Here is a 144179-nt window from a genome sequence, read left to right as displayed (position 1 = left end):
AGTTCCTCAATCGATATAATAAGCATTATAAAATATCATGTAATGCTAAGTAAATTAACACATTCATCACCCTAATCATATCACACATTCAGCAACGACAACATCAACTCATAATCATACTCAACACAAACACAAAACACACGTATAATATTGGAATACATCCATTCATATTATACGCCATACATACATTATGAAATGAGACTCCATGCATGCGGTACCGACTATTCGTGAACACATAGTTCAACCTCACCGATCAAACCTAGATACGGTTACCAAGCTCACTAGTCCCACTCATTTGAGACCTAGTGACTCCCTCACTAATTCCTCACCATGGGAATTAGCTACCACCATAAAGGCTATGTTATGCACGCTAAATCACCTAGCATGCAAACATCAACAACAATCCACAATGGACATATGCTCACACTCTAAGCCATAAACAATCCATCCATAATTGCATACATAATAGATATATTCACAGCATTATGCATACCATCATACATCATCAGCATATTTATCACAGAATCATATCATGTCATGCCAAATAATAAATCACAGTATTAGCACACTCTACTAATACCTATACTGCTCAAAACAACGGGAAATGATCCCTACTATATCATACATCAGCTAAATTACATCACTCAGCTGAAACGACCAAAACTGCACAACAACAGCTCAGAAAATCAAACTTCTGCCCATACACGTATGCCTCATGCCCATACGCGTATGGCACATTTCCTAGCCAAGCCCATACAATATGTACACATAATTCCATTCCAAAACGTACACAATATTTAAATATCAATTTTTCACTTTTCAAACAGTGTTAACCTGTTAACGCAATTGGTTAACCTGTTAACGCAAGACAGAATACAAATTTTACAGTATTTCAACAGTGTTAACCGGTTAACGCCCTGGGTTAACCTGTTAACGCAAGACAGAATGCAATTCTAACAGTATTTCAACACTGTTAACCGGTTAACGCTCTGGGTTAACCTGTTAACGCAAGACAGAAATTAATTTTTTTAATTATCATAACAGTGTTAACCGGTTAACGCCCTGGGTTAACCGGTTAACGCAAGACAGAAAGCTGTTCCTGCGCTAACAACGAACAGAATGCAGAATTACCCGCATTTTTCGCCGTTGGAGGACTTCCGGACCTCCGATTTCGATTCCGTAAAAAGCTACACGTCCAGAAAATTACGACTCATCCAAATATAGATTCATTCACTGTTTTAACGTAATTTATTCATCATAATTCAAGGGTATTTATCAAAACCTAATAATTCCAATTCAAGCCAATTAAGGATTTCAACCTAAAACATGTTCCTACCCATTGACCCAATCATACTAACCCATAATAATAAGGATTTCCCCCCTTACCTGAGTTAATCCGGCAAATCCTTTAACTTCAAGCTTTTCCCTTCTTCAACCCTTTTTCTCTTGCTCTTCCTTTTTGCCCTTTTTCCACTTTTTAGTCGCTTCTCTGTTTTCACGTGTACAAACCTTTTTACTAAATGAGACTCTTTACTGATTCCAAAATTCGTTCCAATTCCAACTTTATTATTCCAATAATAATAATCCAATAATATTCCAATTATTTAATTAAATTAATAAATATACTAATAATAATATATATGAATGGTTTATCTTTTATTTTGAAAAATAATACCCTCTCATTCATATTATCATCATAATATACTATTAAACTTAAATTAAATAATTATCATATTTTATCGGGGTGTTACAGATTGCATCATTACTTTTGTTCTAGAATTAAAAACCCTAAATGCTCTGCTGTTTGTTGAGTAACCCAGAAATATTCCTTCATCACTCTTGGGGTCCATTTTTCTTCTTTGTTCACGATCAGCCAGGATATAATATTTACTACCAAACACATGGAAGTATTTGGCAGTAGGTCTTCTTCCTTTCCAGACTTCATATAAAGTGGTTAGGGTCCTTTCTTCAAGGTTACTCTGTTGTGAACATAGCAGGCCGCGTTCATAGCTTCATCCTAGAAGTGGTAAGGCAACTTCTTAGCATGAATCATAGCTCTGGAAGATTCTTGGAGAGTTCTATTTTTCCTTTCTACCACACCATTTTGCTGAGGGGTAATGGGAGATGAGAACTCATGACTAATTCCTTCAGGTGAACAGAATCCAGCAAATTTACTGTTCTCAAATTCTTTCCCATGATCACTTCTGATTCTGATAACCTGACTTTCTTTTTCTCTTTGAAATCTTAGGCAAAGATCTTTGAACACCTCAAATACATCAGATTTTTCCCTTATAAAATTTACCCAAGTATATCTGGAGAAGTCATCCACCACCACATAAGCATACCTTTTCCCACCAAGATTTTCCACTTGCATAGGTCCCATCAAGTCCATGTGGAGAAGTTCCAGCACTCTAGATGTGGTGTCATGTTTGATCTTCTGATGTGACATCTTTGTCTGCTTTCCAATCTGACACTCACCATAAACTCTTCCTTCATCAATCTTTAACTTTGGGATTCCTCTTACAGCTTCAACAGATATAATCCTCTTCATTCCTTTAAGATGCAAATGGCCCAATTTTTGATGCCATAGTTTCACTTATTCTTCTTTGGCTAGAGTACACATTGATGAATAACCAATTTCTTGAGAACTCCACATATAGCAGTTGTCCTTAGACCTGACTCCTTTCATGATCACCTCATTTTTTCATTAGTAATCAAACATTCAACTTTTGTGAAGTTCATATTTAGACCTTGGTCACATAGTTGACTGATGCTGATCAGGTTTGCAGTCAATCCTTTAACAAGTAGCACATTATCAAGGTTAGGGACTCCAGGGCAGTTTAGCTTTCCAATCCCCTTGATTTCACCTTTTGCTCCATCACCAAAAGTCACATAGTTAGTGGCATGAGGTTGAAGATTAATTAGCAGGTTTTTGCTTCCAGTCATGTGTATGGAGCATCCACTGTCAAAATACCAGTCTTCTTTGGCTGAAACTCTAAAGGAAGTGTGAGCTATCAAGTTAGTAGCACCAGCCCTAGGAACCCACTGTTTTCTGTTAACAGGGATGTGGTGTTTGGGTCTAGGTTGATAATGAGTAGGACTAGGATATCCATAAAACTTAAAGCAGAATGGTTTTATGTGGCCAAATTTTCCACATTAATGACATCTCCATCTTTGGTGTTTTCCTTTATGTAGTCTTTCCTTTTGATGTTGAGACACCTGATGTGACATCTTTGGTTTGCTACCAGTGTCACTACACTCAGGAGTGGATTCACTGAACCCAATGCCAGACTTGTCTCCTACCATCTTTCCAGTCTGGAGGATTTTGTCTAAGGTGTCAGATCCACTGTTTAGCATTCTGACATACTTTGTCATCTCATCCAGTTTGGAGTTCAGGAACACAACTTCGATCTTCAACTTAGAAATGGTTTCTAAGAGTTCTGTCTTCTCATCCTTTAGTTGGGTTATCAGTTTCTTCTGATTCTCCACTTGTTGACACACTTCTTCACTTCTGTAACATAAATTTCTGTAGGTAGTAGCTAATTCATCAAAGGTTACTTCATCATCACTTAATTCTTCATCAGAACTCCATCTTCCAGTCAGGGCAGTCACAAGATTGGCAGACTCTCCTTCTGTTTCACTTTCATTAGACCAAGTAGCAACAAGACTCTTCTTCTATTTCTTGAGGTAGGTCCCACATTCAGCTCTAATGTGTCCATACCTTTCACATTCGTGGCACTGAACTCCTTTGCCTTGTTTGGATTTTTCCTCAGATTTTGTTCTTCTTCCAGCATCATTGGACCTACTGATGTCAAATGAGTTGTTCTTGACATTAGACTTTGACCTTACATCCATCCTTTTCAGGAGTTTGTTGAACTGTCTTCCCAATAATGCTACATCATTTTCCAGATCTTCATCAGTATCCTGACCATTGTCTTCCTCTTTCTCTCCAGTGTTTGACATGAAGGTTATGCTTTTGGCTTTCTTTTCAGAACCATCACTCATCCCCAACTCGAATGTTTGGAGGGATCCAATGAGCTCATCCACTCTCATATTGCATATGTCTTGAGATTCTTCTATGGCTGTCACTTTCATGGCAAATCTCTTGGGAAGTGACCTGAGAATTTTCCTCATAAGTTTTTCATCTGACATCTTCTTACCCAGGGCTCCTGAGGCATTAGCAATTTCAAGGATATTCATATGGAAGTCATGAATACTTTCATCCTCAAATTCTTAAACTTGGTACCTTCATGAGTGCTTTTGAGAATATTCCAAGCATCTTTAGCCACCTCACAGTTTTTCACTAGTCTGAAGATGTTCTTATCAACCCCATTGAATATAGCATTCAATGCTTTAGAGTTTCCAAGAGCTAGTTCATCCTCCTCTTTGGTCCATTCTTCCTCAGCCTTCGTATCAGATATAACTTCTCCTTCCTTAGTAATGCAGGGATGTTCCCAGCCTGTTAGAACAGTCTTCCAAGCCTTATTATCCAAAGATTTCAAGAAGGCTACCATTTGAGGTTTCCAGTAGTCATAGTTAGATCCATCCAGAATTGGTGGTCTGTGAATAGATCCTCCATCTCTATCCATAGTACCAGAAATGAACGTCCCAAGATCTCACCCAGAACTAGAGCAGGATGCCTACTCTGATACCAATTGAAATTCTGGTATCAGATATGAGATGTCGAAGGTAATGTCACGACACTAATATCTGAACAACAACTAAAATATGAACAAGATAAAAGACAAGGAAACAATAGAACAAGTGACATAAGCAATTGTTAACCCAGTTCAGTGCAAACTCACCTACGTCTGGGGGCTACCAAGCCAGGAAGGAAATCCACTAAATAGAATTAGTTCAAAGACTCTCAGTAAACAACTTCAAGTTACAGTCTTTTCACCTAATCTCTACCCGTGTGACTTCTATCTAAGAACTCTTAGATATGAGACCCTACTCACTCCCCCTCAATCATAATAGTGATATAAAAACAAATATTATAAAGAAAGAAGACACTCTTCAAGAACACATACTTGATCTTGCTTAAAAGCTTCAACCAAGTAAACACACACTCATGCTTCAAAGCTTAGAGTGGACAAATTACAACACAAAAGTCAGTCCAATTCAATCATCAATAAGATGAATGAATGGCTCACAATACACAAGCTCACACAAGACTAAAACCCTTAAACTCTCTCACTATTTCGTTCGTTTCTTGTGTGTTAAAACCAGGTTTTACATGGCCTTTAAATAGAAGCTTTTGAATGGGCCTGGACATCATAAAACTCTAAATCTATTTTCCTTGTGTATCTTCTTATTCACGACAGTTGATTATCCCTTATTGGAAAATAAATCAATCTGGTTTTAAATCAAATTACTCCTTGAATGACGAATTCAATCTCCACATCAATCACACACAAATTTGCATGAAAAGCGCAGTCTTAAGATACATAACATTCAAACTGAATTTTCTGTATATACATGTCTTAACATCGGGTATGACATCTCAGCTAAATCCTGCACAACCATATTTAAACATCCTGCGGGAAACTGATATCACATGTCAAGATAACACGCGTGACAACTTGTGATAACTCTAGGTTTTACCAAAATTGATACCAACACATAGAACCAACAATCAAGCTTCATTCCCAATATTTGGTATCATATCTCATCCTTTCAATCATATCTCTCTTTTTGTCCATTCAAGACTAAAACCATTTTTTACAAATAAACTTGATCCAACATCAAGTATAAACCAAAATACTTAACAAATACGATGTGAATTATGCGCCATAAGGCTTAACAAATGGATAAGAATAAGAGGGAACATTCCTAGCCTTATTTTGAATATCTTTGGATAAGGGATGTATAACCTAGTTGTTTGAATTATTCACCTTCATTCATAGACTTTAGTGCAATTCAAGTCAAGACAATTTTCAACATTCGTCTTCGGACTAAAACCAATCATAACCAACATCAAATACATTTCATAATCTTTTCTCTCAAACTCTCTTGGTTCAAACACACCTCTTGGGGTTAATCACCATCTCTTGGTTAAAACACCTTCTTTTTTTTGTTAATCACCATATCTTAGTTAAAACACCTCTCTTAGTTAAAATACCTCTTTTTTGGTTAATCACAATCTCTTGGTTAAAACACCTTTTTTTGGGTTAAACACCAACTCTTGGTTAAAACATCTCCCTTTGGGCTAATCACCATCTCTTGGTTAAAACACCTCTTTTTGGGTTAATCACCATCTCTTGGTTAAAACACCCCTCTTCGGGTTAAACACCACCTCTTGGAGAAAACACCTCTTTTGGGGTTAAACACCGTATCTTAGTTAAAACACCTCTATTTGGTTTAAACATCACAGTTTCAATTCAGTCCTTGGTTATGACACCACTTTCAATTTCAGTTCTTGGTTAAGACACCACGCTTTCAATTTCAGTTCTTAGTTATGACACCACACTATCAATTTAGTCCTTGGTTATGACACCACTTTCAATTCAGTCCTTGGTTATGACACCATTTTCACTTCAGTCCTTGGTTATGGCACCATTTTCAATTCAGACCTTGGTTATGACACCACTTTCAATTCAGTTCTTGATTATGACACCACTTTTAATTCATGTCATTGGTTCAGACACCACATTTACAATTCTCTATCCTTGGTTCAGACGCAGCCTTTATAATTCTTTGTCCTTTTTTCATACACCACCTTTACAATTCTTTTTCCTTGATCCATATCAAACGATAATTTATTTTCATAAAAGAACTATTATAATCCATTCCTTAGCAGTCAGACTAACAACTTGGAGCATCTAAATCAGAATCAAATAACTAATGTCAAAACACTTATAGGGTACGATTATAACATTGTTCCCTAAAATCAATCAATAAATACTTATTTTCTACCCAGGAACTACGAAGCTCTGATTTTCTCATTGCACTATGATAATACATAGGCACATGATTTCGAAATCTTGGCAATCACATTAGTTAAAAACTTATTTTTACCTTAAATAAAACTAATCGCAAGTAACCTTTGGATAATAACACTCATCCCTGCAAAGAACAATCAAAACGATTCACATTTAGTAAAACAGATATGAGGGATGCTTATACCTTTCCCATGCATAACCGACTTCCTTACCCTTTTTCTCTCCTCTTTAGGTTTTATTGATATTTCCCTTTTTCTTAGAATAAATAAAAATAAATGGTGACTCGGTTGTATTTCGAGCGTGCGATGTACTCAGGTATTGTTTGCAGTGTGATAGCATGGTAAGAAGATTTCCTTGGTGAAGGTAGTGTGGGGAGGACCCGGAGAGTCATATGCAAGAGTCGTATCTGACTCTGTTTCTTTCAGGTAATTTTCGAGGGTGAAATTATTCAAGTGGGAGAGAGTTGTAACACCCTATTTTTCTAATTTATTCATTTGATTGAACTTGCGTGTATTTAATTGTTTAACATGATTTCTATGTGCATTGGATGGTGTTTGGATGGGTAGTATTCGTTTGTGAGGTTTTGGGTGGTAAACATAATTCTATTTATTTAATTGAAATAATAGAATTAGAATATTATATGAAATAATGAGGAATATATTATTAGTAATATTCAAATAAAATTATAATTAAGAAGGGTGTTATGGTGAATAAAAGAAATAGTGAGGGCATAGTGGGAAGCATAATTTTAAGGAGAATTAGGTTACTGATAAAAAGGTTAGTATAGAGGTTTTGGGATTTTTCTACGTAAAAACAATTTTTTTGTGAAAAGAGGAAAAGGAAAAGGCTAGGGATTAGGGTGAACCTCCATTAATAGAGCTTGAAGGTGTTTTACAGTAAAATCTAAGGTATGAGAATTACTCCTGATATGGTGTAGATTGCATGATTGGATATAGGGAAATCCTTAATCCCACTAGTTTTATTTATAACTTTTTCCTTTTTATTGAATGAATGATAAACATCAGTTGAATTTTGTAATAGTATGATTATGTGTTATTTTATGTGATTTTCGTGCACTATTTTACCATAAGAATTATGTGTTCTTGTTGATGAAATTGGTATGAAAGTGTTTTATTATGCGTGTTGTGATTTTGATGAATAAAGTATGTTAAACTAATGATTAATCTAATAAAATGCATGTTAATTGATGGATAAATGATGTGTTGTTATTAGACACCATTTTCCTAGATGTTGTTGTTCGATTTGAAGTTTGGGAAGTGAAAATTGGAATTATGAATTGAACTCTAATGGAAAAAATGTAGTTTCTTCCTTTTGGTTCATGGGTTACGAGGGTGAGCCTAATGATGCCCTGGTCATCATGTGTTATGAAGCGTTGATGGGCGTCAGCTGCCTGACGGGTAGACCGTCAAGGTCCCCAGGCACAATTGTATGGAATGGTCGTTATAGTTGTAAGAACAAGTTTGGTTCTATATCTACATACCTTTATGTTTTGATAATAACAATGTATAGAGAACAACTTGTACTCTGACTATGCTTGTTTAGTGCACGGATAAAAGAAAACATATTTAGACTCTAAAGAAGTCGAATCTGAATGCAGACGAAGTCTGAAGAAAGATATTAAACATATTATAAACTAAAGACACGCTCTGAGAAAAAAGTAAGTATACAAAGGTGTGTTTAAGGCATGATAAAGCTTAAGGATTATCCAAGTTAACACTCTTGCAAAAGACCATTTAGAACGGTTCAGTCAAATGACTTTGATCTCTACTCATGCTTCAACAAGCTTTCTTTATATGAAGCCTCTATCTAAAATTCAATGAACAAAGAAAATATAGCTTTGAACAATCTGAAATGATGAAGTATGTTGATCCTAAAGAGACTCTGAAGTCTGGACGTCGTCAAAATATGAATCATTGGTACTTTGATAGATGTTTTCATAGACTCTGATATATATATATATATATATATATATATATATATATCAAAGTCTATGAAAACATCTATAAGAGTACCAATGATTCATATTTTGACGACGTCCAGACTTCAGAGTCTATTTTATCAGAGTCTCTTTAGGATCAACATACTTCATCATTTCAGATTGTTCAAAGCTATATTTTCTTTGTTCATTGAATTTTAGTTAGAGGCTTCATATATATATATATATATATATATATATATATATATATATATATATATATATATATATATATATATATATATATATATATATATATATATATATATTATATATATACATATATATATACATATATATATATATATTATATATATATCATTTTGATGCTAATGGTATAAGACTTGAAAGAAGTTAGATGAATGAGCATCAAAGAAAGGATCACAAAAATCTTTATGAATCCAGAAACATTGTGCTTCATGCTATTTCTTGCTCAAAGTATGAGAAGATTTCAAATAAATGCTCATCTAAGTCTATATTTGAATTCTTAATAAGGGACTTATAAAAGTGAATAAGCGAATGGAGAAATTGGATTCAACCCAGAGGATGACGCTCCATAAAAAGACTTGTCTATGTCTTCAATGTTCAAGTTGCAAAGGGAAAGAGACATTGGTTATCATAAACCAAAGATTTTCTTGTCAAAGCCTAAACCCAGAAAGAAAGTGAAAAAGTCAATATCATTGCAATTTCATTCTACCTTTGGTTGCTCTCATTACTCTAGCAAAGATGAGATATCATTCATGGTGTTTGGATACTGAATGCTCGTTACATGTAAAGGGAAGCTAAGTGGGTCTGAAAAATAAGTGAATATAAGGACACAGCCTCTTATGGACTAAACAAAAAAGGCGAGTCATTAGAACCTGTGACGCTCATCAAATTCCATAAGCTTCAACATAAAAGGTGATAAGAGGAAAGTCTATGTGTTTCATTCTGAATCCTCTTATTTTGTAAAATAAACCAAGTGTTGGACGCGTGGCTCTAATGTAAGACAATTGTCATACATTTAGCCAGCTGAGCATTTGAGGTAACCTAATTGGGGATAATGTTTCTTGTATTTAGAGAAAATCATTTATATTTGCCTACCTTGTCAGATTAAGTGTTTTCAAAATTATTTTAATTAAGAAATTATCTATTTAAACCAACGATGCACTCACTTTTCACACACTACTCAACTTCTTTCCACAACCCATACTTTAAACTTTTTCATCCTCCAAACTCTTTCTCTCCTCTTTCAAAACCCAAGCTACGGCTGACCACCAACATCAATAGTAAGAGCGACTACAACAACAACAGCAAAATCAATAATCTTAGTCTTCTCAAAAGGAAATTACTATGATGGAAGGCATTCCTGAAATATCTTAATCTACTCAAGTGGATCAGTTGGAGGTTCTATGTGAAACCATTATAGATTTTGATAATCTTAAGAAAAATGGTTTTATCTCTCTAGTGATGTTGCAATCCAGGGATGGGAAGTCTACTTCAATAGGTTGAAGGGTACAATCTATCCGGATATGGTAAAATATTTTTTGATTCATACAGAAGCAACAGAAGTTCAAATCTTCTCTAGTGATTTGGGTTAGAAGATTCAAAATTTTGATAAATCCATAGCCAAGCTACTGAATCATGATGGGCCTGGCAAAAGATGTTATCAAATATTCAAAAAGTGGGAAAATGAAGGAAGTTGTGGATACCATTTTTCAGAGAGGATTAGATTCGGGTAATAAGAATATTAAATTCCAATCAAGGATTTGGGCCAATATTATCTTGAGATGCATTCATCATCTTCATGGAAAAAACTCTGTGGACTATATTAATAATAACCAGAAATACATGTTGTATCATCTGGCCAAAGGTACCAAGATGAATCTTCCTTCCATCTTGTTTAAATACTTAAGAGATATGGTCAAAGAAACAAGGAATAAAGGTTTTAAATAAATGAAGTGGATTCCTCTAGGCCGTTTGATTTCTGACATCCTAATTGAAAGCAAACAGGTAGCCAGGCTGGAAGAAATTCTATTTCTTAATGACCTTTACACATATGTGGGAAAATCCTTCAATGGGAGAAATCTTAAAACTATGCTAATGATCAAAGTTTTTATTAAACCTGAAGGGATAGACTGGGAATATATCACCTCCAGAAGGGTTGAGATTAATCTATTTCCACTATTTACTAAGCAGGATCCTCCCAAGATTTTATGGGCTTACATGATAAGTTGTTTAGTAGATGGATCTGATCCAGGTGTGGATGTTTATAACTTACCGAACACTCCTCCTGATGCAACTCTCAAGAGGAAAGAAAGTCTAAGAAGGATGGTGAAGGAACTTAAAATCCTCCTCCCTCTCTAGCTAAGAAAATAAAGAAGTTTGGGACCATGAGAAGGGTTTTAAGGTCTGCAGATACTTAAGATTGAAATTCTAGTTAACAGACTTTCGATGTCACACGCGTTGTTATGACATCCAATTCTGCGCAGACAAGGATTATGCAGAAAAATGTAATAGCAGTAAATAACACGAGTAATTGTTTACCCAGTTCGGTCCAACATGACCTACGTCTGGGGGCTACCAAGCCAGGGAGGAAATCTACTATTAGTATTATTAATTCAGACCTTAAACCAACTGTTTAACCCTATCACTTAATACCTACCCAATGCAATTTCAATCTTACACGAAGATCAGAGTTTCTACTCACTCCTCCTCAATCACCTCAGTGATTACTACCTTTAATCAATATTAAAGACAATTTTGAAGTCACACTTCAAACAACTCTTGATTGTGCTTAACAGCTTTAATCAAGATACACAGCACTCACGCTTAAAAGCTTAGAGTGACACAACACTTACAACTCAATGAACACCCTATACCAATGCAATCATCTATGTAATAATAGCTTGGCTTACAAGATATGTCTAATACAAGACTCACAAAAATACAGCAGTGAAGTATGATGGACACACTAAATCTTCACGCCTCACAAATCCCCCGTTCTGAATGAAGGAATGACTTCCTTTTATATTGCAGCACTTGGGCCTTGTACTTGTATTCTCCTGAATTTAAGGTCACGCGAGTTCCCCTAAATTCCACATCTAGGTTACTAACAAATAGGCTATTTGTTAGGTTCATTAAATGTAGCTTGGTTGTTGGTTTCCTGGATTTTCTCTCAGCTGTTGAATCCCTGAAGAATAGCCTGAGAAAAATGCTGAAACAGAAAAACTAAACAACCTACAATTTAGCATATGCTGTCAGGAATGAATGTCACAACATTCAGCTTGACATCAAGGACCATATGCTAAGTCTGTTTTTCCTGAAAACAGACTGTACAAATTGGCTGAACTGTACAGGACCAATCTGTCCATTCTACAGTAACAGCTTACATTAATAAATGTCAAAGTATCCAATTTGACATTTACACATTTAGCCTTAAGTCAGTTCTGTTATCCTCTTGATGAACAGACTGAGAAACATACTGAAGTGTAGCAAAACACCACTCTGTCTATTGTTCAGTATATGCTATCAATGATGAATGTCATAACATCCAGTTTGACATTCAGACAGTAGGCCTTATGCCATGTCTGGTATTTCCTTGATAACCAGACTGAAAATAAATATTGAGTTCTAACAGAACACCAACTGTTCTATTCCTCAGTATCTGCTGACAGGGATGAATGTCATAACATCCAGTTTGACATTCAATACATCCTGTATTAGCTAATCCTGCAGTAAACTACTCAAGTATGTCATGACATCAGTCAAGACATCAGAGTACAGCTAGATATTCTAACCTACAATGAAGTCACACAAACACCTCCACAGCATGTCATGACATCAGTCAAGACATTAGAATCCAGCTAGTGTTTTACCATACAATGCAGCCAATTAAACACCTACAAACTCCCCCTTTGGCAAATTTTTGGCTAAAACACTTTGGTCTCACAACAGAGTCCATAGCAGCGGAAATCTCACATCTAGCAGGAAATTAACCTAGCTAATACACTCAGAGTGGCAGCACACTCACACACATGGAAGTTAAATAAAAACTCCACAAATCAGCACACATACAGAAGTTGAATACAAACTTCTAGTTGCAGCACACATACAGAAGTTAAATAAAAACTTCTAATTGCAGCACACTCATACATACTCACACTCATAGAAGTGGAACATCAGCTGCATAGTAGGGGAGGGAATCTTGAATCTGTCATGAATATCTGTTTTAACAAAACAATCTGTTGTCCTGGGGTATCACCTGTTACTCCCCCTTTTTGTCAAAAATGTTGCCAAAGCAACACTTTAAAGTACAGAGCTACATAAAATAAACAGAATTACACACAAATGACAGAATTACAGTCTTGGTTTTACTTCACAGTTTCAACCAAGTCAACACCCACTTGATCTTGCTTCACAGCTTTGATCAAGTAGTCACACACTTTAGCTTTACAGTAGGTACCACCATATCAGATGCCATGACTTTGTGTCTGACATCCATAACCACTCCTGCATGAGCAGTGTCCTTGAACTCCTGCAGGTGCATAGGCTTCCTCAAGTTAGGATATCTACTTAACCTCTTGATTCCACACTTGTTGCAAGTGGCATAGCTATGATCTGTTGACCAATCGGAGCACACTTCCAATTGTTTAATAGGCAGAGATATTAAACAATACATCCCAAACATCATTGGTTGCTATAAGTTCTCAGAGAGACATATTCCCAGTTTTCCCCTTAAGTTTTCAAACTGAGTAGCATCCAGAGCCTTTGTAAATATGTCAGCCAGTTGGAGTTCAATGGCTACATGTTCCAAGGTAATCACTTTGTCTTCCACCAGATCTCTGATGAAGTGATGTCTAATGTCAATATGTTTGGTCCTGCTGTGTTGGATGGGATTCTTGGAAATATTGATGGCACTGAGATTATCACAGAACAATGTCATGACATTTTGAGAGACATTGTACTCAGTGAGCATCTGTTTCATCCAAACCAGTTGGGAACAACTACTTCCAGCAGCTATGTATTCAGCCTCTGCAGTGGACAGAGATACACAATTCTGCTTCTTGCTGAACCATGATATGAGATTGTCTCCCAAGAAGAAACATCCTCCTGATGTGCTTTTTCTGTCATCAGCACTCCCAGCCCAGTCAGCATCACAGTACCCAGATAGGATAGGCTCAGAGCCATGTGAGTACAGCATCCCATAATCACAAGTCCCATTGATGTACTTGAGAATCCTTTTGACTTGATTCAAGTGGCTCACTTTGGGCTCTGCTTGGTATCTAGCACACACTCCAACTGCATAGGATATGTCAGGTCTACTTGCAGTTAGGTATAGAAGACTGCCTATCATGCTTCTATACAAACATTGATCAACACTGGGCCCTCCATCATCTTTGGTTAACTTTAGATGAGTAGGAGCAGGAGTTCTCTTGTGCCTAGCATTATCCATACCAAACTTCTTAACTATGTTCGTGGCATACTTGCTTTGGGAGAGAAACATAGATTCCTCCATTTGGTTGACTTGCATTCCAAGAAAATAAGTCAGTTCCCCAACCAGACTCATTTCAAACTCAGATTGCATTTGGTGAACAAAATGTTTTACCATTTGCTCTGACATTCCACCAAAAACTATATCATCCACATAGATTTGAGCAATCATGATTTTGCCGTCTTCATCCTTCACAAACAAGGTCTTATCTATCCCACCTTTTCTGTATCCATTTGAGGTCAGAAATTCAGTCAACCTTTCATACCACGCTTTAGGTGCTTGCTTCAACCCATACAAGGCTTTCCTCAACTTGTACACATGCTTAGGTTGGTTAGGATCACAGAACCCTTTAGGTTGTTCCAAATAGACTTCTTCATTTAAGTAGCCGTTCAAGAATGCACTCTTCACATCCATTTGGAACAGTTTAAACTTCAAAATGCATGCTACACCTAACAGCAATCTGATGGACTCAAGCCTAGCAACGGGTGCAAACGTCTCATCAAAATCAACCCCTTCAACTTGAGTATATCCTTGAGCTATTATTCTTGCTTTATTCCTAGTAATTACTCCTTTCTCATCAAACTTGTTTTTGTAGATCCACTTGGTACCAATGACGTTGGTCCCTTCAGGTCGTGGAACTAGCTCCCATACTTCATTCCTTTTAAACTGCTCAAGTTCATCTTGCATGGCATTGATCCAATATTCGTCAGTCAGAGCTTCTTTCACATTCTTTGGTTCAACCTTGGATACAAAACAGGAATTTGAGCTAATTCCCCTTGACCTGGTAGTCACACCACTATTGGGATCCCCTATGATAATATCCTTAGGGTGGTCTTTCTGAATTCTGATAGATGGCATTTTGGTGGGTGCATCTACCTCACATTCAGGAGGAGATTATTGTACTTCTTCAGACTTGACTGGAGTGTCTGTTGAAGTATCAAGGAATGTTCCAACATCCTCTATGACATCGGTTCCTTCCTCTTTATCATCCACAATAACATTTATGGATTCCATCAGGACATTGGTCCTGTGGTTGAACACTCTGTACGCTCTACTGTTAGTTGAGTATCCCAGAAATATACCCTCCTCACTTTTGGGGTCCATTTTCCTTCTCTGTTCACGATCTGTGAGAATGTAGCATTTACTTCCAAAGATATGAAAGTACTTCATAGTGGGTTTTCTACCTTTCCATATTTCATACAGAGCGGAGGCGGTTCCTTTTCTCAAGGTGACTCTATTGTGAACGTAGCAAGAGGTATTCATAGCTTCAGCCCAAAAGTGCATAGGGAGCTTCTTTGCATGGATCATAGCTCTGGCAGATTCTTGAATAGTTCTATTTTTCCGTTCAACTATCCCATTCTGCTGAGGAGTTATAGGAGACGAGAACTCATGACTTATTCCTTCAGACGAGCAGAACTCACCAAACTTGGAATTTTTGAACTCCGTACCATGATCACTCCTAATTCGGACAACACAACTGTCCTTTTCCCGTTGAAGTCTGATGCACAGGTCTTTGAATACATCAAATGTATCTGACTTCTCTCTGATGAAGCTTATCCACGTGTATCTGGAATGGTCATCAACCACCACGTATGCATATCCCTTTCCACCCAGAGTTTCAACCTGCATAGGCCCCATTAAGTCCATGTGCAACAGTTCCAGAACTCTGGAAGTTGTAGGATGTCCCAGCTTCGGATGTGACATCTTGGTTTGCTTGCCCACCTGGCATTCTCCACAGACTCTTCCTTCATCAATAAGCAGCTTTGGAATTCCTCTGACTGCTTCCTTGGATATGATCTTCTTCATTCCCCATAAGTGGAGATGTCCAAGGCGTCTATGCCACAGCTTCACCTCCTGTTCTTCCTTGGATGAGGAGCAGATTATGGAGAAGTTTGAGACTTTAGGTTCCCACAGATAACAGTTATCTTTGGATCTGGATCCTCTCATAACTTCCTGATTGTCTCCATTTGTCACAATACATAGCTCCTTAGTAAACTGAACATAGAACCCTTGATCACACAGCTGGCTTATGCTGATGAGGTTTACAGTTAGTCCTCTTACTAACAGCACATTATTCAGTTCTGGAACTCCAGGGCAGACCAGCTTAACCACACCTTTTATTTTTCCTTTAGCACCATCACCAAAGGTCACATAGCTGGTAGTGTGAGGTTGTATATCCACCAATAGATTCTCCATACCAGTCATATGTCTTGAGCAGCCACTGTCAAAGTACCAGTCTTCTCTGGTAGAAGCCCTTAGAGCTGTGTGAGCTAACCTAGCATACCATTGTCGCTTCTTGATGGGGACATTGTGCCTATAAGTCTTATGCTTAGGTCTGTCATGAGGGGCTTGGTTAGGGTAACCATGAAGCCTGTAGCAGAAGGCTTTTATGTGGCCAAGCCTACCACAGTGGTGACATCTCCATTGCTGGAATTTCCTCTTCTGATGATTACTCATCCTGGTTCCCTGATGTTGAGACATTGGGTGTGACCTTCGCTTGAATTTCTGAACTTTAGCCTTTGAGCGTTTGAGTTCAGCTGAGGATTTTTTCACAAAGCCTAAGCCAGTCATGGTTCCAGACTTATGTCCCACCTTTAGGATCTCTTCCAAGGTGTCAGTTCCTTTATTCAACATTCTGATGGATTTAGTCATCTGCTCTAGCTTAGATGTCAGCACAGATATCTCACCATTCAGACCATCTATGACTTTCAGCTGCTTTTTATTATCAGCTTCCAGCTTCTTGATGCGCTTCTTCTGCTTTTCACCTTGTACACGGACTTCTGCACTGGTGACACATAGCTCCTTATATGATGTAGCAAGTTCATCAAGGGTCAGATTATCTGCACTTGAATCATCATCAGTGACACAAACACTAGTTAGTGTAGTGACATGTTTAGCAGATTCTCCTTCAGATTCACTCTCAGAATCTCCCTCAGACCATGTGACAGCTAGGCCCTTCTTTTGCATCTTGAGGTAGGTAGGGCATTCAGCTCGAATGTGTCCATAACCCTCACATCCATGACACTGGATTCCCTTGCCTTGGTTGAACTTTTCTTCAGAAGTTGATTTTTTCCTTATGTCAGACGGGATGTTCTTGACATTTGGTCTACCTCTTTGATCAATCTTCTTCACGAACTTGTTGAACTGTCTCCCAAGCATGGCTATGGCTTCTGATATGCTTTCATCACCTCCAGTATATCCTGCTTCTGACTCCTCTTTAGAATTTGATACAAAAGCTACGCTTTTGCTCTTCTTTTCAACATTCTCGCACATCCCCATTTCAAAGGTTTGGAGAAAACCAATGAGCTCATCCACCTTCATGTTGCAGATATCTTGAGCCTCTTCTATTGCAGTGACCTTCATGGCAAATCTCTTAGGTAATGACCTGGGAATCTTTCTTACAAGTTTCTCTTCAGCCATTTTCTCCCCTAAGCCACCAGAGGTGTTTGCAATCTCAAGAATATTCATGTGAAAGTCATGAATAGTCTCATCCTCCTTCATCCTCAGATTTTCAAACTTGGTGGTCAACATCTGAAGTTTGGACATCTTCACTTTGGAGGTGCCTTTATGAGTTACCTTGAGAATATCCCACACATCCTTGGCCAGCTCATATTGGTGCACTAGTTTGAAGATGTTCTTACTTATTCCATTGAACAATGCATTCAAGGCCTTAGAATTTCCAAGGGCTAATTCCTCTTGCTCCTTGTCCCATTCTTCTTCAGGGATCTGCACACTGACTCCATCCTCACCTGTCTTCGTTGGATGTTCCCATCCTTTGTTGACAGCTCTCCAGACTTTGCTATCTAGAGACCTTAAGAAGGCTATCATACGAGGCTTCCAGTCATCATAGTTAGAACCATCCAGCATGGGTGGTCTATTTGAGTGTCCTACATCCTTGTCCATGGTACTAGAAAGTAACTTCCCTAGATCTCACCCAGAACTTAACAGGCGGGGTGCCTGCTCTGATGCCAATTGAAATTCTAGTTAACAGACTTTCGATGTCACACGGGTTGTTATGACATCCAATTCTGCGCAGACAAGGATTATGCAGAAAAATGTAAGTGCAGTAAATAACACGAGTAATTGTTTACCCTGTTCAGTCCAACATGACATACGTCTGGGGGCTACCAAGCCAGGGAGGAAATCCACTATTAGTAGTATTAATTCAGACCTTAAACCAACTGTTTAACCCTATCACTTAATACCTACCCAATGCAATTTCAATCTTACACGAAGATCAGAGTTCCTACTCACTCCCCCTCAATCACCTCAGTGATTACTACCTTTAATCAATATTAAAGACAATTTTGAAGTCACACTTCAAACAACTCTTGATTGTGCTTAACAGCTTTAATCAAGATACACAGCACTCACGCTTAAAAGCTTAGAGTGACACAACACTTACAACTCAATGAACACCCTATACCAATGCAATCATCTATGTGATAATAGCTTGGCTTACAAGATATGTCTAATACAAGACTCACAAAAATACAGCAGTGAAGTATGATGGACACACTAAATCTTCACGCCTCACAAACCCCCCGTTCTGAATGAAGGAATGACTTCCTTTTATATTGCAGCACTTGGGCCTTGTACTTGTATTCTCCTGAATTTAAGGTCACGCGAGTTCCCCTAAATTCCACATCTAGGTTACTAACAAATAGGCTATTTGTTAGGTTCATTAAATGTAGCTTGGTTGTTGGTTTCCTGGATTTTCTCTCAGCTGTTGAATCCCTGAAGAATAGCCTGAGAAAAATGCTGAAACAGAAAAACTAAACAACCTATAATTTAGCATATGCTGTCAGGAATGAATGTCACAACATTCAGCTTGACATCAAGGACCATATGCTAAGTCTGTTTTTCCTGAAAACAGACTGTACAAATTGGCTGAACTGTACAGGACCAATCTGTCCATTCTACAGTAACAGCTTACATTAATAAATGTCAAAGTATCCAATTTGACATTTACACATTTAGCCTTAAGTCAGTTCTGTTATCCTCTTGATGAACAGACTGAGAAACATACTGAAGTGTAGCAGAACACCGCTCTGTCTATTGTTCAGTATATGCTATCAATGATGAATGTCATAACATCCAGTTTGACATTCAGACAGTAGGCCTTATGCCATGTCTGGTATTTCCTTGATAACCAGACTGAAAATAAATACTGAGTTCTAACAGAACACCAACTGTTCTATTCCTCAGTATCTGCTGACAGGGATGAATGTCATAACATCCAGTTTGACATTCAATACATCCTGTATTAGCTAATCCTGCAGTAAACTACTCAAGTATGTCATGACATCAGTCAAGACATCAGAGTACAGCTAGATATTCTAACCTACAATGAAGTCACACAAACACCTCCACAGCATGTCATGACATCAGTCAAGACATTAGAATCCAGCTAGTGTTTTACCATACAATGCAGCCAATTAAACACCTACAAAGATGTTGAAGTCCAAAAAAGAATAGCTATTGAAGCTGCTAGATCTACTGAAGTTATCGAAGATTCTAAAGCTGCTAAAGAAGCTAAAGTTGCAGAAACTGATAATTTTGTTGAAGCTTTTAAAGCATCTGAAGCTCCTGTTGTTGTTGAAGTTGCAATGATTGTTGATGAATCAAGTCTTCAGATTGTGGAAGCTGAACAAGAATCTGCTGAAGTCCTTCCTCATTAGAATCATTGTAAGTTCTCTAATGTTAAGATATCAACTATTTATGAATTTTTAGTTGTTTATACTTCATCTGTTCTTGTTCCAATCACAACCACTACCAATCTTCCAAATGAATCCCCAACCATAAATACTCTTGAAACAATCGAGCTAGAAAATACCATCACAACTAAATAAACTCCACAAAACACAATGCAACAATAACTTACATCTCCATCAAAATCCATATCTTCACCTGCACCACACATTCAACAACCAAAAATACCCACCAGCCAGCCTGAAATCACAAAAGTGATTGAATCAATCCAACAACAACCCCAATCACCAACTTCCTATGAACACACCATCTTTGAACATCTAACCATTTTTGAAGTCACAACCATGAATATTTCACCTCCTCTATCAAATCAAATTGACACACCTATTCCTAATCCTATTCTTAAGGGTTTATCCCTATCCGATGATTCCTCTATTAAGATATAATTTTTCTCTAATAAGGATCCATCAGTTGTTGAAATTTCATCCTCCTCCTCTGAAATAGAAATTGTTTTAGAAACAAGAATCTCCACCATCAACCCTGAACATACCTCTATTGAACCCTATTTTGGTAAAATATGGACAAATATAGAATTAAAAATAGTTGACAGTTTGAGCTTTATCATGCAGGTTAACACAGTATGTGTTAACCCCGCTGAAAGAAATGCATTATGGGATTGGTACATGGATTGGTTTATATACTGCTTCACTCTCCTAAAAAATCTTCCTTACGAGGCTATTCTAGAGAAGTTTATTCCCAAATTCAATGAAGTAATGAATCTGATTCTAGAGATAAAGAAGTATGTCGATGAGTCCTTAGCTAGGTCTAAGATTTTGGAACTCGCAACAATTGAACAAGTTCTCCCTCATATTGGAGCTGAAATTCCCTCTACTCAGTTCTTAGCATTTTAGCAAGATGATGAAGCATCTATTGGGATTATTATTCCTGAACAGAACTTGGTTGTTCCTTCTGATGTAATAACATCTTTTGGGATTGTTCAAAACTTTGATTCTTAGCATGAAGTTGGATCAACTTCTAGGATTGAATCTTTTGAGTCATTTGCTTATGAGGCATTTATTCCTGTGATTCTCAAGACTCTGGAAGAGTTGAAGAAAGAGAATGAAGTGGTAAGGACCAGGTTGGATCGCCAAGAAGAGACCAACAATTAGATTCATAACATGTGGTCAACAATCCTTTCTAGACTTCCACCTAAACCATAAAACCTTGTTTTTAGCTTTGAGTTAAAGGTGTTTCACTATGTTGTCAACTCTCAGTTCAGTTTATAAAAAGTTTGGTTCTTCTTTTAATCATGATTCTTTTTTATAACAACAAAGGGGGAGAAGAGTAAATAATTTTTATCATTTTGATCATTTTTTTTTAAATTGATAATATCCCAAACAGTAGCAAGGGGAGAAGAGAAATGATCTAAAGAGTGTGTTAACATTAATATTCTGAAGAGATCAAGGATAATGACTCTGAAGAATTTAATTTAACAACTCTGAAGAAAAAATTCTTTTACGAAGGAGTTTCATGAAATAAAAATTATTCTAAGGTCTTGTAATCAAAGGGAGCTTGCAAACCTCACTCGATACTTAAGTTGAATAATCTTGATAGTCTAAAATACTCATAGGAAGTTTGCAAACCTGACTCTCAATTTTAGCATATTTATCTTATTTGAACCTTCATTGAAACCAAAATTATTTTGAATCTTAAACTCAGGGGGAGCTTGAAAACCTCACTCTGTATATTTGAGTTGAAGAAATAATTTTGAAAGTATAAAACTCAGGGGGAGCTTACAAACCTGTCTCTGAAGTTTTATAAATATGATTATCCAAAATACATGGATATTTATCTGATTTGAGATTTTATTAAACCAAAATTATTTTGAATCTTAAACTCAAGGAGAGCTTACAAACCTCACTTTGTAGGATTAAGTTGATGAAATAATTTTGAAAGTATAAAACTCAAGAGGAGCTTACAAACCTAACTCTAAAATTTTATAAACATAATTATCCAAGTAAAAATTGTTAATCAAAATACAATTGTTTGTCATCATCAAAATGGGGAGATTGTAAGAACAAGTTTAGTTCTACATCTACATACCTTTATGCTTTGATGATAACAAAGTATATAGAACATTTTTGTACTCTGGCTATATTTATTTAGTACGCAGATAAAAGAAAACCGATTCATACTATGAAGAAGTCAAATCTGAATGTAGACGAAATATGAAGAAAGTTATTAAGAAGATTATAAGCTAAGGACACACTATGAGCAAAAAGCAAGTATACAAATGTGTGTTTAAGGAATAGTCAAGCTTAAGTATTATCCAATTTAACACTCCTACAAGAGACCATTCATAACGGTTCAGTCAACAGAGTTTGATCTCTCTTCATGCTTCAACAAGTTTTCTTTATATGAAGCCTCTGACTAAAAACCAGTGAACAAAGAAAATATAGCTATGAAAAATCTAAAATTGTAAATCATTTTGATCCTAAAGAGACTCTAATAAAATAGACTATGAAGTCTGGACGTTGTTAGAATTTTGATTATTGAGACTCCTATAAAAGTTCTGAAGATATTGTCTACTCTGGTTGTCACCAGTAAACACTTCTGAAGAAGGAACATCTAATACATTCTTACGTTTCCTGCACCTTCAATAGTGATGATGTGTAAGGTGAAGTGGACGGTGACGGGCCTCACCTGGGTGACAGGTGACTCCTCAAACTGCCATAATGAGAGTCGTTTGCTCAGTTATATGGAATTGAGTTGTCATTTCCGGTTTTTGATGTTGTGTTATGATTGGGCTACTGTTTGGCCGCTGTTTTGGAGATAATTGGTGTTGTTTATTATTGATTGTCGAATAAATCAATTATTATGATGTTTTGCATAATTGTGGTGATTGTATGGTGATCATTTGGTGATATTTCTTGTTATGGTGAATCATGCATCATGGTGTACGGACTTCGGTCCTGTTTTAATATGCTCTAGTCCGATGGTGTGGATTCAGGAGCGAGTAGTTGATTCCTGATAGAGTTGCTTATGGTGATAGTAGCAACTTTTGTGTGCTCTTATCCTATGGTGGGGATTCAGGAGCGAGATGGACCTATGTTGTCCATAATGGTATCATATGCATTATAGAGTCATGGTGTTGAGTATATTGCATCCATTGTTTGCATATGTATTGAATAATTATGTTGATATTGATGATTGAGAATACTTTGGTGGTGTATGTGAATGAATTATATTTAATGATTGTTGATGTTTGTTTAGGCTACCCTTGCATACTTTTGCACCATTATATATTATGAGTGTATTTTCACTCCTTTGTTATTTGTGTGGTGTTGCGCTCCTTCTTGGGGTACGGGCGACCAGATGAATGAGTAGTTTCTTAGAAGTTGAATGATGGCATTGGGGTTTTTCTTCTTTTTCCTGTTTTATGTGATATTTAGATTTTGTTGCTATGATCTATAACATTAGGCGAGCGAACGTTTTAGTCTAGTTATTTATTAATTGTTTTAAAGCTATTGGTGTTGGATGCATTTTTCCATAACCATGTTTTATTTTATGAGACGTATTTGGTTGTTGAGTTACTTTAATTGATTCATTTTCATTGCGATAAGCCTATGTAAAGGCGGGCATGTGATGTCAGGTTTTTAAAAATTATTGCATGTTTTATATAACCCGTATTACAAAGCAGGTTTATGTTAAGTTTGAGTGACACCATATGTGTATAGCTGTTTTATATTTGCATTATTTTGCATTTCGGGGTTTAGGGAGTTACAAACGCTAGTATGAAGTTGACGGCTCTGCAAAGCTAGACACCTTTTGATGTGCACAAGGACATTAGAGAAAGTATATCGGCATTCCCACATTGTATGAGGTTGATCATGCCTCAATCCCCCTTTGTTTTGGTTTAAACACATTAGTGATAGAACCTTGTAGAATCTCTTATTGTCTTAGATGACCTTGACCGTTGAGAGGACTTATGGTTTTAGTAAAACTCCACTAAGATATTGTTATCTCACCCCATGTTATTGTTTATCTTCTCAAATGAACAAGTTTCTGGAAAGGGGAAAGGCAATGTGGCTTGATTGATGCGAGCCGAATTCCCTTTTTATCCTGATCATTCTATTGCAATTTAGAGTACTATGTATTTCGAGATGTTGTATTTTGTATGCACATTTGAGGTAACTTATGTGACTTCATGTACTTATGTCAGTTTTATGCTACTTTGATGTATTAGTATCACCATTTCAATATCACTATTATGATATTCTAGACTCTATCTGATTGGGGTATTATAGTTGCACCATATACTTTCATCCTATTTTTCAATATATGAAAAGTTGTGAAATGATTTAACTTCAAGTTGAAATATATTCTTTATAGTAGAGTATGATAGTTTTTATAAACTCTGATTATCATGCGAAGACAATGGATTTTTTTTGGAGCAATTTAACTTCAAGTGAATATATTTTTTAAGGTTGAGTATAGTGGTTTTCTTAACTATAATTGTCGATGAAGATCGTGTGGAAACTCTTGAAGTGATTTAACTTCAAGTGATGTATATTCTTTATGATAAATTATGATAGTCCTTTTAAACTTTGATTGTCAATGAAAATGATGTGATTTTTTATGGAGTTATAACTTCAAGTGAGATATATACACTCTTTATAGTGGAGTATCATAGTTCTTTGAACTATGATTGATTGCTTATGTATAATTTTCAATCATAATGAATGTATGCGCGTGCACGTAGATGTTTTAGTTCTTTATTTCAAAATGTACAAGTTGGAAGTATTTTAACCTTATATTTTCCTTTTCTTTTTATACTTTAATTTTATAGTATTGTGAAGTATATAGTTCAATATATACTTTGAAAATATAATTATACCGGAATATTTGAAAGAGTTTATGAATTATAATAATTTTCACATAATTTTTTTTTATTGTCATTCAACAACTATCATAATTTTTACTCTTATTGAAGTTTCTATTTTACAACCTTGTATTTTTTTTTTTTTAAGAGAGATTAGTCTCTCGAAATCAAAAATTATATAAAATGTTTGTCGTGCAACATTGCTCAACTTCAAAATATTGAATTGCCATTATAGCTTTTCTTATTTAGATGTTTATTAGCTTAAAAATTAATGCAACACCGTGTTGTTATTTAGTTCCTTTCAATATATGTGGCATCATTTTCTAGGTGTCCCTTTATCAAATATAGTTAAGAATTTGTTCAGAGGCCATTTTTCAGCAAAAGCACTTAGATATCATTTGTCGGACGCCACCTTTAGTTGACCTATAAAAGGTTACAAACATTACTTAGTATTTCACATCAACCATGTTTTAAAAAAATTCTGCTTTTTTTATCAAGTTGTCTTCCTTAATTACACTTGTGACGAATTCAAATGGTGCTAGATTTCCTCGGCTATTGCTAGAGCCTAGAAAATGTGTCGGCATTTCTTTAAAATAATTCTTTTGTATCTTAAAAAAAATAGCACATAAAAGTGTGAATAAAATAAACAGAGAATTTGGGGAAGGATAGATTTATAACCAATTTATAAACTAATTGAACAAAGAACTAGAGGTATTAGAGAGTTCAAACCTTAATGAAAAGTGAAAAATACTAATTTAATAATTAATAAATAATTTTAATTGTTTCAAAAAATAAATTAACTTTTCCATTCACTTAAAAACATTAAATATTTTATAAAAATTCATTGTAAACAAATAATACATATTTTTCACATTTTAAAAAGATATTTGAAGGTAAATAGTATTCTTAATTGCATGTCGTACAATATTTAAAAAAATAATGGGTTAACTATATTTTTTATCCTCATAAATATTATGATTTTTACTTTTAGTATTTTAAAAAAATTCTTTCAAAGAATGAATCTCCTAATAATTTCATCCACATTTTTTGTCATTCCAGTCAATGTTCGTTATCAGAAGCTAACGTGACACGCTACGTGGAAGTTTTGATGACTTGACGCACACATGGCAGTGGCAACGTGGCAAAGATATTGATGTGGTATGTCACATGACTAAGGTCGGCACCATACTTGAATTCGTAGAAATTTGTAGCTAATTGGTAGCAAAAATCATTGTTAATTGTAGCAAATTCAAAAACCGGAAAATGTATCCAATTTTGCTTGCAATTCGTTGATGATTTTCATTGAACCACCATTTATAATATTTCTCATCATAGTTAGTGTCGATGGGTCATCCTTGTCGGTTGTCGCCATTACCATTGCATTGTTACATTTTATGGAGGAAAGTGGAAATTGTCGCCATTACCTCTATCATAAGGGTCTTTCAAAAGAATGATCATCTTTATAGAAACAAATGATTTTAACATTTTTGCTATTCTTTGTTGTGATTAATTTTAGGGTGGTTACATATCAAAGGGCTCTGAGTTATAAATTGAGATGGCATTTTTTTGGGAGTAAATTTCTAGTTTTACGTATCAAATAGCTTTGGTTTTACTTCTCAAATAGATATTGTTAACTTATGCCATGGTATAAGACCCCAATTTTGACCCTACGACCCCTCATGCAATTTCATCATATGCATTAGCATTGGGATCATACCTTGGCATCCTCCTTACCCCTCTTTCATTGGGTTTGTTTGGGAGAGATCAGCACCATGCGATTGTATCATACTTGTATATTATCATTTTACTAACCAAAATACCAAAAATATGTCTTTACATTTGCCTAATTCTTTTGTAGATAGGGCATGATCACCATTGATCTATCAAGTTCATATCTAGGGTTTGAGACCCTCATGACAAAGAGCACAACCATGAATTGATCCAAGAATGGTTACGAGCATCATATATGAGTTCCATTGATCTCTACATGTCATATTGATCAAGTTTTCTTCAAGAGTTTAAGGGTGATTTGCCTTGGAAACCCTAGTTTGACTGGGTATCTTGAGTAACTTCTCCAACAAGCTATCTCACCAATTGATCAAATTTTTCAAGGTACACTTCAAAATTCATAATCTTATGCATATATGATCTACCATGATCCAAGAAAGTCAAGAGAATTGAAAGTTAGCAAGTTGGTTGATGGTGGTTGGCCAGATGAATTCATCTAATCAAAACTGGGTCTCCCTAGACCCTATCTCCTACACTTTTCACCATATGAAAATGATTCTAATATCAAAGTTACTCTAAATGATATTCCAAACAGCTTTCATGTTGAGACCTAGAGCTATTTTTTCTTGGAAAATCATCTTCTATGTTGAAACATTATAGGTCATTTTGTCTAAACCCTAATTTGAAAGTCAACTTCCCAAGACCATAACTTGCTCAATTTTTATGAGATGAAATATTTCCAAGTTGCACAATCAAATTCAAGGTGTCTACTTTAACTTTTAAGTTTGGAGTGGAAGCAAATTCAACTTTTATGAGCATGTGATATAAGGATACATTATAGGTCATTTTTGACCTATACCATTGAACAAGTGATTTTTCCAAACTTCAAAAATGCATAAATTTATCATTATAAATCCAAATGACATGAAATTGGTGACCATTTTGAAGGTATTTGAAAGATCTATAACTTTGATGAAGAAACTTTTCTCATTTGAAGCCCACATAAAACGTTAAGTAAGGTGGAATATTACGATATATGACTTTACACTTAGAAAAATTTTCAACATTTTGAAATTTCCAAACTTCCACCTCAAAATTCACCATGATTCAAGCTCCAAATGAAAAAGTGTTCAACATCAAACTTGTTCCTCTTGATCCAAGATTTCCAAAGAACCCAAGTTCATGCATTTTGGATGAGGTTTGCTAGGGTTGCACATGGCTTTAATAGAGCTGCATCATTGGAGGAAATCAAATGTACAAACTTCATTTCACCTTGCCTTGCCATTCAAGCTTCATTTAGACTTCAACATGATTGATTTTGGACCTTAATGCATTACCTCATGGGCATGTACATGCCCATGCACTCGTGCCATTCACATTGCTAATTTTGGACAAAATTTCAAGTGTGCAAATATCACTCCCTCATGCTATAAATACATGACCTCTGTGCTCAATTCAAACACCCCTGGCACGCCAGCTTTTCCCTCCAATTTAAACCCTCTCATTCTAAAGGAAAACTTGAGAATTTTCAATTTGAAAATTGAGTTTAAATCTCAACTGTTGGAGATTCAAAAACTCCAGGATCCAAAGCCTTGCACCCTTGCTAATCACTTTCTGCAAGCTTCTCAAGTGTGATTAGATCGTGTTTGAAGCAAACAACATCAAGTTCTGCACAACATTGAAGGTAACTTTCAGAAAACTTCATCTCTTCGATTCTCACTCAATTCTCATAAATTCTCTTGGATCTTTGGTTGTCTGAAGTCTTACCAATGTAGGCAAGAAGATTGAGTTGCTTAGAGGTCAAATCGAAACAACTCATTTGACACACCTCAAAATTCAACTCCTCATATCTTTCTATATATGTGGAGTTAGTTAAAATTGAGGTGATATTCGTGATCTACACCATTTTATCTTTCAGATCATGTCCTCTTTTGTCATTTATGATATGATGATGACTGAACCAGTCCGGCCAGGGTCATCGGAGAAGATGATCGGCCTTTGGCTCCGGCGATGAGCTGGAAGTGTTCAGAGCTATTAGATGAGTTTGAAATGTTTTAATCTCGTGCGTTGCTTTTAAATACCAAGCATATGCCGCGTTGACTGCAGTGCACCATGGAACGCGCACGCTGATCCACTTGATCTGTCACCTCAATTAACGAGGGGGATCAAGTGGTCCACGTTTTTTGCTATTTTCTGATTTTTATTTTAATTAGCTTATTTTCATTCATTCATATTAATTTTAATATTGATCCAAAAAATATGAGAGTTTCACCAAAAAATTTCAAATAATTTCCTCTTTCATATTTTGTATTAAAATTATTTTTTGGATCATTATTAATATTTTTCATGATTTAACTGATTTTGTGATTGTTTTTAATTGTTTAAAAATACTTTTAAGTCTTTAAAAATTCTGAAATTTTTTCTCCAAGGTCCTTTGACCTTGTTTGACCTATGATAAATCTCATGGTCATTTCTTTGGTGTTTTGATGATGTTTTAGGAATTTGACAAACCATATTTAATTTAAATGTACTATTTTAGTATTTTTTTAATTTAAATAAATGCCAATTAATTGTGTTGACCTATTGTGATGACTTGTATGAGTTTGACTCTTGTTGTTGGGCCTTGGTCAAGGTTGATTTGACTTTGTCAAGTAAATATCATTGGATTTAGGGGATTGATGGAATGTACATTCCATCTCCCAAAATGAATGGATGATATTAATTTGGTAAAAGTCCTCTTTTGGCCAATTTGAGTTTTGATCCATTCCCCTCCCCCTTCATCTCATTCCCATTCTTTATGCATTCATTTCATTTGGCCTATGATATCTCTAAGTCCTAAGGCTAGTTGATTGTAAAATCAACATAAGTATGGATGAGATTAAGCCACCTCTTTTGCATATCCTTTTTGTGTGTGGTATGTTTCATGAGCATAGTCCATTATACTATGTCTCTAACATGTATTAACACCAAAATTCTATTGCCCGACCTCAAATAGTTGTGACTTCTACATAAGTCCAATTACGATTGCTTAATATAGCGCTAAATTTGTGATACAAAAAGGCATAACATTCTAGTTAGTGAGATTGTAAGTCTCCCCTCTTTCATGGTATTGTGTGGAAACTTGGCCTTTTTCTTTCCTTTGGAAGATGTCTTGGTTCAAGCATCCATGCTTGTGATAAGTGGGTTGAGTGTTCTCCAAAGAATGACTTAAAATGAAAAGCAAAAGCAAAATAATACTAACTTCTAACTCATTAACAACTAACATTTAATTTCAAGTCCTTTATTTTAATGCACTTTAATTTTTAAGTTCTATTCATTTGCCATTATTCATACCATTCTAATTGTTTATGTTAATGTCATTTTCCCTTTGTCCATTTGGACCATATTGTGTGATATATTCTTGTGTATATTTTGTTTGCTTATGTGGTCTTTGACCATTAATGTACATAATAACAACAAAAACCCTAAAAAAAATTGTGTGGACTGTTGGCTTGATCTTGGACAAATTGGACTTAGAATTTAGGCAACCTCCATATGCTAAAGGACTTGGCCAATGCCAACTTTTGAGAAACCAAGTGCTTGAAATTTAAAACTTCATCTGACACATCATTCAAGATCCCTTTGAGTTCATCTGCAACATGATCATTGTGAAGCTGTTATTTTGAACATGTGACTTGTGGAATTCATCTGTTACATGGGATAATTTGAAGAAGATCATGGAATGGCTAAAACTTGGATGTGGCTATCTTTATTTGATGTCTTGCTCTTCAAGTTAATATTGTATGCATTGTTTGTTGCTTGATTCTAATTATCCAAGGGAATTTGGGTTATATTGACATTCTTGTATATTGGATTGCTACCCAATGGTCAGATCTTTTCAACTCTTAACTTTTAATTTTGTGCATATGATTAGTCTCTTCATCTCCTCTCCATCTCTTTAATTTCAAAATCTCTCCCTCCTTTTGAAACCTTCTTTGTTTGAACTTGTTATTTTTCTAAATTTTGACCACTTTGCAAACTAGAAACTTTGGCCTTATGCCATTGCATTTTCAAACTTCTTTTCTTAATCAAACTTGTAAATAGACTTAACTATACTTGACCTAAATTTTCAAAACCCAAAAAATAACTAACTCATTCAAACCATTTTTAGGCCTTTGTGCCTTTCAAACTTAATTTTGTTAAAAGCAATGCATCCACTTTGAAATTTGTATCATGAACTACGAGGTTTTGATCTCTCATTTTTATGTTGGTATGTAGGCACAAGTCCGAAGGTCTTGTCAAACACAAAAATATAATTAATGAATTATTTTCTCATCTCTCCGTTCTATTTGATTGTAAACATCATTTTGTATAAAATACACATGCAAACAAAAAAGGGCTCCCTAGGAGTACCTAGGACACTTTGGGTGCTAACACCTTCCCTCTGTGTAACCAACCCCCTTACTTGTAATCTTTGACATTTTATTAGTTTTGATTTGAAAACTTCTTACTTTTGGGTTTTGTTCGTACTTTTTTCGCTTTTCCCTTGGAAATGATAAAAGCGCGGTGGCGACTCTGGTTTTATTGATCTCTAGCTTATCCATAGCTTGATGATCATGAATTTACCGCTACAGAAATTAAGTGGCGATTCAGCTGGGGTGTAGTCTCCAGTGGATTTAGCCTACTTTTTTGTGTGTGTATATAATTGTATATATGTGATGTATGTATATTTGTTTGTATGACATAATCTGCTTGTTGTGCTTGGTGATCCCTGAGTGGTGAGATAAGTTCTAACCCGAACTTGAGTGCAATTAAGATAGAAGGATGGTATAGTCATGTTCGACTTGTGTGGAGTAGTCCTTAACAAGTTGGCTTGAGATCCATCTGCTCAGTGAAGACTCTTTTAGATTTGGAAATGTCATACAAGGATTTGAAATGTCATACAAGTATCAGTGGAGACTCAGTATAGACTTGATAACAGTTGTTACGCGATACTACACTCAGACGAGTTTCTCTTGAGAATATTATGGGTCGATGAGTCAGTCATCTTAACTATAATATCCGATAGATGGAATTAAGACTCTGGGAAATTTTTAGAACATGGTATATAGGTTTTTATCCTTATTTCACTCCCAGACCCCATGCTCGTAACTCACAACAAACCCTTGATTCTTAGTTGATCCAATCAAGTCTTGTCAATATCAATGGAACTTGGGTGTCGATAAGGTGTAAACCATAATCCACCAAAATGGATGATTGATCTTGACACTAACTTGATTCATCCCTTGACCTTTTATTGTTTGCCTTATTTATGATTGTTGCGTTCATGCATTCATGCGCATCATAACATTCATCACACGAAAATTTCAAGGAACTGAGGTATTATTTGCAAAAGTTTTCAGACCATGGATTATGGACGAAGGAACACTTAGAAGTACAGTCTCAGATGTCCCGACTTGAAAGAGTTAATGAAGCTAGAATCTTTTGTATTAGATCCCTTGGACTTCAAACAACGTCATGGGAAACTTCTATCTATCTTGTCTGCTGGTGTGGTTGAAGGACTCTTGAGTGTGTTGGTGCAGTTCTATGATCCTCTCTACCGCTGTTTCACTTTTCCTGATTATCAGCTTGTGCCTACGTTGAAGGAGTATGCCCATCTCTTGGGAATACCTATTTCTAGTAGAGTACCTTTTAGTGGATTGGAGGAGATTCCCAGATCTCATCTTATTGCTGAAGCTCTTCACTTTAAGAAGTCTGAGATAGAGGCTCATTGGATGAAGAAAAGAGGATTGTTTGGGTTGCCATCTGATTTCCTCATCAAGGAAACTACTGCTTTTGCTCAAGCCAGTAGTGTGGATGCTTTTGAAGCTATCTTTGTGTTGCTCATTTATGGATTAACTTTGTTCCCTAACATTGACGGTTTTGTTGATGTTAACCCCATTAGAATTTTCTTGATTGGGAATCCTGTGCCTACTTTGTTGGGTGATATGCATCTCTCTTTGCATCTAAGGAATTCTAACGGTGGTGGAACTATTGTCTGTTGCATTCCTCTTCTGCACAAGTGGTTTATTTTGCACTTGCCTCAGACACCTTCTTTTGTGAGGAACAAACAATGTCTACGGTGGTCTCAGAGACTTATGTCTCTCACTAATGATGATATAGTTTGGTATGATCCTTCTTTGAGCAGTTTGGATATTATTGATAGTTGTGGTGAATTCTCTAATGTGCCTCTCATTGGTACACAAGGAGGAATTAACTACAACCCTGCGTTGGCTCGTCATCAACTTGGGTTGCCCTCTTGAGACAAACCTAATAACACTTTGTTAGAAGGTCTTTTCTATCAAGAGGGTAAAGATCCCTAACATTTAAAGCAGAAGATTGTGCATGCTTGGCATAATGTGCATAGGAAAGGAAGATCTGAGCTTGGTCCGTGCAATTGTGTAGCTTTGGAAGCTTACACTCTTTGGGTGAAGAAGAGAGCTTTGGAGTTGAAGATGCCTTATCCTTGTGAAAGACCTATGTCCATGGTTGTGGTTGAGCCATTAACTATCCCTAACCAAGATGTAGAGGAATTGGAAGACGCGCTCGCCAAGATGAAGCAAGAGAAGGATATGTGGAAAGAGCGTTTCCGTGCTTTGAGCAAGAAGCATGAAGAATTGCAGTTGGAGTCTAAGGACAAAGATGCACTTATTGAACTACTTGAAGACCGAGTGACAAAGAGACAGAGAGAGCCAGAGGTTTCATCTTCTAGCATGCCTCAGCCTTCCGTTGCTTGGAAAAAGATTGTTGATCAGCTTGTCCTCGAGAAGACTCATACGAAGGCTTCTTTTGAGGCCGAGATTCGACACATTCGAAGGAAGTACGCGCCTTCAGCTAGGTCTTCTGACATTGTTGTTAGGGATCCTTAGGATGACTAGTCTCCTTTTCTCTTGTATTTTTCATTTGGTTTTTGAAATTGTACTCAGTGTAATCCTTCCATTTATATAAATGAAAATAGATTTTTGGTCATATAAAAATTATTGCAATTGGTGATATATATATATATATATATATATTTGCAAATGATATAGTAAGTTCCTTGAAAATAAAAATAAAAACAAGCATTGCATTGCATGCGTCATTTGCATAAGCAGGTTTCTCTTTCGCCAAATGTCTCATTGGTGTTTCTTCTGTGCTTCAGCCAAGCTGACTCATCGGTACAAAACTCGCGCCAATCATATCAGAATCATGGAACATTTGGAGCAAGAGAACAGAGAACTGAAGGACGAGATCGCCTGACTGACTGCCATGATGGAGTCGGTACTAGCTTCTCATAGCCAAGCTTCTCCAACACCCGCAACTCCTCCTCAGAGGACAGTTATTTCAGAGGAGTCGGCTACCTCTACCATGCCTACTGCTTCTGCTCACTTCGCACCTGCTATGTCTGCCGGATTCCCGTGGGGAATGCCTCCGAACTTTATGCCTGAAGGCTTTGCGCCTACTTTTGCTTCCATGCCGGCATCTAGCGCGGTCATGTCTGTGCCACCTCCCGTTGTGCACACTTTATCTCGTGCAGAGGACACCATTTATCACTCCGAGCCTTCTGAGGGTCCGAATGTCTACGAGAAAATGGATGAAATGAAAGATCAGTTTCTTGAGTTGCACAAGGAATTGAAGACACTAAGGGGTAAGGATTTGTTTGGGAAAAGTGCTTCCGAGTTGTGTTTAGTGTCAACCGTTATAGTTGTTTCTCTATATTAGGAAGAGCAAAGATTGTTTTTACCATATGTTATCATAATTCAATTTTTCCTAAATATTTTTTGCTGACATGTCCTTTCTCACTTTTTGTTGATAACAAAAGGGGAGAAAATTATGAGAATATTTAAGAAGGTTAAAAGTATTTTTTTATGCTTTTAATTAATTCTGAAGTCTAATTACTCAATTATTTTGATATTGCTTTCTTCTAAACATTTATATATCAAAATAAGTTTAAATTAACTTGAATATAATTTAGGTGGAGCTTACAAAACTCAACCAATGGACTATTGGACTCAGGGGGAGCTCACAAACCTCAGACTCTGATGTTGTCAAGTTAGTTAAAACTGACCAACCATAGTTCTGAAATATTTTTTTCTCACCATCAAAAGGGAGAGATTGTTGGAACAAGATTTTTCATATCTCTTATATTTTGATGATAACAAAGTATTTAAAGAACAAATGGATATGCTAACACATGTTCAAGTATGCAGGATCACAATCATAGAATTAATACTGATTGAAACCATATGTGGAGAAGTAATATTAGTCTAATTTTATTGATCAGAATCTGATGACTCTGAAGTGGTTCATCATCCTCTGAAGGCATATGCCTCTAAAGGTTCAAACTCTGGTCTTATGATCCAACTTCTGATGACAACTCAAACTCTAAAAGGTTGAAGAGCATCTGATCTGTATAATGTACCAAAGAAGACCTATCTTATCAAAGTCCCAAATTTCTAGACAAAGTCAACTATGGTTTCGTTTTGCAAGGCTTAAGGAATAGTGATATGACCTCTTTAGTTTGATCTACCTTTTGGTAGATACCTAGTATTTCGAAAGGTGTTGTGAACAATTCCATTATTCAGTGGATAATGCTTCAAACCAGATACATTTCTCCAACATCTCTCTTGGCATGTTTCGTCACTAAGTTTTCTCTTATGTTCAAACTTTCCAACGACTCTTTCTCTACCTTTATAAAAGGAAGCTGAAGATTTAAAGGAAGTGTACAAAGATGCAATACATTATCTTGAGCATAACTATGAGGTTTCATTTATAATTGTTATTTCATAAGATCTTAAGATTTCTTATCTTTGTTTATCTTATAAATCTTAAGAGGTTAAGAACCTTTATGGTTGTTGCACAACTGATATACTTCTAATTGTGTATCTAAGTAGTGGTTACCGTTTCTACTAAAAAAATTGTTTAAAGTAGAAGAAGTCTCTTGCATGCGTGATTGATCAAGGAAGTCTCTTGTCTGTGTACTTGAGCAAGAAGGTCTCTTTCTAGGTTGATTGAGCATAAGTCTCTTGCAAGGTTGCTTGAGAAGAAGTATCTTTCTAGGTTAATTGAGCATTGAAGTCTCTTGCAAGTGTGCTTAAGCAATTTGTAACTTGTTTGGTTATAATGAAAATATCTTGTTAAGGCAAGGGGACTTGACTACTCTAAGTTGAGGAGAGGAACATGTATAATCTTCTTGTGTTGCTAGCATTTACTTTTGAGCACCTTTATTTTCGCTGTTATATTTATTTATTATATCAGACTCTGAACTTGTTCTATCAGAAGAAAATTGAGTTTTTGGCATACACAATTCAACTCCTCATTATTGTGTATTTTTCTTACCATCAAAACAAATAATGGCTTATTAACGTTGACTCTAGAAAGAGGACAAAAATCAGATGTGTTGATGATAAGTATCTGAATTCCAAAGGAATGAGAAATGTCAAGGACAGGGTGAAGAATGGAAAAATTATTCTGATCAAGGATGTTTGGTACATTCCTGACATGAAGAGCAATCTGATGAGTGTAGGTCGGTTAATTGAGAAAGGTTTCTCAATTACTATGAAGGATAATCTCTAGAAGTTGTATGATTATGATAAAAAACTTATTATGCAATCTGAACAGGGAAGCAACAAAATATTCAAGGTGAATATGAAAACAACTGAAACTAAATGCCTTAGTGCAGAAGGTACTGAAGGTGACAGTGAGATGTGGCACAAGAGATTGGGGCATATGAACTTCAGAAGCTTAGGGCATCAGAGTTCTAAGAAGCTGGTACATGATATTTCTAAGATTGTGGAATCTAATAAGTCATGTGAGATATGCATGAAAGGTAAGCAGCCTAGATTGCATTTGCATTAGAAGTAGCTCCAAGAGCAAAAGATGCTTTAGGGATAGTGCATTATGATGTATGTGGACAATTTAAAAGTATCTTCACTTGGAGGAAACAAATATTCTGTGTCATTTGTGGATGTGTTCACAAGAATGATATGGGTAACACTCATCAAGTTTAAGCATGAGGTGTTTGCTGAGTTCAAAAGTTCAAGGTGAAGGCTGAAAAAACATAATGGTCAGAAGCTGAAAATCCTCAGAACTGGTGGTGGAGGTGAGTACAACTCTACAAAATTAAGAAGGTTCTGTGAGAAGAATGAAATTGAGCACGAGTTTACTGCTCCATACACTCCTCAACACAATGGTCTTGTTGAAAGAAGAGACATATCTTTACTTGATATGACAAAGAGCATGCTAAAGGAGAACAAACGCCTCCATACCTTATGGGAAGAAGTTGTTGCCACTGCAACATATGTATTCAACAAGTGTCCAACTAAGAAGCCGAATGAAATTGAGTTCTCCTTACTTATATTTATATATATATAGTTATCTTTTGCATAGTATAAGCTCATTCTTATACACTAACACATTTGAATTTTTTTTAAATTTCAGTATTCGGTTTTTTGACTACTGATCTAACAGGATCAATCCAATTATTTACTTTTAGGATACCGTTTAAATTCAATGTAAAGCTCTCTAAACCCCACCATTAAATCAACTTGTAGGGTTGAGCAAACTTAATTTCTAACACAACAATGAATGTATCTATAAATGTATGATTTTTTTGAGAATTTATTTCTTATTCATACTTTTTTTCAACTATTTTAATTATTTCTTTATCAATATATCTTTATTTATTTCACTTATTTTTTTACAACATGAAATAATAAGTAGCTTATCTCTCTTAAAAAGTAAATTTGTAAAAACAACATTAACTATAAACAAAAATTTAATGCTACTATATTTAAGAAGGAAGATAATATCTCACATCATAATTATAAAGATCACTTCCTTATAATATTGAAGAATTAAATTAAGGAAAATTTTAAATAATAATATTAAATGTAAATATGTTAGCAAGTTAGTAGTATTTGTTTATATTTTAGTTCAACAACAAATATATACTTTTTGTGTGAATATAATTAAATCATAATAATAAAATAAAAAAGGACATGATTTGAAATGATGGGATATTGGCTACTATGTCAAACAAAACTGTACACTTTCTTTAAACTTTTATCATTATTAATATTTACGCTAGATGAATTGGATGAAATCAGCATGACACGAATTATTAGAGGTTTTATAAACTTTCAAACAATTTTAGTAGTAAGATTTTTCTAATTATTTGACATTAGTTGTTATATGTTTTTTTTTCTTTAAAATAATTTAGCGGTGATAATCACACAATTCAAGAATATTATTGAATATCACACAGCCTCCTTTCTTTTTCTTCGTTCATTAATTAAAGAGGATTGATTTTAAGGTTACTTCTTTTTATTCAAAACCATCCCTACAAAATTCTTTTTCCTTTACTTTTTCTTCAAATAAGTGATTTTTTTATATATTTTTAATTTTTTCTTCGTAATTCAATCGTCTTGTGTTGCTCGTCATCTTACTGTGGTGTTATTTTATTTTTTCATCTTAGTACAATGTTTGTTCGGTTTAGATTGATAGGCTAGTTTTGACTTAATGCATATTCAATTAATGATTTTGACGTCTTCAACGCTACTCTTATAAAAGAGAGTATTCCGAACATTTCAATTTTATTATATTTCGACATTTTACAGTTATATGTTATTGATGTGGATATTGTAAATTTATTTGTTGATTCATCATTTCAATCTATAGCAATTTTAAATTTGTATTATTCTATATATTTTATTAATTTGAATGAATGTTTTTTTAATAAAGAAAGAACCAGTATGTAAATTTAATGCGATTAATTAAAGATGTGAAATATCTTACAATATTCACATTGAATAAAAAATATGAATATAACTAATTTGTTCAATTAACACAATATTTAATTAATAAAAATATGTTTAATTAGTTTTGGATTGCTTAATTTAATTTTAAAGATTTACTTTAAATTTTTTTTGTAATTAACGTTATTGTTTAATCACTAAAAAATTATTCCATTAACCAACTTAATTATTTATATTATATTTTGTCAAAAAAAAGTTAACTTAAACTTATGTTAAATTCTTCCCCTCCATCTTTATTTTCATCTTCTTCACAACGTTAACAAACATTTAAGCTATATTAAGTCTTTAAATAAGAAGTAATTCGTTTGTGAGAAATATATAAGTATTGGTATAGTCTAAAGTTCAAATAAAACTTTCTTAAGGCAGAATATCAAAGTTAAAAGAAAATGATATAATATCTCTTTTTATATTTTTCTAATGTAAGGACATCCAAATCAAAAAATGATAAATAATTCCTCTTGTTAATTTCAATTGTCTGTACTCTTTCAAACTAGTTAAACGAACAAGATTGAAACAAATCGAAAACAACATGAGATGAAATCTAGAAATAATGAATAAGCTCTAATTTTTCTCAAGATGAAGTTAATGAGTTTGAGCATAAACACGTTTATATTACTGCCTCCACAATATAATATAATTACAGAGGCTAGGTGGCAAGAGCTTTCATAACTTGCGTATAAATTTTGTACATGTTAATTGTGGCTTTATCATCCTCTTTTCTTATTGTCAATGTCTGTCATTATTTAAAGCTTTTAGATCAATTGTTTCCCAAGAAGCCATACATGATATATAAGCTCCATCTACTTAGCTTAAACACTTCAAGTTATTTAATTAATTTATCATTATGTACTGTCCCTCTTGCTTTTATGATATGGTTATGCCTATACGCACAGCTGTTCTAATTCAAGTAGTCATGACTTTCACCCTCTCCTTTTTGGTATAATAGAAAAAACTTGCAAATTTGGGTAGGCCCATTTTAGTCATATGCGTTTGGGTCTCACTTACCTCACGCTTTTCAATGCTAGTTAAGTCAATTTTCTACACTAGGTGTCTCCTTAATAGTAAAACAAGAAAATATTTTATAAAATAGTAGTAGAAATCATAGATCAAACAAGGCCATATAATTAAAGTCTTTGTAGTTCTATTTTTAATTAATATTAAATTTGAATTTTTCTTAACAATAAATATACTTGAATTTTTCTTTAACTAATACGTAAGTGAGTGAAGATTTGAATGGTATATCTTTTCACCGAAAATACTTTATATATAGATGTTGGTTGAAATGTTTTAAATCTGAAGCAGATGTGAATTTTTTCTTACTTGATCTTTGGCCGACTCATGATGAATTATAAAATGATTATTAATATCATCCTTATTAATAATAAATAATTAGTTTTTTCAAACAAAATTAAGTGAATATATTGGCTCAAAAATACATGCATTTTTATTTGTCTCTTATCATCTTAAAATGAATGAAGCCTAATTCAACTTTAGAGAACCGTCTTGAAAAGTGTTACTCTTTTTAAACTTTAATATAGAGAATTTGATTTTTTTTTTCAATACACTCTCTCAGCCACTATAATTGGTGGATAGTCTTGAAAAGTGTTACTCTTTTTAAACTTTAATTTTTTTATCTATATAAAAGATTTGATTTTTTTTTTCAATACACTCTCTCAACTCTCTCAACTGCGATAATTGATGAATAGTTCGATCAACCAGACTCTAATACCATCTTAAAATTTTAGTGGAAATTACTCAAATTTATAAAATTGGATTTTATAAAATGAATTAAGACCTCCTAGTATATAATAAAGTGCATGTAAATGTGTACTTTTTTGTTTACTGTAAATAGTTCAGATCCCACCAATGGCAGAATCACTCATGGATGTTTCACTCCCTAGTCCTTAATGAATAAAGCACCAACTTGTGTGGGTTCTGCTCTCTCTCATTTGCTTTAATAGGTCACCTTTTCAAAAAGTAAATAGAAGCAACATGCATTATATAAGCAGCAGAAGGAACAGATAAACTGCAATAATATGTACTGTCAATGTCCTCTATGTTTAAGCTTTGACACCATCATCATTTCCAGAAAACCGTCAGAACCTCATATCACCTCAAATATATCATATCTTATATATGCATAACCACGATGCAAGTTTTGGCCATAACCATGGAGTGGTTAATCTATATTGTGTGACAAAATTAAAAATTATTTTGAAGCATATTTTACAGAAATAGAAGATAATCTCCATGATTAGCCTCATGGGTGAATACTTGAGTTCTGAGAATATGCTTCTCTCAATCTTTTAAGGTTTCAGTTCGAATTTCATTAAGTATTAATAATTTTTGTGTTGGACCGGTGTATTCAAAGTTTTTCGAGCTCTCGCTTTAAATGTGGTCCTCGCAAGTAGATGGTGGATGAGATTGATCCGTTTAAATTAGTCGGTCTCAATGTCAGATATCAAAATTTAAAAAAACACAGAGAAGATAACACTCAGACTTTAATCATCTGTGTTACATAATACCTATGATATATCTCTCTCTTCAATAATGCAGATATTTGTGCAGCCAATTCTAGCCTTTTGGAAGGATTCACCTGCTGAATCATATGCCAGCAAAAACAGCATCCCTTATTTTATGATATGACACAGGATAATATAATCTTGTTATAATAAAAAAATCTACCAGACAATATATACATGAATGTGTACTCAGAAACACACGAGCGTGTATGATATGATAAAATATAATATAAATTATAAACATTATATTATTGTATAAGTGAAGCATCGAAGAAAATGAAATGAAATTTGTAAGTATATGATACAATGTTATGGGTTTTTGTCTTTTTGATCTTTTTTTAGTCTTTGACCAGCTTCACTAAAGGACAGAAAAAGGTATCTCCATAAGAGGATCATAATTAATTAAACTTGTAATTATAAAAAAGAGTAAAAAAAATAATGATAAATATGTAATAATAATTCAGTAGTTGAACAATATTAAAAACAAAATTAGCTTCAATAATTAATCTTAAAGAATATACTGTTATTCAAACTTTAGCTTATGAAAACAGATACAACAATTGGGAAAACAAGAAAAAAAAAAGAAAAAAATCTCAATCTCAAATCTTAATCTACAAATCTTCTCTACTATCAACACCTTTCTATATTTTCTACTTTGAACAGTAGAAATATATATAGTTCAAAAAATATGTAAAAAAATAAAAATAAAAATAAAAATAAAGAGAGAAATAATTTACAGTTCAGATATGATGGAATACATCAAAATTTGCTTCTGTTAAATCTTCTGAGAGTGATGTTAAAGGATAGCTATTGAAATCTATTGAATTCTGAGTTTGAATTTGTCCTTCTTCCCATGAACTAGTTCCAAAATCTTCAGATTTTATAGCATTCACTTGAAACTGAAACAAAGGGTCTAATTTGTTATCTCCATCCCAAGAAAATCCTGCATTATTATTATTATTTTCAATCATGGTAGTTCTCATCTGAGAAGGATAAATAGTGCTCATGTTGGAGCTATTGCTTGAATTACTTTCTTTCACTTGATCATTCATGAACAATAATGAACTGATTTTTGAAGGTGAATTGTTGTCTGAAAACTCGGTTACCGACACGACCGCGTGATCCGAATTCGTTAGACTCGGCATTGAAGAAAAACCATAGCTTGGATTTATACCAAATTGGCTTTCACTCTGATAATTATTCATAGGTAAGGTATAACCAGATTGGAAATCATAGCAGAACAAAGGATCCAATGCTGATTTGCTACTGAAAATATCTCTAGAAGCTTCTGATAAGCCATTATTATCAAAGTAACTCGAATCACTTATAAGAAACGATGAACCTTGTGATGTAACCGATGGAATTTGCATCGGATTTGTTGCTGTTTTTTCTGTTAATTTGCTCTCTTCCTTAATATATGGTTCTGTTAGAGGCTTATGTGTTGCTGGATCAATCCCTTGCTTCATAAGCTTCTTCTTTAAACACGAATTCCAGAAATTCTTAATTTCATTATCGGTTCTCCCCGGTAATTGTGCTGCAATTTGAGCCCACCTATAATGAACAACAACAAAAAAAACTCATTTCGATAATCTGAATTATAGGGAGTGTTTGGATAATTACATAAGTACTTATTCTCATAATATATGTTACCTATTTCCAAGAAGCTCATGAAGACTAATTATAACATCCTCTTCTTGTTGCGAGAACATTCCTCTCTTTAAATCGGGCCTCAAATAGTTTATCCATCTCAATCTACAACTTTTTCCGCATCTTTGAAGTCCTGAAGCAATTCATCTCACTCGTTACACTCTTTGTTTTGAATAGTAAAATATAATAATAATGTAAGATGATGTTATAATATCTTATAATAATGACTTACCGGCTTGTTTGGGAACAGAACTCCAGCAACCAACACCGAATCTAGTTATGTGATTGAAAAGCTTCTCATCTTCTTCCGGTGACCATAAACCTTTTCTTAATTTCTGCTTTAAACAACAGGAATGGCGACCCATTTGGTTCGAAATTGTGCAAGAAGAATGTTTAGTCTTTTATTTTTGTTGGAAGAAGATGGAGAAGAATAGTGTGAAGTATGAAGTGGTCACTGTCTCTATATAGCGTGAAATATTACCTGAGTGATAGTTTGTGTCATTTAAACGTTTTAAAAGAGATGTAAAATATTATTATGTTTGTGTGTGGGGTGAAGAGAGAGTAAATTAAACTAATCATGTTGATTTAAAGAGAGAAGAGAGAGAAAGCTAAATGATTAATCATACTTAGGATTGAAGTTAAGAGAGAGAGAGAGAGAGAGTGAGGAAGGTGCAGCAATCAAGTGGGTTTTACGCAAATCCTGAGCTGCTTTTGCATTGAAATAGATTGGTTTTTAAGATACCACTATTTCTAGAAAATTAACTAATTCAATAAAGTAAAAATAAACTAGTGATCCGTATAGAGATAATAGGATAAGAGTAGAGTGGATTGCTTTCTATTTTTTATTACTTGTTAATTAAGTATTGAGTTCTAACTATGTTTATAGTTTAGATGAATCTGAAATGTAGCTGAATGTAGTAAATTGTAATCAGAGAGGTATACATCTCTTGCATGATAAATTTAGACCCATTTGGGTTTTTGGCGCTTTATTGTACTAAAGAATAAATGGTTCAATCATGACCTCATCACATAATTGGTTTTTTATTAACATCATATCACCCCAATATCTTTAAAGAAATTATTATTATTATTATTATTATTATTATTATTATTATTATTATTATTATTATTATTATTAGTAACTGACTCGTCCATCCGCATATACTCGCGAACAAATTGAGTGTAAATATATAAGAGTAAATTTCAAATAAAATACATGATATATAAGATGAGTAAATATATAAGAGTAAATTTCAAGTAAAATACATTATATATAAGAAGACATTTGAAATAAAAATGGAAATCAGAAATTAAAGAGGAATATATTATTAAGAAATCAAGATCTAATGATTGAAAACATATTTAATTAAAGATGTGCTAATTTTATTCGGTGCACATCTTTAATGTTTAGTAAAGTAAGTACCTTTTTTTTTATCGTAATTACCGCACAATAAAAAAAAATAATCATAATCTTTTAATATTGTTGCAAATCGACCTGCAATTTATGTATAATAAAACATAGAAAAATTATATAAATAATAAATGCGGTGATTAAATATATTTATTCAATACATTGGAGAAAGATTAAATAGTCGGTACTCAACTAATATTAGTAATGAAATATTAGTAGGGGTTAGTCTAATATCAAATGAATGTATGTTGTGATGGTAGAGATATCGATTATGAAAACTGAGATGATAGTGGATTAATTTCTTGTATTTCAACCATAATATCCTACTTGAAGAACAACATTATCTAGTAAATTATACTCATTTCGTCCAAAAATAATTGTCACATTTAAAAAAATTATTTCTCCAAGAATATTTGTCACTTTACCTTACCAATGCAATTTTAATTTTTATCTTCCAATTATACACTTTAATTAATACACATAATTTATTGTTTTCTCACCAATAGTTATTAGGGATAATTTGGTAAAATTACTATTCTCTCTATTTCATTTATTACATTTTCTTAATCTGTGTGAAAATGTCAAATATGACACTTATTTTGGGACAAAGAGAGTAATATTCAATACTAGCATTCCAACCACTTATTATAAATGGATGATCCTGATCTCTGTTATATATTATAACGTGGTGGACTCCTTGGTTGTTCAAAATTATCCATTCTTTCTTTAGTTCATTTTCATACATATTAATAAAATCAAGGTATATTTTAGCATATGGCTGGGAAGAAAAAAAGAAGTTAAAATCTTTAATGGTTAAGATTATAAAAGTCACAACTGAAAAATTAAAATAGTTCAAAATCTTGTAAAACATTTACATGTTAAATAACGCAAACACAGACGAACATAAACAGATCAACAATAAAACAAATATGATTATAATAATAAAGCAATAACAATAGTAATTGAATAAAAACCTGGAAGTTGGATTAATAGAATACGCTGAATCTTGAAGTACTTGAGCAGTCCTCCATAGGTCGGTAGGATTCTGCTTCTTCGAAATAATTACTTAAACTAAATTAAATAAATTTTAGTAGTTCCCCAGTGTAGGAAACTACTACTATGGCTAAATGAAAAACGGAAAGGAAAAAGGGAAAATCAAAGCTCTGAACAGTAAAAGAAAATAATGTTGCTGAAGAAAAATAAAAGAAAAACAGAATTGCTGTGAAAAAATAAAGTGCAAAGGAAGGTCTTAAAAGCTGGCTTCAGAGAGGAAAATTAAGCGTGCCCGTAGGTTTCCAACTTTCATCCTTTTATATTCCCCATTAGGTCTTGGCAGTTGAGAGAAATAAGGATGACTTGATTGAGTGAGGAATCCACGGGAAAGTGGCTGAGGAACGAGAAATAAGGGCCTGGTGGATCACTTCTGTTGACAGACCCAAATCGCTGATTTTGGCCGCGTGACGTTCATGATGGGCCTGTGACAGTCGTGATAGGCTGGGTGTGACGGTCGTGACAGACTTTGTGACGGTCATCACATGCACATAATTTGTATTCTCTACTTTTCTACTATTTTCTCTTCTGTTTCTTCTTCTTTTCCTTCCTTTTATATACTTTGCTCATTTAAGCATGAGAATTGAAATACCTGCAAAAATAACTCGAACACTTGCGGAATAATCGGAATATAAATGAAAATGGTACGATTTTTGAGTGTAAATCAAGGCAAATATACAATGTATTTTCACGTTATCAAACTCCCCTAAACTTGAATCTTTGCTTGTCCTCAAGCAAATAAAATTTGAAAACACTAGTTAAACTCGAATACATAACACAATTCCAATTCGTACGTGGTTGTTAGGTGTTTTGTTAAGATGACAGATACTCAAGTAAAACAGTAAAGATACAGTGACGACACAAGCAATAAGCATTAACGTAGATCTCTCCTTTCTACAAACCAGTTCGAATCATGCTATTATAGCTCAACCTAATGCTTCTCGTTCCTATTTCACCCGGTTTCATTCTAGCGCAATCACATTAAGCCCTTTGCCTTTACACGCACTTAGTGAAGTAGCCGGTTAGTGACTTTGATCCCTTTTTTAGCACGGGGTCTGGTACACTAGTGTGGTAACCCTTTATATATCCCATTGGAAGGTTGTGGGGGATCGATCCGTAGTTCTCCCTACCGAATCCAGTACCAGGTACCTCTGAACCAACCAATCGACTTTTTTTGTTCTTTTCTTTTGTACATCTTGCAACCGTTTGTATGGTGCATTTTTCAATTTCTCGATAGCAAAAGTATGAAGGATCTTCTTAATTCGTAGGCATCAATCACTTATATTCATCGGCTCTTCACATGGTTTGTGTTTAAGACGGTGCTGACTGCTAGTATAAACTACTAGGGGTTAATCTAGAATGGAGACTTTAGGTATCAGTATAATGGGTATTCAAACTGATCTCGTAAAAGTGAGAGATCTAAGGTGTCAGGATGGTATCAATCTTGTTAGATTTTTCTCAGTTTCCTAATAGAACCTCTGTAAGGTAACCTATATGCTCGTAGGGTATGCATTTAACTTTTAAAAAAGCAAAAATTTTGTTATGGAAAATTAGATATAAATGATTAGATAAAGACACATTTTTTTGTTATGGCTAAAAGTAAAAACAAGTAAAGGAAAGACAAGGATTTCCTCCCACATTTAAACAAAGCATTGTCCTCAATGCGACAATATAAAGAATGAAAAGGGAAGAAACACGAAGATCACTACTCGTCGTCACGATGTTGGGCTCTGTGCGCTCTTGCTCGTGCTCGTGCACGCTCACTTCTTCCACGTTGGGTAGGATCCAACCCCACATGCTGAGTGTACTCCTGGACGCAATCAACGCGGTGTGTCAGGGCACTCATCTCTTCGGAAAGTTTCGCCATCCCCTGGTCGTGCTAGTTCGCATAGTCATGATGATCCCTCTGTATTTGCTGGATGGTTTGCATCATTTCTATCTGGAGTTCCTCCATCCTCTGGTTGTGTCGCAACATCTCAGCGTAGATGTCTTCCATGGTGGCGGGTCGTCGCTCATTTCTTCGCTGGCCTCGGGAAGATGTGTCTGCAGCATACTCAGGAGGTGGCTATGGCATTTCTCGGTCAAGTTCCTCTTCGACTTCATCTGCTCCATTATTAGGATCTCTTTCCTTGGGCTCAGGAGCGTTCAGATCAAAAATCCAATTCGCCATATTCTGCAAATCTGTACGGTTCCTGTTTGGGCATAATGATGTTTTGAACTATCTTGTTCCTAACTACAGGATGGTACTTCTCGTCGTCTCTGGCCTTGATGAGGTGTGAGGAACGACAATAGTCGATGTTGAGGAACTCGGCTGGCAAGGCGGGCAAGTCGGCGAGCCTATCCCCCAGATTCATGCCTAATGCTATGGAGGTGATGATTCCTCCAAAACAGAACGCTGTGCTGCCTCTAATGCATGTAACCTGTATGTTGGCCAATAGGAATGGGGCGGCATTGAACGCCACCAGGGTGAACACACAGTGAAGAAAGAAGAGCTCCTTAGAGTTTACCTTGTTATTGTTGACTCTTCCGAAAACCGTGTGCCTTAAGACTCGGTGAAAATATCTTATAGCTGGGTTATGGATGTAAGTTGCGTTGAGCGCATCCCAGCTTGCGACGTTCATGCTGGTAAGGCTATGCCACACTCCAAATACTATTCCTGACCATTCGTCAGGGATACAACAGTGAACTCCCTCTCCATGTCAGAAGCCAAACATTCACACTATTTGAGTTTGGTTCAGGGAATACTCGGTACCGAACATTCTAAATATGGCAGCTCCGGTGAGAAACTGAGTTGCACCAGGAGGGGTAATGTAGGAGAATGAACTCAGGAATTCCAAGGTCAGTGCCTCATAAGTTGGTTGCGGGTTGGTGCAAAGCTGCGTCAAACTAGAGTTGTTCAGCATCCATTCTATGCCATTTGAAAGTCCCAGCTCCGTCAGACAGTCGTTATCAACATACCTCGTAGCTTGGACTGAACATTGATAGAACCTGAGGTAGTTGTCTCTCTGTCGCTCGCCGGATTCTCCTTCCCTGAATACGATATTTGAGAGGTCGGGGCAGCTCTCTCTTGACAGGCCATTTAGTGTGCGAATTTGAAAATATAGGTTTTGGTGGGAGAGATGGATTTCGTGAGTTATAAGGTACTCACACGTTTCTCGCTTAAAAGGATGTGAAGAAAGGGTTAATGGAGAAAATAGTGGCGTGAGTGGGATGGTTAAGCAAAATAGACTGATTTGATGAGGAAGAAGAAAGGAAGTGCGCCTGTTTTTATAGGCGCGCCTTCTGGATCCGTGACGATCGTCACAGGGCTGTTACGGTCGTCACACGTAACGGTCTTGCGTAACGGTCATAAGCAACGGTCGTGTGTAACGGTCATGTACTTAATGTGTGACGGGCGTGGTGTATCTGTGACGGGCGTTACGCCTCTGTGACGGGCGTAACACTACATGTGACGGTCGTCACATGCAACGTTAATAATTTTTGGAAAACAGGCAAAAAAGTATAAGATTTTTAACAGCAGTAACACAGTAGTAATGATAGCAGAAACATAGTACGACATCAATATAAAATAAAATAAAGGCAGTATGGAATTAACAGCAGTAAAAAATAAAATGACGGAGGTAAATTAAATTTATTGTAGAAGCAAAAAGAAATAAAAATGTTATTTAAATTAAATTAAAATACTAAAGTTAAATGTAACATTAAAAGAAATAATAGCAATAAAAGTGCTTCCTCCCCACACTAAAACATATCAGTGTCCTCATTGCTTTAATGTGAGTAGGAGAGGTCAGCGGTCGATGTAATCAGCCACGGTTCTGTCCCAAAGCAGCTACAACCTGGTTCAAGTGATCAAACTGTTCGACGACGACATCCATTAAGCCTAAGACATCAAGGCGCATGCTCTTTATTTCATCTTTCACATTGATAATGTCAGTGTGGAAACCATCCAGACGGGTAAGGATTATGGTCAGATTTTCTGCATAGGATGGAAGTTCCGGTTCATCTATGTTATAGTAGTTTGGAGGGGTTTCAGGGTCAGATTCATCAACAGGGATATTGTCATCTAAATACTCATATATAGGCGGTGTCTCAGGAGGTGATGGTGGAGCAATATGGTGTTCATCTAAATCATAAAGCCAATTATTTTGGTTATGAGCACTTGTTCTCTCATGGTTTGGTAAGGTAAATAGCTGGACAACTTCGTTATTAATTAGGTAATCAAAAGTATCTGGCCCAAGGTTTCCTATGATTCTACGGTCAAAGCAAAATTCAATATCCATGGGTCGGATGTGTCCAAAATGTGTATGCTCGTAAAGTGGGTGTCTAAGTCCAATGGCATCAGCTATCATGGTTACTAGGCCGCCTATTATGATTGGGGTGCGATTGTTCTTTGCAAGGTGAACGAATCTTTCCATCATAAATGTCACAATATTGACATGTCGACCTTGGTCGACACAAAGTAAGATGAAAAGTTCATCTCGTGACACTATGGTGTTGTTCGCTTCTTTTCCAAACAGGGTGTGGGCTAGTATTTTGTGGAAGTAGCGGATAGCAGGGTTGTGTATCATTTGGGAGTGCATCTCGTTTGGGTTAGGGTGGTAGTCTCCAGTTAAACTACCCCAAAACTAATCTAGGTCGACGTCATCGATTAATTCCTCCTGCAGGGTAGTGAAAACAAACGGGCCACTAGGAAATCCTAGGAGGTCAGCAAGGTCTCTACGGTTATAAGTGAAGTCCATGCTAAACAACCTAAAGGAAATCAACCCTTTGTTGAGTCCATAACCATGCTCGGGGTTGTAAACTAGGGAGCTAAGGAATTCTAGGGTGAGTTCACGGTATGTGGCAAATGTAACACCCCGAATAAAATAAGAGGATTTATTTAAATTAAATTAATAATATATTTAATAATTTAATTAAATAAATTGAATTATTGGATTATTATTATTATTATTATTATTTGGAATAATAATTATTTGGAAAAATATATAAGTTGGAATAAGGAAAAAGGGTTTCAATTGTTGGTAAAGAGTTTTCACGTGAAACAGAGAAGCGGCTGAAAAGTGAAAAGTGGAGAAAAGGGCAAGAGGAAGAGCTAGAGAGTAAAGGTTGAAGAACGGAAAAGCTTGAAGCTCGAAGATTTGCCGGATTGTTCAGGTAAGGGGGGTTTATCGTCGTTTGATGGGTATTATAGATTAACATGTCATGGGTAGTAATAGCCGTTGAAGTGACCCTAGTTGGGATGTTGAATGCTGAAATATTGTGATGAATAAGTTGTATTAAAGCTGTAATTGAGTCCGTAATTGTGTGGGTCGTGTTCCCCCGAACGTATAGCTTTTTACGGAAATTGAATCGGAGGTCCGGAAGTCCTCCAACGGCGGAAAATGCGGAGAACTCTGCATTCTGCCTTGTGTTAGCGCAGGAACTGCTGTTTTGTCTGCGTTAACCGGTTAACCCAGGGCGTTAACCGGTTAACACTGTTATATTTTGTGAAAATGTGCTGTTTTGCCTGCGTTAACCGGTTAACCCAGGGCGTTAACCGGTTAACACTGTTGCGTTTTGCCAGAAAATGAATTTTGTCCTGCGTTAACCGGTTAACCCAGGGCGTTAACCGGTTAACACTGTTGGAAATCAGAAAAATTGGTATTTTAATGTTGTGAACATAATTGGTGATTAGCCTATTATCGTTAATTTTGATGAGTAATTCTGTTGGGTTATGTTATGAAGTGTTGATATAAATATGTTGATAAGTTGTGTTAAAGTTGTTGAAAATACTGAGTTGTAGGCTGGTGAGCCAAAGTTGATTATAAGTTGATTTTGTTGAAAATACTGAGTTGTAGGCTTGATGAGCCAAAGTTGATTACAAGTTGATTATGTTGAAAACCTTGTTGTGTTGCTATTATTATTATGTTGTCGGAATTTAAAGTCGTGTATGCCATGTACATTCATATGCATTAAGTTGGAGCTTTGCTCACACCACGTTGGCCTGGATTGGCAAAAATCGGAGCTTTGCTCACACCACGTTGGCCTGGATTGGCAAAATTTTAAGTTGAAAGTTGAAGGCTTATGCCTTGATGCCCACTAAAATGGCAATGATTTTAAGTTGGGAGTTTTACTCCGAATGGTACCACATGCCTGACGAGTCGAGTCTCATTTGAGTTGCATTTTATGTTGTTATTGAGTTGCATTTTACGTTGTTATTGAGTATGATATTTGAGTTGATGTGCCGTTACTGAATGCAGGATATGATTAGGGTGATTAACGTGTAAATTTACTTAGCATTACATGATGATTTATAATGCTTATTATATCGATTGAGGAACTCACCCTTACAACTATTTTTCAGGTAACGAGCAGTGAGTGAGTAGAAGCTAGTGCCTGAAGTCTAGTGTAGTCTACGTAGTGGGTCGTGCTCTGATAGATGTAACATCGGGACGGGATGTTTTAATTGTTTATTGTTGATTGTTGAACCTTTTTACCTGTAAAACGTTATATGTTTTGAATGGTTGGTTGATTCTATCCGCTGCGTATTTTGCAAGAAGTGTTTATGTTGAATTAAATAATGAGCATGACTGATTTTTATGGTGAAATGTGTGAAGTGTTGTGTGACACCCTTAACTGCAATAATTACTCTGATTTATATATTTGTTGTTGTAAATTAAATATTTGGGGTATTTTAGAAGGGTGTTACATTAGTGGTATCAGAGCAGGTCGGTCTGTCCGGCCAGTTGTCGTGTCGTTACTGTCTAACAATTGTGTATTGTTACTAATCTAACTTTTAAGTTGTGTTGTATTGATAAGTTGAAATGGCTGGAAGGAATGACGCTGCAATGGCTGCCGCAATGCAAGCTATGGCACAAGCTGTGCAGAACTTGCCAAATGCTGGTGGAGATGCTGGATCACGTAGCTTGGCGACTTTTCAAAGAGAGAATCCGCCGGTGTTTAAAGGGAAGCATGATCCAGATGCAGCCTTGGGATGGTTGAAAGAAATTGAGAGAATCTTCCGTGTTATGGATTGCACTCCAGCTCAGAAGGTTCGGTATGGTACTCACATGCTAGCAGTCGAAGCTGATGACTGGTGGCTAGAGACTCACGAGAGGTTGACCGTGGCAGGTGAAGTCATTACTTGGGATGTATTCCGTAGGGAATTCCTGAGAAAGTATTATCCGGAAGATGTCCGTGGTAAGAAGGAAATTGAGTTCCTTGAGATGAAGCAAGGAAGCATGTCTGTCACTGATTATGCTGCGAAATTTGTGGAGCTGTCCAAATTTTATCCTCATTACACTGGTGCTGGTGCTGAATTTTCAAAGTGCATCAAGTTTGAAAATGGACTGCGCTCTGAAATTAAGAAGGCTGTTGGGTATCAGAAGATACGCATTTTTACTGAATTGGTTGATAACTGCAGGATATTTGAAGAAGACAATAATGCTCATTACAAGATTGTCAGTGACCGCAAAGGCAAGCAACATCAAAATCGTGGCAAGCCGTATGATGCTCCAGTTGGAAAAGGGAAGCAAAGAGCTGCTCCGACTCAGGGGGCTAGTGGGGGAGGTGCTCCTGCTGGTATAGTTTGCTTCAAATGTGGTCAGGCTGGTCATAAGAGTAATGTATGCACTGCTGAAGTAAAGAGGTGTTTTCGCTGTGGTAAGATTGGTCATGCAATAGCTGATTGCAAGCACAAGGAAGTGATTTGTTTTAATTGTGGCGAAGAAGGGCATATTGGAAGTCAGTGTCAGAAGCCAAAGAAATCTCAGACGGGGAGGGTGTTCGCATTGACCGGAACTCAAACCTCCAGTGAGGACAGACTTATCCGAAGTACGTGTTATATTAATGGCTTTCCTCTTGTAGCTATTATTGACACAGGTGCGACTCATTCCTTTATATCTTTGGATTGTGCTGTGAAACTTAAGTTAGAGATATCTGAGATGTTTGGTAGTATGGTGATTGATACTCCTGCGAAGGGTTCAGTGACTACTACTTCGGTTTGTTTAAATTGTCCTTTGAGTATTTTTGGTAGAGAATTTGGGATGGACCTAGTGTGTCTTCCACTAGTGCAGATTGATGTTATTCTGGGTATGAACTAGTTGGTGTTTAACCGAGTTTCTATCAATTGTTTTGATAAGACGGTGGTCTTTCCTGAGATTGAGGAGGGAAAGAGTTTGTTTCTATCAGCAAGGCAAGTGAATGAAGAAGTAGCAGATGGGGCGGAGTTGTTTATGCTGTTAGCGACTCTGGAGGCTAAAGATAAACTGGTGATTGGCGATCTAGCCGTGGTGTGTGATTTTCCTGATGTGTTTCCGGAAGAGGTGAATGAATTACCGCCAGAACGAGAAGTGGAGTTCTCGATTGATTTGGTACCTGGTACTAGGCCGATATCGATGGCTCCGTACCGTATGTCTGCTGTTGAGTTAACTGAATTGAAGAGTCAGTTGGAAGACCTGTTGGATAAGAAATTTATTCGTCCGAGTGTGTCACCGTGGGGTGCACCAGTGCTATTGGTTAAGAAGAAAGAAGGTACTATGAGGTTGTGTGTGGACTACAGGCAACTGAATAAAGTGACGATCAAGAATCGGTATCCTTTGCCGAGGATAGATGATTTGATGGATCAGTTGGTTGGTGCAAGTGTGTTCAGCAAAATAGACTTAAGATCTGGGTATCATCAGATCCGTGTGAAAACCGAGGATATTCAGAAGACTGCTTTCAGAACAAGGTATGGACATTATGAGTATTCTGTAATGCCTTTTGGTGTGACTAATGCGCCTGGAGTATTTATGGAGTATATGAATAGGATTTTCCATCCGTACCTAGACAAGTTTGTTGTGGTGTTTATTGATGACATTTTGGTGTATTCGAAATCTGAAGAAGAGCATGCTGAGCATTTGAGAGTGGTTTTAGAAATTCTCCGAGAAAAGAAGTTATTTGCTAAACTGTCCAAGTGTGAATTTTGGTTAGGAGAGGTGAGTTTTCTTGGTCATGTGATTTCAAGAGGTGGTGTTGCTGTTGATCCTTCTAAGATAGAAGCGGTATCTAAGTGGGAAGCTCCGAAGTCTGTTGCTGAGATTCGAAGTTTCCTTGGTTTGGCTGGTTATTATAGGAAGTTCATTGAGGGATTTTCTAAGTTGGCGTTACCATTGACGATGTTGACTAGGAAGGGGCAAGCGTTTGTTTGGGACTCAAAATGTGAAGAAGGTTTCCAAGACTTAAAGAGAAGGTTGACTATTGCTCCTATTCTGATATTACCGAGTTCGTCGGAACCATTTGAGGTTTACTGTGATGCTTCATTGTTGGGTTTGGGTGGCGTGTTGATGCAGAATAAGCAGGTTATAGCTTATGCTTCGAGACAGTTGAGGGTTCATGAGAGGAACTATCCGACGCATGATTTAGAGTTGGCAGCTGTGGTATTTGTCCTGAAGTTATGGAGGCATTACTTGTATGGATCAAGATTTGAAGTTTTCAGTGACCATAAAAGTTTAAAGTATTTGTTTGATCAGAAAGAGCTGAATATGAGACAGAGAAGATGGTTAGAGTTTCTGAAGGATTATGACTTTGGTTTGAATTACCATCCGGGTAAAGCAAACGTAGTGGCTGATGCATTGAGTCGGAAATCATTACATATGTCTATGCTAATGGTTAAGGAATTGGATTTAATTGAGCAGTTTAGAGACTTGAGTTTGGTGTGTGAGAGTACTCACAATAGTGTTAAATTGGGAATGTTGAAGTTAACAAGTGGTATTCTGGATGAGATCAGAGAGGGTCAGAAATCCGATGTGCTTTTGGTTGATAAGATGACTCTGGTGAATCAGGGTCAAGGTGGTGAATTCAGAGTTGATGAAAATGGTATTCTGAAATTTGGTAATCGGGTGTGTATTCCGGATGTTACTGAGCTTAAGAAGAGTATTCTTGAAGAAGGACATCGTAGTGGGTTGAGTATTCATCCTGGAGCTACGAAGATGTACCATGATTTGAAAAAGTTATTTTGGTGGCCGGGAATGAAGAAAGAAATTGCGAGTTTTGTTTATTCCTGTTTGACTTGTCAGAAGTCAAAGATTGAGCATCAGAAGCCGTCTGGGCTAATGCAACCGTTGGCTATTCCAGAGTGGAAGTGGGATAGTATCAGTATGGATTTTGTTTCTGGTTTACCGAGGACAATTAAGAATTTTGAAGCTATTTGGGTGATTGTTGACAGATTGACAAAGTCGGCTCATTTCATTCCGATCAGAATGGATTATCCGTTAGAGAAATTAGTTGAGTTGTATATTGAGAAGATTGTAAGTTTGCATGGTATTCCATCGAGTATTGTTTCGGACAGAGATCCTAGATTTACATCGAAATTCTGGGAAGGTTTGCAGAAGGCTTTGGGAACTAAGCTGAGATTGAGTTCTGCATATCATCCGCAGATTGATGGTCAGACTGAGAGGACGATTCAGTCACTAGAGGATCTTTTGAGAGCTTGTGTTTTGGAGAAAGGAGGTGCTTGGGATTGTTATTTACCTTTGATTGAGTTTACCTACAACAATAGTTTTCATTCGAGTATTGGTATGGCACCGTTTGAAGCTTTGTATGGTAGGAGATGTCGGACACCTTTATGTTGGTATGAGTCCGGTGAGAGTGTTGTGGTTGGGCCGGAGATTGTTCAACAAACTACGGAAAAGATTAAGATGATTCAGGAGAAGATGAGAATTGCTCAGAGTCGTCAGAAGAGTTATCATGATAAGAGGAGGAAGTCACTTGAGTTCCGAGAGGGAGATCACGTGTTTCTTCGTGTTACTCCGATAACTGGGGTTGGTCGAGCTTTGAAGTCAAAGAAGTTGACACCTCGATTTATTGGTCCTTATCAGATTTTGGAGAGGATAGGAGAGGTAGCCTATCGTATCGCTTTACCGCCGTCACTTGCAAATTTGCATGAGGTTTTTCATGTGTCTCAGTTGAGAAGGTACATTCATGATCCGTCGCATGTGATCCAAGTAGATGATGTACAGGTGAGAGATAACCTGACTGTTGAAACATCACCTATGAGGATTGAGGGTCGAGAGTTGAAGCAGTTGCGGGGTAAAGAGATTGCCTTGGTGAAGGTAGCTTGGGGAGGACCAGCAGGTGGCAATGTGACTTGGGAACTGGAGAGTCAGATGAAGGAGTCTTATCCGGAGTTATTTGCTTGAGGTATGTTTTCGAGGACAAAAACTCTTTTAGTAGGGGAGAGTTGTAACACCCCGAATAAAATAAGAGGATTTATTTAAATTAAGTTAATAATATATTTAATAATTTAATTAAATAAATTGAATTATTGGATTATTATTATTATTATTATTATTTGGAATAATAATTATTTGGAAAAATATATAAGTTGGAATAAGGAAAAAGGGTTTCAATTGTTGGTAAAGAGTTTTCACGTGAAACAGAGAAGCGGCTGAAAAGTGAAAAGTGGAGAAAAGGGCAAGAGGAAGAGCTAGAGAGCAAAGGTTGAAGAACGGAAAAGCTTGAAGCTCGAAGATTTGCCGGATTGTTCAGGTAAGGGGGGTTTATCGTCGTTTGATGGGTATTATAGATTAACATGTCATGGGTAGTAATAGCCGTTGAAGTGACCCTAATTGGGATGTTGAATGCTGAAATATTGTGATGAATAAGTTGTATTAAAGCTGTAATTGAGTCCGTAATTGTGTGGGTCGTGTTCCCCCGAACGTATAGCTTTTTACGGAAATTGAATCGGAGGTCCGGAAGTCCTCCAACGGCGGAAAATGCGGAGAACTCTGCATTCTGCCTTGTGTTAGCGCAGGAACTGCTGTTTTGTCTGCGTTAACCGGTTAACCCAGGGCGTTAACCGGTTAACACTGTTATATTTTGTGAAAATGTGCTGTTTTGCCTGCGTTAACCGGTTAACCCAGGGCGTTAACCGGTTAACACTGTTGCGTTTTGCCAGAAAATGAATTTTGTCCTGCGTTAACCGGTTAACCCAGGGCGTTAACCGGTTAACACTGTTGGAAATCAGAAAAATTGGTATTTTAATGTTGTGAACATAATTGGTGATTAGCCTATTATCGTTAATTTTGATGAGTAATTCTGTTGGGTTATGTTATGAAGTGTTGATATAAATATGTTGATAAGTTGTGTTAAAGTTGTTGAAAATACTGAGTTGTAGGCTGGTGAGCCAAAGTTGATTATAAGTTGATTTTGTTGAAAATACTGAGTTGTAGGCTTGATGAGCCAAAGTTGATTACAAGTTGATTATGTTGAAAACCTTGTTGTGTTGCTATTATTATTATGTTGTCGGAATTTAAAGTCGTGTATGCCATGTACATTCATATGCATTAAGTCGGAGCTTTGCTCACACCACGTTGGCCTGGATAGGCAAAAATCGGAGCTTTGCTCACACCACGTTGGCCTGGATTGGCAAAATTTTAAGTTGAAAGTTGAAGGCTTATGCCTTGATGCCCACTAAAATGGCAATGATTTTAAGTTGGGAGTTTTACTCCGAATGGTACCACATGCATGACGAGTCGAGTCTCATTTGAGTTGCATTTTATGTTGTTATTGAGTTGCATTTTACGTTGTTATTGAGTATGATATTTGAGTTGATGTGCCGTTACTGAATGCAGGATATGATTAGGGTGATTAACGTGTAAATTTACTTAGCATTACATGATGATTTATAATGCTTATTATATCGATTGAGGAACTCACCCTTACAACTATTTTTCAGGTAACGAGTAGTGAGTGAGTAGAAGCTAGTGCCTGGAGTCTAGTGTAGTCTACGTAGTGGGTCGTGCTCTGATAGATGTAACATCGGGACGGGATGTTTTAATTGTTTATTGTTGATTGTTGAACCTTTTTACCTGTAAAACGTTATATGTTTTGAATGGTTGGTTGATTCTATCCGCTGCGTATTTTGCAAGAAGTGTTTATGTTGAATTAAATAATAAGCATGACTGATTTTTATGGTGAAATGTGTGAAGTGTTGTGTGACACCCTTAACTGCAATAATTACTCTGATTTATATATTTGTTGTTGTAAATTAAATATTTGGGGTATTTTAGAAGGGTGTTACAACAAACCTTCTCTTAATAGCAGCATTCTCCCATCCTAGCTGGTTAAACACAAACAAGATGCTATCTCGGATACCTAACCTTTTACCACTCCGCTTTCCACCTGAATGTCTGAGATTAACCTGCCATTTGGGATGAATTTTCTTCTAGCTTTCTTGGAGGATCCACCAGTTCGGGATTCTCTGATAGAATCCCTGATGAATTTGAATAAAAGTGATGGCAAACCTAGCTTAACTCAATTCTCCAGAAGGAATAGCGTAATCTTCTGACGAGTGTTGATATAGTCATAATTATTGGTACTTGGTTTGTGATTGATACACCCTACTGTAATCTTGAACCAAACCCTCAGATTGTTGGTTAAATCCTTGGCACTGGGACCCTTCTCATCAGCAAAGTTGGTACCCTCTTTGAAGATTACTGGAGAGATGACAACGTCCCTCTTAGCTGCAATGGTTGCACTATGAACTCTTTTCCCTTTTCCATCATGCCCAATGAGGTCAGTAATGGACTTTTCCGTGATGACAATTTTCCTATTCATAACATAGGAAGTGTTTGTTTCTCTTTCCGTAGTGGCATGAACCCAGAATTGTTTGACAAGCACATGATATACTAGACATGTGAGTCTCTTGAAGAACTTGTTCCGTCCTTGAACATTCATGGTTTCTATGAAATTGAAACCATTCTCCTTCATATTTTTGAAGTCCACGATCATTTCACAGAGCACCGTGAGTTCATTTATTGGAGTGTGGAGAGTGAGTTCAGGAATTCCTTCCAATACAGTGTTTTTAGTATGAAGTTGTTGTTCAACAGACTTTCAGATTGTTGAGCCATTGAAGATCGTTGTTCAGCCATTTGAGTGATGGAGACGAAGATTAAGAACAATTGAGAGAGAGAGAGAGAGAGAGAGAGAGAGAGAGAGAGAGAGAGAGTTTTGAGGTTGAAAAACTTGAAAGTGTAGGATAAATGTGCACGTAGTGTGAAAATGTGAGTGATGTGAGTTTAAATAGACAATTTTAGCAATGATGACAAAAGGTGTGTGCAGTCATTGAGGGAAGTGTAAAGGTTTTTAGACCTAATTCCAAGAATTGTTAAACCCAATGTGTCACATTTTAATCATGCATGCTCACAAAGTGGGATAGATCTCTCCACTAAGAATCACGCGAAATCAAAAGACAAGACAACCATTAAATGCTTCAACTGTTCAGAATTAGGAAGACAAATCGATAAGATTTCTTTTGATCAGAACCTTTCTGATTCATGAAAACTTCCTTACTTCAGAAAAATTCAAGTTTCAGAGTCAGAAAGCAACACAATATCAGAATCTTACCTAGAGTTCTAAAGACTTTACATTCTGAATAACATCTTGTCATTCTGGACACAATTTCATAAATAGATTTTCCAGAATGAATGTGAATCTATCTTCAGCAAGGGGTTTTGTAAAGATATCATCCAATTGATGGTATGTATCAATAAATTTTAAGTGAAAAATTCCCTTCTGAATATAGTCACGTAAAAAATGATGTTTTATTTCAATATGCTTAGCCCTAGAATGCAAGATAGGATTCTTAGATAAATATATTGCAGAAATATTATCACAAAGAATAGGAATGTTAGTCTTAAATATCTGATAATATTCCAGCCGAGTCTTCATCTAGAATATTTGAGTGTTGTATCCAGAAGTTGCAATGTATTCAACTTCAGTTGTTGAATGTGCAATTGTTGATTGTCTCTTGCTGGACTATGAGATTAAGTTGTCTCCCAGAAATTTGCAACTTCTAGAATTACTTTTTCTTTCAATTATATCTCCATCATAGTTAGCGTCACAGTAGTCTAGTAATTTATAATCACTTGATTTTCTATAAAATAAACCAAGATTAGTAGTACCTTTCAGATACATAAAGATTCTCTTAACAATAGTTAAGTGAGTTTCCCTAGGATCGGATTGTAAGAGAGCACATAAGCATACACTAAACAATATATCAAGTCTAGAAGTTGTTAGATACAAAAGAGAACCTATCAGACATCTAAAAAGCTTCTGATTTACCTTACTACTTACCTCTTCTTTCTCTAGAATGCATGTAGGATGCATTAGAGTCTTTGCTAGATTACATTCTGATAAGTTGAATTTATTTAGAAGTTCCTTTGTATTTTTGTTTTGATGAATATACGTGCCTTCTAGTCTTTGATCAATTTAAATCAGAAAGAACTTTAGTTCTCCCATCAGACTCATTTCAAATTCTTCCTACATAGACTTAGCAAAATCCTTTCACAACGACACATTAGCAGAACAAAAAAATAATATCATCAACATATATTTACACAACTAGAATGTCATTCTTGAAGATTTTGCAAAAAAGAGTTGTGTCCACTTTTCCTCTGATAAAATTATTTTCCAACAAAAAGTTGCTTAGTCTATCATACCAAGCTCTTGAAGCTTTCTTCAGACCATACAAATATTTTTTCAGTTTAAAAATAAAAATAGGATTTTGAGAAATTTCAAAACTAGGAGGTTGATGCACATAAACTTCTACAAAAATATAACCATTTAGAAATGCACTCTTAACATCCGTCTGATAAAGTATGATGTTATGATTGACTGTAAAAGAAATCAGAAGACAAATAGACTCTAACCTGGCAACTGGAGCAAAGGTTTTTGTATAGTCTATACCTTCTTGCTCACTATAACCTTGATCTACCAGTCGAGCTTTGTTTCTGAAAACCCATATGGTTCCAATGACATGGAAGCCTTTTGGTTTCTGAACAAGATCCCAAACATCGTTTCTGGTGAACTGATTTAGTTCATCTTGCATGTCCATAATCCATTCATTATCCAAAAGAGCTTAGTCAATGGAGGTGGGTTCTATCATAGACACCAAACCTAGAAGAGTTTCTTCAGAGGGTCTAAATGAAGATCTAGTTCGGACTAGAGCATTCTTGTCTCCCATAATCAGTTCTTCGAAATGAGAAGTTCTTGGTCTACTCTTCTTTTGATGATTTGGATCAACAGTTACTTCTGGTTGAGTTGTTTCTTCACATTCTTTAGCCTTACCTTCCGAGTCTTTTTCTTCAGAGACAATTTCTTTGGATTCTGAAAGATTAATCTTCAGATCTGCAAATTTCTCAACTAGCTTTGACTTTTCAGGGTCAAGCTTATCATTGAATCTAATATGAATTGATTCTTCAATAATTCGTTTGTCTATATTAAATATTATGTAGCCTTTAGAGCATTCAGAATATCCTAACAGTAAACACTTTTGTGCCTTAGAGTCAAACTTGCCAAGATTCTCTTTAGTGTTTAACATAAATCATTCACATCCAAAAGGATGAAAGTAAGAAATGTTGGGCTTTCTGTTCTTCCACAGTTCATAAGGATTCTTACCCAGAATAGGTCGGATAGAAATCCTATTCTGAATATAACACGCTGTTTTGACTGCTTCTGCCCAAAAATGCTTAGCCATATTAGTTTCTTCGATCATGGTGCGGGATATTTCTTATAAAGTCCCATTCTTCCTTTCTATAACTCCACTTTAATGTGGAGTTCTAGGATAGGAGAAATCATATTGAATCAAAAAGATTTTCAAAGTTTTTATTTTCAAATTCGCCACCATGATCACTTATGACTTCGACTATTTTGCAATTCATTTCTGTTTGCACTAGTGAGCAGAAAGTAGAGAACACATAGTGAGACTCATCCTTGTGTTTCAAGAACTTTACTCATGTCCAACGACTATAGTCATGAATAATGACTAACCCATACTTCTTTCCATTGATAGAAGTAGTTTTCACTGGTCCAAACAAATCAATATGCAGAAGTTCTAATAGTCTAGAGGTAGAAACAACAGTTTTAGCTTTGAATGATGTTTTAGAAAAATTGCCTTTCTGACATGTTTCACAAAGAGCATCTGAAGAGAACTTCAGTTTGGGTAGACCTCTGACTAATTCAAGCTTATTTAGCCGAGAAATCCTTCTCATGCTAACATGACCCAAACGTCTATGCCAGACCCATTGCTCTTCACTAACAGACATTATACATTTTACATTTTGATCTTCAAGATTAGAAAGTCTAATTTTGTAAATGTTGTTTTTCCTCTTTCCATTAAAGAGGATTGCGCCATCTTTATGACTAACAGCCTTACAAGACTTTAGATTGAAGATGATATCATAACCATTGTCACTAATTTTGATAATGGACAATAGATTATGCATTAGACTATCAACTAAAAGAATATTAGTAATTGAAGGAAGTTTATCGTTACCAATGGTTCTAGAGCCAATGATCTTTCCTTTCTAGTTTCCTCCGAAACCCACAAAGCCTCCAGGCTTAAGTTCCAAATCATGGAACATATACCTTCTACCCGTCATGTGTCACGAGCATCCACTGTTCAGGTACTATGATTGGTGTTTCAGCTGAGCTGTTAAGGATGTTTGTAATATAAATGATTTTATCCTTGAGTACTCACTTTCTGGGTCCTCTTTTGTTAGTTTTCGCAGAGTTTCTCACAACTTTGGGCCTTTTAGTAGAAGGATAATCATGAGAGATTTGTGCATGATACTTAGGTTTCAGAGCAGAGTTCTTATTCTTAGTATGCTTATGTGTCTATGCAGAAATATCAGACTCAGTGCCAGCAGGCACGAAATACACATAAAGAGGTTTTGGTTTGACCTTCTGACCTTCGTCAGGTTTTGTAGAGTTTGTACAACCCAAACCTTTCTTGCCATTTCCGCTAACTCCATATATCAAAGAATCCATTTTGCTTCTATCTATGCTTTTAGCCAAAAAGTACTGAAATGCTCTATCATATCTGATGATGCAATCAGTACTAAAAGCTTTTGAAGTTATTTCCTCCTCTAGTTTTGAAATTTTGCTTTTCAAAGCAGAGTTATTACTTTCTAAAGAAAATAGTTTTTCGTTTAGAGAGGAAATATCATTCTCAAGATCTTTCTGAGTTTTAGAAGTAGTTACTTGGACTTGTTTAAGGTCCTTGTATTTTCTTTGAAGACTCTGGTACTTTTCCACCATTTCAGAAAGACAACATTCAATATCAGAACGAGATAGATTAGAGAACACCTCTTCAGAATCATAGTCTGATTCTGATTTTGACAGAACCTTGTCTTCTAGTTCCTTAGAGCTTGTGGGATCCTCAGTAGTTGCCATAAGTGAAACATTAGCTTTTTCTTCGTCAGAATCTTCTTCTTCAGATTCTAAGTCATCCCAAGTATCCATCAACCCCTTCTTAAATTTGGAAAGTTCTTCTTGGGCCTTCTGTCCTTCTTCAGCTTGGGACAATCATTCTTGTAATGGCTTGGCTCCTTGCACTCAAAACAGATAACTTCTTTTCCAGAAGTTTGCTTCTTTTGACCAGATGAGGATTCAAAGAGACCAACAGTCCTTCTGACTCTTTTGAATTTACCTTGACCACTTTGGATGTGTTTTCAGAGTCTGTTGACTCTTCTTAAGATTAGGGATAATTCATCATTATCTTCTGAATCTTCATTAGATCCTTCTGATTCTTCCTCAGCTTGATATGCTATAGTCTTCTCAGGCTTAGATTTTAGAGCTATAAATTTACCTCTCCTCCGAGGTTCATCTTCTTCTAAATTGATCATATGACTTCTTAAAGAACTAGCAAGTTATTCAAGACTGATGCTATTAATCCTTAGCCAGCGTTAGAGCGGTTACCATAGATCTCCATTTTTTAGGAAGACTTCTGATAATTTTCTTGACATGATCAGTTGTAGAATACCCTTCGTCCAGAACTTTAAGTCCTGCAACAAGCATATGAAACCTTGAGAACATGGTTTCAACATTTTCATCATCTTCCATTTTGAAAGCCTCATATTTCTGGATTAAGGCGAAGGCCTTTGTTTCCTTTACTTGAGCATTTCCCTCATGAGTCATTCTCAGAGACTCAAAAATGGATTTGGCAGAATCTCTGTTTGTTATCTTTTCACACTCCATATAAGAGATAACATTGAGCAAAATGGTTATGGCCCATATAAGAGATAACATTGAGCAAAATGGTTATGGCCTTGTGATGATTTTTGAAGTCTTTATTTTGTTTATCAGACATAACACTTCTTGCTAAAATATTTCCTTCAACATTTACTGGGTGAACATAGTCATCAACTACGAGTTCCCAGAGATCAACATCGTAACCAAGAAAGAAACTTTTTATTCCGTCTTTCCAGTAGTCAAATTTTTCACCATAAAAAATAGGTGGTTTAGCGATGTAATGATTTCTATCATTATTGTTAACAACATTAGCAGCAACCATTGTTTCTCTTACAACTGGATCGGTACTAAACACTGTGAGGTGTTGATACAAACTTTTTATCACAATCATAATCAGAGCTCTGATGCCAATTGAAGGTGTGAAAAATGCAAGAAATGGGGGTTTGAATTGGGTTTTAAAAGAAAAATCTTTTTCCAAAGCAAAAACTCTACTAACAAGTTGAATAATGAAGAGATAAAAACACAATGATTTTTATCCTGGTTCGCTTGAAACACAAAGCTAATCCAGTCCACCCGCCGGGATGATTTTCCTTATACACAAGGACTTAATCCACTATAGTCAACAAATTACAATAAACACAGAGAATACCATTCTTTGTCTTTTCAAGGATCCAACTAAACCTTAATCTCCTCAAGGACTCACACATAAAAGCTTTATGTGTCTTAAGGATAACCTCCTTAAGGAATCAAACAAATAGTTTGAATACAAGTTTATGTGTTACAAGATGCTTCTTCAAAAGTATATTTTACACAAATGAATAATAAATAATTAAAGAACACTGAATATAAAAGATGATAACTTTCCACAAAGAAAATTAGCTTGTCAAAATACTTGTAGTTCAGCAGCAAGAGAGCAAGCGAAAGTTCTTCAAGTCTCCAATGCATGATTATATAGTGTAAGCATGTGACTATTGGAGGGAAAAAAGGGGAAAGCTCATTGAGCGGTTGTCTACTGTTGGATAAGAAAGGAATGATACAACGTATGTCCTTTCGCCCACATATTTAATGACAGGTGTGATGAATATTATAATCCTTACCCACGAAGTCAGGTAGTGGAAAAGTTGTTTGATTTATACTATGTACTATTTGATCACGTTCGCATTTGATCTTATCTTCATATTCATTGGCTTCTGATAAAAGATGATTGAAGCATGAAGTGAAGAAATAGAGAGCTGGATTCAGAAACTTCAGAACCTTGGGTCAGAATGTTGACAGCGTCAGTAGTCTGGTTTGAGTTCTTCAGTGTCTTCAGAATCTTTAAAGTCTTCAGAAACCTCAGTCAGAACCTTGATAACATCAATCGTCTATCTTGAGATCTTTAGAATCTTCATTTATAACTTTAGAAGTTTGCCATTCTTCAGAAGCTTGTTGATCAGAGTCATGTCTAGAAGCAAAACAATTGAGAAAACATTGCAACATCAACATAGTATCTCCTTAGAAGCTTATGATGGGTGAGATAACGCATAAGAAGAAAGAACATTGCAGCAACAATATTGGCGTCTTTCAGAACTTCTAATTGCGTCGCAGAAGCGAATTTGGAACGTAAAGTTCAGAAATTGATGATGTTACACATCATATGATCGTAATCAGAATTATTTGTTAAAACTACACAATAGCAAACCATTAGGGTGCCAAAATTGTTATCACACAAATACAACATTTTTATCATCGAAACTCAAGGTATAGAGGCAAAACCAAATCTTGTTCTAACAATATCACCCAAAGTAATTACAAGTTAACAGTTGATTAATGTACAAGTTAAACATTGAAACATAAGTGTTAGAGGGTTAGTGGATATATTGAATAAAACATAATGAAAAGGAGAAAAAAGATAGGACACAAGTAGGGTTTCATCCATGCATCAAACTGTTTAAGTATGGTTAAATAGAGGAAACATATCATTGCCTTAAAGTATCATGAATGATATGTTGATCACTCATTGATAGGTTTGAAGCATTGAAAGTTTTATCAATCCTAAAAAACCATAGCCATGACCAATAGAATTCATTAACCAATCAACAACAAAAGCATAAAAGTCAAGTTAAATGGTCAAAATAAAATTAATGAAGTGGGAATAAGATACATGGATGAAAAATAATTAAGATGTGATTAAAATATATTGGATGAAAATAAAATAAGTGATGGAAAAAATAAAATGGAAATGGAAAGTAAATAGGTTAAAAATAAAGCAAAAAAAGAAAAAAAGAAAAGAAATAAAATAACAATGAGGGCGCTTGGGGTTGAACCCCTAACATTGGGGTCATGGGGTCAACCCCCATCCACTAGGCCAAGTGCCTTATGGTCCTAGTAAATGTGTTCAGAACAATAAATATTAAACCAACAATTAAAAATAAACACGCGTGTGAAGCCTGAACCAATCAAAACAAGACAACATAACTTTTTGAATTTGAAACTCGTGCGAACCAACGTCAAAGGTCGTCTTCAACCTCAGACCTCAGAATTTTGACTTCTGCAATTCATGTTTTTTTTGGTGGAATCAAACATGGATTCAAACTCTAAACACATCATCGTTGCATTCTCCACACTCATGAGCCATTGGTTGGCTCTGAGTGTGGAGTATTTCTCAAGAACTCAGACGTGAACTTAAACCTAAAACTAAAATTAAATGTTGAATATTGGACAATCGAAGCTTAGACCATAGGGTTTAGCATCAGAAGGAAAATGGAGTTAGATGGTAACTTGTTTGAGGTGAAATGAAGAAGGTAACTACCTTATCAGAATCAGTTTGTGATGAAGGTTCTGACGACTATGAATAACTTAGGGAGGGTGGTTGCATATTGCTTTCAAGTTTTAGAAAGCTTGAAGGATGTTGTGTGAAGGTTTATGGATGGTTAAACGAAGTTGAAATGACTTGAAACTTAGAACTCAAAACTTTGTTTTAGGGGAGGAAAGTTGGATTTGCAACAGGGGTTTCTTGGCTTTGGAAGCTTGATTTTCTGATAGAACACCATCCCCTATTTATAGGGAAGGCGTTGGAGTGCTTTGGAGGGAGAAAAGAGGAGGTTTCTTCAGAAAAGGGTAAAGCCCAAAATATGTCAAAAGTTGAAACTTGTTGGGCAAGTGTTGCTTGTGTCTAGGCTGTTATTTTCCTCCACTCAGTTGGTTTGCAACTTAGCATGCTTTAGGTCGAACAAGGGTGGCTCAAACAATGCTGAGTTGCCTTTGGTTTGTTGCCATTTTGGGAAAAAAATTCTTTTTGTACACAACTCAGGTTTTCCTCCATGTGACTTGTTTTAACTTCCACTGACTTTCATTTTTGTCACATAATGATACACTATGCATTTGGGATCAGAAAGCATTAAAACAAAAAGGTTTGAGGACTTAATTCATGACATTTGCAAAATCTGGTTGATATGAACTGATGTGTGTACCATGATAAATCACCAACTTTGATCTTGGACCAAATAAAATTGGCTCATGTATTTTGCATGAAACTTGGGCAAATTAATCTTTGCCATGCCCTTAATCATTTGCAAAAAGAACCAGATCAAAAGGAGTCGTGGTGTGGAAATAACATTGGCCAATCCAAAATTTGAGGTCCTTTCTCAATAAATTGGGTCTTGGACCTTGAAACAAAGTTGAAGAGGGATTCAAGTAGGAAAATTGTATCAAATAAGATCTTCAAAAGGTTGAAAGGTGAAAAATTTTTGGGGTTTGGATAAAATGATAGGCCAAACTTTCCAAAACATGATCAACCAACATGCCCTAGAAATGCCATTTTGATTTTTCTTGATTTTCAAGTCACCATGATGAATGTTTGAAGCTCAAATGATCATATATTGATGGAAAATATGCCTTGATGTCTTGTGAAATGATTTTAGGGCAAGTTCATTGATGAAACCAATGCATTGAAAGTTCAAAATTCAAGACCAAACCTCCACTTGTAACAAGGATGAAATAGATGTTTGATTTATGGATGATGCTTGAAAATGACTTGAATTTAATGTGAATGGAGTGATGAATGATGAGGTGATCAAGTGAGGCAAGGCATAGAAGAAATTGGGTGCATACATTAGGGTTTCTTTGATCACAAGGTTCATCAAAGGCCATAGTCATCCAAATTAGAGTTTGGGGTGAAAAATGTATTTTGAGATGATTCACAAGGTTGTGGTATGAACAAAGTTTGAATACTACGGGTCCTCAAAGGTATGACCAAGGCACAAAGTGAATGATGACTTGTACAAGCCATTGAGGATCAAGAACTAGGGTTGAGGTCCAATGGATGACCCAGATGAATCTTCAAAGTCTTCAATGAGGGTTCACCATCCAATTAGGGTTTTGGAGGTGAGTGAGATGTCTTAGGTGGTCCTCCAAGGTCAAATGATGCTTCAGGATGAAGATTAGGGTTAAGGTGACTTGGGCACACCTCAACATGATCAAAGGGTCTTGATACTTCTCAGATGAAACCCATGTCTTGAGCTTGAGCTTGTTATTATGAGTGTAGATGCAAATGAAATGATGTATGATGAGAATATGCGCATGCATTAAGGTTATGGAAGGTGATATGAATGTAGGGTGAATTTGAGGGTATGACAGACGCCCCTATTTAATCTTCTCAGACCTGAATGTATGGATAACAACGACTTTTATTCCTTCAAGGTAGGAGATGATTAACTACAAAAAGTATCCGAAAATTTTCCCTACCGGGGATGAAAATGATGGTTTTGTATGACATGTAATGAAAGTTATGTTATGCAACATAAGTATCTCTTCAAAGAGGAAAGTTCGATGACAATACTCCAAAAAGAAAGGTAGGGAAAGAAACTCCGTTGGGGATAAGAATTATGTAAAAAGTGGTGAAAATCCTTAGAGACGGCTAGGAAGATCCGAAAATGGGAGACAACCATCCCTATCAATGGCTGAGAAGGTTAAATAAAAAGGGGACTACACCTAGCAACGGTTGGGGAGGAAAGCTCAGTGACGAGTCCTAACAATGGCTGGAATACTTGACTTCTATTGGGGAGATTTAGATTCAGTGATGATTCCTAGCAACTGTTGGAATACCTGACATCTAAAGGTGACAATCCCTAGCAACAACATGGGGAAAACTTGAATTCAATGATGATTCCTAGCAACGGCTGGAATACCTAACATTTTGATAAACATCCCTAGCAATTGTAGGGGAAGAAAGAAGTTTAGTGATGATTCCTAGCAACAGCTGGAATATCTGACTCTTACTGGGGATAATCTTCAGGTTTAGTGACGATTCCTAGCAACGAGTTGAATACCCGACTCTGTTGGAGAGAAATAAATAGTTACAATGATGGTTCCTAGCAACGGCTGGAACACCTAACTCTGATAGGGGGAAATAAGTTCAATGATGATTCCTAACAACGACTGGGATACCTTATTCGTGCTGGGGAAAAATCTCTAGGTCCAGTGGTGATTCCTAACAACTGCTGGAATATCTGACTCTAGCATGGGAATATTGAAGGTTTAGTGATGATTCCTAGTAACTACTGGAATACCTGATCAGTGCATTTTGATACATATTCTTCTACTATTCTACTTAGGCAACTCTATAGTTTATTCTATTATTTTTACTATTTTAGTGTGTTTTTATATTTAAGTTTATTTTTGGTTTTATTTTATTTTCAACATAAATAGTTATTTGATATCTTGTTACTATGTAGATCATAACTTGAGCTACGAGGATCAGATTGATGCATTCTAATATGTGCTTAAAATATGAGAGGATAAGCTAAAAGTTTCATGTTAAAGTCAGAAGCTGATTCGGAGTGAAGAAGAGTCAAATAATTCGTTTTATTTCTAGACTTAAGAAAATACTTAGTTTTTGGGCCGATTTTGTATTTTTTCGGGTCGGTTGCTATTAGGCCCAAATTCCCTTGCTCTATTTAAATAACTTAGTAGTTTTAGGATTGGGGGGATTCAACATTCATGAAATAGAGAATAGGGCATACGAATACCATGGAGAGCTAATTCCCAAAGAATTGATCTACTGTATTCGAATTCCACTTTGAAGTTTTTATTAATTTCATTTTAATTTTGATTTCTTCTCAATTCTTCATATAAACCCGTTTTCTTAATTCGATTATTTTTGTTTTCTTGATTTGATTGTTTCTTATAGGATAGAGTTGATTAAATTTGATTATTTGTATGATCCTTAACTATAATCACGTTAGCGTAGCTTTTTCGTTATCGTGTTTGATTAAGTCGCGTTTGCTTAATTCACGTCTGCTTAAATCTGTTGCTTAATTCGGAAATTAGGAACATACATCATATAATACCAATTGGGCTTCTCATTGGGTATTGTAATCGAATGAGATTAAATCTGTTAGAGAATTGAAATTATAATAATCGATGATAAGTCGAAAATCGATACAGTAGATTAACATCTATCAATTTTTCTTTTACCTTTAATCATCTTTGATTTGAGTTTTGAACCTTAAAAACCCCATTATTTTCATTCGTGTAGTTATAACATTCAAGAGTCCTTGTGATACGACATCCAAGCGTCGCTTCCGTTTTACTACACTTTTAAACTCGTTTTTGACCCGTGTGCGACAGCGGATCAAATTGGCGCCGTTGTCGGGGACTCTTGTAGATTTTAACCATTATTATAGTCTAACCATTATTATAGTCATAGGTGTTGTGTTTTAGCATTTTTTTGCCCTAACTTTCTTGCGTTTTGGTCTTTTTGCGTTTTATGATAAAAAATCTGTTTTTTTAAGAAAATTGTCTCAAATTATTCCAATTCTTTGTCGATTAACTAGGAGAAAATAAAGGATCAAAAGCCTCTAATTAGAAACTAAATAGTGGACGTCGTCCTAAAAACCTGAAATTCATTATTTTTCTATTATTTATGATTTTTTTTCTGTTATGATGGTTTCAGAAAATTCCGAAAAAATTCTCAAAATTTTTAATTGACGTTATTAGATTAATTTTCATGTTTTTGTATTTTTGTCCTTTTATTTTAATAGTTTTTTCTGTATTCCAATTGTTTTTTCTTAATAGGGACATTGCCGGTATTTTCCTATTTGTTGCTGCATTGCTGAATTAGTTATGTGTTTTCTCATCGTTTGTTGATTTTTTTTCTATTGAGTTTAACATGGCTGACCAAAGAACTCTGAGAGAACTTGTTGCCCCTGATGTTAATTATAATGCTTTATGTATTGAATATCCTGTTGTTGTTGTACCTTTCGAATTAAAATCTGGTTTAATACACTTATTGCCAAGGTTTAATGGCCTTGCAGGTGAGGATCCAGATAGAATCTAAAAGAATTTCAGGTTTTGTGTTCTACACCATTGAGGCCTCAAGGAATTACCAAAGATCATGTCAAGCTTAAATCATTTCCGTTCTCACTACAAGGTGCTGCAAAAGATTGATTATATTATCTTGAGCCAAATTCTATTACAAGTTGGAATAATATGAAGAAAATCTTCCTAGAATTATTTTTCCCTACTTCAAGAGCTTCTTCAATCAGAAAATAAATATGTGGTATTAGACAGGTTGGCATGGAATCATTGGCCGAATACTGGGAGATATTCAAGCAATTAGTGTCGAGTTATCCTCACCACCAGATTTCTGAACAATTGCTAATACAATACTTTTATGAGGGATTAATATCAATGGAAAGAAACATTTTAGATGCTGCTAGTGGTGGAGCACTTGTTGATAAGACTCCAGTTGCTGCCAAATCCTTGATTGATAACATGTCACTTAACTCCCAACAGTTCACAATATGGGATAATTATATGGTCCAAGCAAAAGGTATGAATGAGATTCAGGTTCCTCCTTCCAACAAAATTCTAGAAACCAGAATTGATGAACTTACCTCTTTAGTGAAATAGTTGATGTTACCCCTTCCACCACCACCACCATATAACCCTCCCCAAGTAACCACCTTTATACCTTTCGGACCTTCACTTAAGGATCTTGTCAAGCAAATGGTTGTAAATAATCTCCAATTTCAACAACGGACAGATTCTAGTATTCAGACTTTGCAAACACAAATTGGACAGCTTGCCACTTCAATAAATGTCATGCATCAAGCTCAAGGATCAAACCAACTACCTGCCTAAATAGTAGTGAATCCAAAATGCCTCAATGTGAGTGAAATTTCCTTGAGATCCGAAGAAGTTTTAGCATACAAGTTTAATCATTCAACTAGTGAACAAAAGAAATGCCCTCCCCGCCAGAGTAGTGGAAGATGTGCTTGTTCAAGTTAATGACTTGATTTTTCCTGTAGACTTTTACATTCTGGACATGTATGGAGAAACAAATTCAAGCAGATCACCAATCATTTTGAGAAGACCGTTCATGAAAACAGCTAAAACAAAAGTTGATGTTGACGATGGAACCATGTCCATGGAGTTTGGTGACATTGTCGCGAAATTCAACATTTTTGATGCTATGAAACATCCCTTAGAGGAGCATTTTGTTTTTCAAATAGAGTTTCTTTCTATAATTGTTGATGAAGCTTATTCTGATTCGTTTTCAGCTGATTTTCCAACTTTATCTAGTTTTGATGATATTTACTCATGTAATGATTGTACTAACACTAACCTTTGTGATGTTTGTGTTGAGATTGATGCTTCCTTGTAGGGTGATAGTGTAAATGAATTTGTTTATGTAGCTGAAGCTCTTGAAATTCCAACTGCCCCAAACATACCATCCATTGAACAACCATAATCTTTATAGCTGTAAGACCCCAATTTTATCCCTAAGATCCCTCATGGCATCATAACATTGCATTTGCATTGCCTCAAGGATCATAAGCATATTGGTTCCCTTTACCTTTGGGTGGGACTCCTTGTGAGTGGTTTGAGATCACCAAACATGCTTGAATTGTATATCATTGCTTTTCTTATTTTGTTTACTAACCAAAAGCATAAAAAGTGTCACTAACATCTTTTATTTGTAGCTTGAGCAATCACAAGGTCAAAAGCCTCTAGGAGATCCTTGGTACAAAGACATGGTCAAGAAGAGATGAAAGCAAGCATGGTAATGGTTCCTAAAGCTCTCATCCATCAAATATGCCTCCCTAGCATCTCAATTCATCATTTTGATCAAAGCAAGTCAAAGGGTTTAAGGTCTTGTTCTTCAAGGAAACCCTAATCCATCTGTGCACCACAATGCCTTACTCATGAAGCAACCTCAGCCCATGGTCAAATACAATTAAGGGAAGTTATTTAACTCTTCATTTCATGCATATTTGAACTTATTTGAGTATCCTCAATCATCAATTCATCAAGGTATGAGTTGTGGACTTGAGAAGTTGATTAGTCAATTCATCTGACTATTTTGAAATGCACTGAGACCTAACTTTTGATGTGTTGGTCAAATGGATATGATTCCAAAAGCACAAATGTTATTAAGTACAATATGAACAACTTTCATGTTCATCAAAATTTGATTTGAAGCTTGGAAGACCATCTTCCATTCCAATACATTATAGGTCATTTTGACTGAAACCCTAATTTTGGGTCAACTTCCCAAGGACATAACTCATTCATTTTTTATGATTTTGAGGTGGTATCAAATGAATTGGAAATCTTAAGATGTCTACTTCAAATGTTATGTTGAACAAAATCTTAAAATCGCAAAGGAAATACATGTGATAATGCAAGACATTATAGGTCCTTTTGGGTCAAAGGCATTAAAAGTCAAAAAAGTCCAACTTCAAGTGCCCATAACTTCTTCATTAAAAATCCAAATGATGCAAAATTTAAGTCCATCTTGATTTTCCTGAAAATATCTACTAGTTTGATGTCTGAGCTTTTTCCATTTGAAGCTTTCATCATCCAAACAGAGGGGCTTGAAAGTTGGCCAATTTTAGAAACCTTGCCTTGACATGTTTTGCACATCACACTTTAAACTCAAATTTCCTAAATTTCCACATTCCAAATGGATTTTTGACCAACATAACAATTCTTCCTTACATCAAGACCTTTCCAACCATTACTCACATGGCTACATTTGGATTTAGCAAATATCATTTTCGAAGAGGAGAACCTTAAGTGCATTTTTGGGAAACTTGATTCAACTACCATGCATGAGCTGATTACATCAAAATTGCACGTCCATTTCATTCATTCTTGATCTCAGCTTGCCAATCCATGTGGAATTGGGCCCTCCATGCGCCTGTACAGGCCCATGCATGGAGGCCCCCTTCATTCATTCAAGTTTGAAATCACACTTTCAGCATGGCATTGGCTATAAATACATGGCATGAGAGCTTCCATTACACGCCTAATTTCAACCTGAAATGCTGCAGAATTCATTCCCTAACCATCACTAAAGAAGCAAGTTTCATTTCTCTTAAAATTTTCAGATCTAGAATTCAGCTTCATTTGGTTGTATTCTTAGATCTAGTGCTTCTAGACCTTCACCATACACTTCATTGAACTTCTGTTTTGATAAAGCAAGCAAGGTTTCAAGCTCAAATCACCAGAACTCAAGCTTACACTCCAACTGGTATTTTCTTCGATTTTCCTAATCCTTTGACCTATTGGCTATGATTTTGTGTTGGCTGAAGTCCTCTCAATAGAGGCATCATGTTTATGCTTTTAATTTTTGCAATTCATTGAGTTCATGATGAACACCAGATTTTTCAACTTCTGATTTCTCAAATCATAGAGATCTAGAATGAAAATGGATGGTATAGGGATGATGTACATCATCACAACTTTCTATTGATATATAGATCGCACGATTTGGTTGCCTTTTGAGTTTCTGCATTTTGGCCGGAACCTGGAAGCTCACCGGAGAAGACGGTGGCTCCGATGGCTTCATCATCTCCAGTTTAAATCTGGACCGTGTGATGATGTTTCCAGATTCGATCCCAGGCGTCCATTGTTATGACTTTTAATTCTTTCTCATGTGCACGCATTGACTTAGATCCATGGTAGGCGCGCGCTTCGTGGCCTCTTGATTTGCCAGCTCAATTAATGAGCTTAGATCAGACGGTCCACGCTTTTTACAATTTCTATTTTCTGTTTTATTTTCCTTTTATTTTCTTTAATTCCAATTATTTTCAAAAATTAATATCTCTTTCATTTTTTATCCAAAAATTATGGGACCAATTGCATTAGTTCCCAAATAAATTCTAGTTTCTATTTCTGATTTTTTTTTTATTTTATTTTGTCATTTGATATTTTTTTAAGAATTTTCTCTTTTCTGGTTATTTTTAATTCATTTTAAATAGTTTTTGATATTCAAAAAATGCAAAAATATTTTCCTAACCTATTTGAAAGATGATGGATCTATGAAAAATATTCTCATCAATTTTTGAATTGATTTGAGATTTTAGTTCAATTAGGTTATTTTTATCAATTTTTAATTGATTAAAAATAGTTTCTGACTTTTAAAAATGCTGAATTTTTTTGTCAAACTTTGTTTGACCTTGTTGAACTTAAGATAAATCACTTGGACCTTTCAAGGTTGATTTGAAGTGATTTTGAAGTTTGACCTTTCCATTTATTTTAATTCAAGTTTATTTTAAGTATTAAAAAATGCCAAAAATAGTTTATTCATTTCTTGACTTCCAATCTTCATCTCACTTCTGTTTTTGATTGTTTGACCTTGACTTTCAATGTTATTGGTCAACATATGAGGATTGGTACATGATTGTTCCATTTAATGCATTTATATTTCTTTTACCACTTTGTCATTTCCATTTCTCTTATTCATCTCTTTCTTCTTCTTCTTTTCTTTCTGATCAATGAGTTGAAGGTTGATAAGTTAGTATTGATTAGGGAGATTTAACCTTCCTTGATTCAAATCTAATTCATCTTGATCAATTGATCAAGTGAATGACTTTGCATTAAGGATATGTTATCTTTTAAATCATGCAAAAGGCTTAAACCAATACAAGATCATTTCTCATTTTCTTTTTGGCATGGCAAGTTGTTGGGACTTGGTTCACTAATCAAGACTCCTAACTTGTGTTTGTTGCCTATATTATTATTGACCGACCTCAGATAGTTGTGACTTCTACATAAGTCCAATTACGATTGCTTAACATAGCGCTAAATTTTGCCTTATGGCATACTAACCATTAACCACTAACAACATACTTTTACTTTGTGCAATTTACTTTTATGCAATTTACTTTTCTTGCACATATTATCCATTTGCTTTTCTCTTTGCTCACTTGAGCACATGTTTATGTTAATGCCATTTGCCTTTTGCTCACTTGAGCACATAATTGTGTATATACTATTATGCTTGTGTTTTGTTTTGATTGTTGTGAACCAAATGCAAAGAAATGGACTTAGTTTCTAGGACTTTCCCTATGCAAAAAATGGAGAATTGGACTTAGATTCTAGGACTTTCCTCATGCAAAATTGGAGTAAAAGGATCTTAATGTTGAAGATGGATTAGAAGGACCAAATCTCTAAACTCACTCTTGTCCATTCTTGTTTTACTCCATGAAACTTTTGATGTGTGTGCTTTTGTGCTAGGAGTTTCCATTTGAGCTTAATTGGAGGACCATTACCATGAGCATCCAAAGTGAGAAATACAAAAGCCATTGGAGGATTCTTGGAAGCATGACCTTGTGTTTGATTGCTTGAAATATTTGCTTTGTGGTTGCTTTATTCCAAAGGATGGGAGCTACTTGAATCATCAATATGATCTAAAGAGAGGAACTCCTTGTGTGGTTTTGTTCTCTTTCCCCTCACCTCTTGTATGTTTAAGACTTAGCCTTTCTTCTTCATCTCTCCACTCTAACCCAAGCCAAAACCTTTTGTGCAAACATTTAATTATTGTTTTCAAACATTAGAAACCTAAGCCTTATGCTTTTGATTTTCAAACTTCTTTTTTTTACAACACTTATTTTGAATTGAATCCTTAAGTCAACTTTGACCATTTTTGTACATACTTCTAATTGGTAAATATAACTCACTTCAAGTTGTTTTTGTGGTTCCAATGGCCACCTTCTTAATCAAATTTTTTCATAACCTTTAGCTATTAGGTTTGAGTTATCTTGGTGGTAGATGTAATACTCACCTATATCCTTAGTGATGGACAATGAGTCTTCCATGCTTATTATAGGGTTAACCCCTCACTAGCATGTTGAAGCTATCCTCACATGGTGGATTTGTGGTTTGGTTGAGTTTTCTCCCTTTGATAACAAAAGACCTCAAGGCTTTTGGACCAATCAATTCACCAACTCATTTTGAGATTTTTACCCCGAACTACGAGGCTTTGATCCTAATCTTTTTACAAGATGGTACGTAGGCAATGTGTTTATCCATCCAAACACAAAAATGTAAATAACTTGTACATTCTCTTCTCATCTCTTCAATCATGTTTGCACAAATAAATTTTCACAAAAAAACAACACCTTACAACAAGTATGAAAAGGGCTCCCTAGGAGTACCTAGGATGTTTTGGGTGCCTAACACCTTCCCATTGCATAACCAACCCCCTTACCCAGATCTCTGTTTCTTTTACTAGTTTTTGTTAAAACTATTAGGTGTTTGTTCGCTTTCTAACCATTCCTTTAGATAAATAGAAGTGCGGTGGCGACTCGACTTGTATGATTTACCTTGGATTTAGTCAATATCTCTAATGGTAACGAATACCCCGCTACAGAAAAGTGGCGACTCTGCTGGGGACATTTGCCTAGTGGGTTTTGCCAACTTTTCATGCTTGTTGTGTTGTATTGTTTTATGACATATTTTTTGTGCAATTTGGGATCACTGTATTGTATGTAATGATTGATTTGCTTGATATTAATTCCTTGTATGCTTGGTGATCTTTGTGATATGAGTTCTATACCCGGACTCGAGTGCACTTAGGATAGGAGAATGACATAGTCTTGTTGACTTGTGTGGAGTTATTCCTTAGGAAGTTGACTTGCAAGTCCATTCACTTGGTGGAGGTCATGTTGGGATCAACAATGTCACACGAGTGAGTTGTGGTTAGACATTATTCCTTCTAATATAGACCTTAGAAGCCAAGGACCTTAGTCTACCAAGCCCATCTTAGCCTATTCTTAGGATGTAGTGCGAAAGTCGTTCAAGTGTAAGATTTGATACGATTGTTACGCGATACTACACTCATAAGAGTCTCTCTTGAGAATATTTTTGGAAAACGAATAGTCGTTTCTCCGATAATATCCGAAAGATGGGATGACGACTATGGGAACCTCTTGTAGAACATGTTTGGCAGGTTTAAACCCTAGTACATTCCCTTTGGGTGGTTCTTAACCTAAACCCCATGCTCGTGACTTGCAACAAACCCTTGATTCATGGTTGATCCGTTCATATATCCTTAATATCAATGGAACTTGGGTGTTGATAAGGTGTAAACCATAATCCACCAAAATGGATGATTGATATTAAGGATAATATGATCCATCCCATGACCTTTGTTTGGTGTGCTTTGCTTGATCCTTGAGTGTGATTGTTGCATTCATGCATTCATGCACCCATTTGCATCCATATCATCAATAATGAAGAAAATTTTCAAGGAACTTAAGGGGTTTATTTGCAAAATTTTCAGACATGGAAAGACAAAAAAGGAATACAAAGAAGTATAGCTTAAGGCAACCAGATCTGAAAGAGTTAAGGAATCTGACATCCTATGTACTAGATCCCTTGGGTTTCAAAGCTCGTTTTGGGAAGCTTCTTCCTCTTCTGACTACTCAGGTGGATGAGGGATTGATGAGTGTATTGGTACAGTTTTATGATCCCTTGTACCGTTGCTTCACGTTTCCGGACTTTCAGCTTTTGCCTACCCTTGAGGAGTATGCTTACCTTGTGGGTATACCTATCCTGGATCAGTTGCTGTTCAGTGGCTTGGAGAGTATTCCTACTTCTCAAGAGATAGCAGACATGTTGCACATAGATGAATCCCTGGTTGGTGCTCATATGACTACCAAAGGTGGAATTCAAGGTCTCCCTTCTGAGTTCCTCATTGCTCAAGCTACTGTTTATGGGAAGGCCATGAGTGAGGATGCCTTTGAAGCCATATTTGTGTTTCTCATCTATGGATTGGTATTGTTCCCCAACATCGACAAGTTTGTGGATGTGAACGCTATTAGGATCTTTTTTACTCTTAATCCCGTTCCGACTCTGTTGGGTGATACTTATTTCTCTTTGCATATGAGGAATGCAAAGGGTGGTGGCGCCATTGTGTGTTGTTTGCCTCTGTTGTATAAGTGGTTTATTTCTCACTTACCTCAGATGGTTACTTTCAAGGAGAACAAGGGATGTCTACGGTGGTCCACGAGACTTATGTCTCTCACTAATGATGATATCTCTTGGTATAACCGTGTGTATGATGGTGTGCAGATTATCGACTCTTGTGGTGAATTCTCCAATGTACCTCTTCTTGGTACATGTGGTGGGATTAACTACAACCCTGTTTTGGCACGTCGTCAGCTTGGGTTCCCCCTAAAGGATAAACCTAATAATATTTTGTTAGAGGGTGTGTTCTTTCAGGAGGGTAAAGATCCCTAAGGCTTGAAAGCTAGGATGGTCCGCGCTTGGTGCAAGATTCATAGGAAAGGAAGGAAGGAGTTGGGTCCTAAGAATTGCATCGCTTTGGAGCCTTACACTGCTTGGGTAAGGAGGAGAGCTTTTGAGTATCTCATGCCTTACGAGTATCCGAGACCTACACCTATGATTATGGTTGGGCCTTCAACCCTCCCTAATCCAGGAGTAGAGGAGTTGAGAGACGAAGACCGTTCACGTGCCTGGATCCGTGAAAGAGAAGAGTTGCTTCAGCAGATTAAGGAGAAGGATGCTTTGATTGAGTTTCTCGAGCATCAGGTTATTGATGATCCTAATGATGCATGGACTTCTCTACTTCCTCAGTCTTCCCGGTTTTGGAAGAGGAAGTACGATCGACTCGCCAAAGAGAAGGCGGATATGGAGGCAGCCTATGAGAGGGAAGTGAAGAGGCTTCGCGCATCCTATCTTCCTGTGTCCCGAGCATTAGATGATTGTTTCTAGGGATCCATAGGATGATTATTTTCCTTTCCTCTTGTACATGATTGACAATGCTGTATTTCTTTTCCCTGATATTATTTTATGAGATATTTCTATATGCAATAAATGATTCCAAAAATTTGCAAGTAAAACCCTAGAGTTCCTTTGAAATATAAAAACAAATCATGTGCACAAGCATTGCATGCATCATGTGCATAAGCGGGTTTTGTTTCCGGCCTCTTGTCCTGTGGTCTAACTCTGTGCTCTTCATTTATTTTGAAGACAAGCTGACTCACCGATACTACACTAGAGCCAACTCTGCAAGACTGATGGATCATCTAGAGCAAGAAAACCGTGAACTCAAAGAGGAAGTGGCCAGACTAAGTGCTTTGATGGAATCGTTCCTGGCTGCCCAGAGCCAATCTTCTCCGACGCCTTCAACTCCTCCCCAGAGGACAATTATCTCAGAGATTGTCTCCTCAACTGTGCCTGCAGCCAGTGCACACTTTGTTCCGACAGCCATGCCAGCCGGATTCCCATGGGGGATGCCTCCTAATTTCATGCCTGAGGGTCCTGCTCCAACTTTTGCTTCTATGCCGGCATCTAGCCCGGTCCTTGCCGTTCCTCCTCATGTCGTGCATACCATGCCTAGGGTAGACGACACCATCTATCATTCTGAGCCGTCTGAGGGCCCAGATGTCTATGAGAAGATAGACGCTATGAATGATCAATTTCTTGAGCTTCGCAAGGAATTAAATACTCTTAGAGGAAATGATCTTTTTGGCAAGTCTGCTGCCGATCTCTGTTTAGTTCCCAACATGAAGATTCCTGTGAAATTCAAGGTCCCTGACTTTGAAAAATACAAAGGGAATACATGTCCTCTCAGCCACCTGGTCATGTATGCCAGGAAGATGTCTACTCAGACTGATAACGACCAGTTGCTCATCCACTACTTTCAGGATAGTCTGTCCGGTGCTGCCCTGAGATGGTACATGGGATTAGACAGTGCGACCATTCGATCCTTCAACGACCTTGGCGAGGCCTTCGTCAAGCAATACAAATATAACATGGATATGGCTCCCGATAGGGATTAGTTGAGGGCCATGTCCCAGAAGGACAAGGAAACATTCAAAGAGTATGCCCAGAGGTGGCGAGAGGTGGCAGCACAGATCGTGCCTCCACTAGAAGAGAAGGAAATGGCCAAGATCTTTCTGAAGAGCTTGAGTTCATTCTATTATGAGCGGATGATTGCTAGCGCTCCTTATGATTTCACCGAGATGGTGAATATGGGGATGCGTTTAGAAGAAGGGGTTAGAGAAGGACGTCTGACCAGAGAGGAAGGCTCTTCTGCCAAGCGCTATGGGGCGTTTGCAAAGAAGAAAGATGGAGAGGTACATGCTGTGACCTCCCATATGAAACCAAGAAGACCCTCTGTGAGGAGGAAGACTGTGCGTCCCGCCAGTAACCAGCACCAGGTGGCTCATATAACACCTGTGTTCAGAGACAATCAGCAGTATCACCAACATAGAAACAATCAGCAACCACCACATCAATATTAGCAACAACAGCACCGACCGCAACAGCAGGCCTACCAGCCTCGAAATAGTAATCAAACCAGCACAAGTTACGAGAGGAAAAGGGTCACCTTTGATCCTATTCCAATGACGTACACAGAACTATATCCCTCTTTGATAGAGAGGAAGCTGATTACTCCGAGAGACCCACCGGCTATACCTGCTAACCCTCAGTGGTGGTATAAGCCCGAATTGCATTGTGTCTACCATTCTGGTGCTCCCGGCCATGATGTGGAGAATTGTTACCCTTTGAAGACCAAGGTTCAAGACCTTGTGAGGTGTGGCATTTTGTGCTTCGAGGACGTAGGTCCTAATGTGAAGAAGAACACATTGCCCGAGCATGGGAAATCTGTTAACATGGTCCAGGGCTACCCTGGAAAATACAAGGTCAAATATGTTAGTCATATTCGACAGTCCCTGGTCGAGTTGCACCGTTTGCTGTGTGATTACAGTCACTATGAGCACGATCATGATAGATGCCGAATATGTCCTGTTAATCGATTGGGTTGTCGCCAGGTGCATAAAGATCTTCAGGAAATGCTGGATGAAGGAGTCATTGAGATTCTTCAGAATAGGAATGTTGACGAAGACGAGCCTGAGGTCAACGTAATCTCCCCAGTATTCCGGATGCCCGAACCTGTTATCATCAAGTATGATGGTAGCAAGCAGAAGGCTTCTCCTTCTCTGATCATTAAACCTGTCGGTCCAGTACCGTACTCATCTGAAAAGGCAATTCCCTTTCGTTACAACGCTGTTGCTGTAGAAGATGGGAAAGAAGTGCCTTTGCCTTCCTCATCTGTAGTGAACATCGCTGATGTAAGTGGTTTGACCTGCAACGGTCATGTATTTTCAGCACCACTGAAGCCTCAAGCTAACGCTGATTTTGCTGAACGCCCGATTGGGAATGCGGTGAATCCTCCGAATCCGGCACTTGCTGTTAAACCTTCCTCTGTACTGAAAACTCCTACTTCTGTTGGCCCTAGTGGCAATGAGAAAGAAGACTGTGATGAGATGCTAAGGCTCATCAAAAGGAGCGAGTACAATGTTGTAGACCAGCTTCTACAAACGCCATCCAAGATATCCGTGTTATCATTACTTCTGAATTCAGAACCACATAGAGAGGCTCTGCAGAAAGTTTTGGATGTCGCATATGTAGATCATGATGTCACAATAGAGCAATTCGATAGCATTGTTGCAAACATTACCGCTTGTAACAATTTGAGCTTTTGTGACTCTGATCTCCCTGAGGAGGGAAGAGACCACAACTTGGCATTACACATCTCCATGAATTGCAAAGACGACGCCATGTCCAATGTGCTGGTGGACACTGGGTCATCCCTGAACGTATTGCCAAAGTCCACTCTCTCGAAACTAGCATATCAAGGGCCTCCCATGAGGCAGAGTAGAATTGTTGTGAAAGCTTTCGATGGGTCGCGTAAAACTGTGATTGGGGAAGTTGATCTCCCAATCAAAATTGGACCAAGTGATTTCCAGATTACCTTCCAGGTTATGGACATTCACCCATCGTACAACTGTCTCTTAGGCAGACCATGGATTCACGAGGCGGGCGCCGTGACATCCACCCTACACCAGAAGCTGAAATTTGTGAAGAATAAGAAACTGGTAGTGGTAGGGGGAGAAAAAGCTCTCCTGGTTAGCCACTTGTCTTCCTTATCATACATAGATGCTGAGGATGAAGTTGGAACTCCTTTCCAAGCTTTATCTATAGTTGAACCTGTTGAGAAGAGAACTCCTTCATTTACTTCCTATAGAGATGCGAAGTTGGCCATCGAGTGTGGTGCAACTGCTGGATTAGGGAAAATGATTGAGTTGGAAGACAACAAGTCCCGGGCTGGCATTGGCTTTTCTTCTGGGGTTTTCAACGCTCAAGGGCTATTCAAGAGTGGAGGTTTTATCCACACTACTCAGGATGAGGAAGCTGCTGCTGTCTTGGAAGAGGATGCAGAGGATTCTGACAATTTCATTATCCCTGGAGGGATCTGCAATAATTGGGTCGCTGTGGATGTTCCTACAGTTATCCACAAGTCAACGTAATGATCACTTTGTTTAAAAACCCTTCTCCCATGCCAAAAGGAGGAGTGATGACATTGTTGGCAACATAAATACAATGATATTTTCATTCAATAAATTCATGTTAAATGTTTGTTTTTCCAAATTATTTCCCCTTTTTGCTTTTTGCATGAAATTGGTGATCACATAAAACCCTAAAAATAAAATAAAATCAATCTTTTCATATGCATAATGATTTTCCTTGTTTGAATTCTAAATCTTTTCATATCCAAAATCATTATACAGGTTGATTTCTAGACCCATTGAACATAATGACCCAACGCCATCTCCCAATTTTGAATTCCCTGTATTTGAGGCAGAAGAAGATGATGTTGAAGAGATTCCTGATGAGATCACCCGGCTACTTGAGCATGAAGAGAAGATCATTCAGCCGCACCTTGAGAATTTGGACACAGTCAACTTGGGGTCTGAAGATTGTGTGCGAGAGGTAAAGATTGGGGCACTCCTGGAAGAATCTATTAAGAAGGGGTTGATTGAATTGCTACGAGAACACGTCGATGTCTTCGCCTGGTCATATGAAGACATGCCTGGTCTAGATATTGATATTGTGCAACATTTCCTGCCTTTAAAACCTGAGTGCGTGCCTGTGAAGCAGAAGCTCAGAAGAACTCATCCTGATATGGCAGTAAAGATCAAAGAGGAAGTTCAGAAGCAAATTGATGCAGGGTTTCTGGTGACTTCTACATATCCTCAATAGGTGGCCAATATTGTGCCCGTGCCTAAGAAAGATGGAAAAGTCCGGATGTGTGTGGACTATAGAGATTTGAACAAAGCTAGTCCGAAAGATGATTTCCCACTACCACATATTGACATGTTGGTAGACAATACAGCTAAATTCAAAGTCTTCTCATTTATGGATGGATTTTCCGGATATAATCAGATTAAGATGGCACCCGAGGATATGGAGAAGACAACATTCATCACACCTTGGGGAACATTCTGTTATCGAGTGATGCCCTTCGGTTTGAAGAACGCCGGAGCCACGTATCAACGAGCTATGACTACCTTATTTCATGATATGATGCACAAGGAGATTGAGGTATATGTCGATGATATGATTGCTAAGTCAAGAACGGAAGTTGAACATGTAGAGCACCTGTTGAAGCTTTTTCAACGTTTGAGAAAGTTTAAGCTTCGTCTGAATCCCAACAAGTGTACATTTGGAGTCCGTTCTGGCAAGTTATTGGGCTTTGTTGTCAGTGAAAGAGGTATTGAGGTTGATCCTACAAAGGTCAAAGCAATATAAGAGATGCCTACGCCCAAAACTGAGAAGCAAGTCTGAGGTTTTCTTGGCCGCTTGAATTACATTTCCAGATTCATATCCCACATGACTGCCACATGTGCGCCGATATTCAAGCTCCTCCGGAAAGATCAGTCCCATGATTGGACCGAGGATTGCCAGAAAGATTTCGACAGTATTAAAGAGTATCTGTCTGAACCTCCGATCCTGTCTCCGCCTGTGGAAGGGAGACCATTGATCATGTATCTGACTATTCTTGAAGATTCAATGGGTTGTGTCCTGGGTCAGCAAGATGAATCAGGAAAGAAAGAGTACGTTATCTACCACTTGAGTAAGAAGTTCACAGATTGTGAGTCTCGATACTCAATGCTTGAGAAGACATGCTGTGCTTTGGCTTGGGCAGCTAAGCGCTTGCGCCAGTATATGATACATCATATGACTTGGTTGATATCCAGAATGGATCCAGTCAAGTATATATTTGAGAAGCCTGCTTTAACTGGGAGGATTGCCCATTGGCAGATGTTGTCATCTGAGTATGATATTGAGTATCGAGCTCAGAAGGCCATTAAAGGTAGTATCTTGGCTGACTACTTGGCACACCAGCCGATCGAGGATTATCAGTCAGTTCAGTATGACTTCCCAGATGAGGAGATTCTGTATTTGAAAATGAAAGATTGTGATGAGCCCACGCTCGATGAAGGGCCAGAGCCTGGTTCCCGATGGAGTATGGTATTTGATGGCGCTGTAAATCAGTATGGAAATGGTATTGGGGCAGTGATTATTACTCCTCAGGGAACACATATTCCTTTTACAGCAAGGCTAACTTTCAAAAGCACGAATAATATGGTTGAGTATGAGGCCTGCATTATGGGATTGGAGGAATGCATTGATCTCAGGATCAAGCATCTTGATATTTATGGTGATTCGGCCCTTGTTGTTAATCAGATTAAGGGTGAATGGGAAACGAATCAGCCCGGCCTCGTTCCATATAGGGATTATGCGAGGAGGATTTCAACGTTCTTTACTGAGGTTGACTTCCATCATATTCCTCGAGATGAGAATCGGATGGCAGATGCTCTTGCTACACTTGCTTCAATGATTATGGTTAAACTGTGGAATGAAGTTCCCAATATCACTGTGATGTGCTTGGATAGACCAGCTAGAAAGATGTTGAGAGCAGGCTACTATTGGCTGACAATGGAGTCTGACTGCTGCAAATATGTGAAGAAATGCCATAAGTGTTAGATTTATGCAGATAAGATTCATATTCCCCCGACACTTCTGAATGTGATTTCATCACCATGGCCTTTCTCCATGTGGGGAATTGACATGATTGGCATGATAGAGCCAAAAGCGTCTAACGGACACAAATTTATTCTCGTAGCAATTGATTACTTCACCAAGTGGGTTGAAGCAACAACATATGCAAATGTGACCAGGCAGGTGGTGGTGAAGTTTATCAAGAATCAGCTCATATGTCGTTATGGTGTGCCAGATAAGATCATTACTGATAATGGATCTAACTTGAACAACAAGATGATGAGGGAACTGTGTAGTGAGTTCAAGAACGCGCATCATAATTCCTCTCCTTACAGACCCAAGATGAATGGGGCTGTTGAAGCTGCTAATAAGAATATCAAGAAGATTATAGAGAAGATGGTTGTCACGTATAAAGATTGGCATGAGATGTTGCCATTCGATTTACATGGATATCGTACATCTGTCCGCACTTCAACAGGGGCAACCCCTTTCTCTCTTGTTTATGGCATGGAAGTTGTACTCCCAGTAGAGGTGGAGATCCCGTCAATGAGATTCTTGATGGAAGCCAAGTTGACTGATGCTGAATGGGTTCAGAGTCGTTATGACCAGCTGAATTTGATTGAAGAGAAGAGATTGACTGCCATGTGCCATGGTCAGTTATATCAGCAAAGGATGAAGAAAGCTTTTGATAAGAAGGTCAAGCCTCGTGTGTTCAGAGAAGGTGACCTCGTGCTCAAGAAAGTTTTGTCTTTCGCGCCTGATTCCTGGGGCAAGTGGACTCCAAACTATGAAGGTCCATATGGATGGGGAGGATTTCACTCGTCCTATGAATTCAGATGCAGTCAAGAAATACTTCGCCTAAAAATAAAAACAGAATAGCTCGCTAAGTTGAAAACCCGAAAGGGCGGCTTAGGCAAAAATGAGCGTCTCGGTGGATTGAAAACCCGAAAGGGCGGTCCAGGCAAAAGTTAGAGACATGAAAAAATAATTATTTATATCCCGCTAGATTGAGTACCTCATCCTGGGGCAATCTAGGCAAAAATTAGGGATTTGGTGAGTAACTGCATCCTGACAAGACTTTGTTCTACATCTGTCATCCGTCAGAGATTCTCGTTCATTTGTCATCAACCGAAGCTTCGAATACATCGAATTCAGAATTAGTGGAGAAATGGTCATTATGTTCAATGTAACCCTTTTCCAATATATATCACCAATTTCAAATTTGTAAAGATTTATGGAGTCTTGCCATTTGCGGATTACCATTCCATCAAATAAATTTGAGCCTTTATCCAATTATTTGCACTCTTATTTGTTTCTATTTCAACAAATGTTTCACATGCTTTTAACTGAGAAAATATCATTGTTTTGAAAAAATGAAATTTTATAACTTGTTTTTAAACAAAGTGAACATTCACAAAGACGAAAGGATACTTAAGAGATCCCCAGTTCTCTCCCAAGAGTGGTATGATCTCCAACAGGGTAAGACATTCGTTCATATTCCTGGCATAACTGTATCCTCTTCCCCCAGAACATTGTTGTGGTTCATCCCACCGAGTGGAGTGCTTGTTGAGATTATTTACCTCTCTTCCCATCAGCAGAGCAGTTGTTTCTTTCCTCCTCAGCAAATGTGTTTTCTCTAGAAGACTCGATTTTTGGTGTTTGGTCCCCAGAATCCCTTTATCCCTCGGATAGATTCCCCAGTAGAGTGGTTTATGTGGCAGATTCTACTTGTGCATTAAAATCTTTTCCCCCAGCTGTGATTGATGATTCATCCCCTACAAAGATATTGTTGTCCCCTGGTATCTCTGATCCCCGGCAGATTGGATACTCTCCGGCGATCCTGGCTTTCCTCCTTGAGATGTAGTACCGGGTGGTTGATTCCTGGATCCGTTTGTGTTAGATATGTCTGTTTGTCAGCATTCATCAAACATAAACCACACATAAACATGCATAATCATAACATCCAGATATTCATGTTGCATTCTTTGCCATATATCGTTGTTTGTTGTCTCCTTCTATTTGGTGATATATATCTCCCCAAGCAGATGTGTGTGTCTGATCTCTCCATATAGAGAGTCGGCTCCATAGGCAGAAAGCGTTTATCCTTTCTTCCATATTCCCCACCGAGCTATGTCCTCGTGGATGATGGTTGTTTCTGTTTCCTCCCAACACATATATTGGGATGGACTTCCCTATTAAGTTATACCCTCATTAGGACGAGTCTTGATTCGGTTTGCCTTTTTGGTTTGATCCTAAATTGGCCCCTCGAAGCTGTTTCCTTTGTTTCCCCGCGGTATAAATGAATAATTGCTCAGTAATTAGTAATCATTCATATTATCCTCGACGGAGTCTGTGGTTTTCTACCCTAATACCGGTAGTTGTAAACCAAACTTTCTCCCCTTTGCAGAGTTAACCTTTGTTCATCCTAAGTCGATGACGGTTACTTTTCTGTGGTTTCCTACCCAGTTTCCGGTAGGTGTAATCCCCTCCTCGTTGGTTATCTTCATCGAATTCTCGATGTCGATGTTCCCTCTTTTGCCTGGATAATTGCCCTGTTCACGCAATTTATCCCCAGCGGGTCATCTCTCGTCTACCCTTTGTTGTTGATGACGATTGCTTCTCCTGAATTGGTCATCATTATATACCTAGTTTCGGTATCCCGATGCCTTTTCTTTTCGGTCGATTTATCCTTTATTAACCCAGTAACCGGTTGTGGATAGTCGTCCATGCGAGTATATTATCTACGTTCCGACGCTAATAGATAGTATATCTCATGCACTCTTTGGTCGAAACCTTTTGTTCTTCCCCAGTAGAGTAAGATTTGTTTCCCCTTTGTGGAGTCGAATATCCATCCTATAATCGAGTTTGCTTTTAGCCCTCTTTTGGATGCTGAGTGTCTTGGGAATATTCCCCAATTCACGCCTTGGTTGGTCACCTATTATATGCCCAGTAATCGGTATCCTTGGTGTTCCTCCCTTTCTGCTCCCTATTACGACTTTTGTCCCCTGTGGAGTCAGATTTCCCTGAGTTGAAATATACCTTCTAGGTCTTCCTCCGATGATTTGATTGATTGATATCTTTCACCCTTATACCGGTCTTAGATATTCAGTCTTCCCGAGCATGTTGTATCTCTAACCCTTATGTCGGTGATCAGATCACATGTCTCATTGAGCTTGTTGCCCAGTAACCGGTAACACCTCATCTCGCTGCTTCCCCAGGAGAGTCTTTTCAGGCATCCCCGGTGAAGTCCGTTGTGGATCGTTTTGCTGTATTGGCATATTCCCCAATACGAGCACTTTTGAGTCAGTTCGAGTCTTTCCGTTGATTTATTCCCTTTGGAATTCTGCTCCCCAACTTTGAGTCGTGCCCTGCTCACGCATTTCTTTCTTATCCCCGTAAGAGTCCCCAAGATTTCGTCCCATTGAATGTGGATTGTTGGTGTCTCCTGATTTTCTTTACTCCTTTGTGGACACATATCCCCACAGAGTGTTACTATTTTACATACATACATTTGCATCATGAGGTCTCTTAGGGACCAAAATTCGTCTCTTTGTTATTATTTAAGCCCATTCTACCTCGTCGAGACGAAGATTTTAATCTTCACTTCTCCGGCTAGAATGACCTTAAATAGGGGCATATGTAAGACCCCAATTTTGTCCCTAAGATCCCTCATGGCATCATAACATTGCATTTGCATTGCCTCAAGGATCATAAGCATCTTGGTTCCCTTTACCTTTGGGTGGGACTCCTTGTGAGTGGTTTGAGATCACCAAACATGCTTGAATTGTATATCATTGCTTTTCTCATTTTATTTACTAACCAAAAGCACAAAAATGTGTCACTAACATCTTTTATTTGTAGCTTGAGCAATCACAAGGTCAAAAGCCTCTAGGAGATCCTTGGTACAACGACATGGTCAGGAAGAGATGAAAGCAAGCATGGTAATGGTTCCCAAAGCTCTCATCCATCAAATATGCCTCCCTAGCATCTCAATTCATCATTTTGATCAAAGCAAGTCAAAGGGTTTGAGGTCTTGTTCTTCAAGGAAACCCTAATCCATCTGCGCACCACAATGCCTTGCTCATGAAGCAACCTCAGCCCATGGTCAAATACAATCAAGGGAAGTTCTTTAACTCTTCATTTCATGCATATTTGAACTTATTTGAGTATCCTCAATCATCAATTCATCAAGGTATGAGTTGTGGACTTGAGAAGTTGACCAGTCAATTCATCTGACTATTTTCAAATGCACTGAGACCTAACTTTTGATGTGTTGGTCAAATGGAGATGATTCCAAAATCACAAATGTTATTAAGGACAATATGAACAACTTTCATGTTAATCAAAATTTGATTTGAAGCTTGGAAGACCATCTTCCATTCCAATACATTATAGGTCATTTTGATTGAAACCCTAATTTTGGGTCAACTTCCCAAGGACATAACTCATTCATTTTTTATTATTTTGAGGTGGGATCAAATGCATTGGAAAGCTTAAGATGTCTACTTCAAATGTTATTTTGAACAAAATCTCAAAATCTCAAAATCTCAAAGGAAATACATGTGATAATGCAAGACATTATAGGTCCTTTTGGGTCAAAGGCATTAAAAGTCAAAAAAGTCCAACTTCAAGTGCCCATAACGTCTTCATCAAAAATCCAAATGATGCAAAATTTAAGTCCATCTTGATTGTCTTGAAAATATCTACAATTTTTGTGTTTGGAGGTTTTTCCATTTGAAGCTTGCATCATCCAAACAGAGGGGCTTGAAAGTTGGCCAATTTTAGAAACCTTGCCTTGACATGTTTTGCACATCACACTTTAAACTCAAATTTCCTAAATTTCCACATTCCAAATGGATTTTTGATCAACATAACAATTGTTCCTTACATCAAGACCTTTCCAACCATTACTCACATGGCTACATTTGGATTTGGCAAATATCATTTTCGAAGAGGAGAACCTTAAGTGCATTTTTGGGAAACTTGATTCAACTACCATGCATGAGCTGATTACATCAAAATTGCACGTCCATTTCATTCATTCTTGATCTCAGCTTGCCAATCCATGTGGAATTGGGCCCTCCATGCGTCTGTACAGGCCCATGCATGGAGGCCCCCTTCATTCATGCAAGTTTGAAATCACACTTTCAGCATGACATTGGCTATAAATACATGGCATGAGAGCTTCCATTACACGCCTAATTTCAACCTGAAATGCTGCAGAATTCATTCCCTAACCATCACTAAAGAAGCAAGTTTCATTTCTCTTAAAATTTTCAGATCTAGAATTCAGCTTCATCTGGTTGTATTCTTAGATCTAGTGCTTCTAGACCTTCACCATACACTTCATTGAACTTCTGTTTTGATAAAGCAAGCAAGGTTTCAAGCTCAAATCACCAGAACTCAAGCTTACACTCCAACTGGTATTTTCTTCGATTCTCCTAATCCTTTGACCTATTGGCTATGATTTTGTGTTGGCTGAAGTCCTCTCAATAGAGGCTTCATGTTTATGCTTTTAATTTTTGGAATTCATTGAGTTCATGATGAACACCAGATTTTTCAACTTCTGATTTCTCAAATCATAGAGATCTAGAATGAAAATGGATGGTATAGGGATGATGTACATCATCCCAGCTTTCTATTGATATATAGAGCGCACGATTTGGTTGCCTTTTGAGTTTCTGCATTTTGGCTGGAACCTGGAAGCTCACCGGAGAAGACGGTGGCTCCGGTGGCTTCATCATCTCCAGTTTAAATCTGGACCGTGTGATGATGTTTCCAGATTCGATCCCAGGCGTCCATTGTTATGACTTTTAATTCTTTCTCATGTGCACGCATTGACTTGGATCCATGGTACGTGCGCGCTTCATGGCCTCTTGATTTGCCAGCTCAATTAATGAGCTTAGATCAGACGGTCCACGCTTTTTACAATTTCTATTTTCTGTTTTATTTTCCTTTTATTTTCTTTAATTCCAATTATTTTCAAAAATTAATATCTCTTTCATTTTTTATCCAAAAATTATGGGACCAATTGCATTAGTTCCCAAATAAATTCTAGTTTCTATTTCTGATTTTTTTTTAATTCATTTTAAATAGTTTTTGATATTCAAAAAATGCAAAAATATTTTCCTAACCTATTTGAATGATGATGGATCTATGAAAAATATTCTCATCAATTTTTGAATTGATTTGAGATTTATTTGAGATTTTAGTTCAATTAGGTTCTTTTTATCCATTTTTAATTGATTAAAAATAGTTTCTGACTTTTAAAAATGCTGAACTTTTTTGTCAAACTTTGTTTGACCTTGTTGAACTTAAGATAAATCACTTGGTCCTTTCAAGGTTGATTTGAAGTGATTTTGAAGTCTGACCTTTCCATTTATTTTAATTCAAGTTTATTTTAAGTATTAAAAAATGCCAAAAATAGTTTATTCATTTCTTGACTTCCAATCTTCATCTCACTTCTGTTTTTGATTGTTTGACCTTGACTTTCAATGTTATTGGTCAACATATGAGGATTGGTACATGATTGTTCCATTTAATGCATTTATATTTCTTTTACCACTTTGTCATTTCCATTTCTCTTATTCATCTCTTTCTTCTTCTTCTTTTCTTTTTGATCAATGAGTTGAAGGTTGATAAGTTAGTATTGATTAGGGAGATTTAACCTTCCTTGATTCAAATCTAATTCATCTTGATCAATTGATCAAGTGAATGGCTTTGCATTAAGGATAGGTTGTCTTTTAAATCATGCAAAAGGCTTAAACCAATACAAGATCATTTCTCATTTTCTTTTTGGCATGGCAAGTTGTTGGGACTTGGTTCACTAATCAAGACTCCTAACTTGTGTTTGTTGCCTATATTATTATTGACCGGCCTCAGATAGTTGTGACTTCTACATAAGTCCAATTACGATTGCTTAACATAGCGCTAAATTTTGCCTTATGGCATACTAACCATTAACCAGTAACAACTAACTTTTACTTTGTGCAATTTACTTTTATGCAATTTACTTTTCTTGCATATATTATCCATTTGCTTTTCTCTTTGCTCACTTGAGCACATGTTTATGTTAATGCCATTTGCCTTTTGCTCACTTGAGCACATAATTGTGTATATACTATTATGCTTGTGTTTTGTTTTGATTGTTGTGAACCAAATGCAAAGAAATGGACTTAGTTTCTAGGACTTTCCCTATGCAAAAAATGGAGAATTGGACTTAGATTCTAGGACTTTCCTCATGCAAAATTGGAGTAAAAGGATCTTAATGTTGAAGATGGATTAGAAGGACCAAATCTCTAAACTCACTCTCTTGTCCATTCTTGTTTTACTCCATGAAACTTTTGATGTGTGTGCTTTTGTGCTAGGAGTTTCCATTTGAGCTTAATTGGAGGACCATTACCATGAGCATCCAAAGTGAGAAATAGAAAAGCCATTGGAGGATTCTTGGAAGCATGACCTTGTGTTTGATTGCTTGAAATATTTTCTTTGTGGTTGCTTTATTCCAAAGGATGGGAGTTACTTGAATCATCAATATGATCTCAAGAGAGGAACTCCTTGTGTGGTTTTGTTCTCTTTCCCCTCACCTCTTGTATGTTTAAGACTTAGCCTTTCTTCTTCATCTCTCCACTCTAACCCAAGCCAAAACCTTTTGTGCAAATATTTAATTATTGTTTTCAAACATTAGAAACCTAAGCCTTATGCTTTTGATTTTCAAACTTCTTTTTTTTACAACACTTATTTTGAATTGAATCCTTAAGTCAACTTTGACCATTTTTGTACATACTTCTAATTGGTAAATATAACTCACTTCAAGTTGTTTTTGTGGTTCCAATGGCCACCTTCTTAATCAAATTTTTTCATAACCTTTAGCTATTAGGTTTGAGTTATCTTGGTGGTAGATGTAATACTTTACTATATCCTTAGTGATAGACAATGAGTCTTCCATGCTTATTATAGGGTTAACCCCTCACTAGCATGTTGAAGTTATCCTCACATGGTGGATTTGTGGTTTGGTTGAGTTTTCTCCCTTTGATAACAAAAGACCTCAAGGCTTTTGGACCAATCAATTCACCAACTCATTTTGAGATTTTTACCCATAACTGCGAGGTTTTGATCCTAATCTTTTTACAAGATGGTACGTAGGCAATGGGTTTATCCATCCAAACACAAAAATGTAAATAACTTGTACATTCTCTTCTCATCTCTTCAATCATGTTTGCACAAATAAATTTTCACAAAAACAACAACCTTTACAACAAGTATGAAAAGGGCTCCCTAGGAGTACCTAGGATGTTTTGAGTGCCTAACACCTTCCCATTGCATAACCAACCCCCTTACCCAGATCTCTGTTTCTTTTACTAGTTTTTGTTAAAACTATTAGGTTTTCGTTCGCTTTCTAACCATTCCTTTAGATAAATAGAAGTGCGGTGGCGACTCGACTTGTATGATTTACCTTGGATTTAGTCAATATCTCTAATGGTAACGAATACCCCGCTACAATAGCTTAAACCACTTCCCGAGGATTCATATTATTCATCAAAGCTTAAACTTAAGCATAACCATAAGAAGGGAATAGGATGGACCTTGGCTGATACTCGTGATATTAGCCCATCCATATGTATGCATAGGATCTCACTTAAAGATGAAACAAAACTAGTGAGGCAGCCCCATAATCCTTTGATTCTTGATGTTGTGAAAAAGGAGATCACTTTCACGTGCCCATTCAACACTTTTACTTATCGAAGATTATTCATTGATCCTGGAATACAAGTAAAATGCACTAATCAAAATTTCAAAGTCAATGGACACTATCTCCATGAGAACCCGACTTTTGAAGAAAAGACTATAGAAGAGCTCTCATTGGGAAATGCTGCTTATGCAATCATTTATCCGCCTTGACTCCTCAGGTATGTTCTTTCCTTTCTCTCACTCTTATTTTATATTTATGCTCTTTCATTGAGGACAATGTATGTTTTAAGTGTGGGGGAGAGAACCATTTATTTGTTTTGTTTTCTTTGTTTTGTTTTCAGTTTTTCTCTATTTTGTGTTTTGTTTACTTTCTTAAAAAAATGTTTTTTCCTTTGGTTTTTGAGTTACAAGTATGAGTATTTTTCTTAGTTCTCTTGACTAAAGTCTTGTGGTGTGATGTAAAAAATTTGTTATGCATTTTTAGTATGATAAATAGGACTAACCTCTAAATTATACATCATTTCTGGTAGATCAATTAATCTTGTGATATTTTAAGCCTTATATGGATAACATAAAAAAATCCATCTCTTTCTTTCTTGTGTGATTCACTCATGTCTGTTAGTCTCTAGAATTTGAATTGACTCTTACTGATGTTGTTGTTTACTTGTGCACACTAATATGATAAAGACTGTTTTTTTTGGTTTTTTTGGTTTTTTAGCTAGTTAGCCAAAAAGCCAACCCTAAAATAATAGCATCCCTTGTTTGAAACCCCCTTGAGCCTATTATCTTTTTTTGTTTAAAATTCATTACAAACTAAGAAGTGAAAAATAATATTATCACCCTATTCAAAGGGTTGAAAGAGTCTTGTTTGGAGTTGTGTGGGATTGAATAATTATGTTTGTAATATTTTAGAAGTTGGTAGAAAAAGAAAATAAAAATAGAAAAGAAAAAAAATGAATGGAAAAAAATAGAAGGATGTATGCATGTCAATACATACTCCTTATGAAAAAGAAAAAAAAAGAGAAAGAAGAAGAAAAATATGAATGAAAACAGTTACTATAGAGTTGTTGAAGTGAATGAAATATTTTATAAATTCAACTCCCGCAGTTTCTTTCAAGTCTCTTTTGTCTCTTTGAATTTTAGTCTAGTACCCCCTTAGGATTTATCTCACCCTTACCTTGGCCTCGTTACAACCATATAAAAGTCCTTTTGATCTTTATGTGCATGTATTTCAATTATGGATGTTAGAGTCTTTTCAAGCTTATGGTAGTACTAACTTTTATGTTGTGCTTTGAGTGTAATCAGTTAGCCTAAACACTTGAGAGTTGAGTGAATTTTATCCTATGAGGGTCTTACTGCTTTTTGATGTACTATTTGGTAATCTGTTTTTCTATCTTCTTTGAATGTCACAAAAAGTTGCTCACTAACACCATATTCTTGAAGCTTAAGCTTAGAATTTTACTTGCACCTTTTATCTTGATAACCTTTGGAATTACATGTATTATTTGTTCTTATTTTTCTGTTTTAAGTTTTGAACTAATAATTTTGCTCGGAGTGGAAAAGTCCAAGTGTGGGGGAATTTGATAAGTTCATTTTGATACATATTCTTCTACTATTCTACTTAGGAAAATTTATAGTTTATTCTATTATTTTTACTATTTTAGTGTATTTTTTATTTAAGTTTACTTTTGGTTTTATTTTATTTTCGTACTTTATTTTCAGCATAAATAGTTATTTGGTACCTTGTTACTATGAAGATCATAACTTGAGCTACGAGGATCAGATTAATGCGTTCTAATATACGTTGGAAAGCTGAGAGGATAAGCTAAAAGTTTCTGATCAAAGTCAGAAGTTGATTCGGAGTGAAGAAGAGTCGAATAATTTGTTTTATGTTTAGAGTTAAGAAAATACTTAGTTTTTGGACCAATTTTGTATTTTTTTGAGTCGGTTGCTATTAGGCCCATATTCCCTTGCTCTATTTAAACAACTTAGTAGTTTTAGGATTAAGGGGATTCAACATTCATGAAATAGAGAATAGGGCATACGAATACCATGGAGAGCTAATTCCAAAAGAATTGATCTGTTGTATTCGAATTCCACTTTGAGGTTTTTATTAATTTCAGTTTAATTTCGATTTCTTTTCAATTCTTCATATAAACCCGTTTTCTTAATTCGATTACTTTCGTTTTCTTAATTTGATTGTTTCTTATAGGATAGATTTTATTAAATTTGATTGTTTGTATAATCCTTAACTATAGTCACGTTAGCGTAGCTTTTTTGTTATCGTGTTTGATTAAGTCGCATTTGCTTAATTCGCGTCTACTTAAATTCGTTTGCTTAATTTGGAAATTAGGAACATACATCATATAATATCAATTGCTCTTGTCAGTGGGTATTGTAATCGAATGGGATTGAATCCGCTAGGGAATTGAAATTATAAGAATCGATGATAAGTCGAAAATCGATATAGTAGATTAACTTATTTATCAATTTTGCTTTTACCTTTAATAATGTCGGATTTAAGTTTTGAACCTTAAAAACCCCCTTCTTTTTATTCGTTTGGTTATAACATTCAAGAGTCATTGTGATACGACATCCGAGTGTCACTTCCGTTTTACTACACTTTTAAACTCGTTTTTGACTCGTGTGCGACAACGTATCAATACCTGACTCATGAGGAAATAAAAATAGTTCAATGATGATTCCTAGAAATGGCAGGAATACTTGACTCTATTGGGGAAAGTCCCTAGCGTCTGCTAGGAAGTTCCAAAATCTGACAAAGACAATCCCTAGCAACGGCTGGGAAGGTCAAAAGTTTGATAAATATAGTCCCTAACAACGGCTGGGAAGGAAGATTTGAATTTTGTAATGAACATCCCTAGCAAAGGCTCGAGGAGAAATGAGGAATTGTTCTTTAGTAAGATCTGGATGCGGTTTTAAAGAGTATACTTAGGAGGCAATGTTTGTGGAATTTCGGTGTATGTTCGGGCTATTGAGGAATATGAAAATGGAAGGACTATGAATTGTGCCAAGTATGATTGGGCTCTGCGGGGGATAATTTATTGTGGGTGCCAATGATGATTGGGCTTTGAAGAGGTTCCATGAAAAGTTGGGTTTAGGGGGAACGAAACTGACTTCCTGACATCGGAATCTGGATCTTCTGATGTTCATACTGCATCTGGTGCAATTATTGCGAGCTATTGATTATCCTGCTGAGGATTTCCTTATCTAGCCAAGTCCAAGTGACTTTGTGGCTTTGCGGTGTTTAGATATACAAGAATGTTGGACTATGGTTACCCTTAGATACTTTGAAAGAAAAGTAACTTCAGTGAATTCCTTTAAAAGTTTTTTTACCCAAAATTTTCAATGCAATGTTAATTAAAGAAATTCACACTTCACAAACAAAGCAGGAAAAATAAAAGTAATGAGCATATTTGGTGGAAAGTATTTTATTGATAAAAAGAATGGTTCCAAAAGTGGGTGATTTATATAAGGAAGCAATTTCTAAAAGAGGTGATTGCGAAAAGAAATTGAAAAACTATAATGGCAATGGAAAAACCTAGGATTTCCACTAAGTTTCGATTCTTCTATAATCCTTATGTCTTTGAAGGTCCTAGGATCTTTCTTTGGAAAAAAGTGATTGGATTGACTTTGCTAGGGAATGGAGTCTCTCGCTTTTATGAATCCTTATTTTTTGCCTAGACCATCCTTTCGGGTTTTTAGTCTCTCGGGATACCCACTTTTACATAAGCCGCCCTTTTGGGTTTTCAACTTATCGGGTTCTTTATTTTTTACTTTTTAAGCATAGTACTTTTTCACTGCATCCGCATTCACATGGGATGGAAGATCTGCACCATCCATAGTTGTGAGTATTAAAGCTCCTCCAGAGAAGACCTTTATTATAACATATGGGCCTTCATAGTTTGGGGTCCATTTTCTCCTTGGGTCAGTGTGAATTGATAGAATCTTCCTCAGAACTAGGTCCCCAGCATTGAGGCTTGGGGAAAACCCTTCTTGTTGAAAGCCCTCTTGAGACGCTTTTAGTATAGCTGGTCGTGGAAAATGGCTTCCAAGCATTTTTCATCAATGAGGTTCAGCTGGTCAAATCTTGCTTGTACCCACTCAGCTTCGTCGAGCTTGACATCGGTTAATATCCTCAAGGAGGGAATCTCTACTTCAACAAGCATAATTACATCCATGCCATACAAGTGAGAAAGGGGTTGCCCTAATGGAGGTACATACGAAAGTACGATAGCCATGCAACACAAACGGGAGCACCTCATGCCAATCCTTGTAGGTTTCTACCACCTTTTGCACGATCTTCTTGATGTTCTTATTGGCTGATGTAGCGGTAAATTCATGATCATCAAGCTATGGATAAGCTAGAGATCAAATAACAAGAGTCACCATCGCACTTTTATTGTTTCCAAGGGAAAATGGAAAAGTACGAAAAAAACCCAAAAATAAGAAGTTTTCAAATCAAAACTAATAAAATGCCAAAGATTACACGCAAGGGGGTTGGTTACATAGAGGGAAGGTGTTAGCACCCAAAGTGTCCTAGGTACTCCTAGGGAGCCTTTTTTTGTGTGCATATGTATTTTGTACAAATGATGTTTACAAGAAAATAGAATGGGGGGATGAGAAAAGAAATCATTAATTATATTTTTTGTGTTTGACAAGACCTTCGGACTTGTGCCTACGTACCGACATAAAAATAAGGGATCAAAACCTCGTAGTTCATGGTATAAATTTCAAAGTGGATGCATTGCTTTTAACAAAAAATTAAGTTTGAAAGGCACAAAGGCCTAAAAATGGTTTGAATGAGTTAGTTCTTTTTGGATTTTGAAAATTTTAAGTCAAGTATAATTAAGTATATTTACAAGTTTGATTAGGAAAATGTGTTTGAAAATGCAATGGCATAAGGCCAAAGTTTCTAGTTTGCAAAAGTGGTCAAAGTTTAGAAATCAATAAACACAAGCAAAGAAGATTCTTTTTAAAAGGAGGGAGAGATTTTGAAATTAAATAAATAGGGAGGAGATGAAGAGACTAATCCTAAGCATAAATTTAAAAGTTGAGAGTTGAAAATATCTGACCAATGGGCTGCAATCCAATAGACAAGAATGTCATATAGAAACCCAAATTCCCTTGGACATTAGAATCAAGCAACAAACAATGCACAAAATATCAAGTTGAAGATCCAGTCATCAAATAAAGATAGCCACATCCAAGCTTAGCAACCCCCTGATCTTTCTCATGTTTTCCCATGTAGTAGATGAATTCCACAATGCCATAAGTCATAGGTTCAAAATAACAGCTTCACAATGATCATGTTGCAGATGAACTCAAATGGATCTTCAATGATGTATCAGATGAAGTTTCAAATTACAAGCACTTGGTTACATGAAAGTTGGCATTGGCCAAGTCCTTTGCATATGGAGTGTTGCCTAAATTCTAAGTCCAAAAGTCTCAGATCAAACCAACAGTCCGCACAAGATCTTTTTTAGGATTTTTGTTCTTATTATGTACATTAATGGTCAAAGACCACACAAGCAATCACAATACACAAACAAAATATATCACAAAATATGGTCCAAGTGGACAAAGTGAAAATAAAATTAACATAAACAATTAGGATGGTATGAATAATGGCAAATGATTAAAGCTTAAAAAATAAAGTGCATTAAAAATAAAGGCTTGAAATTAAATGTTAGTTGTTAATGAGTGAGAAGATAGTATTGCTTTTGCTTTTTTTTCTAAGTCATTCTTTGGAGATAACTCAACCCACTTATCACAAGCATGGATCCTTGAACCAAGACATCTTCCAAAGGAAGGAGAAAAGGCCAAGTTTCCACACAATACCATGAAAGTGGGGAGACTTACAATCTCACTAACTAGAATGCTATGCCTTTTGTGTCAAAATTTAGCGTTATGTTAAGCAATCGTAATTGGAATTATGTAGAAGTCACAACTTTTTGAGGTCGGGCAATAGAATTGTGGTGTTAATGCATGTTAGAGACATAGTATAATGGACTATGCTCATGAAACATACCATACACAAAAAGAATATGCAAAAGTAGTGGCCTAGTCTCGTCCATACTCATGTTGATTTTGCAATCAACTAGCCTTAGGATATAGAGATATCATAGGACCATGACATGAATGCATAAAAAAGTGGAATGAGATGAAGAGGGAAGGGAGATAGATCAAACTCAAATTGGACAAAGGAGGACTTTTACCAAATTAAGATCATTCATTCATTTTGGGAGATGGAGTGTACATTCATTGAGGACAATGTATGTTTTAAGTGTGGGGGAGAGAACCATTTATTTGTTTTGTTTTCTTTGTTTTGTTTTCAGTTTTTCTCTATTTTGTGTTTTGTTTGCCTTCTTAAAAAAATGTTTTTTCCTTTGGTTTTTGAGTTACAAGTATGAGTATTTTTCTTAGTTCTCTTGACTAAAGTCTTGTGGTGTGATGTGAAAAATTTGTTATGCATTTTTAGTATGATAAATAAGACTAACCTCTAAATTATACATCATTTCTGGTAGATCAATTAATCTTGTGATATTTTAAGCCTTATATGGATAACATAAAAAAATCCATCTCTTTCTTTCTTGTGTGATTCACTCATGTCTGTTAGTCTCTAGAATTTGAATTGACTCTTACTGATGTTGTTGTTTACTTGTGCACACTAATATGATAAAGACTGTTTTTTTGTTTTTTTTTTGGTTTTAGCTAGTTAGCCAGAAAGCCAACCCTAAAATAATAGCATCCCTTGCTTGAAACCCCCTTGAGCCTATTATCTTTTTTTTTGTTTAAAATTCACTACAAACTAAGAAGTGAAAAATAATATTATCACCTATTCAAAGGGTTGAAAGAGTCTTGTTTGGAGTTGTGTGGGATTGAATAATTATGTTTGTAATATTTTAGAAGTTGGTAGAAAAAGAAAATAAAAATAGAAAAGAAAAAAAAATGAATGGAAAAAAATAGAAGGATGTATGCATGTCAATACATACTCCTTATGAAAAAGAAAAAAAAAAGAGAAAGAAGAAGAAAAATATGAATGAAAACAGTTACTATAGAGTTGTTGAAGTGAATGAAATATTTTATAAATTCAACTCCCGCAGTTTCTTTCAAGTCTCTTTTGTCTCTTTGAATTTTAGTCTAGTACCCCCTTAGGATTTATCTCACCCTTACCTTGGCCTCGTTACAACCATATAAAAGTCCTTTTGATCTTTATGTGCATGTATTTCAATTATGGATGTTAGAGTCTTTTCAAGCTTATGGTAGTACTAACTTTTATGTTCTGCTTTGAGTGTAATCAGTTAACCTAAACACTTGAGAGTTGAGTGAATTTTATCCTGTGAGGGTCTTACTGCTTTTTGATGTACTATTTGGTAATCTGTTTTTCTATCTTCTTTGAATGTCACAAAAAGTTGCTCACTAACACCATATTCTTGAAGCTTAAGCTTAGAATTTTACTTGCACCTTGTATCTTGATAACCTATAGAATTACATGTATTATTTGTTCTTATTTTACTGTTTTAAGTTTTGAACTAATAATTTTGCTCGGAGTGGAAAAGTCCAAGTGTGGGGGAATTTGATAAGTTCATTTTGATACATATTCTTCTACTATTCTACTTAGGAAAATTTATAGTTTATTCTATTATTTTTACTATTTTAGTGTATTTTTTATTTAAGTTTACTTTTGGTTTTATTTTATTTTCGTACTTTATTTTCAGCATAAATAGTTATTTGGTACCTTGTTACTATGAAGATCATAACTTGAGCTACGAGGATCAGATTAATGCGTTCTAATATACGTTGGAAAGCTGAGAGGATAAGCTAAAAGTTTCTGATCAAAGTCAGAAGCTGATTCGGAGTGAAGAAGAGTCGAATAATTTGTTTTATGTTTAGAGTTAAGAAAATACTTAGTTTTTGGACCAATTTTGTATTTTTTTGAGTCGGTTGCTATTAGGCCCATATTCCCTTGCTCTATTTAAACAACTTAGTAGTTTTAGGATTGAGGGTATTCAACATTCATGAAATAGAGAATAGGGCATACGAATACCATGGAGAGCTAATTCCAAAAGAATTGATCTGTTGTATTCGAATTCCACTTTGAGGTTTTTATTAATTTCAGTTTAATTTCGATTTCTTTTCAATTCTTCATATAAACCTGTTTTCTTAATTCGATTACTTTCGTTTTCTTAATTTGATTGTTTCTTATAGGATAGATTTTATTAAATTTGATTGTTTGTATGATCCTTAACTATAGTCACGTTAGCGTAGCTTTTTTGTTATCGTGTTTGATTAAGTTGCATTTGCTTAATTTGCGTCTACTTAAATTCGTTTGCTTAATTTGGAAATTAGGAACATACATCATATAATATCAATTGCTCTTGTCAGTGGGTATTGTAATCGAATGGGATTGAATCCGCTAGGGAATTGAAATTATAAGAATCGATGATAAGTCGAAAATCGATATAGTAGATTAACTTATTTATCAATTTTGCTTTTACCTTTAATAATCTCGGATTTAAGTTTTGAACCTTAAAAACCCCCTTCTTTTCATTCGTTTGGTTATAACATTCAAGAGTCATTGTGATACGACATCCGAGTGTCACTTCCGTTTTACTACACTTTTAAACTCGTTTTTGACTCGTGTGCGACAACGTATCAATACTTGACTCATGAGGAAATAAAAATAGTTCAATGATGATTCCTAGAAATGGCAGGAATACTTGACTCTATTGGGGAAAGTCCCTAGCGTCTGCTAGGAAGTTCCAAAATCTGACAAAGACAATCCCTAGCAACGGCTGGGAAGGTCAAAAGTTTGATAAATATAGTCCCTAGCAACGGCTGGGAAGGAAGATTTGAATTTTGTAATGAACATCCCTAGCAAAGGCTCGAGGAGAAATGAGGAATTGTTCTTTAGTAAGATCTGGATGCGGTTTTAAAGAGTATACTTAGGAGGCAATGTTTGTGGAATTTCGGTGTATGTTTGGGCTATTGAGGAATATGAAAATGGAAGGACTATAAATTGTGCCAAGTATGATTGGGCTCTGCGGGGGATAATTTTTTGTGGGTGCCAATGATGATTGGGCTTTGAAGAGGTTCCAAGCAAAGTTGGGCTTAGGGGGAATGAAACTGACTTCCTGACATCGGAATCTGGATCTTCTGATGTTCATACTGCATCTGGTGCAATTATTGCGAGCTATTGATTATCCTGCTGAGGATTTCCTTATCTAGCCAAGTCCAAGTGACTTTGTGGCTTTGCGGTGTTTAGATATACAAGAATGTTGGACTATGGTTACCCGTAGATACTTTGAAAGAAAAGTAACTTCAATGATTTCCTTTAAAAGTTTTTTTACCCAAAATTTTCAATGCAATGTTAATTAAAGAAATTCACACTTCACAAACAAAGCAGGAAAAATAAAAGTAATGAGCATATTTGATGGAAAATATTTTATTGATAAAAAGAATGTTTCCAAAAGTGGGTGATTTATATAAGGAAGCAATTTCTAAAAGAGGTGATTGCGAAAAGAAATTGAAAAACTATAATGGCAATGGAAAAAGCTAGGATTTCCACTAAGTTTCGATTCTTCTATAATCCTTATGTCTTTGAAGGTCATAGGATCTTTCTTTGGAAAAAAGTGATTGGATTGACTTTGCTAGGGAATGGAGTCTCTCACTTTTATGAATCCCTATTTTTTGCCTAGACCATCCTTTCGGGTTTTTAGTCTCTCGGGATACCCACTTTTACATAAGCCGCCCTTTTGGGTTTTCAACTTATCGGGTTCTTTATTTTTTACTTTTTAAGCATAGTACTTTTTGACTGCATCCGCATTCACATGGGATGGAAGATCTGCACCATCCATAGTTGTGAGTAATAAAGCTCCTCCAGAGAAGACCTTTATTATAACATATGGGCCTTCATAGTTTGGGGTCCATTTTCTCCTTGGGTCAGTGTGAATTGATAGAATCTTCCTCAGAACTAGGTCCCCAGCCTTGAGGCTTGGGGAAAACCCTTCTTGCTGAAAGCCCTCTTGAGACGCTTTTAGTATAGCTGGTCGTGGAAAATGGCTTCCAAGCATTTTTCATCAATGAGGTTCAGCTGGTCAAATCTTGCTTGTACCCACTCAGCTTCGTCGAGTTTGACATCGGTTAATATCCTCAAGGAGGGAATCTCTACTTCAACAAGCATAATTACATCCATGCCATACAAGTGAGAAAGGGGTTGCCCTAATGGAGGTACATACGAAAGTACGATAGCCATGCAACACAAACGGGAGCACCTCATGCCAATCCTTGTAGGTTTCTACCACCTTTTGCACGATCTTCTTGATGTTCTTATTGGCTGATGTAGCGGTAAATTCATGATCATCAAGCTATGGATAAGGTAGAGATCAAATAACAAGAGTCACCACCGCACTTTTATTGTTTCCAAGGGAAAAGGGAAAAGTACGAACAAAACCCAAAAATAAGAAGTTTTCAAATCAAAACTAATAAAATGCCAAAGATTACACGCAAGGGGGTTGGTTACATAGAGGGAAGGTGTTAGCACCCAAAGTGTCCTAGGTACTCCTAGGGAGCCCTTTTTTGTGTGCATATGTATTTTGTACAAATGATGTTTACAAGAAAATAGAATGGGGGGATGAGAAAAGAAATCATTAATTATATTTTTTGTGTTTGACAAGACCTTCGGGCTTGTGCCTACGTACCGACATAAAAATAAGGGATCAAAACCTCGTAGTTCATGGTATAAATATCAAAGTGGATGCATTGCTTTTAACAAAAAATTAAGTTTGAAAGGCACAAAGGCCTAAAAATGGTTTGAATGAGTTAGTTCTTTTTGGATTTTGAAAATTTGAAGTCAAGTATAATTAAGTATATTTACAAGTTTGATTAGGAAAATGTGTTTGAAAATGCAATGGCATAAGGCCAAAGTTTCTAGTTTGCAAAAGTGGTTAAAGTTTAGAAATCAATAAACACAAGCAAAGAAGATTTTTTTAAAAAGGAGGGAGAGATTTTGAAATTAAATAAATAGGGAGGAGATGAAGAGACTAATCCTAAGCATAAATTTAAAAGTTGAGAGTTGAAAATATCTGACCAATGGGCTGCAATCCAATAGACAAGAATGTCATATAGAAACCCAAATTCCCTTGGACATTAAAACAAGCAACAAACAATGCACAAAATATCAAGTTGAAGATCCAGTCATCAAATAAAGATAGCCACATCCAAGCTTAGCAACCCCCTGATCTTTCTCATGTTTTCCCATGTAGCAGATGAATTCCATAATGCCATAAGTCATAGGTTCAAAATAACAGCTTCACAATGATCATGTTGCAGATGAACTCAAATGGATCTTCAATGATGTATCAGATGAAGTTTCAAATTACAAGCACTTGGTTACATGAAAGTTGGCATTGGCCAAGTCCTTTGCATATGGAGTGTTGCCTAAATTCTAAGTCCAAAAGTCTCAGATCAAACCAACAGTCCACACAAGATCTTTTTTAGGATTTTTGTTCTTATTATGTACATTAATGGTCAAAGACCACACAAGCAATCACAACACACAAACAAAATATGGTCCAAGTGGACAAAGTGAAAATAAAATTAACATAAACAATTAGGATGGTATGAATAATGGCAAATGAATAAAGCTTAAAAAATAAAGTGCATTCAAAATAAAGGCTTGAAATTAAATGTTAGTTGTTAATGAGTGAGAAGTTAGTATTGCTTTTGCTTTTTTTCTAAGTCATTCTTTGGAGATAACTCAACCCACTTATCACAAGCATGGATCCTTGAACCAAGACATCTTCCAAAGGAAGGAAAAAAGGCCAAGTTTCCACACAATACCATGAAAGTGGGGAGAGTTACAATCTCACTAACTAGAATGCTATGCCTTTTGTGTCAAAATTTAGCGCTATGTTAAGCAATCGTAATTGGAATTATGTAGAAGTCACAACTTTTTGAGGTCGGGCAATAGATTTTTGGTGTTAATGCATGTTAGAGACATAGTATAATGGACTATGCTCATGAAACATACCATACACAAAAAGAATATGCAAAAGTAGTGGCCTAGTCTCACGGACTCCTTCCTCAAGCCTCATCCCCATGTTTACCATTTCGATAAAGTCACTGGGGGCACTAGAAATCATTCGTTCATAGTAAAATGAACTTAGAGTTTTCAAGAAGATCTTTGTCATTTCTTTTTCCTCCAAAGGAGGAGTGATCTGGGCAGCCAACTCCCTCCATCGCTGCGCATACTCCTTAAATGTCTCTTTGTCCTTCTGAGACATAGACCTCAACTGGTCTCTATCTGGCGCCATATCCACATTATATTTATACTGCTTGACAAAAGCCTCTCCCAAGTCATTGAAAGTGCGAATGCTGACATTGTCCAATCCCATATACCAACGGAGCGCAGCGCCGGTCAAACTATCTTGGAAGTAGTGGATAAGCAATTGATCATTGTCGATATGAGTAGACATCTTGCGAGCATACATCACAAGATGAATGAGCGGACAATAGCTCCCTTTATACTTTTCAAAGTCAGGCACTTTGAACTTCACCGGAATCTTGACATTAGGCACCAAACACAACTCAGCAACACTCTTCCCAAACAGGTCTTTACCTCTCAGCGTCTTCAGTTTCTTGCGCAACTCAAGAAACTGATCTTTCATCTGGTCCATCTTCTCATACACATCCCAACCCTCAGACGGCTCAGAATGATAGATAGTATCCTCTATGCGAGGCAAGGTGTGCACAACGGGAGGTGGCACAGACATGATCGGGCTAGATACCGACATGGAAGCAAAAGTAGGCGCAAATCCTTCAGGCACAAAGTTGGACGACATCCCCCACGGGAATTCGTCAGGCATAGTTGGCGCGAAATGGGTGGCAGCAACAGGCATGGTAGAGGTAGCCACCTCTGAAATAACAGTCCTCGCAGAAGGAGTTGCAGGCATTGGAGAAGATTGACTTTGGGTAGCAAGAACTGACTCCATCATGGCAGTCAGGCGGGCGATCTCGTCCTTCAGCTCTCTGTTATCTTGCTCTAAGTGCTCCATGATTCTCAAATGATTGGCTCGGGTATTGTACCGGTGAGTCAGCTTGGCTAAAGCACAGAAGGAACACCAATTAGACATCTGGCGAAAACATGCTTATGCAAATGATGCATGAAATGCAATGCTTGGTTATTTTTATCTTTCAAGAAACTTACTATATCATTTGCAAATATATGTATTTAAATGGCAATTGCAATAATTCGATATGACCAAAAATCTCTTTTTATTTATAAATTGGAAGGATTACACTGAGTACAATTTCAGAAACCAAATGAAAAATACAAGAGGAAAGGAGACTAGTCATCCTAAGGATCCCTAACAACAATGTCAGAAGATCTGGCTGAAGGCACGTACTTCCTTCGAATGCGACGAATGTCGGTCTCAAAAGAAGCCTTCATCTGAGTCTTCTCGAGGACAAGTTGGTCAACTATCTTCTTCCAAGGAACGAAAGGCTGAGGCATGCTAGAAGATGGAACCAATGGCTCTTCGTTTCTCTTCGTCACTCGGTCTTCAAGTAGCTCAATAAGTGCATCTTTGTCCTTAGACTCCAACTGCAACTCTTCATGCTTCTTGCTCAAAGCACAGAAATGCTCTTCCCACATGTCCTTCTCTTGCTTCATCTTGGAGAGCGCGTCTTCCAACTCCTCTACATCTTGGTTAGGGAGAGTTAATGGCTTAACCACAACCATAGACATAGGTCTTTCACAAGGATAAGGCATCTTCAACTCCATAGCTCTCTTCTTCACCTAAAGGGTGTAAGCTTCCAAAGCTACACAATAGCGCATACCAAGCTCGGATCTTTCTTTCCTATGCACATTATGCCAAGCATGCACAGTCGTCTACTTCAAATGTTGGGGGTCTTTACCCTCTTGATAGAAAAGACCTTCTAACAAAGTGTTATTATGTTTGTCTCTCAAGGGGAACCCAAGTTGACGACGAGCCAAAGTAGCGTTGTAGTTAATTCCTCCTTGTGTACCAATGAGAGGCACATTAAAGAATTCACCACAACTATCAATAATCTCCATACTGTTCAAAGATGGGTCATACCAAACTATATCATCATTAGTGAGATACATAAGTCTCTGAGACCACCTTAGACATTGTTTGTTCTCCACAAAAGCAGGTGTCTGAGGCAAGTGAGAAATAAACCACTTGTACATAAGAGGAATACAATAGATAATAGTTCCACCACCCTTAGAATTCCTTAGATGCAAAGAGAAATACATATCACCCAACAAAGTAGGCACAAGATTCCCAATCAAGAAAAGTCTAATGGCGTTAACATCAACAAACCGTCAATGTTAGGGAACAAAGCTAATCCATAGATGAGCAATACAAAGAAAGCTTCAAAAGCATCCACACTACCGGCTTGAGCAAAGTCAGTAGCTTCCTTGATGAGGAAATCAGATGGCAACCCAAACAATCCTCCTTTCTTCACCCAATGAGCCTCTATCTCAGAATTCTTCAAGTGAAGAGCTTCAACAATAAGATTAGATCGGGGAATCTCCTCCAATCCACTAAAAGGCACTCTACTAGAAACTGGTATCCCCAAAAGATGAGAATACTCCTCCAAGGTAGGCACAAGCTGAAAATCTGGGAAAGTGAAATAACGGTAGAGAGGATCATAGAACTGTACTAGCACACTCAAAAGTCCTTCAACCACATCAGCAGACAAGATGGACAGAAGTTTCCCATGACGTTGTTTGAAGTCCAAGGGATCTAATACAAAAGATGCTAGCTTCCTTAACTCTTTCAAATCTGGACATCTGAAACTGTACTTCTTAGTGTTCTTTCGTCCATAATCCATAGTCAAAAAATATTTGCAAATGATACCTTAGTTCCTTGAAATTTTCGTGTGATGAATGTTATGATGCGCATGAATGCATGAATGCAACCATCACAAATAAGGGATCACACTCAAGGCAAACAAAGGTCAAGGGATGAATCAAGTCATTATCAAGATCAATCATCCATTTTGGTGGATTATGGTCTACACCTTATCAACACCCAAGTTCCATTGATATTGACAAGACATGATTGGATCAACCAAGAATCAAGGGTTTGTTGTAAGTCACGAGCATGGAGTCTGGGTAAGAACCATCCCAAAGGAGTGAACTAAGGATAAAAACCTGTAGATCATGTTCTAAAAAGTTCCCAGAGTCTTAATTCCATCTATCGGATCTTACAGGTTAAGATGACTGACTCATCGACCCATAATATTCTCAAGAAAAACTCGTCTGAGTGTAGTATCGCGTAACAACTGTTATCAAGTCTACACTTGAACAGTCTCCGCACTACGTCCTAAATAGGCCAAGAGGGGATAATTGTTGTACGGTCCTCAGCTTCTCAGACCCAAATTAGAGATAGTAATGCCTAACCACAAATACTTGTGTGACATTTCCAAATCCAAAAGGGTCTCCACTGAGCAGATGGATCTCAAGCCAACTTGTTAAGGACTACTCCACACAAGTCGAACATGACTATACCATCCTTCTATCTTAATTGCACTCAGGTTCGGGTTAGAATTTATCTCACCACTTAGAGATCACCAAGCACAACAAGCAGATTATATCACACATACATATATACAAACATCACATATATACAAATATATACACACAAAAAGTAGGCTAAACCCACTGGAGACTACTCCCCAGCAGAGTCGCCACTTAATTTCTATAGCGGTAAATTCGTGATCATCAAGCTATGGATAAGCTAGAGATCAAATAATAAGAGTCGCCACCGCGCTTTTATTGTTTCCAAGGGAAAAGAGAAAAAGTACGAACAAAACCCAAAAGTAAGAAGTTTTCAAGTCAAAACTAATAAAAAGTCAGAGATTACAGGTAAGGGGGTTGGTTACACAGAGGGAAGGTGTTAGCACCCAAAGTATCCTAGGTACTCCTAGGGAGCCCTTTTTGTATGCATATGTACTTGGTATAAAGTGATGTTTACAAACAAATAGAATGGACGGATGAGAAAAGAATTCATCAATTATATTTTTGTGTTTGACAAGACCTTCGGTCTTGTGCCTACGTACCAACATAAAAATGAGGGATCAAAACCTCGTAGTTCGTGATACAAATTTCAAAGTGGATGCATTGCTTTTAACAAAAATTAAATTTGAAAGGCACAAAGGCCTGAAATGGTTTGAATGAGTTAGTTCTTTTTGGCTTTTTGAAAGTTTAAGTCAAGTATAGTTAAGTTTATTTACAAGTTTGATTTAAGAAAAGAAGTTTGAAAATGCAATGGCCTAAGGCCAAAGTTTCTATCCTTTTTACAAAGTGGTCAAAGTTTAGAACAAAATAAGTTCAATCAAAGAAGGTTTTAAAAAAGGAGGGAGATGTTTTGAAATTAAAGAAATAGCGAGAAGATGAAGAGACTAATCCTATGCACAAAATTAAAAGTTAAGAGTTGAAAAGATCTAACCAAATGGGTAGCAATCCAATAGACAAGAATGTCAATAGAAACCCAGAATTCCCTTGGACTTTTAGAATCAAGGAACACACAAATGCACAATTATATTATCTTGAAGAGCAAGGCATCAAATAAAGATGGCCATATCCAAGCTTATTCATTCCATGATCTTCTTCAAGGTAACCCATGTAACAGATGAATTTCACAAGTCACAGGTGCAAAATAACAGCTTCACAATGATCATGTTGCAGATGAACTTAGAGAGATCTTGAATGATGTATCGATGGAGTTTCAAATTGCAAGCACTTGGTTTCTCAATAAGTTGGCATTGGCCAAGTCCTTTAGCATAGGAAGGTTGCCTAGATTCTAAGTCCATTTGTCCAAGATCAAGCCAACCGTCCACACAAAAGTTTTTTAGGGTTTTTGTTATTATTATGTACATTAATGGTCAAATACCACACAAACAAGCAAAGTATACATAAACAAAATATATCACACAATATGGTCCAAATAGACAAAGTGAAAATTGCATTAACATGAACAATTAGAATGATATGAATAATGGCAAATGAAATAAAATGCTAAAAGTAAATTGCATTAAAGTGAATGGCTTGAAATTAAAAGTTAGTAGTTAATAGGTTAGAAGTTAGTATTGTTTTGCTTTTGCTTTTCATTTTAAGACATTGTTTGGAGAACACTCAACCCACTTATCACAAGCATGGATACTTGAACCAAGAAATCTTCCAAAGGAAGGAAAAAAGGCCAAGTTTCCACACAATACCATGAAAGAGGGGAGACTTACAATCTCACTAACTAGAATGTTTATGCCTTTTATGTCACAAATTTAGTGCTATGTTAAGCAATCGTAATTGGACTTCTGTAGAAGTCACAACTATTTGAGGTCGGGCAATAAATTTTTGGTGTTAATGCATGTTAGAGACATAGTATAATAGACTATGCTCATGAAACATACCACATACAAAAAAGAATATGCAAAAGAAGTGGCCTAATCTCATCCATACTTATGTTGATTTTTTAATCAACTAGCCTTAGGATTTTGAGATATCATAGGCCAAATGGAATGAATGAGTGAAGAAGGGGAATAAGATGAAGTGGGAGGGGAATGGATCAAAACACAAATTGGTCAAAGGAGGGCTTTTACCAAATTAATATCATCCATCCATTTTGGGAGATGGAATGTACATTCCGTCAATCCCCTAAATCCAATGATATTAATTTGACAAAGTCATATCAACCTTGACCAAGTCCCAACAACAATAGTCAAACTCAAACAAGTCATAACAATTGGTCAACAAATTTATTTTGAATTTAATCAAATTAAAAATACTAAAATAAGGCATTTAAATTAAATATGGTTTGTCCAATTCCTAAAATCTCATCAAAACATCAAAGAAATGGCCATGAGATTTATCATAGGTCAAAGGACCTTGGAGAATTTTTTTTTCATAATTTTTGGACATTTAAAAGTATTTTTAAACAACTAAAAAAATGCAAAATCAATTAAATCATGAAAAATATTAATAATGATCCAAAAAATAATTTTTATTCAGAATATGAAAGAGGAAATTATTTGAAATTTTTTGGTGAAACTCCCATATTTTTTGGATCAATATTAAAATTAATATGAATTAATGAAAATAAAGAAATTAAAATGAAAATTAAAATAATTGAAAAATCGTGGACCACTTGATCTCCCTCATTAATTGAGGTGGTAGATCAAATGGCCACAAGCGTGCAATCCACGATACGCCCTAGTCAACGCGCCACAAACTTGGTAATTCAAACCAACGCACGAGATTATTTCATTTCAAAAGGATCCTGTGGCTCAGAACCATCCAACTCACCACCGGCGTCCAAAGGCCGGTCGTCTTCTCCGGCGACCCTGGCCGGACTGGTTCAGTCATAACCATCACCAAAATTAAAAAGAAGGACATGATTTCAAAGTAAAAATGGCACTGAGCACGAATCTAACCTCAACTCATCCTAACTCCAAGTATATTGAGAGATACATGGAGTTGAAATTTGAGGTACATGAACTGAGTTGCTTCGATTTGGCCTCAAAGCAACTCAATCTTCTTGCGTACATTGGTAGGACTTCAGACAACCAAAGAATCAATAGAATTGAGCAATATTTAGAGAGAATCGAAGAGATTAGAATTTCTGGAAAATGCCTTCAATGTAGGTCTGGATTCAGCTGTTCTTGCCTTGGCTTGTGCTTGATCTCACTCCAAATGCTTGCAAAAGAAGGATTGAATGCTCAAAAGGTCTTAGATCCCTGGAGTTTTGAATCTCAAAACAGTGAGAATTCAAACTCAATTTCAAGTGAAATTCTCAGGATTATCCATTGGAATGAGAGGGTTAGAGGTTGGGGATCAAAGCTGGCGCGCATGTGTGTGAAATACTGAGTATATGAGGCTCTATTTATAGCTGAAACCATTGATATTTGCACACTTGAAATCATTTTCCAAAATTGGTCATTGGTGATGCATGGGTGCATACAGGCCCATGAAATCATTACCTTAGGTCCATAAATGAGTGTGAGAGAGTCTGAAACCAACTTGGATTGCAAGGCAAGTGTGTGTGAAGATTTGAAGTTTGATCCTTGCCAAATGATGACACCATGTTCAAGCCATGCGCAGGCTAAGCATTCCTTGTCCAAAATGGATGAATTTGAGCTCTTTGGAAAGGTGAGATCAAGAGGAACAAATTTCATGTTCAACAGTTTTTCATTTGGATCTTGGAACATGAAGAAATTTGAGGTGGAAGTTTGGAAATTTTTGACATATCAAAATTTTTCTAAGTGTCAAGCCATATGTCTCAATATTCCACCCTGCTTAACTTTTTATATGAGCTTCAAATGAGAAAAATGTCTTCATCAAAGTTGTATCTCTTTCAAAGGCCTTCAAAATGGTCACCAATTTAATGTCATTTGGGTTTGAAATTGACAGAGTTATGCATTTTTGAAGTTTGGAAAAATCACTTGATCAATGGTATAGGTCAAAAGCGACCTATAATGTAACCTCATATCATATGCTTAAAAAAGTTGAATTAGCTCTCACTCCAAACATAAAAGTTGAAGTAGACACATTGAATTTGATTGTGTAACTAGGAAATCTTTCATATCATAAAAATTGAGCAAGTTATGGCCTTGGGAAGTTGACCTTCAAATTAGGGTTTAAACAAAATGACCTATAATGTTTCAACATAGAAAATGATTTTCCAAGCAAAACTAGCTCTAGGTAATAACATGAAAGTTGTTTGGAATCTCATTTAAAGTAAGTTTTCTCTTGGAATCATTTTCATATGGTGAAAATTGTAGGAGATAGGGTCCAGGGAGACCCAGTTTTGATGAGATGAATTCATCTGGCCAACCACCATCAACCAACTTGCTAATCTTCAATTCTCTTGACTTTGTAGGCTCATGGTAGATCATATATGCATAATATGATGAATTTGGAAGTGTCCCTTGAGAAATTTGATCAATTTGTGAGATAGCTTGTTGGAGAAGTTACTCAAGATACCCAGTCAAACTAGGGTTTCCAAGGCAAATCACCCTCAAACTCTTGAAGAAAACTTGATCAATATAACATGTAATAATCAATGGAACTCATATATGAGGCTCATAACTATTATTGTATCAATTCATGGTTGTGCTCTTTGTCATGAGGGTCTCAAACCCTAGATATGAACTTGATAGACCAATGGAGATCATGCCCTTCCTACAAAAGAGTTAATCAAATGCAAAGATATATTTTTGGTATTTTGGTTAGTAAAATGATAAAATACAAGTATGATACAATCACAAAGTGCTTGGTGATCTCTCCCAAAACAAACCCAATGAATGAAGGGTAAGGAGGATGCCAAGATATGATCCCAATGCTAATGCTTATGCTGTATTTGCATGAGGGATCTTAGGGTCAAAATTGGGGTCTTATAGTGGCGCGCTGACTAAGTTCCACCATGGAACGTGCATTTTTATCCACTTGATCTGCCACCTCAATTAATGAGGGAGATCAAGTGGTCCACGCTTTTTTTTGATTTTTTGATTTTCATTTTATTTCATTTGATTTTCATTAATTCATATTAATTTTAATATTGATCCAAAAAATATGAGAGTTTCACCAAAAAAATTTAAATAAATTCTTCTTTCATATTCTGGATTAAAATTATTTTTTGGATCATCATTAATATTTTTCATGATTTAATTGATTTTGTGAATATTTTTAATTGTTTAAAAATACTTTTAAGTCTCTAAAAATTCTGAATTTTTTTCTCCAAGGTCCTTTGACCTTGTTTGACCTATGATAAATCTCATGAACATTTCTTTGGTGTTTTAATGAGGTTTTAGGAATTTGATAAACCATATTTAATTTAATGCATTATTTTTAGTATTTTTAAATTGAATAAATGCCAAATAATTGTGTTGAGCTATTTTGATGGTTTGTATAAGTTTGACTTGTGTTGTTGGGCCTTGGTTAAGGTTGATTTGAATTTTCTAGGTTAAGATCATTGGGTTTAGGGGATTGATGCAATGTTCATTCCATCTCCCAAAATGAATGAATGATCTTAATTTGGTAAAAGTCCTCCTTTGACCAATTTGAGTTTTGATCCATTCCCCCCTCTCTTCATCTAATTCCCCTTCCTTATGCATCCATCTCATTTGGCCTATGATATCTCAAAATCCTAAGGCTAGTTGATTGAAAAATTAACATAAGTATGTGTCGCAACCTGACAAATGGAATGCGAAAAAAAACAACCGGCGAAGAAAGACAGGAGAGTCGCCACCGTGCGTTATTTATCCCAAAGGAGGGAAAGGAAACGCTCGAAGTAAACCTGGAAAAAGGAAAGGACAAGACAGGGTCTCGCAACCAAATCTTGGGTTCGGGAGTCGATTATGCGAAGGGAAGGTATTAGCACCCCTACGCATCCGTAGTACTCTACGGGATCCACTCTTGTAGTTCTTATCTAAAGGGTGTGGGTTAATCTAATGTGTTATTTACTAAAAAAAAGGGGTCAAAAGAAAATGACTCGCACGGATGTCGCATCCACTGCATACGTATCTCATATGAATATGAGAATCAGAGTCTTCGTAGCTCGGCTACGTAGGGGTTAAGGATAATTATGCTCGCTAAGACGTCGCGTCTTATGCCTACGTATCTCATCTGGAATGAGAATCAGAGCAGGCCGTAGTTCGGCTAACTACGGGGTTATGGATTGGGTTTTGGACGAACGACGTTACTACGCAATCTACCGGATGCTCGACCTTTGGAGACTTACTCGCCTGTAGTAGAAGGAGTTAACGTGTTCTTAGGAGAAGAAAAATCAATGAAATGTTTGCGTTTTAGGAACGCGCATGCAAAAGGAGTCCTGGACGAAGGAACCTGTAAAAAAAATAAACGCACAAAAACATTGCCTCCTATCGAGGTCTTCCAGCTAGGAAAGCAGTAAAATGCGGGAAAAATGTAAAAGTACCACGCGGATAAAGATCCGAAGTAACAACAATTAGAGGAATGGGAAACCCATGGATCCTTCCAAGCTAAACACCATTAAAGAAAGTGAGTCAGTACAGGTAATCGGAATAAACCTCCAGGTGGTATCCCACAAATAAAGTGGAGCACCAGGCAAGCTATCCCTGCAAGAGTATGTGAGCCCTCACAAAAATGCAACAAAAGGTTTAGTGAAACACGATAAGCATTTTTTTCATGGATAACAGTATGGTTTCAGAAACCTCCAACCCTGTGGCATACACTTCAGAAATTAAACGATTAAGCATTCAAGGCATTATTTATACATTCATACATAATTATGAACCCGTGGGCAAAAACCTAATGAAATTCATCCATCATGCCTCAAACATTCAGAGTATTCAACTTCAAAGCACAAAGGTAATGGGAATAAGGGCAAACCTGATTGGAGAGATCGGTTGAAATCAAATGGCACAGCTCGATTTGCAAACCAATGTTAGGGTTTGCTTTAGCTGAAAGTGTTTGAGTCAGAATGAACCCTTCAGAGTTGCCTGGAGGTTGCTGCAGATTAATTCTCACTCTCTCTGTCTAGGGTTCTCTCCAGGTTTTGTCCAGGGTTTTGTTTCAATGAAAACTCTAGTATTTATAGCCTAATATTGGTAGCTTAGTGGGCTTTTGAGAGAGGTCCAAGTCTGAGATTTTGTCTTTTATTTATTTATTTATTTATCTAGTTTTATTTAATTTTTTTTATTTAATTTTTTTTCTTTTTTTTTTCGTTTTTTTTTTCTTTTTTCTTTTTTTTTTGTTTTTGTTTGCATAACACGTGGGCTTCGCCTAGCGAGCATGACAGCTCATGAACAAACCTTTGCTCCTTCAAGATTAACGTTTTGACTGACGAATAGACCCTTGTTGGAAGTAACTCAAGTCTTTCCCTTGTGTTGACTGATCATCTAAATAGAACCCACAAAGTGTCCTGGATGATGTTCAAGCTTCTTGGAGCTAATCCCGATTGACATGATGAAATGCAATGCATCTAATGTTAAATGACCTAAAAATGAATGCGTGAATAAAGAGGGCAAATTTTGGGGTGTTATAGCTGCCCCTATTCAGTCATCAGCTAACCCGAGCAGGATGAAAGCGAACAACTTATCAGACAAACAGGGTGAGCTGTGATTGAATACCAAAGACAAACCGAAAATTTACGCTCCGAGAACACCACAAAAATGTTGAAATATACCGCGCTGTTTATTTCTCCTCCGATCCTCTGGCTGAATCTGAATCAGTCTTCTGACTTAATCTGGAATTTTGATCCTCGGGCTGGATACGGTTTCAAGCTTCTGGCTAGATCTTCTTCGATCTTCTGGCTAGATCTTCTTCGATCTTCTGGCTAGACCTCCTTTGTTTCGATTCTCTGGCTGAATCTATTTTCTTTGATTCTCTGGCTGAATCTACTTCGATATTCTGGCTAGATCTGAATTATTTTGATTCTCTGGCTGAATCTATTTCCGGTCTTCGGGCTAGACCTGACTTCGATCTTCTGGCTAGATCTTCTTCGATCTTCTGGCTAGATCTCCTTTGTTTCGATTCTCTGGCTGAATCTATTTTCTTTGATTCTCTTGCTGAATCTATCTATTTTTCGGTCTTCGGGCTAGACCTGACTTTGATCTTCTAGCTAGATCTGGATTGTTTTGATGATAAATTCCCATCATCAGGATCTCGCATCTGGGGCATGCGCTGGTTGACCCTCTTTCGAAATCTACAGTCTTCATGTTAGATATGCAGCTTCGAGAATATCCCACTTTTGGGCTTCGTACATATTCTTCAGGCTAGAACATGTTATAACGACTCTTCGATTAGACTTTGTTTTTTTAATGCGATCCGCGGGCTGGATCCTCTTGTAGGTTGATTTTCTGTTGAGCTGTCAATCTATTCCTCCAACTGGCTTGCTGGGGAAATAACGCTCGTAGTCGACTCTCTGGCTGAATCTTCGAAATGACCCTCAGGCTAGATCTCTGGAAAACGATTCTCAGGCTGAATCTTCAAAATGGCCCTCATGCTGGGTCACACACACACTTGATCCTCTGGCCGAATCTCATGACTTTGGTTGTAAAGTAATTTTTCAGTCTGCTTTGAAGAACCTGTTTATCAGCTTATGTGTATGTTTGATATGCATGCAAATGCAAATATAAATGTTATGCATGGTGCAAAAGAAAAAAGAAATCTGCTTGGGGAAGCAACTCTGGCAGGGAACGGATCGCTGTATCAATCCTTGAATGCTCTGTGGGGAACGATCCGTCTGCCGGGACCGGGGAGCCACCGAAAATAAATCGGCCTTTTTTGAAAAGTTGACCTTGCTGGGGAAGTATCAACTATGGAAACTTTGCTTGGCGAGGCTCTACGAGGAGAGTCTGTGAGGAAAGCACTTCCTGGGGAAATATCGTAGGAATCGACCTTTGCTGGGGATATGAACTTGCTAATCGTCCTCAGGCTGGGGATTAAAACAAATCTGTTAAAAAAAATAATCTGCTAGGGACGAGATGAACACTGGGAACACCACCCTCTTGTCTGTTGGGTATGCGACTACTCCGCTGTTGCTGGGAAGATACAGTCTAGCACTGTCGACTCTGCTGGGGATATACAGTCTGGATACTGTCAACTCTACTGGGGATATACAGTCTGGATACTGTCAACTCTACTGGGGAACCTGCTCTACAGAGGAGAGGCTTTGTCAACCGCTTAGGGGTGAGGATTCATGACTTGGCATCCGGTTCCTGTGAACTGTAACCAAAAAATACACGTATGCCCCGGGGAATTACTCGGTTTGAATTCACCATCCGGGATTAAACACATTCAAAGCAATTTTGACTGTTTTCCTGCGCAAGTCATCTGCAAAAGCCACCATTACATTCAGATGCAATATGTTTCCTCAAGAATTCAGACATCTTTTGCAAACAAACTGATAAATGAAAAGTAAAGAGGCTTTTTAACTGAATTATTCGACTTTTGTTGGTTGAAAAATTTGTGCCAGGAATAGGCGAGTACATCAGGAAGTTGATCCCTAAAAAGAGGCAATGTGGAATGTTGAACAAGAGAAACTATCCTAATGGCAATGTGGAATGTTGAACAAGAGAAACTATCCTAATGGCAATGTGGAAACGGGGTCCCACCGAGTTTCGACTCTACTATGGCTCGTATGTCCTCAAGACGCTCTGCTCATCTTGCTTTCTGAAGTGGATGATTAGTCGATCTTTTACCTTGGAAGATTGCCAGATTGAATGAAACGGTGATATAACACGGATGAACTCAGATCGCAGTTATTCGCTTATTCCCTAACTTTTGCGTGGACCGCCCTTTTGGGTTTTCAATCCACCGGGATACCCTCTTTTGCCTGAGCCGCCCTTTCGGGTTTTCGACTCACCGGGTGTACATTTTTTTTGATTTTTATATCCCTAATTTTTGCCCGAGCCTCTTCATTCTTTTTTTTGGTTCGTCGGGATGCCCCTTTTTTGCCTGGACTATTCTTTTTACTGTCCAGCGGGTCTATTTTATGCGAAGTATTTTTTAACTGCGTCTGAGTTAACAGGGGACGGGAAGTCTTCGCCCTCCATGGTTGTTAGCATCAGAGCTCCGCCAGAGAAAACTCTTTTAACCACGTATGGACCCTCGTTGTTCGGTGTCCATTTGCCCCTGTGATCTGTGTTGGGAGGAAGAATTCTTTTGAGTACCAATTCACCGACTCGATACTCCGAGGGCGCACTTTCTGATCAACGCTCTCTTCGTCCGTCTCTGATATAGCTGGCCATGGCATATAGCTGCTAGTCTCTTTTCCTCAACTAGGCTTAGCTGATTGTATCGAGAACGGACCCATTCTGCTTCGTCCGGCTTCATTGTTGGTGCAGGAAAAAGTCATTATGGCACAAAATGGCATATGAACCCCCTCCGGTGTGATCAACACTGCACCAACTCCGCGACCATTGACGTTGACCGCCCCATCAAACATCATAATCCATTTGGATTCAGGGTCAGGCCCCTCCTCCGGGAGTGGTTCCTCGCAATCTTTCGATTTGAGAAACATGATGTCCTTATCAGGAAAGTCGAACCTCATAGGTTGGTAATCATCAATCGGTTGCGCGACAAGATAGTCTGATAAGACACTTCCTTTGATGGCTTTTTGTGAAGTGTATTGGATGTCATACTCTGTCAGCATCATTTGCCACCTAGCAACCCTGCTGGCTTTTCAAAAATATACTTGACTTGATCCATCTTTGATATCAATAGAGTCGTGCGAGTCAACATATACTGTCTTAGTCGGAGAGCAGCCCATGCCAAAGCGCGGAAAGTTTTCTCGAGCAGTGAGTATCTTTGTTCACAGTCGGTAAACTTTTTGCTAAGGTAGTATATTGCATGCTCTTTTTGACCTGACTCGTCATGCTGACCAAGCACACAACCCATTGACCTTTCTAACACAGTCAAGTACATGATCAACGGTCTTTTCCTCTCGGCCTGTAGACTAGCCCCGATCTTGATCTCTTTCTTGTTGTCTTCGGTACCAATGTTGATGGTCTTAACCACCTGATAAGGTGTGATAGCTCGGTCCTCCTGTTTCAACAACCTGGCTAACTCCTCAGGCAATTCACAATCTTCCTCAACCCCTTCTTCAGCTTGATAGATAGGATTGTCGAAGTCATACTTGGCCATAGCAGTGTCGTTAGTAGTGAGATCTGGGTGATCAATTTTACGAGGTGTTTTTTGGAAAGAAAAACGAAAAAGAAACATTGTCGTTTTTGTAAAAGTAAAAATAATTGAAAGAAAGAGAACACAAAATTGTTTGCAAAAGCTGTCCTTTATTGATGATGAAAATAATTGTGAAATGTAACTAAATGGATGGCCCTACAGATGAGTCATTACACCTTGGTCAAAGTGTAAGACTTTGTTATGCATGTGATAAAAGGAAAATAATAAAAATTACTCCTTCAGTAGAGTAAACCGGACGACTTTTTCAGACGACCAATTGTCGAGCTTTTCTCCTAGGACACACGGGCGAATCCAACTATCTAAGTCACAGTCGCTGTCAGCCTTGTCTTCATCTGCAGCATTGACGGTGTGGGGAGAAACCAAACCCCCGCTGGAGAAAGTACCGACTTCATTCTTCTGAGACCCTAGAGTATACCCCAATCCAAACTTGTCTTCTGTTATGATTGGCTCCACAAATTTTCCCCAGCCTTGGGCATTACCAGCCTTAACCACTTCAACAGCTTGCTTGTATGAAGAGATAGAAGTCCCGACCTTCTCATACTCAGGTGAAAAGACAGTTTCGGGCGCGACCTCACTGATGTTTATGGCTTCGAAGTCCTGACACAACATCTCATGCATCTTGCCATCCATCTCCACATACTTAAATGTAGGCAGGTGGCTAACAAAAATATCCTCTTCACCACAGACGGTGACGGTTTGACCTTCTAGTCCATATTTGAGCTTCTGGTGGAGAGTAAAAGTAACAGCACCGGCAACATGAATCCAGGATCGACCTAGCAGACAGCTATAGGCAGGCTGGATATCCATCACATAAAAGGTACTCTTGAATACCTGCGGTCCAATCTTAACTGGCAACTCAACTTCGCCACAAACCGCTCGCTTAGAGCCATCAAAAGCCCTTACAACTAAATTACTCGGCCTCAGGGTGGCGTCATCGCAATCCAACTTCGTTAAGGATTTCTTTGGGAGAACATTCAGAGAAGAACCTGTATCAACCAAAACATGGGAAAACACCATCCCTTTGCATTCCATTGTGATATGCAAGGCTTTGTTGTGATTCCTGCCCTCAGATGTTAGGTCATAATCGGTGAAACCTAGCGCATGGCTAGTGTGTACATTCGAGACTACCGACTCCAACTGGTTAACAGTTATCTCTGGTGGAACATAGGCCATATTCAGTACTTCCAACAAGGCTGCTCTGTGTGCCTCAGAGCACATCAATAGTGAGAGAATGGAGATCTTTGAGGGTGTCTGATTTAGCTGGTCGACTACCTTGTAGTCACTTTTCTTGATAATCCTCATAAACTCATCCACTTCCTTCTCGAATGCGGTCTTAGGAGGAGCTTCCTTAGTAGTAACCTCTTCAGTGGCTACCTGTTTTCCTTTAGCCTTGGCAACTGCCTCAGCTTCAGTAATCGTGCGTAATGTTGATGGTGCAAATAGGCGTCCACTGTGAGTGAAGCCACCAATCCCTCCAACATTGTCTACAGCGGAGCTACCAATGTCAATGTCTTCTTCGTTAACTTTCTGCCCCTAGCAGTAGATATCAGCCCCATAGTGCCACGGGATAGCATTGTCTTTCTCATACGGAACAGGTCCTAGTACCGTGATGGTGACCGAACCAATCAAAGTCGGTTGAGGGTTGTCAGAATAAATTGATGCTGGACTTTCTGGGAAATATATTGTCGTCGGAGCGGGTCTCTCGGGAACATATATTTCTTCAGGAGTGAAATAAAACGTTACTGTCGACACATCATTCTTCACTGGACGAGTCTGATCGAACTAAAGACAACCTTCATCTATCAATTGCTGAATACCCCTTCTGAAACTATCATATCCGTTCTCGGCGTCTTGACAATTTCTGCACTCTTCCCCACAGCCTGGGAAAATCCGTCCTTTCAAGAGTCGGTCTTTGACCACCGATAGCGAAGTCTTCACTTTAGTTACATCAGAAACCAAATTCAAAGTTTCCCCACTATCAACAACATTAATCCTCTGCCCGCCGTGAGTTGGCATCGGGTTTTGGATAACATTAGGCACCGGAGAAAAATTGATGGCCTGGGCATCTCTCAAATCTTGTACCTTTAGCTGGAGAGCCTTGCAATTATCTGTAGTATGGCCAGGTGCGTTGGAGTGAAAAGCACATCTGGCGTTGATGTAACACCCTTCTAAAATACCCCAAATATTTAATTAAAATAACAACATATAAATCAGAGTAATCATGCAGTTAAGGGTGTCACACATTTATTTCGCACCATTCGTCATACTATTTAGTCATGCTCATTATTTAACTCAAAACATAAAGCATTGCACAATACGCAGCGAATAGAGATCAAATCGATCATTCAAAACATGTAACATACTACATGTAAACTGGTTCAATAAACATCAACAACACAATTAAAAATGTTCCCTCCCGATGTTACATCTATCAGAGCATGACCCACTAAGGAGACTACACTAGACTCCAAGCATTAGCTTCTACTCAATCACTGCTCGTTACCTGAAAAATAGTTGTAAGGGTGAGTTCCTTAATCGATATAATAAGCATTATAGAATATAATGTCATGTTAAGTAATTTAACACATTAATCACCCTAATCGTATCACACATTCGGTAACGGCACATCAACACAAATATCATACTCAATATCAACACAATTCATACTTAATATCAACACAATTCATACTCATGCTCAATGCCAACACAACACACGTATAACATTGGAATACATCCATTCATATTATACACTACACATATATTATGCAATGTGACTCCATGCATGCGGTACCGACTATTCGTGAACATATAGTTCAACTTCACCGACCAAATCCAGGTACGGCTACCAAGCTCACTAGTCCCACTCATTTGAGACCTAGTGACTCACATCACTAATTCCTCACCATGGGAATTAGCTACCACCCCAAGGGCCATGCTATGCACGCTAATTCACCTAGCATGCAAACATCAAAAACAGTCCAAATGACTAACATCACTAATTCCTCACCATGGGAATTAGCTACCACCATAAAGGCCACATTATGCACGCTAATCACCTAGCAATGCAACATCACAACAATAATCCACAATGGACCGATGCTCACTCTCTAAGCCATAAAACAGTCCATTCACAACACATGCATAACATACACATTCACAACACATGTATCAACACATCATATCATGTCAAATAATTAAACACAGTATTAGCACACTCTACTAATACCTATACTGCTCAAAACAGCGGGAAATAATCCCTACTATATCACACACCGATATAGGCAACCATCAATTAGGCACACAACATTTTAATTAACAATTTTTTTTCCTCTGCAACAGTGTTAACCTGTTAACGCCCTGGGTTAACCGGTTAACGCAGCACAAACACGCTTCCTGCCCAAAACTTAACAGTGTTAACCGGTTAACGCCCTGGGTTAACCGGTTAACGCAGCACAATCAGCCATATCTCAGCATTCACAACAGTGTTAACCGGTTAACACCCTGGGTTAACCGGTTAACGCAGACAAAACAGCAATTATTCAAAATACATAACAGTGTTAACCGGTTAACACCCTGGGTTAACCGGTTAACGCAAGACAGAAGCTGTTCCTGCGCTAACACAAGGCAGAATGCAGAATTCTCCGCATTTTCCGCCGTTGGAGGACTTCCGGACCTCCGATTCCAATTCCGTAAAAAGCTATACGTTCGGAAATTCACAACTAACCCAAACACAGATTCAATTACAGCCTAAACACAGTTTATCCAACATAATTTTCCAGCATTCATAATCCCAATTAGGGTCAATTCAACGGCTTATCACTACCCATTACATGCTAACCCATAATACCCATTAAACGACGATAAACCCCCCTTACCTGAGTTAATCCGGCAATCTCTAAGCTCCAAGTTTTTCTCTTCTCCAACCTTTGCCCTTGCTCTTCCTCTTTGCCCTTTCTCCACTTTCCACTTTTCAGCCGCTTCTCTGTTTCACGTAAAACTCTTTTTACCAAATGGGATTCTTTTCCTTACTTCACACTTATATATTTTCCAATAATTATTATTCCAAAATAATAATAATAATAATCCAATAATTCCAATTATTTAACTAAATTAATAAATATAATATTAATTTAAATCAAATAATTATCTTATTTTTATTGGGGTGTTACAGTTGACATCATAACCTCTAGGCAGATTGTTGGGATCGACCGGTGGGGCCAGAGTTCTCAACGTAACCAAATTCATGTCAATCAGCCTGGGAAGTAATACAGAATAAGGCATTGGGATTGGCTCAATGACCCGGTCCGCATGCCTTGGACGTTGTTGATAGGGTCTCTACTGACCCGGATTACCTCCTTGTTGTTGATTGTTGTACCTGGGTTGCTGTTGTGGATGATACTGCGGTTGAGGAACAAGTGTTGGAATAGTGACTGCGGCCACTTGATCTTGATAATAATTAAGGCGTCCTCTGCCCCTGCCTCTGCCGGCATATACAACGCTCGTCTCACCTTCTCTTCTTTGCTGACCGTTACCAGCAAACGGTTTCTTGGGAACTGATGAGTTGGAAGCACTGTTGTCTTGAATTCGGCCCATCTTCAACATACTCTCGATCCTTTCTCCAGCAATCACTATCTCTGCAAAGCTGATTGACGGGCAAGCAGTCAATCTCTCGATATAATTGCCTTGAAAAGTGTTCATGAACATGTCCGCCATCTCCCTTTCAGACATAGGGGGTTGGACGGATGCAGCAATCTGTCTCCAACGCTGAGCATATTCTCTAAAGGTTTCCTTGGCAGTCTGAGACATTCCTTGCAACAAGGTCCGATTTGGAGCCATGTCCAAGTTGTATTGATATTGCTTGAGAAAAGCCTCTGCCAAGTCTTTCCAGCTCTTGATGGTAGTACGAGACAAATGAGAATACCATTCACGAGAAGCTCCAGTTAAACTGTCTTCAAAATAGTACATCCACAACTTTTCATCTTCAGTGTGAGCTCCCAACCTTCCTAGATAAGATTGGAGATGAGTGCGTGGGCAAGAAGCCCCGTTGTATTTCTCAAAAGTAGGGGGTTTGAACTTGTGAGGGATCCTTACTCCCTGAACCAGACCAAGATTGGTGACATCAAAACCTAAGGAATTTTGAGACTCCAAAGATTTGAGCTTCTCAGCAAGCTCATCCATACGGCGAGTGGTCTCGAGGGCCTCGTCGTGCAAAGAAAATTGATCATACTGATAATCTTCAGTAACGGGGCGCCCGTTAATCCGAATCCCTTGATTCACATTGTACCTTCCGCCAATACCATTCCCAACATTTCCCGTGTTGCCAACATTACCCGGGTTTCCATCAACATTTACGTTACCTGCGTTTCTAGTGTTCATAGGGTTATCAGCGTTCCCAGGGTTACCAGGGTTCCCCTCAGTACTTGGTATTTCCACCTCTGGATCGGGCCTCGGTTGCTCAACCAATTCCTTTAGCTTCGCCTGGCCTTCTGCCATACCAGTCATCAATGTCATGAACTGATCCATCCTTTCACGCATATCAGCCAGTTCTTTCTGTATCTGGTCCATTGCTAGTCGTGGACGGTTTTCCTTTGTCGGGTACCTGTGAACTCGCTTGGGACCAATAACTGCCTGCAACAAGGAACAAACTTTAGACACTGCGGTGACACCTGCAAAACAAACAAGGGTTAGTATGTATGGTATGCGATGCACTTCTTATTCGATTTTAAGGCCCCCTTAAAAAGGGAATACCCTGCAAATGAATAAGCATGAGATGTTGGATGCAAATATGCATATGATGTTATGCAATGCAATGGCATGTCAATCAGAATTGCTAGATCCGCTTGAACATCTGTCAGGTTGCACTGCCTAGAAAGAAATTAAGAGGATCAAGGAAAGCACACCAAACAAAGGTCATGGGATGGATCCTGTTATCCTTAATATCAACCATCCATTTTTGGTGGATTATGGTTTACACCTTATCAACACCCAAGTTTCATTGATATTAAGGATACCTGAACGGATCAACCATGAATCAAGGGTTTGTTGCAAGTCACGAGCATGGAGTTTAGGTTAAGAACCACCCAAAGGGAGTGTACTAAGGTTTAAACCTGCCAAACATGTTCTACAAAAGGTTCCCATAGTCATAATCCCATCTTTTGGATATTATCGGAGGAACGACTACTCGTATTCCAAAAATATTCTTAAGAGATACTCTTATGAGTGTAGTATCGCGTAACAATCGTATCAAATCTTACACTTGAATGACTTTCGCACTACGTCCTACGAATAGGACAAGATGGGTTTGGTAAACTAAGGTCCTTGGCTTCTAAGGTCTATATTGGAAAAATTAATGTCTAACCACAACTTACTTGTGTGACATTATTGATCTCAACATGACCTCCACCAAGTGAATGGGCTTGCAAGTCAACTTGCTAAGGAATAACTCCACACAAGTCAACAAGACTATGCCATTCTCCTATCCTAAGTGCACTCGAGTTCGGGTATAGAACTCATCTCACAAACAGAACCAGCAGATACGGCAGTCATATGTACATAATGCAATAAAGTAGGTAAATGCTGAAAGATAAATAACTGTACAAAAGAATAAACACCCAATAAACAAACAACCTACAAAAGCTAGGAGGGACTCGCTTAGGGAAACCGGGTCCCCAGCAGAGTCGCCAGCTATCGCAACCTGAAAAATCGAATGCGAAAAAAAACAACCGGCGAAGAAAGACAGGAGAGTCGCCACCGTGCGTTATTTATCCCAAATGAGGGAAAGGAAACGCTCGAAGTAAACCTGGAAAAAGGAAAGGACAAGACAGGGTCTCGCAACCAAATCTTGGGTTCGGGAGTCGATTATGCGAAGGGAAGGTATTAGCACCCCTACGCATCCGTAGTACTCTACGGGGATCCACTCTTGTAGTTCTTATCTAAAGGGTGTGGGTTTATCTAATGTGTTATTTACTAAAAAAAAGGGGTCAAAAGAAAATGACTCGCACGGATGTCGCATCCACTGCATACATATCTCATCTGAATATGAGAATTAGAGTCTTCGTAGCTCGGCTACCTAGGGGTTAAGGGTAATTGTGCTCGCTAAGACATCGCATCTTATGCCTACGTATCTCATCTGGAATGAGAATCAGAGTAGTCTGTAGTTTGGCTAACTACGGGGTTATGGATTGGGTTTTGGACGAACGACGTTACTACACAATCTACCGGATGCTCGACCTTTGGAGACTTACTCGCCTGTAGTAGAAGGAGTTAACGTGTTCTTAGGAGAAGAAAAATCAATGAAATGTTTGCGTTTTAGGATCGCGCATGCAAAAGGAGTCCTTGACGAAGGAACATGTAAAAAAAATAAACACACAAAAACATTGCCTCCTATCGAGGTCTTCCAGCTAGGAAAGCAGTAAAATGCGGGAAAAATGTAAAAGTACCACACGGATAAAGATCCGAAGTAACAGCAATTAGAGGAATGGGAAACCCAAGGATCCTTCCAAGCTAAACACCACCAAAGAAAGTGAGTCAGTACAGGTAATCGGTATAAACCTCCAGGTGGTATCCCACAAATAAAGTGGAGCACCAGGCAAGCTATCCCTGCAAGAGTATGTGAGCCCTCACAAAAACTCAACAAAAGGGTTAGTGAAACACGATAAGCATTTTTTTCATGGATAACAGTATGGTTTCAGAAACCTCAAACCCTGTGGCATACACTTTAGAAATTAAACGATTAAGCATTCAAGGCATTATTTATACATTCATACATAATTATGAACCCGTGGGCAAAAACCTAATGAAATTCATCTGTCATACCTCAAACATTCAGAGTATTCAACTTCAAAGCACAAAGGTAATGGGAATAAGGGCAAACCTGATTGGAGAGATCGGTTGAAATCAAATGGCACGGTTGGATTTGCAAACCAGTGTTAGGGTTTGCTATAGCTGAAAGTGTGTGAGTCAGAATGAACCTTTCAGAGTTTCCTGGAGGTTGCTGCAGATTAATTCTCACTCTCTTTGTCTAGGTTTCTCTCCTGGGTTTTGTTTCAATGAAAACTCTAGTATTTATAGCCTAATATTGGTAGCTTAGTGGGCTTTTGAGAGAGGTCAAAGTCTGAGATTTTTTCTTTTATTTATTTATTTATTTTATTTTAATTTTTTTTTTGTTTGTTTGCATAACATGTGGGCTTCGCCTAGCGAGCATGAAAACTCATGAACAAACCTTTGCTCCTTCAAGATTAACGTTTTGACTGACGAATAGACCCCTGTTGGAAGTAACTCAAGTCTTTCCCTTGTGTTGACTGATCATCTAAATAGAACCCACAAAGTGTCCTGGATGATGTTCAAGCTTCTTGGAGCTAATCCCGATTGACATGATGAAATGCAATGTATCTAATGTTAAATGACCTAAAAATGAATGCGTGAATAAGGAGGGAAAATTTTGGGGTGTTACATTATGGATGAGATTAGATCACCTCTTTTGCATATTCTTTTTGTGTATGGTATGTTTCATGAGCATAGTCCATTATACTATGTCTCTAACATGCATTAACACCAAAATTCTATTGCCCGGTCTCAGATAGTTGTGACTTCTACATAAGTCTAATTACGATTGCTTAACATAACGCTAAATTTTTGATACAAAAGGCATAGAATTCTAGTTAGTGAGATTGTAAGTCTCCCCTCTCTCATGGTATTGTGTGGAAACTTAGTCTTTTTTCCTTCCTTTGGAAGATGTCTTGGTTCAAGGATCCATGCTTGTGATAAGTGGGTTGAGTGTTCTCCAAAGAATGACTTAAAATGAAAAGCAAATACAAAAACAATACTAACTTCTAATTCATTAACCACTAACATTTAATTTCAAGCCATTTACTTTTAATGCACTTTAATTTTTAAGCTCTATTCGTTTGCCCTTATTCATACCATTCTAATTATTTATATGCATGTCTTTTCACTTTGTCCATTTGGACCATATTGTGTGATATATCTTGTTTGTGTATATTTTGTTTTTTGTGTGGTCTTTGACCATTAATGTACATAATAAGAAACAAAAACCATAAAAGACTATTGTGTGGACTATTGGTTTGATCTTGGGCAATTGGACTTAGAATTTAGATAACATCCCTATGCAAAAAGGACTTAGCCAATGCCAATTATCATGTAACCAAGTGCTTGTAATTTGAAACTTCATCTGATACATCATTGAAGATCCATCTGAGTTCATCTGCAACATGATCATTGTGAAACTGTTATTTTGAACCTGTGACTTGTGGAATTCATCTGCTACATAGGCCAATTTGAAGAAGATTATGGAATGGCTAAAGCTTAGATGGGGCTATCTTTATTTGATGCCTTGCTCTTCAAAGTTAATATTTTATGCATTGTTTGTTTCTTGATTCTAATGTCCAAGGGAATTTGGGGTTTCCATATGGCATTCTTGCCTATTGGATTGCTACCCATCAGTCAGATCTTTTCAACTCTTAACTTTTAAATTTATGCTTAGGATTAGTCTCTTCATCTCCTCCCCATCTCTTTAATTTCAAAATCTCTCACTCCTTTTAAAAACTTCTTTATTTGAACTTGTTATCTTCTAAACTTAGACCCTTTTCAAATTAGAAACTTTGGCCTTATGCCATTGCATTTTCAAACTTCTTTTTTTAAATCAAACATGTAAATAAACTTAACTATACTTGACTTAAAATTTTCAAAAGCCAAAAAGAACTAACCCATTTAAACCATTTCCTAGGCCCTTGTGCCTTTCAAACTTTATTTTTGATTAAAAGCAATGCACCCACTTTGAAATTTGTATCACGAACTACGAGGTTTTGATCCCTATCTTTATGTTGGTACACAGGCACAAGTCCGATGGTCTTGTCAAACACAAAAATATAATTAATGAATTCTTTTCTCATCCCCCGAGTCTATTTGTTTGTAAACATCACTTTATACAAAATACATATGCACACAAGAAAGGGCTCCCTAGGAGTACCTAGGACACTTTAGGTGCTAATACCTTCCCTCTGTGTAACCAACCCCCTTACCTGTAATCTCTGGCATTTTATTAGTTTTGATTTGAAAACTTCTTACTTTTGGGTTTTGTTTGTACTTTTCCCTTTTCCCTTGGAAACAATAAAAGCGCGGTGGCGAATCTTGTTATTTGATGTCTAACTTATCCATAGCTTGACGATCAAGAATTTACCGCTACAGTGACTAGTGGGGAAACCAAAGTTCTGTCGAAATCATGCAAATTACCGTAACAAAATGTTCGCACTCAGTTGGGAAATTCGGCTAGGGAATAAACACTTTGCAGAGTGCTACACGATGTTGTCGGGGATGAAAGAGAAATTACTCCCACTACTTGGGGAGAACCAATATTGCTCCACCTTCAGGGCTTACCGCTTTTGAACCACTGTTGTCATTCCTTTTAAATGAAATCGATTGTTCGAAATTACTGTTTTTATATGTTTTAAGAAAACATGTTTTGATTAAAACTTTAATTTTCAAAAATGATCATAATAAAAACTTAAAATTATTTGGCTGAAATAAATAAGAGTAGAAACAATTGGATAACAAATCAACTTTATTTAATAGAATGGTAGTCTGTAAATGACAAGACTCCATAGATCTTTACAAAGTTGAAAATGGTAATTTACATGGAAAAGGGTTACATTGAATACAAATGACCACTAATCCTTCCACCAACTCTTGATGTCCATTGTGCTCTTGGCCGCTACTGGGGATGATGAATCACAGTCGACATTTGTGCTCAACAAAGCCTCCAAATCTGAAGATCAGCGGATGTAGTTTCTTGCCATAATCCCTAATTTTGGCATAAATTTCCCCAAGATGGGGTACTCAACTTATCAGGATAATTCTTTTCTGTTTTTTTGTCTCTAACTTCTGCCTGGATTGCCCTTTCAGGTTTTCAATCCACCAAGACGCTCATTTTTGCCTAAGCCGCCCTTTCGGGTTTTCAACTTAGCGAGCTGTTCTCTTCTTTTTAGGCGAAGTATTTCTTGACTGCATCTGTGTTCACAGGACGAGTGAACTCTTCACCATCCATAGTTGTAAGGATCAAAGCACCGCCTGAAAAGGCTCTCTTAACATCATATGGGCCTTCATAATTAGGAGTCCATTTTCCCCTAGAATCTGGTTTGAATGACAAGATCTTCTTAAGCACAAGGTCACCTTCTCTGAATACATGAGGTCTGACCTTCTTATCAAAAGCTTTCTTCATTCTCTGTTGATATAACTGACCATGACACATGGCAGTCAACCTCTTTTCTTCAATCAAATTCAGCTGGTCAAACCTGGTCTGGCACCATTCATGCTCAGTCAACTTGGCTTCCATTAGGACATGCAATGAAGGGATCTCAACCTCCATAGGGAGTACTGCTTCCAAACCATATACCAGAGAGAAAGGGGTTTCCCTTGTTGAAGTGCAGATGGATGTACGATAACCGTGCAAAGCAAATGGGAGCATCTCATGCCAATCCTTATACGTTACGACCATCTTCTGAATAATCTTCAACAATTATTATTCAAGTTCGACCCATTATCACTAATGTTCTTGCTTGGCACACCATAACGGCATATAATCTGATTCTTGATAAACCTTACAACAACTTGCTTGGTTACATTCGCATACGATGTCGCTTCAACCTATTTTAGGAAGTAATCAATCGCCACCAAAATGAAACGATGTCCATTCGAAGCTTTGGGCTCGATCATGCCAATCATATCAATTCCCCACATGGAGAAGGGCCATGGAAAGGAAATGACGTTCAACAGATTTGACACTTGTGGCATTTCTTCACAAACTTGCAACAGTCAGATTCCATTGTCAGCCAATAGTAACCTGCTCGCAACATCTTCTTTTCCATTGCATGTCCATTGGAATGAGTACCAAAGGAACCTTAATGGAATTCAGTCATCAATAGGTCTGCTTCGTGTCTATCCACGCATCTGAGCAGAACCATATCGAAGTTTCTCTTGTACAGAACATCACCATTCAGGTAGAAATTGCCGGCTAATCTCCTTACAGTCTTCTTATCTTTCAAAGATGCCCCAGACGGGTAAATCTGACTTTGGAGGAAACATTTGATGTCGTAATACCACAGCTTCTCATCTTTGATCTCCTCAATAGCAAACACATGAGCTGGTCTACCAAGACGCATCACAGTCAAATTGGGAACCTCATTCCCATACTTCACTACAACCATTGATGCCAACGTTGCAAGAGCATTTGCTATCCTATTTTCATCTCGAGGGATATGATGAAACTCAACCTATGTAAATAAAGTTGAAATCCTCCTCGGATAGTCTCTATATGGTATCAAACCGGGTTGATTTGTCTCCCATTCACCTTTGATCTGATTCACCACCAAAGCTGAATCTCCAAAGACATCTAAATGCTTGATTCTGAGATCAATGGTATCTTCAAGCCCCATAATGCAAGCTTCATATTCTGCCATATTGTTTGTACATTTGAAAGTCAATCTAGCTGTAAATGGAAAGTGCGTGCCTTGAGGAGTAATGATTACTACCCTAATGCCATTACCATACTGATTAACTGCTCCATCAAATACAACGCCCCAACGGGAACCAGGTTCTGGCCCTTCTTCAAGCAATGGTTCATCACAATCTTTCATTTCCAAGTATAAAATCTCTTCGTCAGGAAAATCATATTGCACTAACTGGTAATATTCAACTGGTTGGTGAGCCAAATGGTCAGCCAAGACGGTACCTTTGATAGCTTTTTGAGATTGGTATTCGATATCATACTCTGATAGCAACATCTGCGAACGGGAAATCCTCCCAATTAAAGTAGGCTTCTCAAAAATATACTTGATTGGATCCATTTTGGATATCAACCAAGTAGTATGATTCAACATATATTGGGGCAGACGTTTAGCAGCCCATGCCAATGCGTAATAAGTCTTTTCAAGAATAGAATACCGAGCTCACAGTCGGTGAATTTCTTACTGAGGTAGTAAATTGCATACTCTTTCTTTCCAGCCTCATCTTGCAGACCTAGAACACAACCCATACTATCTTCAAGCACAATCAAATACATGATCAACGGTCTTCCTTCAACAGGTGGAGACAAAATCGGTGGTTCAAGCAGATATTCTTTGATACTGTCAAAAGCTTTCTGGCAATCTTCGGTCCAATCACAAGACTGATCTTTCCAAAGAAGCTTGAATATAGGCGCACATGTGGCAATCATGTTTGAAATGAATCTTGAGATATAATTCAAGCGGCCGAGAAAACCTCTGACTTGCTTCTCGGTTTTGGGCGCAGGCATCTCTTGTATTGCTTTGTTCTTGGCAGGATCAACTTCAATACCCTTCTCGCTGACAATAAAGCCCAACAACTTACCAGATCCAACACCCAAAGTACACTTATTGGGATTCAAGCGGAGTTTGTATTTTCTCAAACGCTGGAATAGCTTCAACAAATTCTCAACATGTTCCACTTCATTACTGGATTTAGCAATTATATCATCAACATAGACTTCGATCTCTTTGTGCATCATATCATGAAAAAGAGTGGTCATTGCTCTTTGGTAAGTTACACCAGCATCCGTTAAACCGAAAGGCATCACTCTATAATAGAATGTTCCCCAAGGTGTAATGAATATGGTCTTCTCCATATCTTCGGGTGCCATCTTGATCTGATTATATCCGGAAAAATCCATCCATAAACGAAAAGACTTTGAATTTAGTAGTATTGTCTACCAACATATCAATGTGTGGCAGAGGGAAATCATATTTTGGATTGACTTTATTCAAATCTCTATAATCAACACACATGCGGACTTTTCCATCTTTCTTTGGCACATGCATAATATTGGCCACCCATTGCGGGTACTCAGCGGTCACAAGGAAACCGACATCAATAGGCTTCTGCACTTCTTCTTTGAATTTTACTGCCATATCAGGATGCGTTCTTCTCAACTTCTTCTTGACTGGCGGGAATTCTGGCTTCAACGACAATCTATGCTCCACAATCTCAGAATCCAAACCAGGCATGTCTTGATAGGACCAAGCAAACACATTTGAATGCTCTCGGAGAAGATCAATCAACCCCTTCTTAACCTCTAGACACAAGCGAGACCCAATCTTGACTTCCTTCACATCATCTTCGGAACCCAAGTTGACTAGCTCAATCTGCTCCTCGAATGGCTGAATGGCTTTTCCTTCATGCTCAATAAGACGAGACAATTCATCACTTACTTCTTCACCACTTTCCTCCTCAGCCTCAAACACAGGGAATTCAAAATTTGGAGAAGGAGAAGGATCATTGTATTCAATGGGGTTAGAAACCAACCTGCATAATGATTTGGTATTTTGATTTTAGAGAAGTGAATTTGTGACCAAATATTATGCAGCTAGACAATTATATTGTTTATTTATGTTTTTTTTGTGATTATCATTTTCAGAATAAAGCAAAAAGTAAAAACAAAACATCATATATGTGGATGAATAGAATTATATTTTATTGATGATCAAATTTGAAAATGCCAAACAATGCTCACTTCTCCCTTAGGCATAGGAGAAGGATTTTTGAAAACAAATAAAAGCAATTACTTAGATCGATGCATAATAACAGGAATATCAACATCAGTCCAATTGTTGCAAGCCTTTCCATGCGTCACAAAATTGGCGCAGTCTTCCTCTTCATCGTCCTCTAGCACAACAGCTAAGTGTTGTTCATTGCCATGAATGAACCCTCCACTACGGAAGCTGAGTTGCATATCCTCTGATCTAACAGCTGACGAACCTTGCTGAAAACCCAGACCGGTTCTATTCTTGTTATCGGAGACCTCTACCACTCGCCCCCACTGATCAACAGTTCCTTCTTCAACAATCTTCCTTGCATCTTTTAATGAGGACATAGGTGCCCCAACTCTCTTTTCAACAGCAATAGATAAGGGTTGGAACGGAGTCCCAACCTCATCCTCAGCTTCAACATAAGAGAAAGATGACAAGTGGCTAACCAGCAATGCCTTTTCCCCACCAACAATGACAAGCTTTCCATTCTTGACAAATTTGAGCTTCTGATGTAATGTGGAGGTAACAGCTCCTGCCTCGTGGATCCATGGCCTTCCCAACAGACAATTGTAGATCGGGTGGATATCCATTACTTGAAAAGTAATCTGGAAGTCACTCGGACCTATCTTCACCGGAAGGTCCACTTCACCAATCACTATTTTGCGTGAACCGTCAAAAGCTTTGACAATTATGTCACTATATCTCATAGGCGCTCCTTGATATGACAGTTTTGCTAATGTTGACTTTGGCAACACATTCAACGAAGATCCGGTGTCAACAAGAACATTAGATAAAGCGTCACCTTTGCAATTCATGGAGATATGCAAAGCCAAATTATGATTCCTACCCTCCTCAGGAAGTTCTTCAGCACAAAAGTTGAGATTATTACAGGAAGTGATGTTAGCTATAATATGATCAACCTGATCCACCCTAACATCATGTTCCACGAACGCTTGCTCTAGAACTCTTTGTAGTGCTTCTCTATGTGCTTCTGAATTCATAAGCAGAGACAGTACTGAAATCTTTGAGGGGGTTTGGAGCAGCTGCTCCACCATATTAAACTCACTCTTCTTGGTTAATCGAAGTACCTCATCATCATCATTAGTCTTCAAATTGTTGGATTCACCAGACTGACGCTTTGAAGCACTCACTGGATCTACTGCAGGCACTTCCACCTTCTTACTAACTGTTGAATCTTCCACATCTTTTGGGAACATTGGCCCAAACACTCGACCATTGCGGGTCGCCTTGGTAACATCAGCAATGCTCACGACAGAACTGGTCGTAGGTAATGGAACCTCTTGACCATCCTTCACCATAGTTGCATTATGCTGATAAGGAACAGCCTTATCGGATTCGTACGGGACTGGACCCGCCAACCGTATAACCAACGGCGATACCGATCTTTGGTTGATATTGTTACTGTTGCTACTATCATATTGAATCACCACTCTCCCTAGATTCTTAAACACAGGAGCAATTACATTGACATCATCATCTATGTGACGGGATTGAACAATCTGAATCATACCCTCATCCATCAACCGCTGGATGTCTCTTTCCACAATCTCACAGCCTCTTGAATTAACACTACAAATAGCACAACCATCATGGTCATGCTCACAATCACTAACCAAGCAAATGTCCTTGTGCATCATCACCAAGGACCTTCTTATGAAGCGGACGTCGAACACTTTGAACACCCCAGGGCAGCCGCCCACCATATTAATAGATGAATTTCCATGGACAGGCAATGGGTTTGTTTTAACATTCAGCACACGGTCTTCAAAGGACACCATTCCACTTTTCACTAGCTTCTGGACTTTATATTTGAATGGATAGCAGTTCTCAATGTCATGTCCGGGTGCTCCTTGATGAAAAGCGCATCGGAGTTCTGGCTTGTACCACCATGGAAGTGGTTCAGGAATTTGCGGAGGATTTCTTGGTTGGAGTAGGTTCTTGAGAACCAATGATGGGTAAAGCTCTGCATACGTCATCAGAATCGGGTCGAAAGAGACCTTCTTCCTTTCAAAATTCTGTTGTTAATGATTATTGGTATTGTTGTTGTTGTAGGTGTTTGTTCGTTATTGTGGTTGTTGTTGTTGACGTTGTTGTTGTTTAACTGGTGTTGACTGATTTGCTGAAAACACAGGAATTACTAAAGATACTTGATGATGATGTTGACGGGATGGTTGACTTTTTATGATTTGAGGCCTCCTCTGCCTTCCACTAACAATTGCATTGGCTTCATTATCCTTCTTTTTACCAAAACTGTTGCAGTATCTCTTATTGGACGATACTTCCTCCTTAGACAACCGTCCTTCTCGGACACCTTCTTCTAGCCTCATGCCTATGCTTACCATTTCGGTAAAATCACTGGGGGAACTGGCGATCATCCTCTCATAATAAAATAAGCTAAGGGTCTTCAGGAAAATCTTGGTCATCTCCTTTTCCTCTAAAGGAGGGTTGATCTGAGTAGCGAGTTCTCTCCTCCTTTGCGCATACTCCTTAAACGTTTCCTTGTCCTTCTAAGACAGTGATCTTAATTGATCTCGATCGGGAGCCATATCAACTTTTTACTTATACTGCTTTACACATGCTTCACCCAAATCGTTGAAGGTGCAGATGCACGTAATATCCAACCCCATATACCATCTTAGCATAACACCGACCAGAATGTCTTTAAAGTAGTGGATCAACAGTTGATCGTTATCTGTTTGGGTAGACATCTTGCGGGCGTACATCACTAGATGACTGAGCGGACATGTGTTCTTTTTGTATTTTTCAAAGTCGAGCACTTCAGATTTCATCGGAATCTTCACATTCGGCACCAGACACAATTCAACACCACTCTTTCTGAACAGGTCCTTCCCTCTCAAAGTCTTCAACTCCTTGTGCAGCTCAAGAAATTGATCTTTCATTTCATCCATTTTATCATATACATCCGGGCCTTCAGACGGCTCGGAATGATAAATGGTGTCTTCCACACGAGGAACGGTATGTACAACAGGTGCTGGGACAGACATGACCGGGCTAGATGCCACCATAGAAGCAAATGTAGGAGCAAAGCCTTCAGGCACGAAGTTAGGAGGCATTCCCCACGGGAATCCGGCAAGCATGGAAGGCGCGAAATGAGCGGCAGTTGCGGGAACAGTAGAGGCAACTACCTTTGAAATAATAGTCCTCTGAGGAGGAGGAGTTGCAGGTGTTGGAGAAGACTAGCTCTGTGTAGCTAGAGCTGACTCCATCATGGCAGTCAGAAGGGCGATCTCTTCTTTAAAATCTCTATTCTCTTGCTCAAGATGTTCCATAATTCTGGAGTGATTGGCGCGAGTATTGTACCGATGAGTCAGCTTGGCTGAAGCACAGAAGAAACACCAATGAGACATCTGGTGAAAGAGAAACCAACTTATGCAAATGATGCATGAAATGCAATGCTTGATTATTTTTATTTTCAAGGAACTTACTATATTATTTGCAAATATATATATATATATATATATATATATATATATATATATATATATATATACATTTAACAATAATTGCAACAATTTGATATGACCATAAAAATCTCTTTTATTTATATAATTGGAAGGATTAGATTGAGCACAATTTCAGAAACCAAATGAAAAATACAAGAGAAAAGGATACTAGTCATCCTAAGTATCCCTAACAACAACGTCAGAAGATCTGGATGTAGGCGCGTACTTCCTTCGAATGCGTCGGATCTCAGTCTCAAAATGAGCCTTCATCTGAGTCTTCTCGAGGACAAGCTGATCAACAATCTTCTTCCAAGCAACGGAAGGCTAAGGCATGCTAGAAGATGAAACCTCCGGCTCTCTTTATCTCTTCGTCACTCGGTCTTCAAGTAGCTCAATAAGTGCATCTTTGTCCTTAGACTCAAGCTGCAACTCCTCATGCTTTTTGCTCAAAGCATGGAACCGCTCTTCCCACATATCCATCTCTCGCTTCATCCTGGAGAGTGTGTCTTCCAACTCCTCTACATCTTGGTTAAGTAGAGTTAATGGCTCAACCCCAACCATAGATATAGGTCTTTCACAAGGATAAGACATCTTCAATTCCAAAACTCTCTTCTTCACCCAAAGAGTGTAAGCTTCCAAAGCTGCACAATCGCACGGACCAAGCTCGGGTCTTCCTTTCCTATGCATATTATACCAAGCATGCACAATCTTCTGCTTCAAATGTTGGGGATCTTTACCCTCTTGATAGAAAAAACCTTCTAACAACATGTTATTAGGTTTGTCTCTCAAGGGGAACCCAAGTTGACGACGAGCCAAAGCAGGGTAGTAGTTAATTCCTCCTTGTGTACCAATGAGAGGCACATTAAAGAATTCACCATAACTATCAATAATCTCCAAACTGCTCAATGAAGGATCATACCAAACCATATCATCATTGGTGAGAGACATAAGTCTCTGAGACCACCGTAGATATTGTTTGTTTTCCACAAAAGCAGGTGTCTGAGGCAAGTGCGAAATAAATCACTTGTACAAAAGAGGAATGCAACAAGAAATAGTTCCACCACCTTTAGAATTCCTTAGATGCAAAGAGAAGTACATATCACCAAACAAAGTAGGCACATGATTCCCAATTAAGAAAATTCTAATGGCATTAACATCAACAAAACCGTCAATGTTAGGGAACAAAGCTAATCCATAGATGAGCAACACAAAGATAGCTTCAAAAGCGTCCACGCTACCTGCCTGAGCAAAGGCAGTAGCTTCCTTGATGAGGAAATCAGATGGCAACCCAAATAATCCTCCTTTCTTCACCCAATGAGCCTCTATCTCAGACTTCTTCAAGTGAAGAGCTTCAGCTATAAGATGAGACCTGGGAATCTCTTCCAATCCACTAAACGACACTTTGCTAGAAATAGGTATTCCCAAGAGATGGGTGTAGCGGGGTATTCATTACCTTTAGATTTGTTGACTAAATCAAAAGTAAATCAGACAATTCGAGTCGCCACCGCACTTCTATTTATCCAAAGGAAAGGTTAGAAACCGAACAAAAACCGAGAAGTTTTATCAAATCAAAAACTAATAAAAATGTTAGAGATCTGGGTAAGGGGGTTGGTTATGCAATGAGAAGGTTTTAAGCACCCAAAACATCTTTAGTAGTCTAAGGGAGCCCTTTTTGCCAATGTTATATGGTAGGTTGGTATTTGTGAAAAATATTTATTTGTGCAAACATGATTGGGAAGATGAGAAAAGAATATACAAATTATTTACAATTTTTGTTGTTTGAATGGATAAACCCATTGCCTACGTACCATCACAAAGGTAGGATCAAAACCTCGTAGTTCGGGGTAAAAATCTCAAAATGTTGGTGAATTGATTTGATCAAAAGCCTTAAGGTCTTTTGTTATCAAAGGGAGAAAACTCAACCTAAACCAACAATCCACCATGTGAGGAGAGCTTTAACATACTAGTGAGGGATCCATCCTATAATAAGTATGGAAGGCTTATAGTCTAATCACTAAGGATAAGGTGAGGTTTACATCAACCACTATGATAACTCAAACCTATGGCTAATGTTTATGAAAAAGGTTTTAACAAAGGTGGCCATTGGAACCACAACGGCAAACTTGAATGAGTTGTATTTACAAATTAGAAGTATTCACAAAAAATGAAGTCACAGTTGACTTAAGATTCAATTCAAAATAGTATTAATGAAAAGAGTTTGAAAAAATCAAAGGCACAAGGCCTTGGTTTCTAATTTGAAAAAACAATGTCAATGTTTGCACAAAATAAGTTTGGCTTAGGTTAGAATGGAGAGAAGAAGAGAAAGGCTAGGTCCTAAACATGAAAAGATGATGGAAGAGAAATAAAACCCTTGGAGTTCCTTTCTTGAGATCATAAAGATGATCCAAGTTGCTCCTTTCCTTTGGACTTAGCAAGCAATAGGCAATTAACTCAAGCAATCAGGCAAATATTCAATCAAGCTCCTAGGATCTTCCAAATGGACTTGTCTCTCTCATTTTTGATGCTCATGACAATGGTCCTTCTTATTAGCTCAAGTTTGGTATCCCTATCACACAAGAACACACAAATCAAAAAGTTCCACAATGCAATAATAAGAATGGACAAGAGTGAGTTTAGAATAAGGGTCCTTTCAATTCATCTTCAAGAATAAGAGTGAGTTTTGAAAAATGAAAGTGAAATTGCAAATTCCTTTGGTGAGAGGTTAGGGAATCAGTTCAGCGGAGTTTCAAGCGCCTTCAGGTTGCCAATTGAATGAAATGAAGCTTCTATTTATAGCCACAGCTGATGCAAGGTGTGTGAACAAATCGTGTGCATGAATTTGGGTCCTCTATGCATGGGCCTGTACAGGCGTATGTGAGGCCCAAATCCAATTGCAAATGCAAGCTGAAATGATTATGAGATGGTTTGGACGTGTAGATTGCAATGCATTAGCTTGTGCATAAAGATTTCACTTGGTTTCCATAAATGATCACAAAACTTCACCTCTTCTAAAATGCCAATTGGATTTTTGATGAGAAAGTTATGGGCACTGAAGTTGGACTTTTTCACATTTCAATGGCTTTGGTCCAAAGTGACCTATAATGTTTTGTATTATCACATGTGTTTCTTTTAGGATTATGAGATTTTGTCCAACATAACAATTCAAGTAGACATCTTAAAATTTCCAATGCACTTGGTCTCACCTCAAAATCATAAAAAAAAGGAGTTAGGTCCTTGGAAGTTGACCAAAAATTAGGATTTTAGTCAAAATGACCTATAATCTTTTGAAATGAATGATGACATTCCAAGTTTCAAATGGATTATGGTTGAACATGAAAGTTGCTCATATGGTCCTTAAGAACATATTGTCTCTTGGGGTCATCTTCATTTGACAAACACATCAAAAGTTAGGTCTCAGTGGATTTCAAAATAGTCAGATGAATTGCCTGATCAACTTCTCAAAGCCAAACTTCAAATCTTGATGAATGAATGATTGAGGACACTCACATAAGATCATATATGCATAGAATGATGAATGAAAGAACTTACCTTGATTGTATTTGATCATAGGTTGAGGTTGCTTCATGAGCAAGGCATAGTCAATGCATAGTTGAATTAGGGTTTCCTTGGGAAACAATCCTCAAGCCCCTTGATTTATCTTGATAAAATTGTCAAATTGAGACACTTGGGAGGCATATATGATAATTGAGAGCTTTGTGAACCATTGTCATGCTTGCTTTCATCCTCATCTGGCCATTTCATTGAGCATAGGGGGCTCCTAGGAGCCTTGGATCACATGACTGCTTGAGCTTCAAAACAAACAAGTTAGTGACATATTTTTGTGCTTTTGGTTAGTAAAAAAAATAAGAAAAGAAATAATATACAATTCAGGCATGCTTGGTGGTCTCAAACCAACTCACACAAGTCCCAACCCTAGGGTTAAAGAGCCAAGATGCTATGATCCTTGAGGCAAATGCAAATGAGCAATGATATGATGCCATGAGGGATCTTAGGGTTAAAATTAGGGTCTTACAATGTGAATACAACTCCAACATAGGCACAAGATGATAATCAAGGAAAGTGAAGCAACGGTGGAGAGGATCATAAAACTGCACCAACACACTCAGAAGTCCTTCAACCACATCAGCAGACAAGATGGACAGAAGCTTCCCATGACGTTGTTTGAAGCCCAAGGGATCTAATACAAAAGATTCTAGATTCCTTAACTCTTTCAAGTTGGGACATCTGAAACTGTACTTCTTAGTGTTCCTTCGTCCATAATCCATGGTCTGAAAATATTTGCAAATAACACCTCAGTTCCTTGAAACTTTTGTGTGATGAATGTTATGATGTGCATGAATGCATGAATGCAACAATCACAAATAAGGGATCACACACAAATCACA

The 144179-nt window shown here is 37.2% G+C and overlaps 1 protein-coding gene across 1 annotated transcript; it reads right to left on the bottom strand.

The window, feature by feature from the left end:
* Nucleotides 1-41643: 41643 nt before the first annotated feature.
* Nucleotides 41644-43400, bottom strand: LOC127073964 (transcription factor MYB86). Its single transcript, XM_051015214.1, has 3 exons — nt 42947-43400; nt 42718-42847; nt 41644-42618 (listed from the first exon to the last, which is right to left on the bottom strand). Exons 1-3 carry the CDS (start codon nt 43077-43079, stop codon nt 41808-41810), a joined length of 1074 nt encoding a protein of 357 aa, XP_050871171.1. The 5' UTR covers nt 43080-43400; the 3' UTR covers nt 41644-41807.
* Nucleotides 43401-144179: the final 100779 nt, after the last annotated feature.

Source organism: Lathyrus oleraceus, chromosome 4, assembly GCF_024323335.1.
Source record: "Lathyrus oleraceus cultivar Zhongwan6 chromosome 4, CAAS_Psat_ZW6_1.0, whole genome shotgun sequence".
Classification (NCBI taxonomy): domain Eukaryota; kingdom Viridiplantae; phylum Streptophyta; class Magnoliopsida; order Fabales; family Fabaceae; genus Lathyrus; species Lathyrus oleraceus.
The sequence above is the reverse complement of the archived record's forward strand: the minus strand, read 5'-3'. Positions and strand labels throughout refer to the sequence as shown.

Excerpts from the sequence above, each read along its gene's own strand:
- LOC127073964 (XM_051015214.1), bottom strand. The coding sequence starts at position 43,079 with ATGGGTCGCCATTCCTGTTGTTTAAAGCAGAAATTAAGAAAAGGTTTA. Across the intron at positions 42,848-42,946 it reads TTCTGTTCCCAAACAAGCCG|GACTTCAAAGATGCGGAAAA; the intron begins GTAAGTCATTAT and ends GAATTGCTTCAG. Across the intron at positions 42,619-42,717 it reads CATGAGCTTCTTGGAAATAG|GTGGGCTCAAATTGCAGCAC; the intron begins GTAACATATATT and ends TGTTCATTATAG.